The sequence below is a fragment of the Pan paniscus genome, chromosome X (genome assembly GCF_029289425.2).
Source record: "Pan paniscus chromosome X, NHGRI_mPanPan1-v2.0_pri, whole genome shotgun sequence".
Lineage (NCBI taxonomy): Eukaryota > Metazoa > Chordata > Mammalia > Primates > Hominidae > Pan > Pan paniscus.
The window spans coordinates 58,113,228-58,257,406 of record NC_073272.2 but is presented as its reverse complement, the minus strand read 5'-3'; the positions used below and the strand labels follow the sequence as shown (position 1 = coordinate 58,257,406).

Genomic DNA, 144,179 nt, shown 5'->3' with positions numbered 1-144,179 from the left:
AACCAATGCAGGGAAGCCCTTAAACGACCTGATGGAGCTGAAAACCACGGCACAAGAGCTATGTGACGTATGCACAAACCTCAGTAGCTGATGCGATCAACTGGAAGAAAGAGCATCAGTGATGGAAGATGAAATGAATGAAATGAAGCAAGAAGAGAAGTTTAGAGAAAAAAGAATAAACAGAAATGAACAAAGCCTCCAAGAAATATGGGACTATGTGAAAAGACCAAATCTATGTCTGATTGGTGTACCTGAAAGTGACAGGGAGAATGGAACCGAATTGGAAAAGTCTCAGCAGGATATTATCCAGGAGAACTTCCCAAATCTAGCAAGGCAGGCCAACATTCAAATTCAGGAATACAGAGAACACCACAAAGATACTCCTGGAGAAGAGCAACTCCAAGACACATAATTGTCAGATTCACCAAAGTTGAAATGAAGGAAAAAATGTTAAGGGCAGCCAGACAGAAAGGTCAGGTTACCAACAAAGGGAAGCCCATCAGACTAACAGCTGATCTCTTGGCAGAAACTCTACAAGCCAGAAGAGAGTTGGAGACAACATTGAACATTCTTAAAGAAAACAATTTTCAACCCGGAATTTCATATCCAGCCAAACTAAGCTTCATAAGTGAAGGAGAAATAAAATATTTTACTGACAACCAAATGCTGAGAGATTTTGTCATGACCAGGACTGCCCTAAAAGAGATCCTGAAGGAAGCACTAAACATGGAAAGGAACAACCAGCACCAGCCACTGCAAAAACATGACAAATTGTAAAGACCATCAAGGCTAGAAAGAAACTGCATCAACTAACGAGCTAAATAACCAGCAAATATCATAATGACAGGATCAAAATCACACATAAGAATATTAACCTTAAATGTAAATGGGCTAAATGCTCCAATTAAAAGACACAGACTGGCAAACTGGATAAAGAGTCAAGAACCATCAGTGTGCTGTATTCAGGAAACCCATCTCACGTGCAGAGACACACATAGGCTCAAAATAAAGGGATGGAGGAAGATCTACCAAGCAAATGGAAAACTAAAAAAGGCAGGGGTTGCAATCCTAGTCTCAGATAAAACAGACTTTAAACCAACAAAGATCAAAAGAGACAAAGAAGGCCATTACATAATGGTAAAAGGATCAATTCAACAAGAATAGCTAAGTATCTTAAATATATATGCACCCAGTACAGGAGCACCCAGAATCATAAAGCAAGCCCTTAGTAACGTACAGAGACTTACCATCTGACCCAGCCATCCCATTACTGGGTATATACCCAAAGGATTATAAATCATGTTGCTATAAAGACACATGCACACATATGTTTATTGTGGCACTACTCACAATAGCAAAGACTTGGAACCAACCCAAATGTCCAACAACGATAGACTGGATTAAAAAAAATGTGACACATATACACCATGGAATACTATGCAGCCATAAAAAATGAAGAGTTCATGTCCTTTGTAGGGACATGGATGAAACTGGAAACCATCATTCTCAGCAAACTATCCCAAGGACATAAAACCAAATATCACATGTTCTCACTCAAAGGTGGGAATTGAACAATGAGAACACATGGACACAGGAAGGGAAGCATCACACTCTGGGGTCTGTTGTGAGGTAGGGGAAGGGGGGAGGGATAGCATTAGGAGATACACCTAATGCTAAATGACGAGTTAATGGGTGCAGCAGGCCAACATGGCACATGTATACATATGTAACAAACCTGCACATTTTGCACATATACCCTAAAACTTAAAGTAAAATAAATTTAAAAAAAAAAAATAATGGGAGACTTTAACACCCCACTGTCAACATTAGACAGATCAACGAGACAGAAAGTTAACAAGGATATCTAGCAATTGAACTCAGCACTGCACCAAGTGGACCTAATAGACATCTACAGAACTCCCACCCGAAATCAACAGAATATACATTCTTTTCAGTACCACACCACACCTATTCCAAAATTGCCCATATAGTTGGAAGTAAAGCACTCCTCAGCAAGTGTAAAAGAACAGAAATTATAACAAACGGTCTCTCAGAACACAGTGCAATCAAACTAGAACTCAGAATTAAGAAACTCACTCAAATCCACACAACTACATGGAAACTGAACAATGTGCTCCTGAATGACTACTGGGTACATAACGAAATGAAGGCAGAAATAAAGCTGTTCTTTGAAACCAAGGAGAACAAAGACACAACATACCAGAATCTCTGGGACACATTAAAAGCAGTGTGTAGAGGGAAATTTTAGCACTAAATGCCCACAAGAGAAAGCAGGAAAGATCTAAAATTAACACCCTAACATCGCAATTAAAAGAACCAGAGAACCAAGAACAAAACACATTCAAAAGGTAGCAGAAGGCAAGAAATAACTAAGATCAGAGCAGAACTGAAGGAAATAGAGACACAAAAAACCCTTCAGAAAATCAATGAATACAGGAGCTGGTTTTATGAAAAGACCAACAAAATTGATAGACTACTAGCAAGACTAATAAAGAAGAAAAGAGAAGAATCAAATAGACGCAATTAAAAATGACAAAGGGGATATCACCACCGATCCCACAGAAACACAAACTACCATCAGAGAATACTATAAACACCTCTATGCAAATAAACTAGAAAATCCAGAAGAAATGGATAAATTCCTCGACACATATACCTCCCAAGACTAAACCAGGAAGAAGTTGAATCTCTGAATAGACTAATAACAGGCTCTGAAATTGAGGCAATAATTAATAGCTTACCAACCAAAAAAAGTCCAGGACCAGATGGATTCACAGCCGAATTCTACCAGAGGTACAAGGAGGAGCTGGTACCATTCCTTCTGAAACTGTTCAAATCAATAGAAAAAGAGGGAATCCTCCCTAACTCATTTTACGAGGCCAGCATCATCCTGATACCAAAGCCTGGCAGAGACAGAACAAAAAAAAGAGAACTTGAGACCAATACCCTTGATGAGCATTGATGCAAAAATACTCAATAAAATACTGCAAACCGAATCTAGCAGCACATCAAAAAGCTTATCCACCATGATCAAGTGGGCTTCATCCCTGGGATGCAAGGCTGGTTCAACATACGAAAATCAGTAAACGTAAACCAGCATATAAACAGAACCAAAGAAAAAAAACACGATTATCTCAATAGATGCAGAAAAGGTCTTCGACAATATTCAAAAACCCTTCATGCTAAAAACTCTCAATAAATTAGGTACTGATGGGACTTATCTCAAAATAATAAGAGCTATCTATGACAAAATGACAGCCAATATCATACTGAATGGACAAAAACTGGAAGCATTCCCTTTGAAAACTGGCACAAGACAGGGATGCCCTCTCTCACCACTCCTATTCAACATAATGTTGGAAGTTCTGGCCAGGGCATTCGGGCAGGAGAAGGAAATAAATGGCAATCAATTAGGAAAAGAGGAAGTCAACCTGTTCCTGTTTGCAGATGACGTGATTGTACACCTAGAAAAGCCCATCGTCTCAGCCCAAAATCTCCTTAAGCTGATAAGCAACTTCAGCAAAGTCTCAGGATACAAAATCAATGTGCAAAAATCACAAGCATTCTTATATACCAATAACAGACAAACAGAGAGCCAAATCATGAGTGAACTCCCATTCACAATTGCTTCAAAGAGAATAAAACACCTAGGAATCCAACTTACAAGGGATGTGAAGGATCTCTTCAAGGAGAACTACAAACCACATTTCAATGAAATAAAAGAGGATACAAACAAATGGAAGAACATTCCATGCTCATGGGTAGGAAGAATCAAATCGTGAAAATGGCCATACTGCCCAAGGGAATTTATAGATTCAATGCCATCCCCATCAAGCTACCAAGGACTTTCTTCACAGAATTGGAAAAAACTACTTTGAAGTTCATATGGAGCCAAAAAAGAGCCTGCATTGCCAAGTCAATCCTAAGCCAAAAGAACAAAGCCGGAGACATCACACTACCTGACTTCAAACTATACTACAAATCTACAGTAATCAAAACAGCATGGTACTGGTATGAAAACAGAGATATAGACCAATGGAACAGAACAGAGCCCTCAGAAATAATGCTGCATATCTACAACTATCTGATCTTTGACAAACCTGACAAAAACAAGCAATGGGGAAATGATTCCCTATTTAATAAATGGTACTGGGAAAACTGGCTAGCCATATGTAGAAAGCTGAAACTGGATCCCTTCCTTACACCTTATACAAAAATTAATTCAAGATGGATTAAAGACTTATATGTTAGACCTAAAACCATAAAAACCCTAGAAGAAAACCTAGGCAATATCGTTCAGGACATAGGCATGGGCAAAGACTTCATATCTAAAACACCAAAAGCAATGGCAACAAAAGCCAAAATTGACAAATGGGATCTAATTAAACTAAAGAGCTTCTGCACAGCAAAAGAAACCACCATCAGAGTGAACAGGCAACCTACAAAATGGGAGAAAATTTTTGCAACCTGCTCATCTGACAAAGGGCTAATATCCAGAATCTACAAAGAACTCAAACAAATTTACAAGAAAAAAGCAACCCCATCAAAAAGTGGGCAAAGGATATGAACAGACACTTCTCAAAAGAAGACATTTATGCAGCCAAAAGATACATGAAAAAATGCTCATCATCACTGGCCATTAGAGAAATGCAAATCAAAACCACAATGAGATACCATCTCACACCAGTTAGAATGGCAATCATTAAAAAGTCAGGAAACAACAGGTGCTGGAGACAATGTGGAGAAATAGGAACACTTTTACACTGTTGGTGGGAATGTAAACTAGTTCAGCCATTGTGGAAGTCAGTGTGGCGATTCCTCAGGGATCTAGAATTAGAAATATCATTTGACCCACCCATCCCATTACTGGGTATATACCCAAAGGATTATAAATCATGCTGTTATAAAGACACATGCACATGTATGTTTATTGTGTCACTATTCACATTAGCAAAGATTTGAAACCAACCCAAATGTTCAAAAATGATAAACTGGATTAACAACATGTGGCACATATACACCATGGAATACTATGCAGCCATAAAAAATGATGAGTTCATGTCCTTTGTAGGGACATGGATGAAAGTGGAAACCATCATTCTCAGCAAATTATCGCAAGGACAAAAATCCAAGCACCGCATGTTCTCACTCATAGGTGGGAATTGAACAATGAGAACACATGGACACAGGAAGGGGAACATCACACTCCAGGTTCTATAGTGGGGTGGAGGGAGGGGGGAGGGATATAGCATTAGGAGATATACCTAATGCTAAATAACAAGTTAATGGGTGCAGCACACCAACATGGCACATGTATACCTATGTAACAAACCTGCATGTTGTGCACATGTACCCTAAAACTTAAAGTATAATAATAATAAAATAAAAATAAACTATATTCAGTTGTTTATATTAGCATGTTTAATATTCATTCCATATCCACAAACGATTACAAAATGTTTCTGAGTGGAATTATTTTTTGATTTAGAAAAATAATTTAATGCTGGTTGTGGTGGCTCACACCTGTAATCCCAACCCTTTGGGAGGCTGAGGCAGACAGATCACTTGAGCCCAGGAGTTCAAGACCCACCTGAGCAACAAGCAAAACCCCATCTTTACTAAAAACAAAAAAATTCACTGGGTGTGGGCCTGTAGTCCCAGCTTCTCAGGAAGCTGAGGTTGGAGGATCACCTGAGCCCAGGAAATGGAGGTTGCACTGAGCTAAGATTGCACCACTGGACTCCAGCCTGGGCCACATAGCAAGATCTTGTCTAAGATATATATATATATATATATATATATATATATATATATATATTTATATATATATATACATACACACACACATATACACATACATATATACATATATACACACACACACACACATATATATATATATATATGATAATTTAATTCTACAAGAACAAGTTTCCAAGCTCAGTCTTGAATGGGAAGATTGCAATAAAGAAGACAAACCATTCCACAAATTACTGGTTTGGTGCAAATGTAATTTGCAGTTATTGTCATCTAAAGTAGTGTCAAAATCGCAATTACTTTTGCACTGACCTAATAAAAAGATTACTTCTCTGAGATGTAAATATTGCTGTCATATTTACTGATTTTTTTTTTCTTCTTTCTAGGTATCTTATAGTGAGTAGGGGCTTGAACTCTAAAAAAGAATATGAGAAAAGTTTATATGAAGAGAGTGGTTTCAGGCACATGGCAACTCACTGAGTGCTAAAGATGGTCATGGCCAGTGGTCAGAGATGATCACTGTACTGGTTAGTTGTAAGCATCAACTTAACTAAGTTAAGAGATACCAACGTAGTGGGTAAAGCATTATTCCTTTTTATGTCTGTGAGTGTGTTTCCAGAAGAGATTGGAAGTTAAATAAATGGACTGAGTAAGGAAAATCTATCCTCACCAAATGTGGGTGGGCATCATCTTATTGGTTGGCGGCCCAAATATAGCAAAAAGGCAGATGAAAGGCAAACTTATCTCTCTTTTTTGAGCAGGGAAACCCAACTTCTTGTATGCTTGGAGGTCAGAACTCTACATTTTTCAGCCTTCAGACTCTGGTACTTGAAACTGTGTCCCCCCAGTGTCTCAGGCTTTCAGAATTGGACTGAGCTATAGCATAAACTTCCCTGGTTCTCCAACTTGCAAATGATATTTTGTGGGACATGACCCAATTCCCATAATAACTTTTTTCTTATATATATCTACTTTTCATTCTATTTCTCTGAAGAACCATGAATAATACAGATTTTGGTACCAGAAGTGGTTCTAGAGCAACACAATTTTAAGGATAAGTTTCCTGAATTGGCTTTAGAGTTTCTGGAATTTACTAATTTGGTTAGATTTTAAAATGCTAAGGACTCCCTATTCAAGATCGTATAGAGAGCAGTAATAATCCATGGTGTGATCCGTCTATAGACATATGCAAAATATTACTATTTTATAGTTCTAATCAACCACATATAAGAGTCAAGGAATTTAGTGACTCTGTATATAATACTTTTGAACATTTGTGGAAAACTAAGAAATATAATGACATTGGTTGGTTTCTCCTAATGTCAATGGACAAAGTGATTAAAAAATTAAAGGATGAGCTCAGGGATTTGAATTCCTACCTTAGGAACTGCATAAATGACCTAAGAGTTTTAAGCTATGCTCTGAGAGAGAAGCTTATCTCCTGTAGCCACAGGACTGAACATAATGAAAATCAAACACATGTTCTTATCATGGAATTTCCTGAATTACAAAGAGAGTTTAAATGCCAGCCTCTCAGGGTATCTAATGTGAAAGTGAGTCACAGACTGGGAAAAAATGGGATCATGTAAATTGAGATGGTGATGCATAGAAAAACTCAATGACGCAAGAGACATTGAGCTTTTAAATTTTAATGAAGTGTTTTGTTGTTGTTGTTTTGTTTTGTTTTGTTGTTTTGCCAGTGGAAGTAGCCTTTCAATCTCCCAGTAGTAGCACTGTCCCCACTCATAGTGGTATTGGCCTTTCCACTTCTGTCTAATGGAATGATAATAGTCTCCATAGAGGCAGTTTCCAAGCATGACAATGCTGATTCTCCTTGGGACCAACCGTCACCACCCAACTTTGCTTCTAGATCCATAAATAGAATCAAGTTCCAGCAGATCCCTAAATGTATGGAATAAAGTGTGACCCATGAAGGAATACTTCACACTTCAAAAATAAACCTAAGTTTTCTAATCGATACAAGTAGATATTCAGGGCACTTTTCTGGGAATGCATATTAAGGTATGAAATGGAGGTGGAAGAAATATAAAGTTGCGTCAGGCTGAATTTGTTCATTTGTGACCACCAAGTAGAAATTCTGTATTGAATGTTGCAGCTTGGGGAGTTAGAAAGGGCTCTAACAGTTGGTGTAGTTTCCTGGCTGAAAAGTGGATCAAAAAGATGGGCAATTGCTGGCTGGCAAGATGGCCAAATAGAAAAATCTCTGGTCGGCAGCTCCCAGTGAGATCAACACAGAAGGCAGGTGATTTCTACATTTCCGACTGAAATACCTGATTCATTTCATTGGGACTGGTTAGACAGTGGGTGCAGCCCATGGAGGGTGAGGCATCACCTCACCTGGGAAGTGCAAGGGGTTGGGGAATTCTCTCCTCTACCCAAGGGAAGCTGTGAAAGACTGTGCCTGAGGAATGGTGCACTCCAGCCCAGATACTGGGGTTTTCCCACAGTCTTTACAACTCGCAGACCAGGAGATTCACTACAGTGCCCATGCCACCAGGGCCCTGGGTTTCAAGCACAAAACTGGGATGCCATTTGGGCAGAGACTGAGCTAGCAGCAGGAGTTTTTTTGTTTGTTTGTTTGTTTTTTGTTTTTTGTTTTTTTCCCCCCATACCCCAGTGGTGCCTGGAACTCCAGTGAGACAGAATTATTCACTCCCCTGGAAAGGGGGCTGAAACCAGGTAACCAAGTGGTCTGGCTTGGCAGGTCCCACCTGCCAAGCAGTAAATACCCACAAGCAAAAGCAGGAAAGATCTAAAAGATCCCACCTCCACGGAGCCCAGCAACTAAGATCCAATGGCTTGAAATTCTCACTGCCAGCACAGCAGTCTAATGTCAACCTGGGACACTCGAGCTTGGTGGGGGGAGGGGCATCCACCATGGCTGAGGCTTGGGTAGGCAGTTTTACCCTCACAGTGTAAACAAAGCTGCCAGGAAGTTTGAACAGGGTGGAGCCCACCACAGCTCAGCAAGGCCACTGTGGCCAGACTGTCTCTCTAGATTCCTACTCTCTGGGCAAGACATCTCTGAAAAAAAAGGCAGCAGCCCTAGTCAGAAGCTTACAGATAAAACCCCTATCTCCCTGGGACAGAGCACCAGAGGGCAGGGGTGGCTGTGGGCACAGCTTCAGCAGACTAAAACATCCCTTCCTGATGGCTCTCAAGAGAGCAGCAGATCTCCCAGCACAGCATTTGAACTCTGATAAGGGTCAGACTGTCTCCCCAAGTGGGTCCCTGACCTCTGTGTATTCTGACTGAGAGACACCTCCCAGTAGGAACTGACAGACACCTCATACAGGAGAGCTCTGGCTGGCATCTGGCAGGTGCCCCTCTAGGATGAAGCTTCCAGAGGAAATAACAGGAAACAATCATTTCTGTTCTGCAGCTTCCGCTGGTGATACCCAGACAAACAGGGTCTGGAGTGGACCTACAGCAAACTCCAGCAGACCTGCAGCAGAGGGGCCTGACTGTTAGAAATACAACTAACCAACAGAAAGGAATAGCACATCCACACAGAGTCCCCATCTGAAGGTCACCAACATCAAAGACCAAAGGTAAATAAATACAAGAAGATGGGGAGAAACCAGTGCAAAAAGGCTGAAAATTTCAAAAACAAGAATGCCTCTTCTCCTCCAAAGGATCACAACTTTTCACCAGCAAGAGAACAAAACTGGACGGAGAATGAGTTTGACGAATTGACAGAAGTAGGCTCCAGAAGGTGGGTAATAACAAACTCCTCCAGGCTAAAGGAGCATGTTCTAACCCAATGCAAGGAAGCTAAGAAACTTGATAAAAGGTTACAGGAACTACTAACTAGATTAACCAGTTTAGAGAAGAATATAAATGACCTGATGAAGCTGAAAAAACAGCACGGGAACTTCATGAAGCATATAAAAGTGCCAATAGCCAAATAGATAAAGCAGAAGAAAAGATATCGGAGATTGAAGATCAACTCAATGAAATAAAGCAAGAAGACAAGATTAGAGAAAAAAGAATAACAAGAAATGAACAAAGCCTCCAAGAAATATGAGGCTATGTGAAAAGACCAAATCTACATTGGATTGGTGTACCTGAAAGTGATGGGGAGAATGGAACCAAGTTTGAAGACACTCTTCAGGATATCATCCAAGAGAACCTCCTCAACCTAGCAAGGCGGGCCCACATTCATCCCTTTACCACAATGGTAAAGGGATCAATGCAACAAGAAGGGCTAATTATCCTAAACATATATGCAGAAATACAGAAGCACTCAGATTCATAAAGCAAGTTCTTACTAACTTACAAAGAGACAGACTCCCACACAATAATAGTGGGAGACTTTTACACCCCACTGTCAATATTAGACAGATAAATGAGACAGAACATTAACAAGGATATTCAAAACTTGAACTCAGCTCTGGACCAAGTGGACCTAATAGACATCTACAGAACTATCCACCCCAAATCAACAGAATATACATTCTTCTAAGCACCACATCGCACTTATTCTAAAGTTGACTACATAATTGGAAGTAAAACACTCCTCAGCAAATGCCAAAGAATGGAAATCATAACAGTCTTTCAGACCACAGTGCAATCAAATTACAACTAATTACAACTCAGGATTAAGAAACTCACTCAAAACTGGACAACAACATGGAAACTGAAAAACCGGATCCTGCATGACTACTGGGTAAATAACAAAATTAATGCAGAAATAAAAATGTTCTTAAACCAGTGAGAACAAAGAGACAAGGTACTAAAATCTCTGGGACATATTTAAAGTAGTGTAAAGAGGGGAATTGATAGCACTAAATGCCCACAAGCAAAAGCAGGAAAGATCTAAAATCGACACCCTAACATCAAAATTAAAAGAACTACTGAAGCCAGAGTAAACAAATTCAAAAGCCAGTAGAAGACAAGAAAAAACTAAGATCAGAGCAGAACTGAGGGAGATGGACACATGAAAAACCATTCAATAAATCAATGAATCCAGGATCTGGTTTTCTGAAAAGGTGAAAAACCATTCAATAAATCAATGAATCCAGGACCTGGTTTTCTGAAAAGGTAGAGAAGAATCAAAAAGATGCAATAAAATTGATGGAAGGGATATCACCAGTGATCTCACAGAAATACAAACTACCATCAGAGAATACTATAAACCTCCTACACAAATAAACTAGAAAATCTAGAAGAAATTGATAAATTCCCGGAAATACACATCCTCCCAAGTCTAAACCAGCAAGACATCAAATCACTGAATAGACCAATAAGAAGTTTTGAAATTGAGGAAGTAATTAATAGCCTAGCAACCAAAAAAAGTCCAAGAACAGACAGATTCACAGCAGAATTCTAGATGAGGTATAAAGAGGAGCTGGTACCATTTCTTCTAAAACCATTCCAAACAATAGAAAAAGAAGGAATCCTCCCTAACTCATTTTATAAGGCCAGCAACATACTGATATCAAAACCTGGAAGAGATACAACAAAAAAAGAAAATTTCAGGCTAATATCCCTGATGAACATCAATGTGAAAATCCACAGTGAAATACTGACAAACCAAATCCAGCAGCACATCAAAAATCTTATCCACCAGTATCAAGTTGGCTTCATCCCTGGGATGCAAAGCTGGTTCAACATATGCAAATTGATAAATGTAATCCATCACATAAACAGAACCAATGAAAAAAACCACTTGATTATCTTAATAGATGCAGAAAAGGTCTTCAACAAAATTCAACAGCCTTCATGCTAAAAATTCTCAATAAACTAGGTATTGATGGAACGTCCCTCAAAATAGTAAGAGTTATTTATGACAAACTCACAGCCAATATCATACTGAATGGGAAAAAAACTGGAAGCATTTCCTTTAAAAACTGGCACAAGACAAGAATGCCCTGTCTCACCACTCCTATTCAACATAGTATTGGAAGTTCTGGCCAGGGCAATCAGGCAAAAGAAAGAAATAAGGCGTTTTCAAATAGGAAGAGAGGAAGTCAAATTGTCTCTGTTGCAGATGACATGATTGTACATTTAGAAAACCCCATCGTCTCAGCCCAAAATCTCCTTAAGCTGTTAAGCAACTTCAGCAAAGTCTCAGGATCCAATCAATGTGCAAAAATCACAAGCATTCCTATACACCAATAATAGATAAACAGAGAGCTAAACCATGAGTGAACTCCCATTCACAATTGCTACTAAGAGAATAAAATACCTAGAAATCCAACTTACAAGGAATGTGATGGACCTCTTCAAGGAGAACTACAAACCACTTCTCAAGGAAATAAAAGGGGACACAACCAAATGAAAGAACATTCCATGCTCATGGATAGAAAGAATCAACATAGTAAAAATGGCCTTACTGCCCAAAGTAATTTATAGATTCAATGCTATCCCCATTGAGCTACCACTGACTTTCTTCACAGATTTGGAAAAAATACACTAAACTTCATATGGAATGAAAAAACAGCTCCCATAGCCAAGACAATTCTAAGCAAAAAGAACAAAGCTGGAGGCATCACACTACCTGACTTCACACTGCACTACAAGGCTACAATAACCAAAACAGCATGGTACTGGTACCAAAACAGATATATAGACCAAGGGAACAGAAGAGAGGGCTCAGAAATACCACCATACATCTACAACCATCTGATCTTTGACAAACCTGAGAAAAACAAGCAATGGGGAAAGAATTTCCTATTTAATAAACAGTGTTGGGAAAACCGGCTAGCCATATGCAGAAAACTGAAACTGGACCCCTTCCTTACACTTTATGCAAAAATTAACTCAAGATGGATTAAAGACTTAAATGTAAGACCTAAAACCATAAAAATCCTAGAAGAAAACCTAGGCAATACCTTCAGGACATAAGCATGGGCAAAGACTTATGTCTAAAACACCAAAAGGTATGGCAACAAAAGCCAAAATTGACAAATGGGATCTAATTAAATGAAAAAGCTTCTACACAGCAAAAGAAACTATCATCAGAGTGAACAGGCAACCTATAGAATGGGAGAACGTTTTTGCAATCCATCCATCTGACAAAAGGGCTAATATCCAGAATATACAAAGAACTTAAACAAATTTACAAGAAAAATCAAACTACTCCATCAAATAGTGGGCGAAGGATATGAACAGACACTTCTCAAAAGAAGACATTATGCAACAAACAAACATATGAAAAAAGCTCATCATCACTGGTCATTAGAGAAATGCAAATGAAAACCACAACGAGATACCATCTTACACCAGTTGGAATGGTGATCATTAAAAGGTCAGAAAATAACAGATGCTGGAGAAGATGTGGAGAAATAGGAATGCTTTTACACTGTTGGTGGGAGCGTCAATTAGTTCAGCCATTGTGGAAGACAGTGTGGCAATTCCTGAAGGATCTAGATCCAGAAATACATTTGACCCAGAAATCTAAATACTGGGTATATTCCCAAAGGATTATAAATCATTCTACTATAAAGACACATGCACACGTATGCTGATTGTGGCACTATTCACAATAGCAAAGACTTGGAACCAACCCAAATGCCCATCAATGATAGACTGGATAAAGAAAATGTGTCACATATGCACCATGGAATACTATGCAGCCATAAAAATGAATGAGTTCATGTCCTTTGCAGGGTCATGGATGAAACTGGAAACCATAATTCTCAGCAAACTAAAACAAGAGCAGAAAACCAAACACCACATTTTCTCACTTATAAATGGGAGTTGAACAATGAAAACACATGGACACAGGGAGGGGAACATCACACACTGGGGCCTGTCAGGGTGTGGGGGGCTAGGGGAGGGATAGAATTAGGAGAAATACCTAATGTAGGTGATGGGTTGATGGGTGCAGCAAACCACCATGGCATGTGTATACCTGTGCATGTGAAACTGCACATTCTGCGCATGTACCCCAGAACTTAAAGTATAATTTTAAAAAATAATTATTTAATAATTACTTAATTGATCACTTAATTTAAGCCTTATTAACAGTCTGTTACCACTATTCTTTCATTTTACTGCATAATCACCTTTTTGGTCACTTAGTTTAATCTTTATTAAGTCTGTGACCACTATTGTCCCATTTTACTGCATAACAGTCTACTAAAAGTAGTATTTTTTAAAATTAATCATCAGATAACTATTTCCTGATTGCATTATCTATACTAAAGTCTTTCTCTGGGAATTTCCTCAAGTATGATCTTCATACCTTTGATACCTTTTCTCCTTTAATAACACTCATCTAAATTTTAGACTCATATATCTAATAAAACAGCTCATAGTTTTTCCTTCCCTACATTGCTCGCTCCTATTTCTTGAGCTGTCATTGCTCTTAAAGCCTATACCACACAGATACAGTCTCTGCTGTTTTTTAACTCATTTATGCAACTTCTGGAATTATGGGCTGAATAAATTCATGTTTAAAAAAAAGACAGCCAATTATGAGTGACTTGGAAATACCCAAACACCCTTGGTTTAATGGAGAAGAAGAAATTCACAGGATTAGGAAGATTAAAATACTAGAGTAGATTTGTCTTTTAAGGCTTAGTCATCAACACTGGAAGAGTCTAGAAAGTGTAACTTTCACCAGTGCTTTGGGAAATAGATTTGTGAGGGGATCCCCAGCATCCTTGAAGAGCTCCATGATTGCTTTTCTCTGTAGGACAGATCTTACGGTGAAACCTGCAATCACTCAATTGGAAAACTTAAATGCAATAGGTATAATTGGATCTTGAGATAGCAGGGGTGAAGTTGCGGCACACAATCATTAAAAGAAAGGTTAGTATAATTACTGTAATGGACAGCAGTGTAAAAGCCCCAATCAGAATAATCTGACTCACACAGAACTATGGTGTTGGCTAGTTAATTGTGTTTCCATAAGTGAAATAGATGAGAAAGCTACTAAGTCTTTACTTGATCTGTATAAGCAGAAAATGTCCAGGTCAAATAAACGAAAGTCTAATTTGAATCATAAAAGCAAAAAAAAAAAAACACCACAACACTCAATTAATTTTCAGGCTTCATCCAGTTTACAAACACAGAAACCCTTGAATGAAGGGGAGGCTCTCTAGTCAGGGTAAGGGCTATGGGGGTCAGGTGATCAATGAAGTCTTTGCTGAGGTCTATCTTGCAGCGAGTCCAGTAGGTCCCTGATCCCATTCTGTGGTTATTTCTCTAGTTCCAGAATGCATCATTAGAATAGAAATAATTAGCAGCTAGAAGAATCTCAACACTGGTTTTCTAACCAGAAAAGTGAAAGCTATTATAGTGAGAAAGGCCAAATAGAAGCAATTAGAGTCGTGTATCCCAAGGAAAATAGTAAATCAAAAGCAATACTGCATCTCTGGAAGGATTGTAGACATTAATGCCACCATCAAATACTTGAAAGATTCAAAGATGTTGATTCCTACCACATTCCCCATTCGACTCTTCTATTTTACCGTGCAGAAGAGAGATGGGTCTTGGAAAACTACAGTGGAATATCATAAAATTAAACAAGTGGTGATTCCAATGGAAACTCTTCCACTAGATGTGGATTCACTGCTTGAGCAAATTAACACATCTCCTGGTACCTGCTAGGCAGTTAATAATCTGGCAAACACCTTTTCTCCAAATTTGTCCATAATGTCCACCAGAACCAGTTTTCTGTCAGCTGCAAAGACCAGTAATAATCTTTATTGTACTATTTCAAGAGTGTCTTAACTCTATAGCACTACATCATAATTTAGTTTAAAGGGATCTTGATTGTTTTTCTCTTCCACAAGATATTTCACAGACCTATTACATTGAAGACATTTTCTGATTGGACTTAATGAGCAAAAAGTAACAAATACTTTGCACTTATTGCTAAGACATTTGCATTTCAGAAGGTAGAAAATAAATCCAACTAAAATTCAGGAGACTTCAACCTCTTTAAAATTTCTAGGGGTTATGTGGTTTGGGGCATGCCAAGATATCCTTCCTAAGGCAAATAATAAGTGGTTGCATCTGATTCCTCCTGCAACCAACAAAGTGGCAAATTGCCTAGTGACCTATGTAATTGGTCCAAACTACCAAGGAGAAGGTAGACTACCGTACCCCAGTGGAGGTAAGAAAGAGTATTTATGGAATACAGAAGATCTTCTAGGGAGTCTCTTAATATTACCACACCCTATGATTAAGGGTCAATGGAAAACTACAATGACCCAATCCAGGCAGAACAACAAATGGCCCAAACCCTTCAGGAATGAAGGTTTGGATCACACCAGCAGGTAAGGAATTACATTTGGCTGAGGTGCTTGCTGCAAGCAAAGAGAATACAGAATGGGTTGTAGAAATAGGTTGTTCAAAATACCAGCTATGACCACATGACCAATTAAGGAAAAAAAGACCATAATTGTCATGAGTATTTCTTTTCTATGTGTTAAAATTAAGATTATATATATGTATATTATGTATAATATACATATATTAAGCAAATATCTTTGTTTCATTTCCTCTCTTATTCCTTTATAATGTAACAAAAGATGTATTGACTTTATATCAGTATGTGAGCTTGTTTTCTTTAAATTAATATTCTACTTTAAGTTCTAGGGTACATGTGCACAACGTGCAGGTTTGTTACATATGTATACATGTGCCGTGTTGGTTTGCTGCACCCATTAACTCGTCATTTACATTAGATATTTCTCCTAATGCTATCCCTCCCTCATGCCCCCACCCCATGACAGGCCCTGGTGTGTGATGTTCCCTGCCCTGTGTCCAAGTGTTCTCATTGTTCAATTCCCACCTATGAGTGAGAACATGCGGTGTTTGGTTTTCTGTCCCTGTGATAGTTTGCTCAGAATGATGGTTTCCAGCTTCATCCATGTCCCTACAAAGGACAATGAACTCATCCTTTTTTATGGCTGCATAGTATTCCATGGTGTATATGTGCCACATTTTCCTAAACACTCATCTAATAATTTTGCATTCTCTTTAAGCTGCTTAATAGGGAAAGCGGGGTGTTTTCTGCTCAACAGACATAGCTGACCTGTATGATAATGGAATTTCTCATTATAAGTCAATAAACTTTTGTTCTCTTTCTGTGTCTTTCAGTCTTGTGATGTAATCAGTGTGATTCACATTATAGTATTTAAGTTAGAGGATATCAGAAGAAAAGTAAACAACACTCAGCAGTGAGTTTATCTCTCTTTATGGGGAAGGGATTAATATGTTTATATTTTCATATGTTTTTGTGTTAATAATTGGCATATATTTCTTTCAGATTGAAGAACTCCCTTTAGCATTTCTTGTAAGATAGATCTGGTGGCAATGAACTCCTTAAGCTTTGTTAATATGAGAATGTCTTTATCTCTTCTTTATTTCCAAAGGACAGCTTTGCTGGTTAAAATATTCTTGGTTAAGTTTTGTTTTTAGTACTTAGCATATATCATTTCACTCTCTCCTGGCCTGTAAAGCCTCTGCTGAAAGATCCACTTCTAGCCTTATTGAAACTCCCTTCTATGTTATTCGTTTCTTCCTCTTGCTGCTTCCAACATCCTGTCTTTGTCCATAATTTGTAACAGATTGAATATAATATGAATTAGTCCTCTTTAGACTGAATCTCATTGGAGACTTTTCACCTTCTTGTTCTTGGATATTTATTTCTTTTCACAGATTTGAAAAGCTTTCACTATTATTTCTTTAAATAAAATTTCTACTCCTTTGTCCTTCTCTGCTCCTTTAAATCATATCACATGAAGACTTCTTCTTTTGATGTTGCCCTGTAAAATCTGTAAACTTTCTTAATTTCTTTTTATTTTTTTCTGACTGTATATTTTCAAATAACCTGTCATCTAAATTCCTAGATCCTTTCTTCTGCTTCATAAATTCTGCTGTTCATGTGCTTTATTGCATTTTTCACTTAATTCATTGTATTTTTCAGCCACAGAATTTGTGGGCTTTTAAAAATAATTTCAATCTCTCTGTTAAATTTCTCATTCTGATCATTTATCTTCTGATTTTATTGAATTATCTGTAGTTTTTTGAAATTTGCTGAGCTTCCTTAAAATTAATTATTTTGAACTCTTTGTCATGCAGTTCATATATCTCTATTTTTTTTGTTTGTTTGTTTCAGCTAATGAGAAATTGTATTATTGTGGTGATGTTATGTCTCCCTGGCTTTTCCTATTTCTTACTGCCATATGTTTATTTCTACACATCTGAAGTAAGGGCTTATTCCAGTCCTTGCAGACTGGCTTTATCAGGTAAAACCCTTCAGCAGTCAGCCTATCCAGGGATTCTGAGCATGCCATCTGGCAAGGTTTGAGGGTGAGCCTGCTTGCAGAGTCCTCAGGCATGTAGGTCTGGTATCTGGGTCAGCAGGCAGCTGAGTATAGTGTCTGTGTCTGTGGTATTGGGTCTGACACCTGGACCCAGTGGACTAGACTTCAACAATGGTGAGGTTTGCAGGGATGAATCTGAAGCCTGGGTCCATGAGGGCAGGCCTAGAGCCTGTATCTATGATGGCCAACCTCAAGCCTAAGTCCACAGGGGCTGACCTGGAGCTGGGATGAGACTTGACCCTGAGTCTGCAGGAGCTTGCCAGGCACTTTGGCATCTGTTTCCACTAGGATGAGTCTGAAGTCTGAGTCCACAGAAACTGGACTGACACTGGGCCAGCCAGTAACCTAAGGATGAAGGAGTGGCTCTGGATCTTGGATCCACAGAAGCTGACCTGGATTCTGAGTCTACAGGGGTGTTCTTGGAACTTCAGTCCAAGGGGTATGGTCTGACACCAGAGTATACAGGAATAAGCCTGAACACTGGGTCTGCTGAAACAGGCCTGGACTCTGAGTTCTCTGAAGTGTAAGCCCACAGGGACCAGCCTGGAGCCTGAGGCTGGCCTACTGTTAAGTCTAGTGTGGAGCCTGGGTCTGCAGGGGCTAGTCTGGAGCCTGGAGCCCACTGGGCTGGCCTGAAGCCTGGGAATATGGGAACAAGCTTGGAGTCATGTTCACTGATGTCAGCCTTGAGGCTGAGTATACAGTTGCTGGCCTAGATTCTAAGACAGCAAAGTCTGGCCTAGGTCCTGGGGCCTTGGATACTGGCCTTGTATATGGGTACACATGGACAACTCTGGAGTCTAAGTCTATGAGGGCCTGCCCAGCACTGAGGTCTATTTGGGAGGGCCTAGACCCTGGGTTAGCTGAAAGGTGGGACCATGAGACCAGCCTGGCACTGGGAAGGCATTGACCATATCTTCATGGGTCCCCACCTGGTGTTTGATGCCAGTGTGTTAATCTGGCACTGGGACAGGCCTGAAGTCCGGTGCTGGTACCAGTTTGAAGCCTGGGGCCACTGGAGCCAACCTGGTGCTGGGGCAGTTTTGGAATTCAAGTCTGTTGTGCAGGCCTAGAGCCTGGGTCTGCAGGATCCTACCTAGTGCCAAGGTAGGCCTGGAAGTTCAGTCTGCATGTACCAGCCTGGAACCTGGGGCTAAGGGGGCCTCTCTGGTGCAAGGTTTTACTGGAATGGGCCCAGTTTGGGGGTTTGAGGAAGTCCAGTACTAAGCTTTTTCTTCTTCCCCTCATAGATGTGTATCTTTCTCCATGCTGTGCTACTTAGAGTTGGGGGAGGGGTGATGTGCATAATGTAAAACTGTCCTTTTTCCACTCTATTTTTTTCCCCTTTGGAAATGGAGTCTTGCTCTGTCGCTCAGGCTGGAGTGCGTGGCGCAATCTTGTCTCACTGCAAACTCCACCTCCCAGATTCAAGCGAATCTCCTGCCTCAGCCTCCCAAGTAGCTGGGATTACAAGTGCCTGCTGCCACATCCGGCTAATTTTTGTATTTTTAGTAGAAACAAGGTTTCATCATGTTGGCCAGGCTGGTCTCAAACTCCTGACCTCAAATGATCTGCCCTTTCTCCACTCTTAAATGCATCTTTCTTTATTTGCTATACCCAGGTGCTGTAATCTCTCACTTGGTTTCTTTAGGCCTTGTAAAGGTAATTTTGTGCATGAATAGTTGTTCAAATGGATACTTCTGCAAGGTTATGAGTGCTGAAGAATTCCATTTTGCCATCTTGCTGCATAGGAATTTAATAAGTTGGGAGAGGCTGGCCAGGCATGGTGGCTCACGCCTGTAATCCCGGCACTTTGGGAGGCCAAGGGGCGGGCGGATCACCCGAGGTCAGGAGTTCGAGACCAGCCTTAACATGGAGAAACCCTGTCTCTACCAAAAATACAAAATTAGCTGGGTGTGGTGGTGCATGCCTGTAATCCCAGCTACTCGGGAGGCTGAGGCAGGAGAATTCCTTGAACCTGGGAGGTGGAGGTTACAGTGAGCCAAGATTGCACTATTGCACTCCAGCCTGGGCAACAAGAGCAAAACTCCGTCTCAAAAAATAAAATAAAAGTTGGGAGAGGCTGCCTTGGGAGGTGCTAGCCAGACATCTATTGTTTTAAACAACTTGAGATATGCACATATAATACAATCCGTGATTTAAAGTGTACAATTCAATGGTTTTGGATATTTATAGATAAGCATAGATATGTGTAAATATCACTACAGTCAATTCTTATGCATTTTCATTAACCCTGAATAAAATCACACAGTCCTTAGACATCAATTCTCAATCATAACTTAAGGGAAACTCCATCCTTAAGCAAATATTTTTTCTGAACCTATAGACTTGCCTCATGTGGACATTTTATTTATATGAAATTATATAATATATGGTACTGTGTGACTGGCTTTTTTCACATAGCATAATGCTTTTGCTTTTCCCAGACCACCAGGCAAGAATTATTTTCCTTTTTTTTTTTTGGCATAATGCTTTCAAGGTTTATTCTGGCAGTATGTATACTTATTTCCTGTATATGACTAAATTAATATTCCATTGTGTGAATATACATTTTGTTTTCCATTCACCAGTTGATGGGCATTTGAGTTGTTTCCACATTTTCCTAGTACAAATATTTCTGCTGTAAACCGTCCTGTACAATTTTTGTTTGAACACCTGTTTTTTAGTTATTTTGGCTATGTATCAGGAGTAAATTGCTGGGTAGCATGTTATTTCTTTTTTTTTTTTTTTTCTTTTTTTTGAGATGGAGTCTTGCTCTGTCATGCCCAGGCTGGAGTGCAGTGGTGGGATCTCGGCTCACTGCAACCTCTGCCTCCCAGGTTCAAGGGATTCTCCTGCGTCAGCCTCCTGAGTAGCTGGGCTAATTTTTTATATTTTTTAGTAGAGATGGGGTTTCACCATGTTGGTCAGGCTAGTCTCGAATTCCTGACCTCAGGTGATCCATCCACCTCAGCCTCCCAAAGTGCTGGGATTACAGGTGTGAGCCACCACGCCCAGCCATTATTTCTATGTTTAACTTAGAGAAGAACCACAAAATTGTTTGCCCAGTGGCTGCACCATTTATCATTACCAGCAACAATGCCGCATGTTCCTGTTTTCCCACATTCTCTCTAACATTTATTATTTTGCTATTTAAAATAATAATAATAATAAGTATCCTACTGGGTATAAATTGCTGTCTCTTTGTGATTTTGATTTGCATTTCCCTGATGACTAATAGTGTTGAGCATCTTCTCATGTGTAATTTGTGATTTGTATGTCTTCTTTACAGAAGAATCTATTCAGATCCTTTCGTTATAAAATTGGTTTATTGTTTGTTTTATTATTTAGCGGTAATTACTGTTTATTTTATTTTATTATTTTGTTTTATTTTTTGAGATGACGTCTTGCCCTGTTGCTTAGGCTGGAGTGTGCATTGGTGCAATTTTGGCTCACTGCAACCTCTGCCTCCCAGGTTCAAGCTATCCTCCCACCTCAGCCTCCTGAGTAGCTAAGATTACAGGCATACACCACCACACCCTGCTAATTTTTTTGTGTGTGTGTATTTTTAGTAAAGATGGGGTTTCATCATGTTGGCCAGGCTGGTGTCAAACTCCTGACCTCAAGTGATCCCACTGCCTCAGCCTCCCAAAGTGCTGGGATTACAGGATGAGCCACCATGTCTGGTCTTATATATTTTAGATACAAGTCATTTATGAGACATATTATTTGCAAAAATATTCTTGCACTGTGGCTGTCTTTCAAATTTCTTGACTGTGTTCACTGAAGCAAATTTTTTTTCAATTTTAATTATGTCCAGTTTATCTATTTTTTCCTTTATTAACTTGTGCTTTGGTGTAAGAATTAAAAATCTAATACTTAATTCAAGGTCACAAAAATTTATTCTATATTTCCTCCCAAGAGTTTTATAGTGTAACCCTTATATTTGAGTCTTTGGCCTATTTTGAGTTAATTTTTGTATTTTGCATGAGGTAGGGGTGGAAGTTTCTATTTTTTTTTTTTTTTTTTGCATGTAGATACCAAGTTGTCCCAGTACCATTTGTTGAAAATAGTTATTTCCCCTTTTGTCTTGCCTCCTTGTCAGAAGTTAATTGGCTGCAAATTAACTTTTGTGAGGGCTTATGTCTGGACTTTGGATTTTATTTCATTGATCAATATTTATATCCTATGCCAGTACCACATAGACTTGTTTATTGTAGCTTTGTAATAAGTTTTAAAATTTGGAAATGTGACTCTTCAAACTTTGTATACTTCAAGATTGTTTTGGCTATTCTGGGTCCATTACATTTTCATATGAACTTTAGAATCAGGTTATAAATTTCTTCAAAGTAGGCAACCTTAATTTTGATAAGGGTTGCATTGAATATTTTGATTATTTTGAAGAGTGTTGTCATCTTTATAATACTGTGCCTTCTGATGCATAAAATGCCTTTCACCAGATGTCCTTTTAAAGAAGTCTGTGTTTACTGTTTGTGATGTTCAGGCTGGCTCAAAAGTTTTAAAACTCTAATGTGTGAATAGTAATATTATACAATCTTTAAAATAACTGTCTATAATTTATTAAGTGTGCATAACATAACTCTAGAATATACATAAATGTCACCATACCTCCATTTGTGATTTTTCAGATTCTTTAATTCTGACGCTAGGGACTAATTTCAGAGGATTGGGTAAAATACTCAGGTTTCACAATCTCTCTAAATATTCATTTTACAATGTCAGCTTTAATTACTTATTTGAACAAATTGTATTATTATTTTATATTTTAATTTATAAGCCAAGTTTATCTGACATTTTCAGATATAATATATGCTTTCAAGTCTGTTTATCTTTTATTACAATTCAAAGGTAGAAGCTTTATTTTTTTATATCCCTGGAAATTATTATAGTCTATAAATTTTTTTCTATAACCTTGTAATTCCTGAAACATTTATGAACTATATGAAATATTGAAAGCTGCTATCTAATGTTTTCCCATTTTACTTGTATTTTTTCACCATAATATTTATTGATGTTTTTAATTAGGATATTCTATTTGTTCAATACTAAGCATTTTAGAAGGAAAGTAGAAAATTACAAAAAACAAGCACATCAACCATTTCAGTCAGAAAAAAATAGTTAAGATGTAAAATACTAGGATGAGGATTAGCATAAAAAGATGTAGATTCCATGCAAAAACTGACAGCAAATTAAAGAAAGTGTACTGGAAACAATTCTTTTTTGGATTTAACCTTCCTCTACTTTCCTTATATTTTTCACTAAAATAAATGAATAAATAGACATAAATAAATGAATAAATGTAGGAAGAAGATCATATTTCAACACTAATTTTAGTAATGCTTTACATAGGAGTTCTTATAAAATATTTACTTAAAATTCACAATTTACTAGATGTAGTCATATAGATCTAACACAGCACTTAGAGACAAACTTTATTGGGGCCTTAATGGATTTATAGAAATATAAAGTTATACAACAAGAACAGGATGTCACCAAAAGAGTGCACTGGTTGGCTGCTGCAGGACCATCTCACAGGCATTGTATGCTTTGGTAAGTTCACCATGATCCAGGGCATGGCCTTAAATCTCAGAGGTCTTACAACCCAATCTTGCCCATGTCTTAGAATTCATCGAAATTCAGGAAGTGAAATCACGCTGATTACATCATAAGACTGAAAGATACAGAAAGAGAACAAAAGTTTATTGACTTATAATGAGAAATTCCATTATCATACAGGTCAGATATGTCTGTTGAGCAGAAAACACCCCACTTTCCCTATTAAGCAAGTTAAAGAGAATGCAAAATTATTAGATGAGTGCTTAATAAATATTAAATCAAAGGCATACAATGCCAATAACCTGCATCTTTTTGGTATCTAATGTATTTGAATGCAAAATAATTTATCTGTTAGGTGGACCAGATGTTTCTATTATCTTAGGCATATTTCTCCCCCAAAAAGTACAGGGATGTCTACCGCTATTACTCTTGTTTTATTAGGCTTACAAAACTAATCAATCAGCCTCATTGTTCCCTCATAGCCCCTTGACAAACTCCTATATTCCTTGGAAATTTTATATTTATTTATTTATTTACACAATACATGAATAAATACATGAATACAATCTAACTGTATATAATTCAAACAACATAGACATAATTCTTCTTACTGCTAAACTTTTACCATTCCTCAGTCTTTCTCCTATTTCCAGAAGAAAACATAGTTATCAATTCTGTCTAGACCTTTTTATTTCTATTTAAATGTACACATACATAGTATTTATAATAATATAATAATTTAGATTTGGAGTTTATAATATAAATTAGATCATCCTAGCATACACTTCTGCAATTTGTTTTTATTCACTTATAAATGTCTTAATAATTTTTAATATAAAAATAGATCAGTCTCAATATTTCAATGGCTTCAAAATATTGCATCGTGTTACAGTATAATTTTAAAATCATTCTGTTGAAAGATATTTAATATGCTTGCAACATTTTTACTACAAACAAGCCAATTTATTGATATGTAGAATTATTTCCATATATTCTACAAATAAAACACAAGTCAAAACTTACAAACATTAAAATTACGATATAGATAAAATACTTTAGAAACGTACAATTTTATAGACAGTAGATATTTAACCAAATCCTTTCTAAAACTGAGAATTCTGGAGACTTTTTTGATTGTGGCAAATATGATGACCTAATATTAAAGTCAACTATATTTATTATTATTATTGGCCATATATTTTTGTCTCCTATGAATTGCCTGTTCTTTGACTATATTTCTATCAGGCTTTGTTTCTGTATTAACATAAAGAAATGTATTATATATTCTATGAATTAATGGCATCCATTATCTATCTTTTAAATGGAACCACATTGTATATAAATAGTCTTTAAGTTTACTTATGCTGTTTTTCTTTGTATAAAGTTTGCATGTTTTATAAAAGAAAATTATATTTAGAAATATAATACGAAGGCATTAAAATGAGGAAAACAACATAAAATGTATAAAAGAGAAGATTAACAATTTCTTCCAGAAAAACAATTCTAAATCTGTGGAGTTTAAAAGATGTTAAAAGTATGGAATAAATGCCTAATAATTTTTTCCATAACCAATCAAAGACACATATACTTACCAACATGTAACTCTTTCTGTTTGTTGTTACAAAAAATGAGTTTGTATTATACACATTACTCCAGACATGTTTTATTTATTTAATAATATCTCATAGTAACCACATAAACTTAAATATTTTAAAAATATCTGCACAAAATTCCAGCAAATGTGTCCACCAAAACATAGTAATTCTCAAAATGAACATAACTGAGACAGTTTCCAATTGTTTTCACAAATATGCAAACATATTCTCAGATGGTATAATAAAAAAGTTAAACAATTTGTGGATTACCATTTCAAATGTTGCAGTAAACAATTCTCCAAACACCAATGTATGAGAGACAAGCTAATCACCTCAACAAGAAATACCTGTTATCATACTTTAAATTTCTATAAATGATAAAGAAAACATAATATATGTTTGATTTATTGTACCTTAATAGAATTTTAAAAGTGGACAATTTTTTAAGAATTTAGTAATCCAAAATTTCTTAGTCATGATGATCTCCTCATTTTGATGTAGAAAAATAAATTTTAATTTAAATGAATCTCTATAAAGGGTCATTGCATATGAATCATTTTAATCATCTTTGCAACATAGGTTTAAATCTCTTTACCAGATACTATGCTATATTTCGGTTTAAAATTAAGTGTTTTTAGCATTTTTATTAAAATATTTTCATTATCAAAGAGTAAATAATTTATTGATGACTTTCAAATTTTCCTGATTTCTCAGAAAGATCTATTTAAGCCAAGTCATATAGTCTATAAAATCATGAATTTATATTAAAATGAGTTGATTTATCACTACTTTAAGAATAAATTTCTCAGTGTAGTAAAAATTGTGTATAAGATATGACAGAAATGTAAAAAGCATTATAGAATGAAGTAAAGGTTAAATATATATTCCAAAAATATATTCTCTATTAGCTATTAATGACATAAAATATGGCATTTCTTACTATCACATTTGATCAAATTAAAAAAAAAAAGAAATACCCCAAAATATGATCAAGAGTCTAAGGTGAACAGCGAAAGAGAAGATGTGGTTCACCAGGTATGGTGGCTCAGGTCTGTAATCCCAGCACTTTGGGAGGCCGAGGTGAGCAGATCACGAGGTCAAGAGATGGAGGCCATCCTGGCCAACATGGTGAAACACCATCTCTACTAAAAGTACCAAAAAATCAGCTGGGCATGGTGGCATGCACCTGTAGTCCTAGCTGCTCAGGAGCCTCAGGCAGAAGAATCGGTTGAACCAGGGAGGTGGAGGTTGCAATGAGTCAAGGTCACACCACTGCACACCAGCCTAGGCAACAGAGCAAGACTCCCTCTCAGAAAAAAAAAAATGTGGTTCATAACTTGGGTCACTTAAACAATAAGCAAAAGAAAATTAAAACATATGATGCAAAAGAGAAATGATCTTCTTAAAATAACAACTTAATAATCCCTAATTGATATATAATCAACTTTAATAAAACTGTCTCTTAAGTGCCCTGAGAAGCCACGAAAAAAAAAAAAGTTACAGAGTAAAATAAATGGAGAAAAAATATTTCATATAACATTCAATAAAGCCATTCAATAACCACTCAAAAACAACTCAATAAAAAAAGACTCAAAAACCATAAAATTAAAAGAAGATAAGATATCACTATGAATCCACCACTGGGAAGAAGAAAAATTCACCACCTAAAATGACTACCTTCGGTCCAGAAAAAATGATAGAAAGAAAATGCAAAAATCAATTACAATCTGAAAGTACTAAATAAAAAAGTAAAAGAACAAATTGAAAAACACAAAAGAAAAAAACTGAAACTGATACCAATTATGTTAAAAATAATGTAAAGCAGTGAAAATAAAAAATGAAAAACAAAAAAAAAGACAAAAGAATCAGACTGAGAAGAAGCAATGACAATGAACGGGAGTGGCAAAGAGACACCAGTGACATCCCCGTGAAAAAACACACAACCAAGAAGCTTTGTGATGATGGGATCCTTTCCGAGTGTAAGTTTTTAAGCAGTTTGACCAAGAAAGCTCCAGTTTCACACCAACTGCTGGGGCCTATCTGATAACAGACTTCCTGCATTCATTCTCAAAGGAACGCCCAAGTTACCCAATCAATGGCATGACGACCCAGGCCTGGAGACAAAAAAGCATGCCCATCGCAAGTGGTGATTCAGAGCCTGTATGGGAGAGTTTGTGGGCAGTGTTATGCCTGTGGGGGTGCATGTGTGTACATGTCTGTGTGGGGGAACACTTGGGCCCACACCCTGTGCCCGTGTCAAGTTTCTTGTGTGTTTCTCTGCTTGTGTGTTTGTGATTATGTTTTGGGGTGTGGAGTCCCTTCTGAGTGCGTGTGTGGGTGTCTCTGTGTCTGTGGTCTGTGGGCATCTGCCTGTGTGAGTGAGAGTGGGAAAATGGGCACGTGGCAGAGACAGCCTGCCTGTACACACTGAAATGTGGATCGCTGTTGTGTTCACATGGCTGGGCTGGAAAGAAAGGCAACAGGACACAACTTGCCAAGGCTCCCACTGGCTCAGGATTGGACATTTACAGAGTCCACAAAAAGAATGGGGACAAACAGCGAGCCAAGAGGTACTGGAAAATCCATGAATTCACGATGACATTTCACTTAAAAGTAACTCCTGGGTGGTGTTTTATATATATACTTTAAGTTCTAGGGTACATGTGCACAATGTGCAGGTTTGTTACATATGTATACATGTGCCATGTTGGTGTTCTGCACCCATTAACTCGTCATTCACATTAGGTATATCTCTAATGCTATCCCTCCCCCTCCCCTCACGGCAAGACAGGCCCCGGTGTGTGATGTTCCCCACCCTGTGTCCAAGTGTTCTCATTGTTCACCAGAGAAACTGAACTGGTGACTTTCATCTCTGCTTCTTTAAAAATGAAAGTGAAGCCTCCTTCCAGGCCTGGTGCTGCAAGGGGACACACCCATCACCAATGAGCAGAAGAAGAAGCAGTCTCGATAGAACATTTGTCCCGCAGAGAGCTGAAAGTGAAAGGAAAAAGGAAGAAGAAGAAGAAAGAAAGAGGAGAAAAAGAACAACAACAAGTGGCAGCTTCGTGTCACCAAAGCTGTCCTGAAAGATCTAGTTCAGGGGTGTATCACTGCGTGGTGACATACACAACAAGTGACAAAGAGACATGAGTGACGTCCGGGTGAAAGGACACACCACTGAAAAGCTTCTCATTGATGGGGTCCTTTCTGAGTGGGATCAAGGGCTCTGATCCACAAGTAGCCCTGCAGGAGCAAAAGAGAACAAAGGTGCAGGCAAAATCTTGCCCTCTGAATATCATCAGCACACTTCAAGGGGCCATCAAGTCCCTAGTACGTAAGGCCAAGGGAGGGAAGGACTCTGGAAATGGGAGGAGAGATGAAAAATGGGGAGAAACCGGACACCAAGAAAAAGAGGTAATCAGCCACCTATGGCAATAGGGAGGGCAGAAAGAGGAGGGGGATTCTGATTATGCGCTTCAGGGGTCAGCCAGGATCCATCTAATTTTCTTAGGAAAAGTAAGCATGTTCTCCCTAATGATGTGCCTGTGCCCACCCGACCCTCCCCAAACCACAAGTGGACTAAAAGTAAAGACAGTGAAGATAAAAAAAAGTGGGAGGCTGGCAAGATGGTGGAATAGGAACAGCTCCAGTCTGCAGCTCCCAGCGAGATCGATGCAGAAGATGGGTGATTTCTGCATTTCAAACTGAGGTACCAGGTTCATCTCACTGGGACTGGTTGGATAGTGGGTGCAGCCCAAGGAGGGTGAGCCAAAGCAGGGTAGGGGTGTCACCTCACCAAGAAAGTGCAAGGTGTCAGGGAACTCCCTCTCCTAGCCAAGGGAAGCCATTAGGGACTATACCATGCACTCCAGCACAGACACTGCACTTTTCCCATGGTCTTCACAACCCGCAGAGCAGGAGATTCACTCCAGTGCCCATGCCACCAGGGCCCTGGGTTTCTAGCACAAAACTGGGTGGCCGTTTGGGCAGACACCAAGCTAGCCACAAAAGTTGTTTTTTTTTTCATGCCTCAGTGGCACCCAGAAGTCCAGCCAGACAAAACCATTCACTCCCTTGGAAAGGAGGCTGAAGCCAGGGGGCCAACCGGTCTGGCTCGGCGGGTCCCAACCCCATGGAGCCCAGCAAGCTAAGATCTACTGGCTTGAAATTCTTGCTGTTAGCACACCACTCTGAGCTTGACCTGGGACCCTGGAGCTTGGTGGGGGGAGGGGCATATGCCATTGCTGAGGCTTAAGTAGGCAGTTTTACCCTTACAGTGTAAACAAAGCTGCTGGAAAGTTCGAACTGGGTGGAGCCCACCGCAGCTCAGCAAGGCCACTGTGGCCAACCTGCCTCTCCAGATCCCCTCCTCTCTGCACAGGGCATCTCTGAAAAAAAAAGGCAGCAGTTCCAGTCAGGGACTTATAGATAAAACCCCCACCTCCTTGTGACAGAGCACCTGGGGGAAGGGATAGTTGGGGGTGCAGCTTCAGCAGATTTAAACGTCCCTGCCTGGTACCTCTGAATAGAGCAGCAGATCTCCCACCACAGCATTTGAGCTCTGATAAGGGACAGACTGCCTCCTCAAGTGAATCCCTGACACTCATGTATCCTGACTGGGAGACACCTCCCAGTAGGAACTGACAGATACCTCATACAGAAGAGCTCTGGCTGGCATCTGGCAGGTGTCTCTCTGGGACAAAGGTTCCAGAGGAAAGAACAGGCAGCAATCTTTGCTGGTCTGCAGCCTCCGCTAGTGATACCCAGGCAAACAGGGTCTGGAGTGGACCTCCAGCAAAACTCCAGCAGACCTGCAGCAGAGGAGCCAGACTGTTAGAAGAAAAACTAACAAACAGAAAGGAATAGTATCAACATCAACAGAAAGGACATCCAATCAGAGACCTCAGCTGATGGTCACCAACTTCAAAGACCAAAGGTAGATAAATCCATGAAGATGGGGAGAAAGCAGCACAAAAAGGTTGAAAATTCCAAAAACCAAACACTTTTTCTCCTCCAAAGGATCATAACTCCTCACCAGCAAAGGAACAAAACTGGACAGAGAATGAGTTGGAAAAATTAACAGAAGTAGCCTTGAAAAGGTGAGTAATAACAAACTCCTCCAAGCTAAAGGAACATGTTCTAACCCAATGCAAGGAAGCTAAGAACCTTGAAAAAAGGTTAGATGAATTGCTAACTAGAATAACCAGTTTAGAGAGGAAGATAAATGACCTGATGGAGCTGAAAAACACAGCACAAGAACTTCGTGAAGCATACACAGGTATCAATAGCTGAATGGATCAAGCAGAAGAAAGGATATCAGAGATTGAAGATCAACTCAATAAAATAAAGCAAGAAGACAAGATTAGAGAAAAAAGAGTAACAAGAAATGAGCAAAACCTCCAAGAAATATGGGACTATGTGGAAAGACCAAAACTACATTTGATTGGTGTACGTGAAAGTGACAGGGAGAATGGAACCAAGTTGGAAAAGACTCTTCATGATATTATCCAGGAGAACTTCCCCAATCTAGAAAGGCAGGCCAACATTGAAATTCAGGAAATACAGAAAACACCACAAACATACTCCTTGAGAAGAGCAACCCCAAGACACATAATTGTCAGATTCACCAAGGTTGAAATGAAAGAAAAAATATTAAGGGCAGACAGAGAGAAAGGTTGGGTTACAAGGGAAGCCAATCAGACTAACAGCAGGTCTCTCGGGAGAAACCCTACAAGCCAGAAAAGAGTGGGGGCCAATATTCAACATTCTTAAAGAAAAGAATCTTCAACCCAGAATTTCATATTCAGCCAAACTAAGTTCCATAAGCAAAGGAGAAATAAAATCCTTTACAGACAAGCAAATGCTGAGAGGTTTTGTCACCACCAGGCCTGCCTTACAAGAGCTCCTGAAGGAAGCACTAAACATGGAAGGATCAACCAGTACCAGCCACTGCAAAAACATACTAAATTGTAAAGACTGTCAACATGATGAAGAAACTGCATCAACTAACAGGCAAAAAAACCAGCTAGCATCATAACGACAGGATTAAATGCACACATAACAATATTAACCTTAAATGTAAATGGGCTAAATGCCCCAATTAAAAGCACAGACTGGCAAATTGGATAAAGAGTCAGGACCCATTGGTGTGCTGTATTCAGGAGACCCATCCCACATGCAAAGACACACACAGGCTCAACAAAAGAGAATGGAGGAATACTTACCAAGCAAATGGAAAGCAAAAAAAAGCAGGGGTTGCAATCCTAGTCTCTGATAAAACAGAGTTTACATGAACAAAGATCAAAAGAGACAAAGAAGGACATTACATAATGGTAAATAAATCAATGCAACAAGAAGAGCTAACTATCCTCAATATATATGCACTCAATACAGGAGCACACAGATTCATAAAGCAAGTTCTTAGAGACCTACAAAGAGACTTACATTCCCACACAAAAACAGTGGGAGACTTTAACACCCCACTGTCAATATTAGATAGATCAACGAGAAAGAAAATTAACAAGGATATCCAGGACTTGAACTCAGCTCTGGACCAAGTGAACCTAATAGACATCTACAGAACTCTCCACCCCAAATCAACAAAATATACATTCTTCTCAGCAGCACATTGCACTTATTCTAAAACTGACCAAATAATTGGAAGTAAAACACTCCTCAGCAAATGCAAAAGAATGGAAATTATTAGTCTCTAAGACCACAGTGCAATCAAATCACAACTCAGGATTAAGAATCTCACTCAAAACCACACAACTACATGAAAACTGAACAGCTTGCATCTGAATGACTACTGCGTAAATAACGAAATAAAGGCAGAAATAAATATGTTCCTTGAATGAATGAGAACAAAGACACAACGTACCAGAATCTCAGGGATGCGTTTAAAGCAGTGTGGAGAGGGAAACTTATAGCACTAAATGCCCACAAGAGAAAGCAGGAGAGATCTAAAATCAACAACCTAATATCACATTTAAAATAAATAGAGAAGCAGAAGCAAACAAATTCAAAATCTAGCAGAAGGCAAGAAATAACTAGGATCAGATCAGAACTGAAGAATACAGAGACAAGAAAAACCCATCAAAAAAATCAATGAATCCAGGAGCTCGTTTTTGAAAAGATCAACAAAATAGATAGACCTCTAGCCAGCCTAATAAAGAAGAAAAGAGAGAAGAATCAAATAGATGTGATGAAAAATGATAAAGGGGATATCACCACTGATCCCACAGAAATACAAACTACCATCAGAGAATACTATAAATACCTCTATGCAAATAAACTAGAAAATCTTGAAGAAATGGATAAGTTCCTGGACATGTACCTTCTCCCAAGACAAAACCAGGAAGAAGTTGAATCCCTGAATAGACCAATAACAGGCTCTGAAATTGAGGGAGCAATTAATAGCCTACTGACCAAAAAAGAGTCCAGGACCAGATGGATTCACAGACGAATTCTACCAGAGGTACAAAGAGGAGCTGGTACCATTCCTTCTGAAACTATTCCAAACAATAGAAAAGGAGGGAATCCTCCCTAACTCCCCAACTTTTATGAGGCCAGCATCATCCTGATACCAAAGCCTGACAGAGACACAACAAAGAAAGAGGATTTTAGGCAGCATTTGAAAAAGCTTATCCACCACGATCAAGTCGGCTTCATCCCTGGGATGCAAGGCTGGTTCAACATATGCAAATCAATAAACTTAATCCATCACATAAACAGAACTAATGACAAAAAACCACACACTTATCTCAATAGATGCAGAAAAGGCCTCCAACAAATACAACAGCCTTCATGCTAAAAACTTTCAATAAACTAGGTATTGATGGAATGTATCTCAAAACAATAAGCTATTCATGACAAACCCACAGCCAATATCATACTGAATGGGAAAAAACTGGAAGTACTCCCTTTGAAAACTGGCACAAGACAAGAATGCCCTCTCTCACCACTCCTATTCAACACAGTATTGGAAGTTCTGGCCAGGGCAATCAGGCAAGAGAAAGAAATAAAGGGTATTCAATTAGAAATCATGAGTGAACTCCCATTCACAATTACTACAAAGAGAATAAAATCCCTAGGAATCCAACTTATAAGGGATGTGAAGGACCTCTTTAAGGATAACTACAAACTACTGCTCAATGAAATAAAAGAGGACACAAACAAATGGAAGGACATTCCATGCTCATGGATGGGAAGAATCAATATCATGAAAATGGCCATACTGCCCAGGGTAATTTATAGATTCAATGCTATCCCCATCAAGCTACCCCTGACTCTCTTCACAGAATTAGAAAAAAACTACTTTAAAGTTCAAATGGAACCAAAAAAGAGCCCAAATAGCCAAGACAATCCTAAGCAAAGAGAACAAAGCTGGAAGGATCTTGCTGCCTAACTTCAAACTACACTACAAGGCTACAGTAACCAAAACAGCATGGTACTGGTACCAAAACAGATATATAAACCAATGGAACAGAATGGAGGCCTCAGAAATAACACCACACATCTACAGCCACCTAATCTTTGATGAACCTGGCAATAACAAGCCATGGGGAAGGATTTTCTATTTAATAAATGGTGCTGGGAAAACTGGCTAGCCATATGCAGAAAGCTGAAACTGGAACCCTTCCTTACACTTTATACAAAAATTAACTCAAGATGGATTAAAGACTTAAACCTAAAACATAAAACCATAAAAAACCTAAAAGAAAACCTAGGCAATACCATTCAGAATACAGGCGTGGGCAAAGACTTCATGACTAAAACACCAAAAGCAATGGCAACAAAAGCCAAAATAGACAAATGGGATATAATTAAACTAAAGAGCTTCTGCACAGCAAAAGAAACTATCATCAGAGTGAAAAGGCAACCTACAGAATGGGAGAAACTCTTTGCAATCTACCCATCTGACAAAGGGCTAATATCCAGAATCTACAAAGAACTTAAACCAATTTACAAGAAAAAAACAAACAACCCCATCAAAAAGTGGGCAAAAGATATGAGCAGAGACTTCTCAAGAGAAGACATTTATGCAGCCAATGAACATATAAAAAAGCTCATCATCACTGGGCATTAGAGAAATGCAAATCAAAACCAGAATGAGATACCATTTCATGCCCGTTACAATGGTGATCATTAAAAAGTCAGAAAATAACAGATGCTGAAGAGGATGTGGAGAAATAAGAATGCTTTTACACTGTTGGTGGGAGTGTCAATTAGTTCAACCACTCTGGAAGACAGTGTGGCAATTCCTCAAGCATCTAGAACTAAAAATACCATTTGACTCATCAATCTTATTACTGGGTACATACCCAAAGGATTATAAATCATTCTACTCTAAAGAGACATGCACATATATGTTTACTGCGGGACTGTTCACAATAGCAAAGACTTGGAACCAACCCAAATGCCCATCAATGATAAGCTGGATAAAGAAAATGTGGCCCATATACATCATGGAATACTATGCAGCCATAAAATGGATGAGTTCATGTCCTTTGCAGAGACATGGATGAAGCTGGATACCATCATTCTCAGCAAACTAACAGAAGAACAGAAAACCAAACATCACATGTTCTCACTCATAAGTGGGAGTTGAACAATGAGAACACATGGACACAGGGAGGGGAACATCACACACCGGGGCCTGTCATGGGGTGGGGAGCTAGGGGAGGGATAGCATTAAGAGAAATATCTAATGTAGGTGACGAGTTGATGGGTTCAGCAAACCACCATGGCACGTCTATATCTATGTAACAAACCTGCGTGTTCTGCACATGTACCCCAGAACTTTAAGTATAATAAAAAAAAAGTGAAGGGAGAAAAACTCCAAAAGTACACAAAGAATTAGAGTGAGCAATGAGAATGAGAGTGAATTGGAATGCAGAGTGTACCAAGTAGACAGGTAGTAGCCCAGGTGGCCTCCTGTGGCCTCACAGAGGAGGAAGAGCCATCAGCCAAGAGAGTCAGCCCCTTAGTCCCAGGTCTGCACCACATTGGCACAGAGGCCTGGCAAGCCTGGAGGCTGCCCTGGTCCCCACTGCCCGCACCACCACCCCATCCTGCATCCTTTGCCAGCAAATATTGGAAAGCCACACAGATAGGGACAAGAAAGATGAACAAAAGAGAACCTGGAAGCTGAAGAACCCTGCCCAGTTAGAGTTGTCTAGACAATGGGATCCAGGTTTTACGGGAGGTGCCTGGGCCTACACTTTTGAGTGACTATGGGTGAGGATACATGTATGTGCCTGAGGATGTATGGAAGCACAGATAAAGACAGGAAAAAGGTGAGATGTGATGGGAGTTAAATGTTAAAAATGAGGACCTCTGACATTCAGACTCCCAATGCCACCCCGAAGAACTCTGTCCAGATCTTCCTGCATTCCTTTCTTCTTGCATTTTCCTTATGCAGGCACTGGAGGTGCCCCCATGGTGATTACTACACATGAGAAAAGGATCCACATTAGTTGACAAGTGACAGAAAGGGAGTGATTCCTGTTCCATGGTACTGTTGCCCTTCTTCCTGGAATGCCCTGAGAGTGCAAGCCCATGCATGACACTGACGTTCGTGAGAGTAGGTCATACCCCTCTGAGTGTGGGAATCATAACCCGTGAGGTGAATTTTCTCTCCTCTGAAGCTCTGCACGTTCCCAGTGCGGCCTACACATCCAGGAAGACTTGTAACAAGCGAAGAAAGAAAACATTTGCAATATTCTGAGATGGTTGTGTTCCATGCTGCTCTCCAGTCACTGAGAGGCATGGGTAAGACATGCAACCTTTAGAGCAATGAGGCCACAGCTTTGCATCTCAACAAGTGTTCTGTATGAAGGACCCATGCATGGCTTTCCCATTTCTGCCTGGAGACCCAAAAGGGGTGGCACAATTTGTCCTCCACTGTCTCATCCATTTTCCAGACTGAATAATCTGACAAGCAATAGAATTCAGCTTGAGGAGCCCAGAGAGCTCGGTATCAAACCAAGGAACAGCCACCTCACCATCTGCAAAGACACGCCAGCCTCAACCTTCACTTCCATGCCCAGCACAGGAACACAGAGGAGGCCCAGGCGAAAGTGAGCATGGCTGGGGCCTGGCTACCCATGTATTTGGCAGAATGACTAAGATGCCCGGGGAATTAACTGGTGAGCCATCACATTCAGTGAGCACACATGCTCCATCAGCTATGCCAAGTGGCTTTCTCTAGGAGAGCCGCCTGTGGAAGCCACCCAGAATACCCCTCCTACTCTTGGGCATGGATGAGTGCCTGGGCTCCAGTAAGAAAAGTAGCTGAAGGCCTGGGACAGGTGTCCAATCTGTCGAGTCTCATCCTGACAGATACCTGGCCCGACCTTCTTCTGCTAGAAGGGTCAACAATCTATGGATGCCTGTTGGACCTGGGTGCTTTTGATCCAAGCTTTTGTCCCTTCCCCAAGAAACAGTGTGTTCCCTATTTACAAGCGTAGTGCGCACAAGCAGGCAGCCTGGTCTCCTTAGGAGGCTTGTGCAAATTCAGAGAAGTAATCAGCAGTGGCCTACAAGCAGGCCCATGCACTCACACACCCCTCCCCCATATCCCTTCACATTGCCCCCAGTGCGACCTATCCCCACCATGCCACAGCCCCAAGGGTGGGATTTCTTGAGGATAGGCTCCTCTGGCTCACTGGGACCCCTGCCCAGAGAGGAATCCAGAGGGAAGGAGGGAGGCAGAGAGCCCTTCGCATGTTGCAGGTTTCCCCAAAGAGACCATGTAGGTGGGGAGTCCTGCTCTAGATGAGGTGAGTGCTCCTTGGCCGGTTTCTTTCTTTCTTTCTTTTCTTTTTGTTTTGTTTTGTTTCGTTTTGTTGGAAGCAAAAGGAGAAAGAGAAAAGCAAGGGAAATCAGTGACTGCCATTTCTGGAGCCACACTGCCATCCAGCGGCAGTTGTTTCTGAACACGACCGGCTGCAGGGATACTTGCCTTCTGACAGGCACAGACTTCAGCGAGAATATGTCGGGCTGGGTGGACTCTGACTAAGCCACAGTTTCCCCCATCGCGGTTTTAAACCTTTGAAGGAAGTGTGCCTGCCATTTGGACCCCACGGAGAAGCAGCTAATCTAGAGGCCCAGGGACAGAGCAGCCAGGCAGCCCCAAGACCAGTCAGTCCAGAGGGCGGAGGTGCCCTGGCAGCCATCTTGAGGTGGGCTTAAGGGAAGCCACTGACTACTGACGGCCGAGACTGGGGTCGTTTACACTGGTCTCTTTCGTGGGGAGTTCTGGGGTGCCCTTGCCTGGAATCACGCTGGGGCCAGAGGTCCCCTATCCTCCCAGTGAACCAAGGAGCTGTGGGGTGCTGTGGGCGGGACGACTCCTGCCCGGCAATTCCTGGAGATGGCCAGGGGAACCCATGGAGGGCCGCCCCTTCCTGCCCTTTTTTCGGAGAGGGCTGTGGAGCCCGGGTGCCATCCTGGTAATGAGCAAAGGCAAAGGGCCAGCCAGGAGTTCCTCTCTCGTCCAGCTTCAGCCTGGGGGCCCCACACCGCCACCATCTCTTTCGTGCTCCTGGGATTTCTCCAGCACTCATGCCCAGCTGCCTCCAGTTTCCAGAAACAGATTCCGCTCGATGGCACTATGGCTCTACAAAGGCCAACTACAAGCTTAACCCTGCCCCTCCAATCCGACGGCCTCCACCCTTTCCAATGTGAAAAAAAGAAAAGGGAAAGAGAAACAAAAAGAAGACAGGGAGGATAAAAAGGAGCCAGCCACCTGGTCTCAGGTTGACCACCAAACTTAAGGGACCCTACGACCTAGGACCAGTAGGCGGGAGACACTGCGGAAATCCTCTGTATGCCGCCAGCCTTTGCTTTTCCTTTGGCCCTCTCCAGGTTTCATGGCTCATGCTCATGCAGAAAAATAGAAGACAAATGATACACAATCATGGCCACTGGGAAACCACAGGAAGACTGGGATCATGGGGCTGCCGCCCCAGGACAAGGTGCTGGTCACCCAGCTGAATTACCCAAGGTTTTGCTGCAGGACTGGTGGTTCTCCCAAAGCCTGGAGCTCCAGATAGAGTTTACCACCTTGGGCTGGCACATGGAGGTCACCAAAATGAGCGAACAGCTCAACAGGCAGTCACAGGGCGTGTGGCAGGAGTCTCCCTCAGAGGGGATACTCAGCAACTGACTGAAGTCTGACTCTGTGCAGGCTGTCCTGGCTTTCACATGGGGTGGGGGGGAGGGGTGACATGAGGGTGGCTTAGGGGAACTGGGGAAGGCCACCACGCAACACCGATTCCCATGGCATCACAGAGGGCCAAGGGTCCCAAGGGGACTGTCTGCCTCTACCCAAGGTGTGGTCCCTTTTTAAGCAGGTTAACCCAGGAGGCTCCAGTTTCACACTGGCTGCTGGGGCTTATCTGATAACAGACTTCCCGCATTCATTCTCAGGAGAAGGCCTTAGGTGCCCAATTAACAGCATAATGACCCAGGCCTGGAGCCAGGAATCTTCACCCATAGCCCATTGCCTGTGGCCGACTGAGAGCCTTTATGGGAGAGTTCATGGGCAGTCTGGTGGCTATGGCGACACATGTGTGTGTGCGTCTGTGTGGGTGAATGCTTGGGCCCGCACCCCTGGGCCTGTGTGAGGATTTGTGTGTGTGTGTGTGCGTGTGTGTGTCTATGAGTTTGTGAGTGTGCATGTGTTAGTGTATGTCTTTGTGTCTGTGTGTGTGTATCTCCCTGTGCATGTGTGTTTGTGATTATATTTGTGGTTGTCGGGGTTTCCCTGTGAGTCCATGTGGTTGTGTCTGCGTCTGTGGTCTCTGAGTGCCTGCCTGTGTGAGTGACAGTGGGCAAATGGGCACGTGGGAGAGACAGCCTGCCTATACACACTGAAATCTGGATCGTTGTGTTCACATGGCTGGATTGAAAGAAAAGACAAAGGGGGACTCAGGATTACACATTTAGAGCATCCACAAAGAGAATGGGAAAGAATGGTGAGCCATGAGGAACAGGTTAAGGGGTGGGTTCATGGTGACATTTCATGAAAAGTAACACATTGGCGCCTTTGTGGAACACCAGAGGGACTGAACTGGTGACCTTCATATCTGCTCCTTTAGAACAAATGAGGCCTTTCTCACTTTTGTTCTGCAAAGGGGCATCCTGCATCACCAGGAGCAGAGGAAGAAGCAGTCTCAGTGTAATGCTTGACCCGCCAAGAGCCAAAAGTGAAAGGAAAAAGAGAAGAAAGAGGAGAAAAATGAGAAGGAGAAGGAGGAGAAGAAAAAGAAGAAGAAAAAAGAGGAGGAGGAGGAAGAGGAAGAAGAACCAGAAAGACAACAAGAACAAGAAGTGGCAGCTTCACGCCACAGCAGCTGTCCTGAAGGACCTAGTTCAGGGGTGCCTCACTGCATGGTGGCATACACAACAAGTGGCAAAGAGAAACCTGTGATGTCCCGGTGAAAGGACACAACACCAAGAAGCTTCTTGTTGATGGGTTCTTTTCCGAGTGGTATCAAGGGCTTTGATCTACAAGTAGGCCTAGAGAAGCTACAGAGGACAGAGGTGCAGGCTGAGCCATGCCCTCCAGATGTCATCAGCGCACTGCAAGGGGCCACAGGCTTCTAATCTACAAGGCCTGGGCAGGGAAGTACCCCGGAAATGGGTGGGAGGAGAGATGTAAAACGAGGAGGAAATGGATACCAGAGAAAGGAGGTAATGAGCCACCTATGGCAACACTGACAGAAGGCAGATAGGGGAGGGGGATGCTGCTTACACCCCCAGGGTTCAGCCAGGGTCCTTCTGATTTCCTTAGGAAAAGTAGGCTTACTCTCCCTAAGGACATTCCTGTGCCCACCCGACCCTGCTTTTGCAGGCTGATCCTGAACTCCCTAAACCAGAAATTGATGAAAAGTAAAGAGTGAAGAAGAAAAAAGTGAAGGAAGAAAAACTCCAAAAGTACACAAAGAATCAGGGTGAGCAATGAGGTTGAGAGTGAACTGAAATGCAGGATATCCCAGGTGGAAAGGTGGGTGCCCAAATGGCCTCTTGTGCCTTTGTACAAGAAGAGTCACCTACCAGAAAAAAGCATCAGACCCTTAGGCCAGGGTTTGTACTGGGTCCACACAGAGGCCAGTGGAGCCAAGACACTGCGCTGCTCCACACTGCCCCCACCCCCACACCATCCCACACACTCCACCAGCAAATACTGGGAAGCCAGACAGAAAGGGAGAACAAAAATGAATAAGAGAAAACCGGGAAGCTGAAGAACCCTTCCCATTGAGAGTTACCTAGATGTGGGGATCTGAGTGTGAGCACAGGTGCCTGGGCAGACACCTTTTAGTGAGTATTGGTGGGGATGCATGTATGTGCCTGAGAACATATAGAAGCACAGATGAAGACAGGAAAAAAGTTAGATGAGATGGGAGTTAAATATTACAAATGAGGATTTCTGACTCTCAAAGTCACCTTGCCACCCCTAAGGACACAGTCCAGATCTTCCTGCATCCTTTTCTTCCTATGTTTTCCCTAGGCAGGCACCAGTCTCCTTCTGAGGAGACCTGTGCAGATTCATAGAAGAATCTGCAGCGGCCCACACACAGGCCTAAACACCCACACACCCCTCCCCCTTTACCCCCTCACACTGCCCCCGGTGCTACAAATCCACAGCAAAAGCATAGCATTTCTTGAGGATAGGCTCCTCTGGATTACTGGGACCCCCTGCCCAGAGAAGAATCCAGAGGGTAGGAGAGGCAGACATCACTCCTACTGTTGCAAGTTTCCCCAAAGTAACCACATAGGTGGGGAGCCCTGTTGAAGATGAGGTGGGTGCTGCTTGGGCAGTTTCTTTGTTTCTTTGTTTTTTTGTGTGTGTTTGTTTTGTTTGGTTGGCAGCAAAAGGAAGGAGAGAAAGGCAAAGTGGAGGAAGGAAAAGGGGTGATTGCCATTTGTGGAGTCACAGTGCCATCCGGCGGAAGGTGTTTCTTGACAACAGACTACAAGGACACTTGCCTTCTTCCAGTCACAGATATCAGTGAGGATGTGCCAGGCTGGGTAGACTAGGCCCAAGCCAGGGTTTCCCCCACTGGGGTTCAGAGCCCTTAAGGAAGTGTACCTGCCATTGGAACTCCATGAAGAAGCAGCTAAGCTAGAGGCCCGGGGACAGAACAGTCTGGCAGCCCCAAGACCAGTCAGCCCAGTGGGCGGAGCTTCCCCATCTTGAAATGGGTTTAAGAGAAACCACTGTTCACTGACGGCCGAGACTGGGGCCATTTGCTCTGGTCTCTTTTGTGGAGAGTTCAGGGGTGCCCTTGGCTGGGGCCACGCAGGGACAGGGGCACCCTATCCTCCCTGGGAACAAAGAAGTTTTGGGATGCTGGGGTGGGGCAACTCATGCCAAGCAGTCTCTGGGGGCTGCCAGGGGAACCCATGGTGGGCCGCCCCTGCCTGTCCATTCTTACAAAGAGAGCTGTGGAGCCAGGGCGCTATCCTGGGAATGAGCATAGACCATGGGCCAGACAGGAGTTCCTCTCCCAGCTTCAGCCTGGGGGCTCCACACCACCATCTGTCTGGCACTCCTGAGCGTTCCTCAGCACATGAGCTCAGGTGCCTCCCATTTCCAGAAACAATTTCCACTTGATGGCACTATGGCTCCACAAACGCCAAGTACAGTTGTAACCCTGCTCCTCCACCCTGAGGGCCTCCACCTTTTCCAATGTGAAAAAAGCAAATAGGAAGGAGAACAAGAAAAAGACAGGAGGGAGAGAAAGGAACGAGCCAACTGGTCCCAGGTTGACCACCAAAACTCACAGGTCCCAATGACCAAGGACCAGTAGGCTGGAGACCCTGCAGGAATACTGTTTAGGCAACCAGTCTTTGCCCTTCTTTGGCCTTCTCCAGGTTTCACGTCTCCTGCTCCTGCAGAAAGTAAAAGACAAATGACAGATAATCATGGGCACTGGGACACAAAAGGCTTGGGATTAAAGGGCTGCCGTTCCAAGACAAGGTGCTGGTCACTCAGCTGGCTTACACAAGGTTTTACTGCAGGACTAGGAGTCCTCCCAAAGGCTCTAGGTAGTTTACCGCCTTGGGCTGGCAGATGGAGGTCACCAGAACGGGCAGACTGCTCAACAGGGAGCCACAGGACCTGAGGCAGGTGTATCCCTTAGAAAGCACACTCAGCAACTCGCGCAAGTCTGACTCTGCACAGGCTGTCCTGGCTTTCACACAGGGAGGGGTGGGAGGATGTGGCTTAGGGGGACTCAAAGAGGCCACCACGTTGCCACAGATTCCCATGACATCACAAAGGGCTAAGGCTCCCAACAGGACTCTCTCTGCCTCTATCTGAAAGGGGAGTCTGTTTTTAAGCGGGTTGACCCAGGATGCTCCAGTTTCACATCTGCTGCTGCGGCCTTTCTGATAAAAGATTGCCCGCATTCATTTTTGGGAGAAAGCCAAGTTGCCCAATCAATGGCATGAGGACCCAGGCCTGAAGCCAGGAATGCTTGCCCATAGCCCATTGCTTGTCAGAGATTAAGAGCCTGTATGAGACAGTGTGGGCAGTCTCATGCCTGTGGCTTTGTGTGTTTGTTTACCTCTAAGTGTGAGAATGCTTGAGCCCCAACCCTGTGCCCATGTGAGGTTACCTGTTTATTGGTCTGGTTGTATATGTGTGACTTTATGTGTCAGTGTGCCTGCGTGTGTGTGTCTGCATGTGTGTTTCTGTCTGCATCTGCATGTATCTCCATGTGTGTATGGGTTTTGTAATTTCATTTCTGGTTGTGGGGTTTCTTGTGAGTGTGTGCATGTGTTCTGTGTCTGGGGTCTGTGAGTTCCTGCTTGTGTGAGTGAGAGTGGGCAAATTGGCACGTGGCAGAGACAGCCTGACTGTACACACTGAAATCCGTATCGTTTTGTTCACCTGGCCTGACTGGAAGGAAAGGCAATAGGGGAACAATGTAACAAATTGCTGAGGCTCCTACTGACTCAGGATTACACATTTAGAGAGTCCACAAGGAGAACAGGAAAGAATGGTGGGCTATAAGGTACTAGGTACAGGGTGTGTTTACCATGACATTTCACTTAAAAGTAACACGAGGACAGCTTTTTGGTGGAAAAGAAGGACTGAACGGGTGACCTTCATCGCTGTTCTTTTAAGAAGAAAAGTGAAGCATTTCTTGAGGCCTAGAGCTGCAGAAGGACATCCCCCATCACCAAGGAGAAGAAGAAGCAATCTGCTAGAACATTTGCATGCAGAAATCCAAAAGTGAAAAAAAAAGGAAAGAAAGAAGAACAAGTAGAAGAAGAAGGAGAAGAAAAGTAGAAAAAAAGATGTAGAAGGAGAAATAGAAAAGAAGGAGAGAAAGAAAAAGAAGGCAAAAAGAGAAGTCAAAGAAGAAAAGAAGAAGGAAAAGGAGGAGGAAAAGGAAAGAAGGAGAGAAGAAGAGGACGAGGAAGATGAAGAAGGAGAAGGAGGGGAAGGGGAAGAAGAGGAAGAAGAAGAAAGAAGAAGAGGGAAAGAAAAAGAAGAAGAAGAAGGAGAGGGAGTTGGAGGAGGAGGAGGAGGAGGAAAGGAGGAAAAGAACAATAAAGAAGAGGAGCAGGAGTAGGAAAAGGAAGAAGAAACAGAAGGAGAAAAAGAATAGGAAGTGGGAGGTCCATGACACTGTAGCTCTCCTGAAGGATCTAGTTCAGGGGGACCTGAATGTGTGATGACATACACAACGAGTGGCAGGGAGCCACCGGTCATGTCCCACTTAAAGGACACACAACCGAGAAGCTTCTTGTCAATGAGATCTTTCCTGAGTGGGATCAAAAGCTTTGATCCACAAATAGTCCTGCAGGAGCTACAGAAGACACAGGTGTAGGCTGAACAGTGCCCTGAGGATGTCATCAGCAGACTGCAAGGAACCACTGAGCCCCAAGCCTACAAGGCCAAGGCAGGGAAGGACCCCCAAAAAGAGAGGAAGATGAAAAACGGGGAGGAAATATATATCAGGGAAAAGAGATAATCAGCCACAAATGGCAATATGGAGAGAGGGCAGAAAGGAAAGGGAAATGCCAATCACTCCTTGCAGGGATCAGCTGGGGTCCTTCTAATTTCCTTAGGAAAAATAAGTTTGTTTTCCCTAAGGGTGTTCCCTAGCCCAGTTGACCCTGACTTCCAGGCTGATCCTGACCTCCCCAAACAAAAGTGAATGAAAAGTAAAATGAGTAAAGAAGAAAAAAGTGAAGGGAGAAAACCTCCAAAACTACACAAAGAATCAGAGTGAGCAATGAAGTTGAGAGTGAACTAGAATGCAGAGTGCTCCAGGTGGACAGCTGGCAGCCCAAGTGGCCTCCTGTGGGCTCACAGAGAGGGAGCCATCAGCCAGGAGAAAGAGTCAGTCCCATAATCCCAGATCTCCACCGCATCCGCACAGAGGCCTGTTAGGCCAGGGGGCTGCCCTGCTCCCCGCTGCCCCCACCCCAACCCCATCCTGAACATTATGCCAACAAATACTGGGAAGTCAGACAGAAAAGGACAAGAAAGATGAAGAGGGAACCGGAAACCTGAAAAACTGCCCACTGAGAGCGGCCTAGACGACCAGACACAGGTGTGAATGAAGGTGTCTGGGCAGACACTTGTGAGTATGAGTGGGGGTACATGGATGTGCCTGAGGACCTATGCAAGCACAGATGAAGACAGGAAAAAGTTGAGACATAATGGGTGTTAAAAGTTAAAAACGAGAACCTCTGAAACTCAGAGTCACAATGCCACCCCTAAAGACACAGTCCAGATCTTCCTGCATTCTTTTATTCTCGCGTTTTCCCTAGGCAGGGCCAGAGGTGCGCCCGTGGTGGATGCTACCTACATATGAAAAAAGGACCTGCATTTGTTGACAATTAAAAGAAATAGGGTGAAGCCTGTTCCATGGTCATGTGGGTCTTCTCCACGGAATGCCCAGAGAGTGCAGGCCCATACACGAGATTGACGTTCCTCTTGTGAGAGTGGTTCACACACCCCTGATTGTGGGAATCATTACCCATGGGGTAAATTTTCTGTCCTGTGAAACTCTGCCTGTTCCCAGTGCAGCCTACACATCAAGAAATACTTGTAACAAGCAAAGACAGAGAACAGTTGCAATATTCAGAGAGCACTGTGTTCCAAGCTGCTGCCCAGGCACTGAGCAGCATGGGTAGCATATGTAACCTTTAGAGCAACACGGTCATGGCTTCGCATCCCAACATGGGCTTTGTATGATGGACCACGTCAGGCTTTCTTATGTCTGCCTGGAGACCCTAAAGGGCCGGCATAATTTGTCCTCGACCATCTCATTCATTTTCCGGGATGAATATCCAGCAAGCACCAGAGTTTACCTTGAGGACCCCAGAGAGCTCTGTATCAAACCAAGGCACAATTGCCCAACCACAAATTAAAACACTCCACATAAAATCTCTCCTTCCACACGCAGCACAGCAACACAGACAGGCCCAGGTGAAAGCGAGCTACCCATGCACTTTGGCAGAATGACCAAGATGCCAGAACAACTAACTGGTGAACCACCACGTTCCAGTAAGCATGCATGCTCTCTATCAGACATGCCAAGTGGCTCTCTCTCCAGAAGAGCCAACTGTGAAATTCACCCAGAAATACCCCTCCCACTTCTGGGCACGAATGAGTGCCTGGGCTCCAGTGAGAGAGGTCGCTGAAGGTCTCAGACAAGAGTCCGTCCCATCCAGTCCCATCACAAGAAATATCTGGCCTGAATCCCTGCAGCTGGATGGGTCAACAATGTGTGGATACCTGTTTGAACTGGCTGCTTTCCATCCAAGCTTTTAACCTTTCAGCAAGAAAAAGACTGCTGCCTAGAGACAAGTGTGGTGTGCACCAGCATTCGGCCTGGTCTCTTCTTAGGAGACCTGTGCAGATTCATAGAGGAATCGGCAGGGGCCCACACGCAGGCCCACTCACCCACACACCCCTCCCCCTGTACCCCCTCACACTGCCCCCAGTGCAACCTACCCCCACCATGCCACCGCCTAAGGGTGGGATGTATTGAGGATAGGATCCTCTAATTCACTGGGACCCCTGCCCAGAGAAGAATCTAGAGGGAAGGGGGAAGGCAGAGAACCCTCCTACTGTTGCAGGTTTTCGCAAAGTGACCTCATAGGTGGGGAGACCTGCTGTAGGTGAGGTGGGTACTCCTTGGACAGTTTCTTTCTTTGTTTCTTTGCTTTTGTTTTTTTGTGTTGGTTTTGTTCAGTTGGCAGGAAATGGAGAAAGACGAAGGCACAGTGGGGGAAGAAGAAGACATGACTGCCATTTGTGGAGCCGCAGTGCCATCCAGCAGAAGGTGTTTCTGAACATAACAACAGGCTGCGGAAACACTTGCCTTCTGCTAGGCACCGAGATCAGCAAAAATATGCGGGGCTGGGTGGACTCTGCCTGAGCCAGGGTTTCCCCGACCAGGGTTTAGAGCCCTAGAACAAAGCGTACCTGCCGTTGGGACCCCTTGGAGAAGCAGCTACTCTAGAGGCCCAGAGACAGAGTAGCCATGCAGCCTGCAGACCAGTCAACCCACAGGGTGGAGCTGCCCCAGCAGCCATTTTGAGATGTGCATAAGGGAAGCCACTGGCAACTGATGGATGAGAATGGGGCTGTTTACCCTGGTCTCTTTTGTGGGCAGCTCCGAGGTGCCCTTGGGGGGCCACAGGGGGAACAGGGAGCCCCTACCCTCCCGGGAGGAAAAGGAGCTTCAGGATGCTGAGTGTGGGGTGACTCACGCCTGGCAGTTCCTGGAGACTGCCAGGGGAAGCCATTTTCTGTCCTATGAAGCTCTGCTTGCTCACAGCCGGCCTGACTGCCCTTTCCTAAAGACAGCTGTGGAGCCAGGGTGCCATCCTAAGAATGAGCCCAGGCGAAGGGCCAGCAAGGGGTTCCTCTCTCATCCAGCTTCAGTCTGGGGGCCACACACCACCTTCTCTTTTGTGCCCCTCGGATTTCCCCAGCAGTTGTGCCCAGCTGCCTCCCGTTTCCAGAAATAGTTTCCGCTTGATGGCAGTATGGCTCCACAAATGCCAACTACTACCTCAACTGCCCCTCCAAGCTGAAGCCCTCCATGCTTTCCCATGTGAAAAAAGTAAAGAGGAAGGAGAAAAAAAAGACAAGGAGAAGACAAAGGAACCAGCCACCTGGTCCCAGGTTGACCACCAAATTTAGGGGACCCTAGGACCAAGGACCTGTAGGCTGGAGACCCTGCAGAATGCTGTAGAGGCAGCCAGCCTTTGCCCTTCCTTTGGTCCTCTCCAGGTATTATGGCTCCCACCAGTGCAGAAAGTAAAAGACAAAGGACACATAATCATGGCCTCTGGGAAACCACAGGAGGACTGGGATCACAGGGCTGCCACCCCAGGACAAGGCGCTGGCCACTCAGCTGGATTACAAAACCAGAACTGAGGGTCCTCCAAAGCCTGGAGCTGCAGGTAGAGTTTACCACCTTGGGATGGCACATGGAGGTCACAGAATCCCGGAGTCTCCCTCACGGGGGACACTCAGCAACTCACTCAAGTCTGACTCTGCTCAGGCTGTCTTGGCTTTCACACAGGCGGGGTGGGAGGATGGTGGCTCAGGGAGGCTGGGGAAGGCCACCACGTGCCACAGATTCTCATGGCATCCCATAGGGACAAGGCTCCTGAGGGGACTTTCTCTGCCCCTACCCTGGTTGCAGGGTCCATTTTTAAGCAGCTTGACCCAGGATGCTCCAGTTTCACACCTGCAGCTTGGGCCTATCTGATAACAGACTTCCCACATTCATTCTCAGGAGAAGGCCCTAGTTGCCCAATAAATGGCATGACGACCCAGGCCTGGAGCCAGGAATGCTCGCCTGTCTCACATTCTGCTTTGCACATTGAGAACCAGTGTGGAAGAGATTGTGGGCAGTTTTGGGCCTGTGGTGGGGTGTGTGTGTCTGTGTCCAATAATGCTTGAGCTCACACCCCTTTGCTAGTGTGAGTTAATTTGTGTGTGTTTGTGTGTGTCTGCTTGGGCGTATTTGACATGAGTGTTTGTGTCTGCATGTGCATGTGTCTCTTTGTGTGCATGTGTTTGTGATTTTATTTCTGGTTGCAGGGTCCCTTGTGAGTAAGTGCATTGTGTCTGTGGTCTGTGGGTGCCTGCCTGTGTGAGTGAGAGTAGGCAAATGAACACGTGGCAGAGACACCCTGCCTGCACACCCTGATATCCAGATCAATGTGTTCACATGGCTTGACTGGAAAAAAAAGAGACAGAGGACAAGTTGCCAAAGCTCCTAATGGCTCAGGATTACACACTTCCAACATCCTTAAGGAGAATGGGAAATAATGGCAACCCATGAGGTACGAGGTAAGGGTGCGTTCACCACGACATTTTACTTAAATATAACATGTGGGCAGCTTTTTGGTGGACCAGAGCGACTAAACTGATGACCTTCATCTGTGCTCCTGTAAGAAAGAAAGTGAAGCTTTCTCCAGGCCTAGTGCTGCAGACAGACATCCAGCATAACCAAGGAGCAAAAGAAGAAGCAGTCTCCTAGAACACTTGCCCACCCAAATCCAAAAGTGAAGTGAAAAAGAGAAGCATAAGAAGAGGCAAAAGCAAAGAAAAAAAAATTAAAAAGAAAAAAAAAGAGACAGAGGAGGAGGAGGACGAAGAAGGAGAAGGAGAAGGAAAGGAAGAGGAAGAGGAAGAAGAAGAAGAACAACAACAACAACAATAAGAAGAAGAAGGAGGAGGAGGAGGAAAAATAGGAGTAGAAGAAGATGGAGGAGAAGATGAAGTTGGAAGAGGAGGAGCAAGAGGATAAAAAAAGGAGAATTAAAGAAAAAAAGTAGGAGGAGGAAGAGGAAGAAGAATCAGAAGGAGAACAAGAACAGAAAGGTCCATGCCACTGTAGTAGTCCTGAAGTATCCAGTTCAGGAAGACGTCAATGCATGGTGACATACATAATGAGGAACAAGGAGCAACTGGTCACGTTCCGCTTAAAGGACAAATAATCAAGAAGCTTCTTTTCGTTGGGATCTTTCCTGAGTGGAATCAAAACTTTGATCCACAAATAGGCCTACAGAAGCTACAGAGGACACAGGTGCAGGTTGAACATTGCCCTGAGAATGTCATCAGCCGACTGCAAGGAGCTACCCTGCCCCAAGTCTACAAGGCCAAGGCAGGGAAGGACCCCCCCAAAAAAGAGGAAGATAATAAATGGGGATGAATTGGACACCAGGGAAAAGAGGTAGTCACCCACCAATGGCAATACGGAGACAGAGCAGAAATGGGAGGGAAATGCCAATTTCTCCCCGCAGGGGTCAGCTACAGTTATCCTAATTTCCTTAGGAAAAGTAAGCCTGTTTTCCCTAAGGGTGACCCCTCCCCCAGTCGACCATGACTTCCAGGCTGCTCCTGACCTTGCCAAACAAAAGTGGACAAAACGTAAAGACAGTGAAGAAGAAAAAAGTGAAGGGAGGAAAACTCCAAATGTACACGAAGAAACAGAGTGAGCAATGAGGTTGAGAGCAAACTGGAATGCAGAGTGCCCCAGGTGGACAGCTGGCAGCCTTGTGAGTGGCCTTCTGTGGCTTCACAGAAGAAGAGCCACCAGCCAAGAGAAAGCGTCAGCCCCTTAAGACCGGGTTTGCACCATGTCTGCACAGAGGCCTGTTGGGCCAGGAGGCTGCCATGCTCCCCACTGCGCCCACCCCAACCCCATCCGCACGATCTGCCAGCAAATATTGGGAAGTGAGGCAGAAAGCGACAAGAAAGGTGAACAAGAGGGAACCTGAAAGCTGAGAAACTGCCCCTTAAGAGTTGCCTAGACAACCAGATCTGGGAGTGAATGGTGTCTGGGCAGGTGCTTGTTAGTATGCGTGGTGTGATGTGTATGTATCTGAGGACCTTTGGAAGCACAGATGAAGACAGGAAAATGTTGAGATGTAATGGGAGTTAAAAGTTAAAAACGAGGACCTCTGAAACTCAGAGTTGCAATGTCACTCCTAAAGACGCAGTCAGATCTTCCTGCATTCTTTTCTTCTCCCATTGTACCTAGGCAGGGCTGGAGGTGCCCCGTGGTGCATGCTACCTACTTATGAGAAAAGAATCTGCATTTGTTGACAAGTGACCAAAAGGGGGTGACTCCTGTTCCATAGTCATGTGGGTCTTCTTCCCAGAATGCCCTGAGAGTAGAGGCCCACACACGAGATTGACACTGCTCTTGTGATGTGAGAGTGGTTCACACACCCCTGAGTGTGGGAATCAATATCCATGGGGTGAATTTTCTGTCCTATGAAGCTCTGCTTATTCACAGTGTGGTCTACACATCCAGGAAGATTTGTAACAAGCAAAGAAAGAAAACATTTGCAATATTCGAAGAGCTGTGTGTTCCATACTGCTGCCCAGGCACCAAGCAGCATGGGTAGCATATGTAACCTTTAGAGCAACGCGGTCATGGCTTCGCATCCCAAAATGGGCTCTGTATGATGGCCCAAGTGAGGCTTTCTTATGTCTTCCTGGAGACCCTAAAGGGGCAGCATAATTTGTCCTCGACTGTCTCATTCATTTTTCTGGATGAATATCCGGCAAGCACCAGAGTTTAGCTTGAGGACCTCAGAGAGCTCTGTATCAAACAAAGGCACAGACACTCCACCACACCCCCCACCAACACACTCCAGGCTCAACCTTCATTTCGACACGCAGAACAGGAACAAAGATAGGGCCCAGGAGAAGGCAAGCACTGTCTGGGCCCTGGCTACCCATGCACATGGGAAGAATGACCAAGACGCCAAGGCAAATAACTGGTGAACCACCACGTTCCAGTGAGCATGCACGCTCAGTAAGACATGACGACAAGTGGCTCTCTCTCCAGGAGAGCCACCTGTTAAAAAACCTGGAAAATCCCTCCAACCCCTGGACCCCTATGAGTGCCCGGGCTCCAGAGAGAGAGGTAGGGGAAGGCCTCGAACAGGAGTCAGTCCCATGCAGTCCCATCTCAACAAACATCCGACCCAACTCCCTGCTGCTCCATGGCTCAACAATGTGTGGATGCCTGTTGGACCTGGCTGCTTTCCATCCAAGATTTTGTCCCTTCCCCAAGAGGAAGAGTGCTACCTAGGGACAAGTGTGGTGCATGCCATCATGAGGCCTGGTCTCTTGCTTTGGGGACCTGGGCCAATTCCTAGAGGAATCTGCAGTGGCCTGCATGCAGGCCCACACACTCACACATCCCTCTCCTGTACCCCATATACTGCCCCCAGTACAACCTACCCCCACCATGACACAGCCCTAAGGGTGGGATTTCATGAGGACAGACTCCTCTGGTTCACTGGGTACCCTGCCCAGAGAAGAATCCAGAGGGAAGGAGGGAGGCAGGTTCCCCCAAAGTGATCACGTAGGTGGGGATCCCTGCTGTAGGTGAGGTGGGTGATCCTTGGCCAGTTTCTTCGTTGTTTCTTTGCTTTTTGTTTTTGGCATTTGTTTTATTCTGTTGGCAGCAAATGGAGAAAGACAAGGCAAGGTGGGGGAAGGAAAAGACGTGACTGCCATTTGCGGAGCCACAGTGCCACCCAGAGGAAGGTGTTTCTGAACATGACAACAGGCTGCAGGGACACTCGCCTTCTGCCAGGCACAGAGATCAGTGAAAATGTGCAGGGCTGGGTGGACTCTGCTTAAGCCAGGGTTTCCCCAACTGGGGTTTAGAGCCCTAGAACAAAGAGTGTCTGCCACTGGGACCCCTTGGAGAAGCAGTTACTCTAGAGGCCCTGACACAGGGCAGCCAGGCAGCCCCAAGACCAGTCAGTCCACACGGTGGAGCTGCCCCCCAGCCATTTTGAGATACGCATAAGGGAAGCCACTGGCCACTGACAGCCAGAGAATGAAGTGGTTTACTCTGGTTTCTTCTGTGGGCAGTTACAGCTTGCCCTCCTTGGCTGGGGCCACAGTAAGGCCAGAAGTCCCCTATCTTCCTGGTAAAAAAAAAAAAAAAAAAAAAAGGAGCTACGGGGTGCTGAGTGTGGGGCGACTCATGCCCGGCAGTTCCTGGAGACTGCCAGGGGAAGCCATGGTGGGCTGCCCCAACTGCCCTTTCTTACATGCAGCTGTGGAGCCAGGGCACCATCATGGGAATGAGCCCAGGCCAAGGGCCAGTGAGGAGCTCCTCTCTCATCCTGCTTCAGTCTGGGGACCCCATGCCACCATCTGTTTTGTGCCCCTGGGCTTTCCCCAGCACTTGTGCCCAGCTCCCTCCCATTTCCAGAAACAGTTTCCACTTGATGGCAGTGTGGCTCCACAAATGCCAACTACAACCATAACCCTGCTTCTCTAAGCTGATGGTCTCTGCCTTCTCCCATGTGAATAAAGAGGAAGGAGAAAAAAATAAAAAAGACAAGGAGAAGAGAAAGGAACAAGCCACCTGGTCCCAGGCTGACAACCAAACTCAGGGGACTCTAGCACCAAGGACCAGTAGCCTGGAGACCCTGCGGGAATGCTATGGAGGCAGCCAGCCTTTGCCCTTCCTTTGGTCCTCTCTAGGTTTCATGGCTCCCGCAGGTGCAGAAAGTAAAAGACAAAGAACACATTATCATGGCCTCTGGGAAACCACAGGAGGACTGGGATCATAGGGCTGCAGCTCCAGGACGAGGCGCTGGCCACTCGGCTGTCTTATACAAGGATTTGCCCCCAGACTAGGAGACTTCCCAAGGCCTGGAACTGCAGGTAGAGTTTGCCAACTTGGGATCATAAATGGAGGTCACCAGAATGGGCCACTGGGGCCACCCGCTCAACAGGCAGCTACAGGGCCTGAGGCCAGAGTCTCCTCACAGGGGACACTCAACACCTCACTCAAGTCTGACTCTGCTCAGGCGGTCTTGGCTTTCACACAGGCAAGGGTGAGAGGAGGGTGGCACAGGTTGGCTGGGGAAGGCCACCGCACACCAGATTCTCATGGCATCACACAGGGACAAGGATCCCAAGGGGACTTTATCTACCCCTACCCCAAAGTGGGGTCCCTTTTTAAGCAGCTTGACCCAGGATGCTCCAGTTTCACACCTGCTGCTTGGGCCTATCTGATAACAGACTTCCTGCATTTATTTTCAGAAGAAGGCCTTAGTTGCCCAATAAATGGCATGATGACCCACGCCTGCAGCCAGGAATGCTTGCTTGTCCCCAGTTCCCCTTTGCACATTTAGAGCCCATGTGGAAGAGATTGTGGGTAGCTTCAGGCCTGTGGTGGTGTGTGTCTGTGTACGACAATGCTTAAGCCCGCGCCCCTTTGCTAGTGTGAGCTTACTTCTGTGTGTTTGTGAGTGTGTGTGCGTGTGTCTGCTTGGGCTTGTTTAACGTGTGTGTTTGTGTCTGTGTGTGCATGTGTCTGTGTGCGTGTGTGTTTGTGATTTCATTTCTGGTTCATGTTCCCTTGTGAGTGCGTGCATTGTGTCTGTGTCTGTGGTCTGTGGGTGCCTACCTTTGTTAGTGAGAGTCAGCAAATGGACATGCAGAGACACCCTGCCTGCACACACTGAAATCCGGATCAATGTGTTCACATGGCTGGACTGGAAAAAAGGAGAGAGATGACAACTTGACAAATCTCATAATGACTCAGAATTACACACTTAGAGAATCCAGAAGGAGAACGGGAAATAATAGTGAGCCATGAGGTACTGGGTAAAGGGGGCATTCATTCACCACGACATTTCATTTAAAAGTAACATGTTGGCAGCTTTTTGGTGGACCAGAAGGACTAAACTGGTGACCTCAATCTGTGCTCCTTTAAGAACGAAAGTGAAGCTTTCTCCAGGCCTGATGTTGCAGAGGGACATCACACATCACAAAAGAGCAAAAGAAGCAGCAGTCTCCTAGAACACTTGCCCGCCCAGATCCGACAGTGAAGGGGGAAAAAAAAGCTGAAGCAGAAGCAAAAGCAAAAAAAGAAGAGGCAAAGGAGGAGGAGGCAGAGGCACAAGAAGAAGAAGAAGAAGAAAAAGAAGAAGCAGAAAGAAGGAGAAAGAAGAAGGAGAAAGAAGAAGGAGGAGGGAGGAGATGATGGAGAAGGAGGAGGAGAAGGAGAAGAAGAGGATGTTGGAAGAGAAGGAGCAAGAGGATAAAAAAGAGGAGAAGAAGAATTAAAGATGAGGATTAGAAGGAGGAAGATGAAGAAGAACCAGAAGCAGAAAAAGAACAGAAAGTGGGAGGTTCACGCCACTGTAGCTGTCCTGAAGGATCTAGTTCAGGAAGACCTCAATGCATGGTGATGTACACAACAAAGGACAAAGAGCCATAGTCACAGCCCTTTAAAGGACAAACAACCAGGAAGCTTCTTGTCAATGGGATCTCTCCTGAGTGGGATCAAAACTTTGATCCACAAATGGGCCTGCAGAAGCTACAGAGGACACAGGTGCAGGCTGAACCTTGCCCTGAGGATGTCATCAGCCGACTACAAGGGGCCACCCAGCACCAAGTCTACAAGGCCAAAGCAGGGAAGGACCCCCCCACCCACCTCCAAAAAAAAGATAATAAACAGGGATGAATCAGACACCAGAGAAAAGAGGGAATCAGCCACCCATGGCAATATGGAGAGAGGGCAGAAAGGGGAAGGAAATGCCAATTTTTCCTCACGGGGTCAGCTAGAGTCCTTCTAATTTCCTTAGGAAAAGTAAGCCTGTTTTCCCTGAGGGTGTCCCCGCGCCCAGTCAACCCTGTCTTCCAGGCTGCTCCTGACCTCCCCAAACAGAAGTGGACAAAATGTAAAGACAGTGAAGGAGAAAAAAGTGAAAGGAGGGAATCTCCAAAAGTACACAAAGAATCAGAGAAATCAATGAGGTTGAGAGGGAACTGGAATGCAGAGTGCACCAAATGAATAGCTGGCAGCTCTGTGAGTGGCCTCTTGTGTCCTCACAGAAAAAGAGCCACCAGCAAGAAGAAAGTGTCAGCCCCTTAAGCCCAAGTCTGCACCGCGACTACACAGAGGCCTGTTGGTTCAGGAGGCTGCCCTGCTCTCTACTGCCCCAACCCCAACCCCATCCCGCACACACCATCAGCAAATATTGGGAAGCCAGACAGAAAGCAACAAGAAAGGTAAACAAGAAGGAAAGGGAAAGCTGAAAAACTGCCCCCTGAGAGTTGCCTAGACGACTGTACCCAGAGGTGAATGAAGGTGTCTGGCCAGACACTTGTGAGTGTGCGTGGGGATACGAGTATTTGTCTGAGGAACTATGGAAGCATAGATGAAGATGGGAAAAAGTTGAAGCGTGATGGGAGTTAAAAGTTAAAAACGAGGTCCTCTGACACTCAGAGTCGCAATGCCACCCCAAAGACACAGTCCAAATCTTCCTGCATTCTTTTCTTCTCCCTTTGTCCCTAGGAAGGGGCAGAAGCACCCCCTGGTGCATGCTACCTACATGTGAAAAAAGAATCCGCATTTGTTGACAAGTGACAGAAAGGGGGTGACTCCTGTTCCATGGTCATGTGAGTCTTCTTCCTGGAATGCCCTGGGAGTGCAGGCCCACACCCGAGACTGATGTTCCTCTTGTGAGAGTGGTTCACACTCTCATGAGTGTGAGAATCATTACCCGTGGCACGAATTTTCTGTCCTATGAAGCTCTGCTCATTCCCAGTGCGGCCTACACATCCAGGAAGATTTGTAACAAGCAAAGACAGAAAACATTTGCAATATTTGAAGAGCTGTGTGTTCCATGCTGCTGCCCAGGCACTGAGCGGCATGGGTAGCATATGTAACGTTTAGAGCAACGCGGTCATGGCTTCGCATCCCAAGAAGCGGGCTGTATGATGGCCCGCATCAGGATTTCTTACGTCTGCCTGGAGACCCTAAAGAGCCGGCAAAATTTGTCCTCGACCGACTCATTCATTTTTAGGGCTGAATATCCCCCAAGCACCAGAGTTCAGCTTGAGGACCCCAGAGAGCTCTGTATCAAACCAAGGCACAGTCGCCCTACCACCCTCCCACCCAACACATTCCAGGATCCACCTCTACTTCCACACGCAGAACAGGAACAAAGACAGGCCCAGGAGAAGGCGAGCACTGTCTGGAACCTGGCTACCCATGCACTTATGCAGAATGACCAAGATGCCGGGGCAAATAACTGGTGAACCACCACGTTCCAGTGAGCACGCATGCTCAGTCAGACATAACAGGTGGCTTTCTCTCCAGGACAGCCACCTGTAAAACAACCTGGAATACCCCTCCCACCCCTGGGCACAGATGAGTGCCTGGGCTCCAGAGAGAGAGGTAGCTGAAGGCCTCCAACACGAGTCCTTCCAGTCCAGTCGCATCCCAACAAACATCCAGCCAAACTCCTTGCTGCTCCATGGGTCAACAATGTGCGGAAGCCTGTTGGACCGGACTGCATTCCATACAAGATTTGGTCCCTTCCCCAAGAGGAAGAGTGCTACCTAGGGACAAGTGTCCTGCACCTCAGCATACAGCCTGGTCTCTTGCCTAGGGGGAGCTGAGCACATTCCTAGAGAAATCTGCAGCAGCCTGCATGCAGGGCCACACATCCACACACCTCTCCCCCTGTACCCACTCACACTGCCAGTGCGACCTACCCCCACCATGCCACAGCCATAAGGGTGGGATGTATTGAGGATAGGCTCCTCTGGTTCACTGGGACCTCTGCCCAGAGAAGAATCCAGAGAGAAGGAGGGAGGCAGAGAACCCTCCTACTGTTGCACCTTCCCCCAAAGTGACCACGTAGGTGGGGAGCCCTGCTGTAGATGAGGTGGGTGCTCTTTGGCCCGTTTCTTTCTTTGTTTCTTCGCTTTGTGTGTGTGTGTTTGTTTTATTCTGTTCGCAACAAATGGAGAAAGACAAAGGCAAGGGAAGGGAAGGAAAAGACGTGACTGTCATCTGTGGAGCCACAGTGCCATCCAGCGGAAGGTGTTTCTGAACATGACAACAGGCTGCAGGGACACTTGCCTTCTGCCAGGCACAGAGATCCGCGAAAATGTGCAGGACTGGGTGGACTCTGCCTAAGCCAGGGTTTCCCCGACTGGGTTTTAGAGCCCTAGAACAAATCGTACCTGCCATTGGAACCGCTTGGAGAAGCAGCTACTCTAGAGGCCCCGAGACAGATCAGCCAGGCAGCCTGAAGACCCGTCAGCCCACAGAGTGGAGCTGCACCAGCAGCCATTTTGAGATACGCATAAGGGAAGCCACTGGCCACTGACAGCCAGAAAATGGGGTCGTTTAATCTGGTCTCTTTTGTGGGCAGTTCTGGGATGCCCTTGGCTGGGGCCACAGTGGGGCAAGAAAGCCCCTATCCACCCAGGAAACAAAGGAGCTTCGGCGTGTTGAGTGTTGGGCGACTCATGCCCGGCAGTTTCTGGAGACTGCCAGGGTAAGCCATAGCTGGCCGCCCCGACTGCCCTTTCTTACATACAGCTGTGGAGACAGGCCGCCATCCTAGGAATGAGGGCAGGCCAAGAGCCAGCAAGGAGTTCCTCTCTTGTCCCGCCTCAGTTTGAGGGCCACACGCCACCATTTACAGCCCCATTTAGAGCCCGAGTGGAAGACATTGTGGGCAGTTTCGTGCCTGAGGTGTTGTGTGTGTCTGTGTACGATAACGCTTAAACCTGCACATTTGTACTAGTGTGAGCTTCTGTGTGTGTGTGTGTGTCTGTGTGTATCTGTGTGTGTCCGCTTGGGCGTGTTTAAAGTGTGTGTTTGTGTCTGTGTGTGCATGAGTCTCCATGTGCGTGTGTGTTTGTGATTTAATTTCTGGTCGGGGGGTCCCTTGTGAGTGTATGTATTGTGTCTGTGTCTGTGGTCTGTGGGTGCCTGCCTCTGTGAGTGAGAGTGGGCAAATGGGCATGTGGTGGAGACACCCTGCAAAAACTGAAATCCGGATCAATGTGTTCACATGGCTGGACTGGAAAAAAAGGAGACACGGGACAACTTGCCAAACTTCCTAATGGCTCAGGATTACACACCTAGTGCATCCACAAACAGAACAGGAAATAACAGCAAGCCATGAGGAACTGCGTAAAGGATTTGTTCACCATGACATTTCACTTAAAAGCAACATGTGGGAAGGTTTTTGGTATACCAGAGAGACTAAACTGGTGACCTTCATCAGTCCTAAATTAAGAACAAAAGTGAAGCTTTCTCTAGGCCTAGTACTGCAGAGAGACATGCTGAATCACCAAGGAGCAAAAGAAGAAGCAGTCTCCTAGAACACTTGTCTGTCCTGATCTGAAAGTGAAGGGAAAAAGAGAAGCAGAGGCAAAAGCAAAAGACAAAAAAGAAGAAGAGGCAAAAGAAGAGGAGAAGGAAAGAAGAAGGAGGAGGAGGAGAAGATGGAGGAGGAGGAGTAAGAAAACAAAAAAGAGGAGAAGAGGAATTAAAGAAGTAGAGTAGGAGGAGGAAGAGGAAGAATAACCAGAAAGAGAACAAGAACAGAAAGTGGGAGGTCCATGCCACTGTAGCTGTCCTGAAGGATCTAGTTAAGGAAGACCTCAATGTATGGTGACATACACAATGAGTGACAAGGAGCCCCAGGTCACCTCCCGTTTAAAGGACATACAAACAAGAAGCTTCTTGTCGATGGGATCTTTCCTGAGTGGGATCAAAACTTTGATCCACAAATTGGCCTGCAGAACTACAGAGTACACAAGTGTAGGCTGAACCTTACCCGGAGGATGTCATCAGCTGACTGCAAGGGGCCACCGAGCCCAAAGTCTACAAAACCAAGGCAGTGAAGAACCACCCAAAAGAAAAAGATGAAAAACGGGGAGGAATCGGACACCAGGGAAAAGAGGTAATCAGCAACCCATGGCAATATGGAGACACGGCAGAAAGAATAAGGAAATGCCAACTTCTCCTCGCAGGGTTCAGCTGGAGTCCTTCTAATTTCCTTAGAAACAGTAAGCCTGTTTTCTTTAACCACGTCCCCGTGCATAACTGACCCTGCCTTCTTGGCTGATTGTGACCTCCATAAACAGAAGGGGACGAAAAGTAAAGACAGTGAAGAAGAAAAAAGTGAAGGGAGGAAAACTCCAAAAGTACACAAAGAATCAGAGTGAGCAATGAGTTAGAGAGTAAACTGGAAAGCAGAGTTCATCATATGGAAAGCTGACAGCCCTATGAGTAGCCTCCTGTGTCCTCACAGAGGATGAGGCGCCAGCCAGAAGAAAGCATAAGCCCCTAAATCCCGAGTCTGTACGGCGTCTGCACAAAGATCTGTTGGGCCAGGAGACTGCCCTGTTCCCTGCTGCCCACACCTCAACCCCATCTCGCACACTCCATCAGCAAATATTGGGAAGGCAGAGAGAAAGCAATAAGAAAAATGAACAGGAGGGAACGTGAAAGCTTAACAACTATCTCCTGAGGGTTGCTTAGATGATGGGAAACAGTTGTGAATGAAGGTGTCTAGGCAGAAGCTTGTCATTACTGGAGAAGATACTTGTATGTGCCTGAGGACCTATGCAACCACAGATGAAGACAGGATATAGTTCACACCTGATGGAAGTTCAAAGGTAAAAACAAGAACCTCTGACACTAAAACTAACAACACCAAAGTTCCTGCGTTCCTTACTTCACCCGATGTCCCTAGGCACAGAAGGCGGCGCCCCGAGGTGGATGGTATATACTTATGAGAAAAGGACACACATTTGTTGACAAGGAAACAGTTGAGATGTGATGGGAGTTAAAAGTTAAAACCGAGGACCTCTGACACTCACAGTCCCAGTGCCAACCCTAAAGACGCAGTCCAGATCTTCCTGCATTCTTTTCTTCTCGCGTTCTCCCTAGGCACCGCCAGAGGCGCACCCTGGTGCATGCTACCTACATATGAGGAAAAAAAAAATCCGCATTTGTTGACAAGTGACAGAAAGGGGGTGACTCCTGTTCCATGGTCATGTGGTTCTTCTGCCCGGAATGCCGTGAGAGTGCAGGCCCGCTCACGAGATTGACATTCCTCCTTGTGAGAGTGGTTCACACACCCCCAGTGTGGGAATCATTACCCGTGGGGTGAATTTTCTGCCCTAAGAAGGGCTGCTCGTCCCCAGGGTGGCCTACACATCCAGGAAGATTTGTAACAAGCCAAGACAGAAAACATTTGCAATATTCGGGGAGCGTTGTGTTCCATGCTGCTGTCCAGGCACCCAGCGGCATGAGTAGCCTATGCAACCTTTAGAGCAAGGCGGTCGCGGCTTCGCATCCCAACATGGGCACTGTATGATGTCCCGCATCAGGCTTTCTTATGTCTGCCTGGAGACCCTAATTATGGGTGGCATAATTTGTCCTTGACGGTCTCATGCATTTTCTGGGCTGAATATCCGGCAAGCACCAGAGTTTAGCTCGAGAGCCCAGTGAGCCCTCTACCAAACCAAAACACAGACCCCCGCCCGAGCCCCTTCTCCCCCAAAATACTCAAGGCTCAACCTCCACCTCCACACGCAGCACAGGAAATCAGACGGGGTCCAGGCGAAGTGGGGCAGTCTGGGCCCTGGCTACCCATGCACTTGGGTACAAGGACCAAGATGCCTGGCAACTAAGTGGTGAACCACCACGTTCCACTGAGCACGCGTGCTCCGTCAGACATGCCAAGAGGCTCTCTCTCCAGGAGAGCCACCTGTGAAACCCACCCGGAATGCTCCTCCCACCACTGTGCACAGACGAGTGCCTGGGCTCCAGAGAGGGAGGTAGCTGAAGGCCTCAGACAGGAGTCCGTCCCGTCCCGTCCCATCATCCCAAGAAACATCCGGCCCGACTCCCTGCAGCTCGATGGCTCAACAAGGTGCGGATGCCTGCTGGACCTGGCTGCTTTCCATCCAACTTTGATCCCTTCCCCAAGAGGAAGAGTGCTACCTAGGGACAAGTGTGGTGCGCACAGGCATGCAGCCTGGTCTCTTGCTCAGGCGGCCTGCGCAGATTCCTAGAGGAATCTGCAGCGGCCCGCATGCAGACCCACACACCCACATATCCCTCCCCCTGTACCCCCTCACACTGCCCCCAGTGCGACCTACCCCCACCGAGCCACAGCCCTAAGGGTGGAATTTCTTGACGTTCTCTGGTTCACTGGGAACCCTGCCCGGAGAAGAATCCAGAGGGAAGGAGGGAGGCAGAGAACCCTCCTACCGTTGCAGGCTTCCCCAAAGTGACCACCTAGGTGGAGAGCCCTGCTGTAGGTGAGGTGGGTGCCCCTTGGCCGGTGTCTTTCGTTGTTTCTTTGCTTTTTTTGTTTTCGGCGTTCGTTTTATTCTGTCGGCAGCAGATGGAGAAAGATAAAGGCAAGGTGGGGGAAGGAAAAGACGTGACCGCCATTGGCGGAGCCACAGTGCCATCCAGCGGAAGGTGATTCTGAACATGACAACAGGCTGCAGGGACAGGGACACTTGCCTTCTGCCAGGCACCGAGAAGAGTGAGGATGGGCGGGGCGGGGTGGACTCTGCCTAAGCCAGGGTTTCCCCGACCCGGGCGTAGAGCCCCAGAACAAAGCGGACCTGCCATTGGGACCCCTCGGAGAAGCAGCTACTCTAGAGGCCCCGAGACAGATCAGCCAGGCATCCCGAAGACCAGTCAGCCCACAGGGTGCAGCTGCCCCGGCAGCCATTTTGAGATACGCATAAGGGAAGCCACTGGCCACTGACGGCCAGAGAATGGGGCCGTTTACTCTGGTCACTTTTGTGGGCAGTTCCGCGATGCCCTTGGCTGGGGCCACAGTGGGGCCAGAAAGCCTCTATCTTGCCGGGAAATAAAAAAGTTTCGGAGTGCTGAGTGTGGGGCGACCCATGCCTGGCAGTTCCTGGAGACTGCCAGGGGAAGCCATGGCGGGCCGCCCCGCCTGCCCGTTCTTACATACAGCTGCGGAGCCAGGGCGCCATCCTGGGAATGAGCCCAGGCCAAGGGCCAGCGAGGAGTTCCTCTCTCGTCTCGCTTCAGTCTGGGGTCCCACACCACCCTCCCTTTTGGGCTCCTGGCCTTTCCCCAGTACTTGTGCCCTGCAGCCTCCGGTTTCCAGAAACAGTTTCCGCTTGATGGCAGTATGGCACCACAAATGCCAAGTACAACCACAACCCTGCCCCTCCAATCCGAGGGCCTCCGCCCTTTCTCGTGTGAAAAAAGCAAAGAGGAAGGAGAAAACATAATAATAAAAGAAAGACACGGAGAAGAGAAAGGAACCAGCCACCTGGTCCCAGGTTGACCGCCAAACTCAGGGGACCCTAGGACCAACGACCAGCCGGCTGGAGAACCTGCGGGAATGCGGTGGAGGCAGCCAACCTCTGCCTTTCCTTTGGCCCTCTCCAGGGATTTTGGCTCCCGCTGGTGCAGAAAGTAAAAGACAAAGGACACATAATCACGGCCTCTGGGAAACCACAGGAGGACTGGGATCATAGGGCTGCCACCCCAGGACAAGGCGCTGGCCACCCAGCTGGCTTACACAAGGATTTGCCCCAGGACTGGGGGTCCTCCCAAGGCCTGGAGCTGCAGGTAGTGTTTACCACCTTGGCATGGCACACGGAGGTCACCAGAACGGGGCCGAAGGCTCAACAGGCAGCCACAGGGCTGAGGCAGGAGTCTCCCTCACAGGAGACACTCAGCAACACACTCAAGTCTGACTCTGCTCAGGCTGTCTCGGCTTTCACACAGGAGAAGGTGGGAGGGGGGCGGCTCAGGGAGGCCTGGGAAGGCCACCCCGCGCCACAGATACTCATAGCATCACACAGAGCCAAGACTCCAGGGGGACTTTCTCTGCCCCTCCTCCAAAGTGGGGTCCCTTTTTAAGCAGCATAACCCAGGATGATCCAGTTTCATACCTGCTGCTTGGGCCTATCTGATGACACACTTCCCGCATTCATTCTCAGGAGAAGACCCTAGTTGCCCAATAAATGGCATGATGACCCAGGACTGGAGCCAGGAATGCTCGCCTGTCTCCCGTTCTGCTTTGCACATTTAGAGCCAGCGTGGAAGAGGCTGTGGGCACTTTGGAGCCAGTGGCGGTGTGTAGGAGTCTGTGTCCGATAATGCTTGAGCTCACACCCCTTTGCTAGTGTGAGCTGACGTGTGTGCGCACGTGCGTGTGTTTGTGTATGTATGTGTGTGTCTACTTGGGCGTGTTTAACGTGTGTGTTTGTGTCTGCGTGTGCATGTGTCTGTGTGTGCGCGTGTATTTCAGTTTGGGTTGCCGGATCCCATATGATTGCGTGCATGTGTACCTGAGTCTGCGGTCTGTGGGTGCCTGCCTGTGTGAGTGACAGTGGGCAAATGAACACGTGGCAGAGACACCCTGCCTGCACACATCTGGATCGATGTGTTCACATGGCTTGACTGGAGAAAAAGGAGACAGGGGACAACTTGCCAAAGCTCCTAATGGCTCAGAAAGGCACACTTAGAGCATCCACAAGGACAATGGGGAATAACGGTGAGACATGAGGTACTGGGTGAACGGTGGGTTCACCACGACATTTCACTTAAAAGTAACACGTGGGCAGCTTTTTGGTGGACCAGAGGGAATAAACTGGTGACCTTCACCAGTGCTCCTTTGAGAACAAAAGTGACGCTTCCTCCAGGCCTAGTGCTGCAGAGGGACATGTCGAATCACCAAAAAGCAAAAGAAGAAGCAGTCTCCTAGAACACTTGCCCGAACAGATCTGAGTGTGAAGGGAAAAAGGGAAGCAAAAGCAGAAGCAAAAGCAGAAAAAGAAGAAGAGGAAAAGGAGGAGGAGGAGGAGGCGGAGGCGGAGGAGGAGGAGGAGGAGGCGGAGGAGGAGGAGGAGGAGGAGGCAGAAAAAGATTAAGAAGAAGAAGAAAAATGAGAAGAAAAAGAAGAAGAAGGAAAAGGAGAAAGAGAACGAGAAGAAGGAGGAGGTGGAGGAGGAGGAGAAGGACAAAAAGGAGGAGCATGAGGAGGAGGAGAGGAAGTTGGAGGAGGAGGAGCAAGAGGTAAAATAGAGGAGAAAGGGAAGAATAAAAGTAGAGAAGAAGAAGAAGAAGGAGGAAGAGGAAGAAGAATCAGAAGAACAAGAAAGAGGGAGGTCCATGCCACTGTAGCTGTCCTGGAGGATCTAGTTCAGGAAGACCTCAATGCATGGTGACATGCACAACGAGGGACAAGGAGCCACCAGTCACGTCCCGCTTAAAGGACGAACAACCAGGAAGCTTCTTGTCGATGGGATCTTTCCTGAGTGGGACCGAAACTTTGATCCACAAATCGGCCTACAGAAGCTACAGAGGACACAGGTGCAGGCTGAACCTTGCCCTGAGGATGTCATCAGCCGACTGCAAGGGTCGCCGAACCCCAAGTCTACAAGGCCAAGGCAGGGAAGAACCCCCCCAAAAAGAGGAAGGTAATAAACGGGGAGGAATCAGACACCAGGGAAAAGAGGTAATCGGCCACCCACGGCAATATGGAGACAGGGCAGAAAGGGGAGGGAAATGCCAATTTCTCCTCACAGGGGTCAGCTAGAGTCCTCCTAATTTCCTTGGGAAAAGTAAGCCTGTTTTCCCTAACGGTATCCCCGCGCCCAGTCGACCCTGCCTTCCAGGCTGCTTCTCACCTCCCCAAACAGAAGTGGACGAAAAGTAAAGAAAGTGAAGAAGAAAAAAGTGAGGGGAGGAAAACTCCGAAAGTACACAAAGAATCAGAGTGAGCAATGAGGTTGAGAGCGAAGTGGAATGCAGAGTGCCCCAGCTGGACAGCTGGCAGCCCTGTGAGTGGCCTGACAGAAAAAGAGCCACCAGCTAGGAGAAAGCATCAGCCCCTTAGGCCCGGGTCTGCACCGCGTCCGCCCAGAGGCCTGTAGGGCCAGTAGGCGGCTCTGCACCCTCTGCCCACACCTCAACCCCATCCCGCACACTCCGGTCAGCAAATACTGGGAAGCCAGGCAGAAAGCGACAAGGAAGGTGAACAAGAGGGAACCCGAAAGCTGAAAACCTGCCCCCCTGAGAGTTGCCTAGATGACCGGCCCCGGCTGTGAATGAAGGTGTCTGGGCAGACGCTTGTGAGTATGGGTGGGGATACGTGCACGTGCCTGCCTCAGGACCTGTGGAAGCACAGATGAAGACAGGAAACAGTTGAGATGTGATGGGAGTTAAAAGTTAAAACCGAGGACCTCTGACACTCACAGTCCCAGTGCCAACCCTAAAGACGCAGTCCAGATCTTCCTGCATTCTTTTCTTCTCGCGTTCTCCCTAGGCACCGCCAGAGGCGCACCCTGGTGCATGCTACCTACATATGAGGAAAAAAAAAATCCGCATTTGTTGACAAGTGACAGAAAGGGGGTGACTCCTGTTCCATGGTCATGTGGTTCTTCTGCCCGGAATGCCGTGAGAGTGCAGGCCCGCTCACGAGATTGACATTCCTCCTTGTGAGAGTGGTTCACACACCCCCAGTGTGGGAATCATTACCCGTGGGGTGAATTTTCTGCCCTAAGAAGGGCTGCTCGTCCCCAGGGTGGCCTACACATCCAGGAAGATTTGTAACAAGCCAAGACAGAAAACATTTGCAATATTCGGGGAGCGTTGTGTTCCATGCTGCTGTCCAGGCACCCAGCGGCATGAGTAGCCTATGCAACCTTTAGAGCAAGGCGGTCGCGGCTTCGCATCCCAACATGGGCACTGTATGATGTCCCGCATCAGGCTTTCTTATGTCTGCCTGGAGACCCTAATTATGGGCGGCATAATTTGTCCTTGACGGTCTCATGCATTTTCTGGGCTGAATATCCGGCAAGCACCAGAGTTTAGCTCGAGAGCCCAGTGAGCCCTCTACCAAACCAAAACACAGACCCCCGCCCGAGCCCCTTCTCCCCCAAAATACTCAAGGCTCAACCTCCACCTCCACACGCAGCACAGGAAATCAGACGGGGTCCAGGCGAAGTGGGGCAGTCTGGGCCCTGGCTACCCATGCACTTGGGTACAAGGACCAAGATGCCTGGCAACTAAGTGGTGAACCACCACGTTCCACTGAGCACGCGTGCTCCGTCAGACATGCCAAGAGGCTCTCTCTCCAGGAGAGCCACCTGTGAAACCCACCCGGAATGCTCCTCCCACCACTGTGCACAGACGAGTGCCTGGGCTCCAGAGAGGGAGGTAGCTGAAGGCCTCAGACAGGAGTCCGTCCCGTCCCGTCCCATCATCCCAAGAAACATCCGGCCCGACTCCCTGCAGCTCGATGGCTCAACAAGGTGCGGATGCCTGCTGGACCTGGCTGCTTTCCATCCAACTTTGATCCCTTCCCCAAGAGGAAGAGTGCTACCTAGGGACAAGTGTGGTGCGCACAGGCATGCAGCCTGGTCTCTTGCTCAGGCGGCCTGCGCAGATTCCTAGAGGAATCTGCAGCGGCCCGCATGCAGACCCACACACCCACATATCCCTCCCCCTGTACCCCCTCACACTGCCCCCAGTGCGACCTACCCCCACCGAGCCACAGCCCTAAGGGTGGAATTTCTTGACGTTCTCTGGTTCACTGGGAACCCTGCCCGGAGAAGAATCCAGAGGGAAGGAGGGAGGCAGAGAACCCTCCTACCGTTGCAGGCTTCCCCAAAGTGACCACCTAGGTGGAGAGCCCTGCTGTAGGTGAGGTGGGTGCCCCTTGGCCGGTGTCTTTCGTTGTTTCTTTGCTTTTTTTGTTTTCGGCGTTCGTTTTATTCTGTCGGCAGCAGATGGAGAAAGATAAAGGCAAGGTGGGGGAAGGAAAAGACGTGACCGCCATTGGCGGAGCCACAGTGCCATCCAGCGGAAGGTGATTCTGAACATGACAACAGGCTGCAGGGACAGGGACACTTGCCTTCTGCCAGGCACCGAGAAGAGTGAGGATGGGCGGGGCGGGGTGGACTCTGCCTAAGCCAGGGTTTCCCCGACCCGGGCGTAGAGCCCCAGAACAAAGCGGACCTGCCATTGGGACCCCTCGGAGAAGCAGCTACTCTAGAGGCCCCGAGACAGATCAGCCAGGCATCCCGAAGACCAGTCAGCCCACAGGGTGCAGCTGCCCCGGCAGCCATTTTGAGATACGCATAAGGGAAGCCACTGGCCACTGACGGCCAGAGAATGGGGCCGTTTACTCTGGTCACTTTTGTGGGCAGTTCCGCGATGCCCTTGGCTGGGGCCACAGTGGGGCCAGAAAGCCTCTATCTTGCCGGGAAATAAAAAAGTTTCGGAGTGCTGAGTGTGGGGCGACCCATGCCTGGCAGTTCCTGGAGACTGCCAGGGGAAGCCATGGCGGGCCGCCCCGCCTGCCCGTTCTTACATACAGCTGCGGAGCCAGGGCGCCATCCTGGGAATGAGCCCAGGCCAAGGGCCAGCGAGGAGTTCCTCTCTCGTCTCGCTTCAGTCTGGGGTCCCACACCACCCTCCCTTTTGGGCTCCTGGCCTTTCCCCAGTACTTGTGCCCTACAGCCTCCGGTTTCCAGAAACAGTTTCCGCTTGATGGCAGTATGGCACCACAAATGCCAAGTACAACCACAACCCTGCCCCTCCAATCCGAGGGCCTCCGCCCTTTCTCGTGTGAAAAAAGCAAAGAGGAAGGAGAAAACATAACTATAAAAGAAAGTTAAGGAGAAGAGATAGGCGAGAAGTGGAGCACAGTAGCTGCTGGCCCAGGTGCTAAGCCCCTCACTGCCCTGGGCAGGCAGGTCCAACTGGCTGCTCGGAGTTCGGGGCCCGCCGAGTTCATGCCGACCCGCAACTCCCGGTGGCCTGCAAGCGCGGCGAGTAGCTCCTGTTACCGCCCGCGGCTCTCCCTCCACACCTCCCCGCAAGCTGAGGGAGCCGGCTCCGACCTTGGCCAGTGGAGACAGGGGCTCCCACAGTGTAGCGGCGGGCTGAGGGGCTCCTCAAGCGCGGCCAGAGTGGACGCCAATGCCGAGGGGGGCGCCGAGAGCGAGCGAGGGCTGCCAGGGCTGCCATCAGACTTTCACCTCTCAAGGGGACCCTAGGATCAAGGATCAGTAGGCTGGAGACCTTGTCGGAACGCTGTGGAGGCAGCAAGCCTTTGACTTTCCTTTGGACCTCTCCAGGTTTCATGGCTTTCGCTGGTGTAGAAAGTAAAAGAGAAAGGACGTATAATCATGGCCACTGGAAAACGGCAGAAGGACTGGGATCACAGGGCTGCCGCCCAAGTACAAGGCAGTGGCCACCCAGCTGGCTTACACAAGGTTTTGCTGGAGAATTGGGGGTCCTCCCAAAGCCTGGAGCTGCAGTTAGAGTTTACCACCTTGGGATGGCACATGGAGGTCCGAAGAAAGGATAGACAGCTCAACAGGCAGCCACAGGGCCTGAGGCAGGAGTCTCCCTCACCGGGGACATTCAGCAACTCACTCAAGACTGACTCTGCTCAGGCTGTCTCGGCTTTCACAGAGGTAGGGTTGGGAGGAGGGTGGCTCAGAGAGGCTGGGGAAGGCCACCAAGTACCACAGCTTCTCATGGCATCACACAGGGCCAAGGCTTGGGGGCCCTTTTTAAGCAGCTTGACCCAGGATGCTCCAGTTTCATGCCTGCTGCTTGAGCCTATCTGATAACAGACTTCCCGAATTCATTCTCAGGAGAAGGCCCTAGTTGCCCAATAAATGGCATAATGACTCAGGCCTGGAGGCAGGAATGCTCCTCTGTCTCCCTTTCCCCTTTGCATATTTCAAACCCCTGTGGAAGAGAATGTGGGCAGTCGCATGCCTGTGGCGATGTGTGTTTGTGTCCCATAATGCTTGGGCCCGTACCCCTTTGATTTTGTGAGCTTACTTTATGTGTGTGTATGTGTGTGTTTGTGTGGGTATGTGTAAGCGTGTTTTTGTCTGGGTGTGCATGTATCTCTGTGTGTGTGTTTGTGATTTTATTTCTTCTTGTGGGGGTCTCTTGTAAGTGCCTGCATGTGTGTCTGTGTGTGCCTCCCTGTGTGAGTGAGAGTGGGCAAATGAACACGTGGCAGAGACACCCTGCCTGCACACACTGAAATTCAGATCGATGTGTTCACATGACTTGACTGGAAAAAAAGGAGTTAGGAAACAACTTGCCAAGGCTCCTACTGGCTCAGGATTACACTTACAGCATCCAGAAGGAGAATGGGAAATAACAATGAGCCATGAGGTATTGGGTAAAGGGTGCGTTCACCATGACATTTTACTTAAAAGTAACACGTGGGTAGCCTTTTGGTGGACCAGAGGGACTAAACTCATGACCTTCATCTGTGCTCCTTAAAGAACGAATGTGAAGCTTTCTCCAGGCCTAATTCTGCAGAGGGACATCCCACATCACCAAGGAGCAAAAGAAGAAGCAGTCTGCTAGAACACGTGCCCACCCAGATCCGCAAGTGAAAGGAAAAACAGAAGCAGAATCAGAAGCAGAAGCAAAAGCAAAAAAAGAAAAAGAGGCAAAGGAGAAGGAAGTGCAGGGGGAGGGGGAGGAGGAGTAGAAGAAAAAGAAAAAGGAGGAGTAGGAGGATAAGAAGGAGTTGGAGGAGGAGGAGCTAGAGGAGAAGGAGGAGAAGGAGAAGAATTAAAGAAGAGGGGTAGGGTAGGAGGAGGCAGAGGAAGAAGAATCAGAAGGAGAACAGGAAGTGAGAGGTCCATGCCACTGTAGCTGTCCCGAAGGATCTAGTTTAGGGGGGCCTCAATGCGCGGTGACATACAACGAGGGGCACGGAGCCACTTCTGACATCCGGCTTAAAGGACACACAACCAGGAAGCGTCTTGTTGATGGGGTATTTCCTGAGTAAGATCAAAAGCTTTGATCCACAAGTAGGCCTGCAGAAGCTACAGAGAACACAGGTGCTGGCCGAACCTTGCCCTGAGGATGTCATCAGCTGACTGCAAGGGGCTACCAAGCCCCGAGGCTACAAGGCCAAGGCAGGGAAGGACCGCCCAAAAAAGAATAAGATGAAAAACGGGGAGGAATTGGACACCAGGGAAAAGAGATAATCAGCCACCCACGGCAATATGGAGACAGGGCAGAAAAGAGAGGGAAACGCCAATTTCTCCTTGCAGGGGTCAGCTAGAGTCCTACTAATTTCCTTAGGAAAAGTAAGCCTGTTTTCCCTAACGGTGTCCCCGCGCCCAGCTGACCCTGCCTTCCAGCCTGCTCCTGACCTCCTCAAACAGAAGTGGAGAAAAAGTAAAGAGAATGAAGAAGAAAAAAGTGAAGGGAGAAAAACTCCAAAAGTGCACAAAGAATCAGTGAGCAATGAGATTGACAGTGAACTGCAATGCAAAGTGCCTCAGATGGACAGCTGGCAGCACTATGAGTGGCCTCCTGTGGCCTCACAGAGGAAGAGCCACCAGCCAGGAGAAAGCATCAGCCCCTCAAGCCCAGGTCTGCACCGCATGGGCACAGAGGCCTGTTGGGCCAGGAAGCTGCCCTGCTCCCTGTGGCCCCCACCCCTACCCCATCCTACTGTTGCCGGTTCCCCCAAAGTGACCACATAGATGGGAAGCCCTGCCGTAGGTGAGATGGGTGCTCCTAGGCCAGTTTCTTTTCTTTCTTTTTTTTTTTTTTTTTTTGGTGTTTGTTTTGGTTTTTGGCACCAAAAACAGAAAGAGGGAAAGAAAATGGGGGAAGGGAAAGACAAGACTGCTGTTTGTGGAGCCACATTGCCATCTAGCGGAAGTTGTTTCTGAACACAACAGGATGCACGGACACCTGCCTTCTGCCAGGAACAGAGATCAGCGAGGACGTGCTTAGACTATGTCTAAGCCTGGTTTTCCCCCACCGGGGTTCTGAGCCCTTGAAGGAAGTGTACCTGGCATTGGGACGCTTTGGAGAAGCAACTACTCTAGAGGCCCCGGGACAGAACAGCCAGGCAGCCCCAAGACCAGTCAGCCCAGAGGGCGGAGCTGGCCCGGCAGCCATGTTGAGATGGACATACATGAAGCCACTGGCCGAGACGGGGGCCGTTTACTCTGGTGTCTTTTGTGGGGAGTTCCGGGGTTCCCTTGGCTGGAGCCACGTGTTGGCAAGGGGGCCCCGATCCTCCCGGGGAACAAAGGAGCTTCGGGATACTGGAGACGTGGCAACCCAGGACCAGCAGTACCTGGAGATGACCAGGGGAACCCATGGTGGGTCGCCCCTACCTGCCCTTTTTTTCGGAGAGAGCTGTGGAACCAGGGAGGCATCCTGGGAATAAGCACAGGCCAAGGGCCAGCTTGGAGTTCCTCTCTTGTCCTGCTTCAGCCTGGGGGCTCCATGCCGCCATCTCTTTTGCGCTCGTGGGGTTTCCCCAGCACTTGTGCCCAGCTGCCTCCGGTTTCTAGATACAGTTTCCGCTTGATGGCAGTATGGCTCCACAAACGCCAACTACAACTGTAACCCTGCCACTTCAACTCCAGGGCCTCCGCCTTTTCCCATGTGAAAAAAGGTAAAGAGGAAAGAGAAACAAAAAAAAAGACAGAGGAGTGAAAGGAATCAGTCACCTGGTCCCAGATTGATCACCAAACTCATGGGACCCTGTGACCAAGGACCAGGACCAGTAGGCTGGAGATCCTGTGGGAATCCTGTTTAGGGAGCCAGCCTTTGCCCTTCCTTTGGCTCTCTGCAGGTTTCATGGCTCTTGCCCATGCAGAAAGTAAACAACAAAAAACATATGATCATCACTGGGACACCACAGGAGGACTAGGATCATAGGGCTACTGGCCCCAGGACAAGGTGCTGGTCACCCAGCTGGCTTATACAAGGTTCTGCTGCAGGACTGGGGGTCCTACGAAAGCCTGGAGCTCCAGGTAGAGTTTACCGCCTTGGGCTGACACATGGAGGTCATCAAAATGGGTGGACTGCTCAACTGGAAACCACAGGGCCTGAAGCAGGAGTATCTCTCAGAGAGGACACTCAGCAACTTGCTCAAGTCTGACTCTGCTCAGGCTGTCCTGGGTTTCACACAGATGGGGGTGGGAGGAGGGTGGCTCAGGGGTGCTGGGGAATGCCACCACACACCACAGATTCTCATGGCATCACACATGGCCAAGGCTCCCAAGGGAACTCTCTCTGTCTCTAACACAAAGTGAGGTTCCTTTTTAAGCAGCTTGACCCAGGATGCTCCAGTTTTACACCAGCTGCTGGATCCTATCTGGTAACAGACTTCCCACATTGATTCTCAGGAGAAGGCCAGAGTTGCCCGTCAATCAGTGGCATGATGGCCCAGGCCTGGAGTCAGGAATTCTCCCCTGTCTCCTGTTCCCTTTGCACATTTAGAACCTGTGTGGGAGAAATTGTAGGCAGTCTCGTGCCTGTGGTGGTGTGTATGTGTCTGTGTGGGAGAATGCTTGGGCCTGCACCCCTGTGCCCCTGTGAGGTTTCTTGTTTGTGTGTCTATGTGTGTGTTTGTGTGTGTCTGCATGTGTCTCTGTGTGCGGGTGTGTTTGTGATTTCATTTCTGGGGTCCCTAGTGAGTGTGTGTATGTGTATCTGTGTCTATGGTTTGTGGGTGCCTTCCTGTGTGAGAGTGGGTAAAGTGGCACATGGCAGAGACAGCCTGCCTGTATACACTGAAATCCAGATAGTTGTGTTCACATGGCTTGACTGGAAGGAGAGGAAATGGGGGAAAACTTGCTGAGGCTCCTACTGGCCAAGATTACATTATTAGATCGTCTTCAAGGAGAACAAGGTAGAAGGATGAATCGTGAGGTACTGGTAGGAAGTGCATTCAGAATGACATTTCACTTAAAAGTAACACATGGGTGGTTTTTTAGAGGACCAGAGGAACTGAACAGATGACCTTCATCTCTGCTCCTTTCAGAACAAAAGTGAAGCTTTCTCCTTGCCTAGCACTGCAGAGGGACATCCCCCATTACCAAGGAGCAGAAGAAGCAGTCTCCATAGAACATTTGTCTCGCCAAGATCTGAAAGTGAAAGGAAGAGAGGAGGAGGAGGAGGAGGGAAGAAAAGAAGAAGAAAAAGGAGGAGGAGGTGGAAAGAAAGAAAGAAAAGAAAAGAAAAGAGAAAGAAAGAGGAAGAGGAGGAAGAGGAAGAAGAACCAGATGGAGAAAAAGAACAAGAAATGGCAGCTTCATGCCACCTCAGCTGTCCTGAAGGATAGAGTTCATGGGTGCCTCAATGCGTGGTGACATACATAACGAGTGACAAAGAGACAACAGTGACATCCCAGTGAAAGGACACACCACCAAGAAGCTTCTTGTTGATGGGATCCCTTGTGAGTCGGATCAAAAGCTTTGATCCACAAATAGGTCTGCAGGGGCTACAGAGGACAAAGATGCAGGCTAAACCATACCCTCTGGATGTCATCTGCAAACCGCAAGGGGCCACGAGCCCCTAGTCTACAAGGCCAATGAAGGGTAGGACCCCAGAAATGGGAGGAGAGAGGAAAAACGGAGAGGAAAAGGACACCAGGGAAAGGAGGTAATCAGCCACCTATGGCACTAGGGAGAGAGGGCAGAAAGGAGAGGGGCACCCCGATTACATCTGGCAGGAGTCAACTGAGGTCTTTCTAATTTCCTGAGGAAAAGAAGGCATGTTCTCCCTAAAGATGTTCACTTGCCAACCGGACCCTGCCTTCCAGGCGAATCCTGACCTCCCCAAACCAGAAGTGGACGAGAAGTAAAGACAGTGAAGAAGAAAAAAGTGAAGGAAGAAAAACTCCAAAAGTATACTAAGAATCAACGTGAGCAATGAGGATGACAGCGAACAAGAATGCAGAATGTCCCAGATGGACAGGTGGCAACCCGAGTGACCTTCTGTGGCTTCACAGAGGAAGAGCCACCAACCAGCCAGGAGAAAGTGTCAGCCCCTTATGCCCAGGTCTGCACCGCATGTGCACAGAGGCCTGTTGGGCCAGGAGGCTGCCCTGCTCCCTGCTGTCCCCACCCCCACCACATCCCGCACCCTCCGCCAGCAAATATTGGGCAGCCAGACAACAAGGGATGAGGAAGATGAACAAGATGGAACCGGGAAGCTGAAGAACCCTGCCCTCTGAGAGTTGCCTGCACAACAGGACCTGGGTATGAGTGGAGGTGCCTGGGCAGACGCTTGTGAGTGAGTATGAGTAGGGACACATATATGTGCCTGAGGACATTTGGAAGCACAGATGAAGACAGGAAAAAGTTGAGATGTGATGGGAGTTAAACGTTAAAAACGGAGACCTCTGACAATCAGAGTCACAATGCCACCCCTAAGGATGCAGTCCAGATCTTCCTGCATTCTTATCTTCCTGCTTTTTCTCTAGGCACGCGCCAGTCTCCTTCTTAGGAGGCCTATGCAGATTCATAGAGAAATCTGCAGTGGCTGGAATGCAGACCTACACACCCACACACCCGCCCCCCTGTAGCCCCTCACACCTTCCCCAGTGCAACCTCCCCACATCATGCCACAGCCCCAAGGGTGGGATTTCTTGAGGATAGGCTGGTTCATTGGGACCCCCTGCACAAAGAAGAATCCAGAGGGAAGGAGGAAGGCAAGTTTCCCCAAAGTGACCATGTAGGTGAGGAGCAATGCTGAAGATGAGGTGGGTGCTCTTTGGCCGGTTTGTTTCTTTGTTTTTTTAATTTTGTTTTGTTTGTTTGTTTGTTTTTTGAGACAGAGTTTCACTCTTATTGCCCAGGCTGGAGTGCAATGGTGCAATCTCGGCTCACCACAACCTCCGCCTCCCGGGTTCAAGCGATTCTCCTGCCTCAGCCTCCCCAGTAGTTGGGATTACAGGCATGCGCCACCACGCCCAGCTAATTTTGTATTTTTAATAGAGACAGGGTTTCTCCATGTTGGTCAAGCTGGTCTCGAGCTCCCGACCTCAAGTGATCTGCCTGCCTCGGCTTCCCAAAGTGCTGGGATTACAGGCGTCAGCCACCGCACCCAGCCCCAGTTTCTGTTTTCTGGTCTTTGTTTTGTTTGGTTGCCAGCAAAAGGAGGGAGAGGAAGGCAAGGTGGGGGAAAGAAAAGGGGTGACTGCCATTTGTGGAGCCACAGTGACATCCAGTGGAAGGTGTTTCTGAACTACAGGCTGCAAGGAAACTTGCCTTCTTCCAGGCACAGACAACAAACAGTGAGGATGTGCCAGGCTGGGTAGACTCAGCCCAAGGCAGGGTTTCCCCCCACCGGGGTTCAAAGCCCTTGAAGGAAGTGTACCTGCCATTGGGACCCCATGGAGAAGCAGCAACTCTAGAGGCCCTGGGACAGAACAACCCGGCAGCCTCAAGACCAGTCTACTCAGTGGGCAGAGACACCCTGTCTTGTGATGGGCATAAGGGAAGCCACTGGGCACTGATGGTCGAGACTGGGGCTGTTTACTCTGGTCTCCTTTGTGGGGAGTTCCAAGGTGCCATTGGCTGGGTCCAAGCTGGGGCCAAGGGGTTCTTATTCTCCCTGGGAACAAAGGAACTTCGGGGTGCTGGGGGCGGGGCGAGTCATGCTTGGAAGTCCCTGGAGACTGCCAGGGGAGCCCATGGTGGGCTGCCCTTTCTTTCGGAGAGAGCTGTGGAGCCAAGGTGCCATCCTGGGAATAAGCACAGGCCAAGGGCCAGTCAGGAGTTCCTCTCTCCTCCTGCTTCAGCCTGTGGACGGCTTGTCGCCATCTGTTTAGCACTCCTGGGCTTTCCCCAGCACGGGTGCTCAGCTGTATCCCAGTGCCAGAAACTTTCTGCTTGATGGCAGTATGGCTCCACAAACACTAACTATAACTGTAACCCTGCTCCTCCACCCCGAGGTCCTCCGCCTTTTCCCATGTGAAAAAAAAAATAGGAAGGAGAAAGAGAAAAAGTGGGGAGAAAAAGAAAACAGCCACTAGGTCCCAGGTTGACCACCAAACTCAGGGGTCCCAATGACCAAGGCCTGGTAGGCTGGAGACCCTGTGGGAATCCTGTTTCGGCATCCAGCCTTTGCCCTTCCTTTGGCCCTCTCCAGGTTTTGTGGCTGCTTCTAGTGCAGAAAGTAATGACAAAGGACACATAATCATGGCCACTGGGACACCACAGGTGGACTGGGATCATAGGGCTGCCATTCCAGGAGAAAGTGGGAGCCACCCAGCTGGCTTACACAAGGATTTACCCAAGGACTGGGGGCCTATGTAAACCTGGAGCTCCTGGTTGAGATTACCACATTGTCCTGGCACGTGCAGGTCACCAGAATGGGCTGATGGCTCAATAGGCAGCCACAGGGCCTGAGGCAGGAGTATCCCTCAGTGGAGACACAGAAAACCTTTTCAATATTCTGAGAGCATTGTGTTCCATGCTGCTCTCCAGGTACCAAGCGGTATGGGTAGGACATGCAACCTTTAGAGCAACGGGGTCATGGCTTTGCACCCAACATGGGCTCTGTATGAAGGCCCTGCACCAGGCTTTTGCATGTCTGCCTGGAGACCCTAAAGGGGCAAAATAATTTGTCCTCCACCGTCTCATTCATTATCTGGGCTGAGTATCTGGCAAGCTAAACCAGAGTTTAGCTTGAGGAGCCCAGAGAGCTCTGTATCAAATCAAGGCACAGCTGCCCCACCACCCTCAAAGACACTCTAGCCTCAACCTCCACTTCCACACCCACCACAGGAACACAGAGGGGCCCAGGAGAAACTGAGCACCGCCGGGGGCCTGGCTACCCATGCACTTCAGCAGAATGACCAAGATGCTGGGGGTACTAACTAGTGAGCCATCACGTTCCAGGGAGCCTGCATGCTCCATCATCAAATATGCCAAGTGGGTCTCTCTAGGAGAGCCACCTGTGGAACCCATCCGGAATATCCCACCCATTCCTGGGCACATATGAGTGCCTGGGTTCCAGTCAGAGAGGTAGCCAAATGCCTCAGACAATAGTCTGTCTCGTCCTGTCCTGCCCCATCCCGACAGATGCCTTTCTCGACCCTGTTCTGCTGGATGGGTCAACAATGTGCAGATGCCTGTTGGACCTGGCTGCCTTTCTTTTTTTCTTTCTTTTTTTTTTTTTCGAGACAGAGTCTCACTCTGTCACACAGGCTGGAGTGCAGTGGCACAATCTCGGCTCCCTGCAACCTCTGTCTCCTGAGTTCAAGCAATTCTCTTGCCTTAGCCTCCCAAAGTAGCTGAGATTACATGCTAATTTTTGTAATTTTAGTAGAGATAGGGTTTCACCATATTTGCCAGGCTGGTCTCAGATTCCTGGCCTCAAGCGATCTGCCCACCTTGGCCTCCCAAAGTGCTGAGATTACAGGTGTGGGCCACCATGCCTAGCGGACCTGGCTGCTTTTAATCCAAACTTTGATCTCTTTCCCAGGAGGGAGTGTGCTGCCTAGGGACAAGTGTGGTGCACACAAGCAAGTGGCTTGTTTTCCTGTTTATGAGACCTGAGCAGGTTCATAGAGGATTCTGTAGCCACCCTCCTCCAATACCCACACACACCTCCCCTGTTTCCCAGAAATACAAGCTCCCCTCACCATACTACAGCCCCAGTGGTTGTATTTTTTGAAGACAAGCATTCCTTCCTTCCTTCCTTCCTACAAGCTCCCCCCACCATGCTACAGCCCCAATGGTTGGATTTTTTGAAGACAAACCTTCCCTTCCCCGCTCCCTTTCTCCTCCCCTCCCCTCCCCTTCCCTTCTCTTTCCCTTCGCTTCTCTTCTTTTTCCCTTTCCGAGAGAATAATCTAGAGGGAATGATGGAAGCAGAGAATCCTCCTACTTTTGCAGGTTTCCCCAATGTGGTCAAGTGGGGGAAGCCCTGCTGAAGTGAGAAGGGTGTTCCTTAGTTGGTTCCTCATTTTGTTTTTTAGGTTTTCTTTTGTTTTTTGGATGTCAAGTGCTCACTGCAAAGGGCCACTGAATTGATGGTGCACGAAGCGAAGGAAGGGATGCCCAGAATTAGTTTGTTTAGTGGTTACAATTTTTGTTGTTTATGAAACCACAATGAATAGTTATATATAGTTGCTGTGAAATCAATGCTGCCTTCTTATTTAATCAACATGCATTTTAAAATTATTCCAATTAACCCTGAGTTCATTTGTCATCCTATTCCTCTGCAGAGTACAAGATGCACTTCTACAAACCTTCAGAAAAATCTAATATAAGGAAATATATTAATGTATTATGAAATAGAACATGTCTCTTGTGGACACTGAATTCTCATAATTAGAATTTTCAATTAACACCTTCCTAAAGTTCTTTAGCAATATATTCTAATTCTGATCATATTTGAGAATTACACTTATCAAAAGCCAGTCATTATTATTTATCATTGTTATTACAGTTTAATCAGTACTGTTGTGTTAAATAATTTACATTATGTAAATACTAAAATGTGTCTAGGGTCATTTTCTTTTCTTTTCTTTTCTTTTTTTCAGGGAGAGTCTCACTTTGTCACCCATGGTGGAGTGGAGTGGCGCAATCTCGGCTCACTACAACCTCCGCCTCCTGGTTCAAGTGATTCTCATGCCTCAGCCTCCAGATTCACTGGGATTATAGGCATGCACCACCAAGTCCGCTAATTTTTTGTAGAGACAGGGTTTCACCATGTTGGACAGCCTAGTCTCGAACTCCTGACCTCAAGTGATCCGCCCAGCTTGCCCTCCCAAAACATTGAGATTACAGGAGTGAGCAACTGTGCCTGGCCATTTTAGTTTTCCTATATTTATTTACTAAATCTTGCACATTTTTTTTCCTATTCGTCTGTTGCCTTCCTTAATGCACTTCGCTAATATGTTATTCTTTTTATTCATTGACAGAGGCAATGTTTTTAAGTACATTATACACTAACTCTTTTTTTATAACCTGATCTTGGTCTTGTTTATGTTTTCTTTCAGTGTAAGTATTTTCTTTATTTAGGTTGTCAATTGTGTTACTTTTTTTTTTTCTTTTTTAGCTGTTGTCTCATGTATCAGGCTTACTTTAATAGGGTGTATCCTTTTCCAAATGGATCTTTTAATTGTTTTTTATTTAGCTGTGGATAAATTAATATATTATAAATTTAACCATTTTATTTTTTATTTATTTATTTATTTATTTTATTATTATTATACTTCAAGTTTTAGGGTACATGTGCACAATGCGCAGGTTAGTTACATATGTATACATGTGCCATGCTGGTGTGCTGCACCCATTAACTCGTCATTTAGCATTAGGTATATTTCGTAATGCTATCCCTCCCCCCTGCCCCCACCTCACAACAGTCCCCAGAGTGTGATGTTCCCCTTCCTGTGTCCATGTGTTCTCATTGTTCAATTCCCATCTATGAGTGAGAACATACAGTGTTTGGTTTTTTGTCCTTATGATAGTTTACTGAGAATGATGATTTCCAATTTCATCCATGTCCCTACAAAGGACATGAACTCATCATTTTTTATGGCTGCATAGTATTCCATGGTGTATATGTGCCACATTTTCTTAATCCAGTCTATCATTGTTGGACATTTGGGTTGGTTCCAAGTCTTTGTTATTGTGAATAGTGCTGCAATAAACATACATGTGCATGTGTCTTTATAACAGCATGATTTATAGTCCTTTGGGTATATACCCAGTAATGGGATGGCTGGGTCAAATGGTATTTCTAGTTCTAGATCCCTGAGGAATCACCACACTGACTTCCACAATGGTTCAACTAGTTTACAGTCCCACCAACAGTGTAAAAGTGTTCCTATTTCTCCACATCCTCTCCAGCACCTGTTATTTCCTGACTTTTTAATGATTGCCATTCTAACTGGTGTGAGACGGTATCTCATTGTGGTTTTGATTTGCATTTCTCTGATGGCCAGTGATGATGAGCATTTTTTCATGTGTCTTTTGGCTGCATAAATGTCTTCTTTTGAGAAGTGTCTGTTCATATCCTTTGCCCACTTTTTGATGGGGTTGTTTGTTTTTTCCTTGTAAATTTGTTGGAGTTCATTGTAGATTCTGGATATTAGCCCGTTGTCACATGAGTAGATTGCAAAAATTTTCTCCCATTTTGTAGGTTGCCTGTTCACTCTGATGGTAGTTTCTTTTGCTGTGCAGAATCTCTTTAGTTTAGTTAGATCCCATTTGTCAATTTTGGCTTTTGTTGCCATTGCTTTTGGTGTTTTAGACATGAAGTCCTTGCCCATGCCTATGTCGTGAATGGTATTGCCTAGGTTTTCTTCTAGGGTTTTTATGGTTTTAGGTCTAACATTTAAGTCTTTAATCCATCTTGAATTAACTTTTGTATAAGGTGTAAGGAAGGGATCCAGTTTCAGTTTTCTACATATGGCTAGCCAGTTTTCCCAGCACCATTTATTAAATAGGGAATTGTTTCCCCATTTCTTGTTTTTGTTAGGTTTGTCAAAGATCAGATGGTTGTAGATATGTGGCTCCATTCTCATTTCTGATTTACTTATTATTTCAGGTATTTGGTAACGTTTTGTCAATTTTGTTGATATTTTCAAAAAAATCAACTTTTGGTTTGTTTTTCCCTTTCTTGTTTTTCTATTCTCTGTTTTGTTTATCTCCACTCTAATCTTTATTATTTCCTTCCTTCTTCTAGTTTTGGGTTTGTTTTGCTATTATTTTTCTTGTTCCTCTAGGTGTAGAGTCAGGTTTCAAGATCTTTCTGCTTTTCTAATGTTGACATTTACAGCTACAAATTTCCCTCTGAGCACTGATCTTACTGTGTCCCTTAAGTTCTGGCATGTTTTCATTTTCATTTATTTCACAATTTTGTCTAATTTCCCTTAAGATTTCTTCTTTGAACCATTTATTAAAAATGTTATATGATTTTCCAGTTTTCCTCTGTTATAGATTTTTAGATTCCTTCCATTGTCATTGTAGAAGATATTGTATGACTTTCATCTTTTTAAATTTATTGAAGCTTGTTTTGTGGCCTAATATATGGCCTATCCTGGAGAATGTTCCATGGCACTTGAGAAAAATGTGTATATTCCTGTTGTTAGATGAAGTGTTCTATACATGCCTGTTAGGTCTATGGGACAGTGCTGTTAGGTCTATACAGTCTGTTATATATCTACTGGTTTACAGTGCTGTTCAAGTTCACTATCGCTTTATTGATCTTGTGTTTACATGTCTTATCCATTATTGAAAGTAAGGTATTTAAGTCTCCAACTATTATTGTGGAACTGTTTATTTCTCCCTTCAATTCTCCTCCTCTCCTAAGGCATACTCTTCCACCTCTGCTCTGGATCCCATATAATCTCACTTCCTTCAAACTATTCATTATACTCACTTTTTCCTCTCTCTTCAGCTATTCCTCTTTATTTGATCTTTCCTACTGACATTTAAACAAGTTTAAGTCTTTTCCATCTTAAAAGATGGTTCCTTTAACCTTGTTCCCCTCCTATTATAACTTTCTTCCCCTTTTGCTACTCATCACAGCTCAAATTCCTGGAAGCAATGTCTTCCCTATCTTCACCCACTTCCTCACACTCCTCCATGCACTCTTCAATCCACTACAATCTTTTTTCTGTCCCTTCTATACCAATAAATCTTCTCTTACCAAAGTCACTAATACAGGACCTCCTTTGATAGACTCAATGTTTTTTTTTTCCTTCCCTTCTGTCCCCATCACCAATGGATGCTTTTAAATCCTTCTCTTATAAAAATATTTGACACTGTTAACCACACCCTCTTTCTTGAGATAGTTTCTTCCCTTAGGTTTCAGGAATCCTCATTTTCTGCTTACCTTTTTTACTTTTTTTTGTCAATTCAGTTTCCTTTCCAGGACCCACTTCCTCTCCCAGTCATTTCAATGTTTGTGTTCTTCAAAATTTTCTTCTTGACCACTTTTTCTTCTCACAATATACACTTTCCCATGGCTTCAACTCTCATCTATATGATGACAACTCTCACCTATATGCTGATTACCATTCAAGTCTGCATTCTTTGCCTATACTTCTGACATTCTAGTGGACATCTTCACTTGAATGTCTCACAGGTACCTCAAATTCACATGACTGAAAACTAAATACCTTGCCAACTTTCTTCACCTGAATGCCTCCTATTTATAATGTAAGTTTAATTCAAGCCCTATATCTTCCAAGAAGCCTTCTGTGTCTGGGATCACTATCCATCCTTTGTGCTTCCTAGCTTTAGCTTCTTCCTTACAGAAAGATCTTGTCTCCAGCATTAGACTGAGTAGTCTTCAAGAACAGGTGCATGGTTTAGTAATCTGGGTGTCCCCTTTGTCTCATATAGTGCCTAACACGGCAAGTGTTCAGTAAGTGTTGACTGAATAGAACTGAGTTAATTTCAAATTAACACCCTTTCTTTCTTGGAAACGTTTAAGATCTCTTCTTCCACAGTCTCTTCAAATTTCTGGATATTTCATTTTGTCTTCAAGTAGATAACACATTAGATAAACATTATATTTCACTGTGAGGACACCCATCCAAATAATCATAGGCTTTCTGATTTTTATGATTCAAGAGTTGTTGGCTGGGTACGGTGGCTCATGCCTGTAATCCTAGCACTTTGGGAGGCTGAGGCAGGTGGATCACTTGAGGTCAGGAGTTCGAAACCAGCTTGGCCATCATGGTGAAATCCCTGTCTCTACTAAAAATACAAGAGATTATCTGGGCATAGTGGTGTGCACCTGTAATCCCAGCTACTCAGAGGCTGAGGCAGGAGAATCACTTAAACCTGGGAGGTGGAGGTTGCAGTGAGCTGAGATCTTGCCACTGCACTCCAGAGTGGGCAACAGAGTGAGACTCCATCTCAAAAAAATAAATAAATAAAATAAAATAAAAAGAGTTGTTGAAGTCTTGCCTTCCTCTTGGAGCATCCCCTCAAGAGCTGTTTCAATATCTCTTTCCTCACAGATATCATTAGGGTGCAGCAGAGTTCTAAGGTACTGATAAGGCTTCAAATAAAAACCTATCTGACAAAAGAGTACAGTCTTGTGAAGTGCAAATCAAAACCACAATAAAAAAAATCTCACACCAATCAGGATGGCTACTATAAAAAGTCAAAAAACAATAGCTACTGGTGAGGCTGTGGAGCAATGGGAACACGTATACATTGCTGGTGTGAATGTAAATTAGTTCAGCCACTGTGGAAAGCAGTTTAGATTTCTCAAAGAAATTTTTAAAACAGAGCTACCAATTGATCCAGCAATCCCATTACTGTATACATAACTGATAATAAATAGATCATTATACCAAAAAGACACAAGCACTCGTATGTTCACTACTGTACTATTCACAATAGCAAAGACATTAAATCAACCTAGGTGCCCATTAGTGGTAGACTGGATGAAGAAAATGTGTTTCATGTACACCATGGAATACTATGCAGCCACAGAAAACAATGAAATTATGTCCTCTGCAGCAATATGGATGGAGCTGGAGTCCATAATCCTAAATGAATTAATGCAGAAACAGAAAACCTAATACCACATGTTCTCACTTATAAGTGGGATCTAAACATTGAACACATATGGACATAAACTTGGGAGCAATAAACACTGCAGATTACTAGAGGCAGGAGGGAATGGATGTCAGTGCAATACATCCATGTAATAAACCTGCGTATGTAGCCCCTACAAGTAAAATAATAGTTAAAATTTTAAAAAGAGTACATATTCTGTGATTCCACTTAAATAAAGTTCAAGAATATGCGAAACTAATCAATGGTGACAGATGTTAGAATAGTGGTTACTTTTTGTGAATGTTAACTTGAAAAGGACAAAAATGTGCTTTCTAGGGTATTGGAAGTGTTTTATATTTTGATCTAGGTGTTGTTTACACTAGTATATAAGTATATGTACAAATTCATTGAGCTATATACTTAAGATTTATGTACTTTACTATGACTTATACCACAATAAAAAGCAAAAACCTAGAAACAAATGAAGTAACTTCTGTTGTGCATTGTAATTCTTTTTAAAATTCCTAATCAACCAGATGGAAAGGTACTACACTGAGAATTCAATGTACATTCACCAAGTTATTGTTTGACATGTGCAATAATAGACAAATACCAGGCACAGAAATAGTAAAGAGGAAGCAATTATTTTTAGAGGCTGAAGACAGAGGATGAGGAAAAAAAATATTGAGGCTATGACAAATGAGCAGGAATTTGAAGAATGAAGTTCACTAGGTAAACAAGGGTGTAAAGATGTTAGAGGGAGTCAAATGTACAAAGAAATCTGCATGAAATAATAGTATGTTCAAGAAAACCCTAGTGGCACATAAAATCCAAAAAAAAAAAAAAGTTGTGTGAGTTTGGGATGAGGTGTAGGAATTGGTGGCAACAGATAAGGCTTGATTAAGAGGTATGCCATACAGAATCTTTTAGGTCATGCTAAGACTTTAGACATTATCATAGAAAGCAAGAAATCATTAAAGGATTTTCATAGGAAGCAAAAAATCATTAAAGGATTTTAAGTAGGGGAGCAATGTGATCAGATATTTATTTTAGAGGCTATTCTAAAGGCTGTGCCAAGAGTCAGTACACAGTACTGGAGGCAGGAGATCAGTTAGAAAACTATTATTGTCATTCAGGAGAAAAATGTTGAGGGTCCAAACCGGGGAATGGGACTAGAGTTTTGGAAATGAAAGATAGAAGAAAAAATCATGGAATATTTTGAGGAAATAACCATTATGACTTGGTGACAGATTAAAAAGTGGAGGTAAGAGAGAAGAAACATGACATATACTCTAGTTTTTGCCTTAGAAGTACTAGTACAAACAATAAAGAATAAAGAGGTTTGTGGTGCTGCTGGTGGGGTGATGAAGAGTTCAGTTTTGGTAACATTCAGTCTAAGGTGATAAGGCAATCACACAGAAAGAGCAGGCAGGTGACTACATGAGTTTGAGCCTGGCATAAAGCTTGTGCTAGAAATACAGATTTGGAAGTCGTCTGCCTATATATTTTTTATTTAACCCAGGACAGTGGGTGAGATTGCCAAGAAGAAGTGAGGATTGAAATAGGAAGATTCAGGAACCACTCAATTTAAGGATCTAGGCTGAGGAGGTACTCAGAAAAAAATAGTTAGAAACAATGGCCAAATATGTAAAAGGAGAACTAGAAGAGAAGAATGTTGTAGAATGGAAGAAAGCAGAGAATTTTAAACGTTGCAGAAGGATCAAGATAAAACCCAAAATCCAGTCATTGGATTTGGGAATTAGAACTATGGTAACCTCTTCCACAAAGCATAATGCATTAGCCATTCTCACAAATCTCTTCATTGTTGTTTAAAACATCGGCATTTTCACTCATTCTTATCTGATTTCTCCTGTGCCAATGGTTTCCAATTCTATCTGGCTCCCTTTCTTAAATATTTTAATGCTTACTTTATTATATTAAGATAAAAATTTCAAAACATCTATAATATGAAATAGAAATAACAAGAAAGTAATTTATAATAAAATATAATGTATTTTAAGACGTAAATGTGCAGCCAGGCATGGAGGTTCATGCCTGTAATCCTAGCACTTTGGGAGGCTGAATCGGACAATCAGTTAAGCTCAGGAGTTTGAGACCAGCCTGGGTAACATGGCAAAACCCCGTTTCTACAACAAACGCAAAAATTAGCTGGGCATGACGGCATGTGCCTGTGGTCCCAGCTACTTGGGGGGTTGAGGCAGGAGGATCGCTTGAACCCGGGAGGTCGAGGCTGCAGTGAGATGGGACTGTGACACTCTACTCGAGCCTGGGTGTCAGAGTGAGACCCTGTCTCAAAAAAAAAAAAAAACAAGGATGCAAATGTGGGGACATGACAACACTAGAAGACAATGAAGTATGCAAAAAATATACAGAGAATGCCTGTAAAGGTGGCAGCTATAATTACTGACTGATGCATGTGTGTTGTTATCTGGATTTCAAATATCCAAGAGCAGCGTTTTTGTAGGTATCACGATTTTCCAAAATGATAAACATTCTTGATAAGATTCTGAACAAAACAAAGGTTTTTACCTTGGATTACATGGTAGTTACATTCCTGGAAAAGTTAGTGTGTATTAAAAACTTGCTTATATATATATATAGAATGGAGTTCAATTCAAGGTCTAGATTAACAAAAATAAGTGTTCAATCTGATGATATATTTAAAAGTTGTATGGGATATAGAAAATTTCATTGTGCAGGCTGTCTTGCATATTGCAGGTTATTTAGCAATACTGACCCTGCCCACAATATGTCAGGAAGCACTTCAATAATGATTATCTTAAATGCCTTTCACAAACTTTCCAATCACCCTCTCAGGATTATACTACCTCCATTGAGTACCAATACCCTAGTCTTATCCAAAGAATAAAACAAGTCCTTCTCTTGTCACTGCACCCTCTCTAACAACCAGGCCTATTTCTTTTCTTTCTCAGTAACTTTGAATTCTCTTATGTCCTATATCTTCAGTCTCTACCCCTTTTCTTGTCACTTTAAGTTAATAAAACTGCAAGTTCCTACCATTATTTTTTAATACTCCCTTGTCTTAATCTTCTTACAGTTATCATTTAATTATAAAATATTGTCCAATTTTTATCCTCCATTCTCATCCCATCTCGTATGCCAGCTACCCTCAACTTGGCACTTCCTAGTAACTCTTCAACCCACTGTAATCTGGCCTCTGCTCTCACAACACGGAAACCGTTAATGCTAAATTCACCAATAAACTTAATTTACAAATTAATAAATATTTTTCAGTACTGAACCCTCTAATGTATATTATGTTGCTGTTCACTACATTTTTCTTAATCGGCATCAGACTTTTTCAGGTTTTCCCCTCATCCTATTACTCCTTTATCTGTTCGTCTTTCTCTAGATAATCCTTAAATGTTAGTGGTCCCCAGAATTTCCTTCTCAATCCATAACTTTTCTCTATATATACCTTCTTCTAGATTATTTAATTTACTCTCCTCATTTTATCTATCACCTTTATGCTGATGGTTATCTAAATATATTTATATGGACAACACTTGTCTTGCAGTCTCAGATCTTTACCTGCTTGCCAGGAACCTCCATCTAGGTATCTTACTGAAAATGTTGAAAACCTGCTCTTTTTCTTGTATTCTATAACTCAGTTAGTGATTTCATGTAATACTCAAGCCACATACTTGAGAACTACCCTCTATTATTCTGTTTCCCTTGACATCCCATCTGTGATTGTCTTTTGATGTGTCAATTTGGCTAGGCTAGAGTCCTCAGTTATTCAATTTAACTAGGTTTTGCTGTGAAGCTATTTTGTAGATGTGATTACTGTCTACAATCAGTTAACTTTAAGTAAAGGAGATTATCCTAAATAATTTGGGTAGACCTGATTCAATCAGCTGATGGACCTTAAGACCAGAGCTAAGGTCTCCCTGAATAAATTTAACCTGAGGACATCAGCTTCAGCCCATGTCCAGGAGTTCCAGTCTGTCCTTCCTGAAAGCCCACTCCACAGATTTCAGGCTTGCCTACACAGCCCCCACAAGCCAATTCTTTATAATACATTTCTTAATATATATCTCCTACTGGTTTTATTTCTCTGGTTGAACCCTGATTGATACACCATCTAATCAATAATACTTCATAAAACTTTCTCAAATCCACTGATCTGTGCTCCATCCCAACTACCATTGGCTGAGTTCAAGCCTTCATCACTTTTTGTCGGGATTTTCATACAAGCATCTTAAATGATCTTCTTACCCCAATTTTGCTCTACTATACTATCCTCCACATGGCCACTAGTATGACCTATATAAAATATAAATGTGGACACAGCACTCTCTTTCAAGATTGTCAGTCACTTCCCATTTCCTACAGATCTATCTTGAGCCTTTGTAGTGCACAAAGTCTTCATGTTTATGCTTCAGCTTGCTGATCTAGCTCCATCTCTCCACTCCAGAAAAACTACCTACCATACATCTCACCTCCTCCAAAAACCAGCCTACCTCGAGTTCTGTAACTTTGGTCATTATTTTCTCACTGCTTGAAGTTCTTTACCCATCTACAATCATCCATCCTTACTTAGTACCTCATTTCATTTCAAAGACTGAGCTTAGATATTGATCAATACAGGAGGCCATTCCTGGCTCTTCTAGTCTTGCTCATGTGCCTTCTTGTATTCTCTTATAGAACTCTGTGCCAATCTCTATCTACAGAACTTACCAAACCAGTTTATGAACTCCTTGGTGAGTTAGATGTTATATTTTTGTAACCCTGGCACATAAAACAATGCCTGGAATTTAATACATGCTCAATTTAATAGGCATTCTTTAATATTTGTGTTGGTTGAATAAAAGAATGGATGAATCACACACTCGGTGTCAGGTTATGGCTTGCTGCTATAATAAAATCTGTGGTAGGCAAAATGATGGCCACCCAAAGATGTCCACACCACAATTCCAAGAATCCATGACTATGTTATTTTATAAGGCAAAAGGAACTTTACTGATGTGATTAAGTTAAGGATCTTGAGACGGGGGAGAATATTCTGAATTATTTGGGTGGGCATACTCTAATTGCATATATCTTTAAAAGCAGAGAACCTTTCCTCAGCTGAGTCAGTGAAAGATGTAATGACAAAAGAAAATGGAGAAATTCTAAGTATGAGAGGGACTCAGTTTGCCATGGTTGGCTTTGAAGATGGAGAAAAGAGATGACAATCTAAGGAATTTGGGTGGCCTCTAGAAGCTAGGAACAGCTCTTAGCTCATAGCCAGCAAGAAAGGGATCTCAGATCTACAGAACTACAGTGGCAAGGAACTGAGATCTACAGATCTCAGATCTACAGTGGCAAGGAACGGAATTCTGCCAATAACCAAATGAGCAGGACATATCCCCCCAGAGCCTCTAGAAAGGAATGCAGCCAGTCAACAGCTTGACTTCTCATCAGGTCTGATGAGACCCATAGCAGGCTTCTGGCCTCCAGAACTATAATAAATATGTTCTTTTAAATTTCTAAATTTGTGATCATTTTGTTATGGTAGAAATATAAAACTAATACAGAATCCATGCAATAAAATCTGGCTTATCTTCCCAGAGACAGAAGACCCAGATGCTATGATAACATGTCAGGAGGTAAGAATAACAGGAGAGGAACTCGATCATATCATATTTGCCTCTTAAAAATGATCAATATAGAGTAGTATGAGAAAGTCTTTATACAATGAGAGGGAGAAAAGTGACCAAGTCATAGGAAAAAGTACTTAAGGAGACTGCACATGAAGCTGCTGAAAAAAAAAACTTTATTCCCTATTGAGTTGATTGTGAAAGTTTGTGAATACACAGACAGACAACCAACCGGACTAAGTAAATGCTCTGAGGTAGGAAAATGTGATGGCAGAACAGATATACAAACTCCTCTTCATGCTGAGCATTTCTGTAAACAGGTAACCTAGACATGGAATATGGTGCAAATTATAAACCATAATTTGACCTGTGTCCAGAAAAGTAACTTTCTTAAGGGGGAAGTAAAAAATACCCACCTAGCTATCTGTAAAATCCCCAAAGGTATCTATGCTCTTGGGATAAACTGGAATTTTGTGCCTAAGAAGGACAGAACATCGCCCATGTAGTCTTCTTGCTAAAAACGCTTAAACTAATCATGGGAAAACAATCAGACACATTTCATACTGTGAGACATACAGAGGAAAACTACCTGGACTCATCAAAAATGGCAACGTCACAAAAAAAGGACAAGAAAAAAAAAGGGAGGGTGCTATTCTAGATTTAAAAAGACTAAAAAGGAGCATGACAACTAAATACAATGCATGACCCTTGACTGGATCCTGGACCAAAACAAATAAAAAGCTATAAAGGATATTGTTAGGAAAATTGTGAGAACTTGATATGGATAGTATATTAGATAATAGTATTGTATCAATGTTAAATTTCTCTGGGTGTAATAGTAATTTAATTGTTCTTAAGAGATATATGATTTAGTGTTTAGGGTTGAAGTGTCATGATATCTGCAAGTTACTTCCCAATGGCTCAGCAAAAAAATGTGTGTACGTATATATACATATATGTATATAGTATTTAGAAAAAGAGATAAGCCATATGTAGCCAAATTGATGCACTGATGAATCTAAAGTGGTCCCCCCTCATCCACAGTTTCAGTTACCCATGATTAACTGCAGTCTGAAAACAGTAAATTGAAAATTCCATAAACGATTCATAAGTTTTAAATTTCACACCACTGTGAGTAGTGTGATGAAATCTCATGTTTGCTCCAGATGTGAATCATCCCTTTGTCCAGCACATCAACGCTGTATTCCTTACCCGCCCATCAGTCACTTGCTAGCCATCTTGGTTATCCAATAAACTGTTGCAGTATCACAGTGCTTATGTTCACGTAATCCTTATTTTACTTAATAGTAACCCCAAAGTGCAAGAATGATAATGCTGGCAGTTCACATATGCTAAAGAGAAGCTGTAAAATGCTTCCTTTAAGTGAAAAGGAGGAAGTTTTCAACTTAATAAGGGAAGAAAAAAATCATATGTTGAAGTTGCTAAGACCTATGGTAAGAATGAGTCTTCTATCCATAAACTATGAATATTGTAATAATTGTTCTATTTTATTACTGTTGTTGTTAATCTTGTATTGTGCCTAACTTATAAATTTAACTTTATCATACATATGTATGTATAGGAAAAAAACATAGTTTATATAGGATTAATTACTCTTCATGTTACCAGGCATCCACTGGGGATTTTGGAATGTATCTCCCTTGGAAAAGAATGGCACTACAATACATGAAAGATATCTTTTGACTTTTCTGTAGAGTTTAAATTCTATAAAATAAAAAATTAGTAAAGAAAGATAATGTTTGGATATATAAAGCTTATCCTTAATACTAATTATAAATTCTATTGGTAAATTCAGAAACAAACAAATCAATGCATTGATTTTTTGGCAGAACATTTTGTAAAAGATAAAAGAAAGAAAAAAAGTGAATAAGTAAAACAATGGAAAAAGAAATACCACCAAAAAAGGAAAGGTGGAGTAGCTATGTTAACAGCAAGGAAACATTGGGCAGGTCTTCCAAACAGAAAATCAACAAAGAAACATCACACTTAATCTGTACTGTAGACCAAATGGACCTAACAGATATTTACAGAACATTTCATCCAACGGCTGCAGAATATACATTCTTTTCCTCAGCACATGGATCATTCTCTAAAGCCACCATGTTAGGTCACATGACCATATGTTAGGTCACAATACAAGTCTTAAAACATTCAAAAAAATTGAAATAATATGAAGCATCTTTGACCACAATGGAATAAAAATAGAAATCAATAACAAGAAGAATTTTGGAAACTATACAAATACCTGGAAATTAAACAGTATGTTCCTGAATAAGCAGTGGGTCAATGAAGAAACCAAGAAGAAAATTGAAAAATTTCTTGAAACAAATGATAATGGAAACACAACATACAAAAACCTACGGGATAAAGCAAAAGCAGTACTAAGAGGGAAGTTTATAGCTTTAAAGTTTAGTTATATATAAGTTTAGTTATTTAGTGCCTAAATAAAAAAAAAGTAAAACTTAAAATAAAGAAACCAATAATGAATCTTAAAGAACTAGAAAAGCAAGAGAAAACTAAACTCAAAATTAGAGGAAGAAAAGAAATAATAAACACCAGAGCAGAAATAAATGAAATTGGAATGAAGAAAACAATACAAAATAAATAAGTAAATGAAATAAAAAGTTGGTGTTTTGAAATGTGAAACAAATTCGACAAACCTTTACCCAGACTAAGAAAAAAAGAGGGAAGATCCAAATAAATAAAACCAGAGATGAAAAAGGAGACATTACAACTGATACTGCAGAAATTCAAAGGATCATTAATGGCAACTATGAACAACTATATGCCAATAAAGTGGAAAATCTAGACTAAATAGAGAAACTCCTCTACACATATGACATATCAAGACTGAACCATGAAGATAATCCAAAACCTGAAAAGACCAATAAAAAGCCATAATAAAAAGTCTCCCAGTAAAGAAAAGCCTGGGACCCGATGGCATCACTGCTGAATTCTACCAAATATTTAAAGAAGAACTAATATCAATCCTACCTGAACTATTCTGAAAAATACAGGAGGAAGGGATACTTCCAAACTAATTCCATGAGGCCTGATACCAAAATCAGACAGAAACAAATTAAAAAAAAAAAAGGCCAATATCTCTGATAAATACTGATGCAAACATCTTCAACACACTACTAGCAAATCAAATTCAACAATACATTAAAAAGATTATTCATCATGACCAAGTGGGATTTATCCCTGGGATGGAAGGATGGTTCAACAGTGGTGATACATAGTATCAACACAATGGAGGACAAAAACCATATGGTCATTTCACTTGATGCCGAAAAAGCATTGGATAAAGTTCAACATGCCGTCATGATAAAAACCTTCAAAAATGGGTATAGAAGGAACATACCTCAACATAATAAAACCCATATATAACAGACCCACAGCTAGTATCATACCAAATAGGGAAAAACTGAAAGCTTTTCCTCTAAGATCTGAAACATGACAAGGACGCCCATTGTCACCACTGTTATTCAACATAATACTGCAAGTCCTAGTTAGAGCAATCAGACAAGAGAAAGAAATTAAGGGCATCCAAATTGGAAAGGAAGAAGTCAAATTACCATTGTTTGCAGAGGATTTGATCTTGTGTTTGGAAAAGCATAAAGATTCCACAAAAACTATAAGAACTGATAAATTCAGTAAAGTTGCAGGATACAAAATCAACATACGAAAATCAGTAGCATTTCCACATGCCAACATTGGGCAATCTGAAAAAGAAATTTAAAAGTAATTCCACTTACAATAGCCAAACATAAAATTAAATACCTAGCAATTAACTCAACCAAAGAAGTGGGAGATCTCTTTAATAAAAACTGTAGAACACTGATGAAAGAAATTGAAGAGGACACCAAAAAATGGAAAGATAGTCCATGTTCATGAATTGAAAGAATCAATATTGTTAAAACGTCCATGCCACAAAAAGCAATCTACAGGTTCAATGCAATACTTAAAAAATACAAAAAACATTCTTCACAGAAATAGAAAAAACAATCCTAAAATTTATATGGAGCCACAAAAGACCCAGAATAACCAAAGCTATCCTAAGCAAAAAGAACAAAACTGGAGGAATCATATTACCTGACTTCAAATTATACTACAGAACTACAGTAATCAAAACAGCATGGTATTGTCACAAAAACAGACACATAGACCAATGGAAGATAACTGAGAACCCAGAAACAAATCCACACACCTAAAAAACTCATTTTCCACAAAGGTGCCAAGAACATACACTATGGAAAAGACAGTCTCTTCAATAATTGGTGCTGGGAAAACTGGATATCCATATGCAGAAGAATGAAACTAGATAGCTATCTTTTGCCATACACAAAAATCAAATCAAAATGTATTAAAGACTTAAGTCAAAGACCTCAAACTATGAAACTACAACAAGAAAATATGGGAAAAATCTCCAGGACATTGATCTGGGCAAAAATTTCTTAATTAATACCCCACAAGCAAAGGCAATCAAAGCAAATATGAACAAATGGGATCACATCAAGTAAAAAGCTTCTGCACAGCAAAGCAAACAGTCTACAAAGTATAGGTGCAATGGGAGAAAATATTTGCAAACTACACTTTTGACAAGAAATTAATAACCAAAATATATAAGGAGCTCAAACAACTCAATAGGAAAAAATCTAATAATTTGATCAAAATTGTGACAAAGATTTGAATAGACCTTTCTCAAAAGAAGATATACAAATGGCAAACAGGCATGTGAAAAAGTACTCATTGTAGTTGATCATCAGGGAAATGCAAATCAAAACTACAATGGGATATTATCTCACTTCAATTAAAATGGCTTATATCCAAGTGACAGGCAATAACAAATGCTGGCAAGAATGCGGAGAAGAGGGAATGCTTGTACACTGTTGATGGGAATGTAAATTAGTACAACCACAATGGAGAACGATTTGAAGATTCCTCAAAAAACTAAAAATTGAGCTACCATATGACCCAGCAATCCCACTGCTGGGTATATACCCCAAACAAAGGAAATCAGTATTATCAAAGAGATATCTGCACTCCCATGTTTGTTGCAGCACTGCTTACAACAGCTAAGATTTAGAAGCAACCTAAGGGTTCATCAACAGATACATGAACGAAGAAAATGTGGTATATATACATAGTGGAGTACTAATCAGTCATAAAAAAGAATGAGATCTAGTTATTTACAACAGCATGGATGGAACTGGATATCATTATGTTAAGTGAAATGGGCCAGGCACAGAAAGACAAACATCACATGTTCTCACTTATTTGTGGAATCTGAAAATCAAAACAATTGAACTCATGGAGATAGAGAGTAGAAAGATGGTTACCAGAGGCTGGGAAGGGTAATGGGTGGTGGGGGAGAGTGGGGATGGTTAATGGGTATACAAAAAGAATGAATAAGACCTATTATTTGATAGGACAGCAGGGTGACTATAGTCAATAATAATATAACTGTATAATTAAATTGTCTGTAACACAAAGGATAAATGCTTGAAATGATGGATACCCCATTGTACATGATGTGATTATTACACTTTGCATGTATCAAAACATCTCATATACCCCATAAATGTATACAACTACTAGGTACCCAGAAAGATTTTACAAAATTAAAAAGACCCAGCAAACAAAAAAATTTTACATTCAAAAAGATAAAAAGAGTTCCTAAAATTGTAAAATATGTATCTATTCTAGACTTGTATGTACATACTAACAATGCCTCAAGTATACAAAGCAAAAATTGTTAAAAGTGTAAGAATTTGACAAATACACAAATACAGTGGGAGATTTTAACTCTCTTGGTAACTGATAGGTCCAGCAAACAAAAAACTTAGGAATAGAGAAGATTTAAACAACACAGTTAAATTTAATGAACAGAACACTACACGCAAAAATTAGATACACAATCTTTCCAGGCACACATAAAACACTAGTTGATCATGTTCTCTAGGACATAAAGCAAGTTTCAACAAACACTAAATAATCATTATCACATAAGCAATATTGTCTTTTAAATGGAAAACAATGACAAAATGTTAAGCTAAAAAACAGCTATATACAATGACTTAGTTTCTAAATACTGTCTCCATAAAAGATAACAGAGGTCTATAGAGAAATGATTAATGGGGTAGGAAGTACAAGACAAGCTTGAAAGTAAGGAAGTAAAAAAATTTTAAAGTAAGTAAAAAGTGTGTTTAAGAATGATGAGACATGTCAAAAGACAGGGGAGCCAACTTGAATGGGCAGCCAGTCACTAAATCTGAGACAATTTGGGTATTAAAATAAATAATAACAATAGGGTATTTTTAAAATAAAGTAAAAATCTATGTGTCCAAGGTAATTAATAAACAAATAAATGGAGAAAAAGCTCTACCTTGATGTAGAATATAAACTAATAAATGTACTAAAAATGATGGAGTTTGAAAATTACCATTTTGCATTCATCATAGCAATATCTGATTCAGTCAAGAATTATCAATGGATTTGAAAACCAGTGGATGATAATTTAATGAGGAATAGGATATTTACATAGTCTCAAAGTATCCCCAGCAAAATCATTAATTATAAAGAGGAAAATGATAACTGTAAAGTGGATTAATCTAGCAACTATTCACCACATTAACCAAGTAATCAAAGTTAACTTTACTACTAAAGGGTCAAACCAGCATCATGTACCACCATTATGATGCCCTGAGAACAATACATTACTTCTGTGGTGCTTTTGCTAATATGCGTACTCTGAATAATGGGGAAATGGCACACAAATTTAAATTAAAGGACAATCTATGAAATAAGTGTCCTGTATTTACCCAAGTGTCAATTGTCGATGTGTGATATTGTGATATATATATATTGGTTTTTGTCCATGGTTCCTGGCTTATAACTCCCAAATCTCTTGTTATTTCCTAAGTGACTAAAGCAATAAGCATATCTCTTGTTAAAGTATTTGGTCTTTTGTCTTTGGTTCCTGAAGCAGCTTTGAAACAGCTTCAGAGAAATAAAAGTGAGAGACAGTTTCTCTCATTCTCTCTCTCTCTCTCTCTCTATATATATATATACACAAACACACATATATATGTATAATGTTGGGGCACTTTAGGCTTCACAAAACAGAATCTCTCTCTGACTTTCTCCTGCCCTCCTTTTACCTGCTTTTTTTTCTCCCAAAGGCAAGCCATAGAAACTAAAAATATACTCTAATCTTCACCCAGCTTTCTGGCTTGGAGCTGGTCGTAAAGAAATTCTCTGACCTACCTAGTTTGACTGTGGGTCATAAGACTCCCATTTCAGAAAGAGTCCTGCCCCATACCCAGGAGGAAGGAATGCTGCACAGAGAAACCAAGAAGAATCTGAACAGACAAGCCTTGCTGGGTTTCTCCACCAAGTCTATTGGTATTAGATCATACCCTTTAGTCCAGTCACATTTCTACATGGTTGTTCATGCTTCATTAGTGCCTATCAGATAAAGTCTTCATAAAAAGCACAAGAGGACAAAGTACAGCTGAATTTGTGGAGGATTTCAGAAAGGTGACAAATAACTCATCCACATGCCAGGAGGGTGGCACACCCTAACTCCACAGGAATGGAAGCTCCTGTGCTCAGTAGCCTTCCAGACCTCACTCTATGTATCTCTTCATCTGGCTGTTTATTTGTAGCCTTTAAAATATCCTTTATGAATAAATGGGTAAATGTAAGTAAGTGTTTCCCTGAGTTCTGTGTGTTGTTCTAGCAAATTATTTGAGCCTAAAGAGAGAGGTTGCGGGAACCCTAACTTGAAGCTGGTCAGTTAAAAGTTCCAGAGGCCCAGATTTGAAACTGATGTCTAAAGTTGAGGCAGTCTCGTGGGACTAAGCCCTCAATCTGTGGGATCTGATACTTTCTGTAGGGAGATAGCTTCAGAATTGAATTGGATTGGAGAACACCCAGCTGGTGTCCACTGCAGAATTGTTTGCTTGCCTGTTGGTGAGAAAAAATCCCAATACATTTGATCACAAGCTTTCTGTGTTGGTTGCTGTGGTACAAGAGCCAAAGAAAAACTTTTTTTCCACACAATCAGTGTCAGAAGTTGGGTTATGAGAATATAATGAGAGAAACTAAGTTTGTTTTTCTATAAACATAAAAGACAAAGAAAGGTCAAGGAATTGTTCCATATTAAAAACTGAAGAGACATGACAAGTAAATGTAATGCATCATCTTGGATTAGCACTTTGACCAAGGAAAGAAAATAACCACAAAAGACATTATTGGGACAACTGATAACATTGGAATATGGCGTAGATTATAATATTGAAACAATGTCAAATTTCTTGATTGTGACACATTTACTGAGGATGTATAAGAGGAAATCATCATTCTGAGGAAATACACACTGACATATTAAGAGGTAAAGGAGAATGATATTTGCAAACTACTGTCAAATAGGAGAAGGAGGAGAGGAAGAGAAAAACAGAATGATAAGGCAAACGTGATAAAATGTTAATTGGTGAATCTGGGTAAAGGACATTCTGGGAGTTCTTTGTAATATTCCTGGTTTTTCAAGTGTGAAATTAAATAAAAATAAAAATTTTAAAAACACAAACATAAAATTCAATAATAACTACATCAATAAATATCAATAACCGCACTTTTTCTATGTATTTAATGAAAGAAAATGTTTTATATTGCCAAATTCTGTTGGGATGAGCAGCCAGTGTATAATTTTTGTATCTTGTTATAAGAAGGATTAAAAAAAAATTAAAGCAGGTCAAAATGGCTGGCAAGCAGGCCATTTCAGCATCAGGCAAGTGGCTGGATGGTATTTGAAAATGGTATTACAATACTGCAGGATTCAATAAACTGGGGTTAATGAGAGATGATACAATATATGAGGATGAAGACATAAAAGAAGCCATAAGAAGGCGTCCTGAGAACCTTTATAATGACAGGATGTGTCACATTAAGAGTGCATTGGACCTGACCATGAAGCATCAGATCTTGCCTAAAGAGCAGTGGACCAAATATGAAGAGGAAAATTTCTACCTTGAACTGTATCTGCAAGAGGTTATTCGGGAAAGAAAAGAAAGAGAAGAATGGGCAATGAAGTAATCATGTAGTTGAAGTCTGTGGATGCAGCTGTTATGAAGATGGTTAAACTTGAAACAAACAATTTTAAGAATTATTTGGTCTGCAGATGTTTTACTTTAAATAAATGTCTATTGTAATGGCTGGAGTTATTCCAAACCTTATACTGAATAACTACTGAATCCATTTACTGTTAAATTTTTTTCCAAACTTTCAAGATGTTTTTAGTAGTGTTTAACTACTTCCTGGAGCTCAGAGGCCACTTTATCAGTCTTCCTCACTGGTTGGATAGCCCATCAGTTTATGTAAGGATGTAACTTCCATGAGTTATAGCCTTATGGAAGCTACTAAATAAAAAAGGGGGTATGCACCCCCTAGTTTGCCAGGATTGAAAAACAGCCTCTTCACTGCTATCCAAATAGATTTGATTTTGCATCCTGTCATTTAAAAAGAAATTCTGTATGCACTCCAACATAGGTATACTTAAGTAATACATATACTCCTGTGCTAACATGTAGACTAGAAAACGAAAAGTAGACATTAGAAAAATAGAAGTACAAAGACAAATCATACTTTTCCCCATATCCCAGTGACTTTTCCACTTTGGAAATGATTGTTATAAAGTTTAAGGGTTGGATACTAATCAGTTAAAAGTTTTAAGATTATAAGGTAATTTTTAAAAATATAAATTAGAATCATTGGCCGGGCGCGGTGGCTCACGCCTGTGGTCCCAGCGCTTTGGGAGGCCGAGGCGGGCAGATCTCCTGAGGTCAGGAATTCGAGACCAGCCTGACCAACATGGTGAAACCCCGTCTCTACTAGGGATGCGGAAAATTGGCCGGGCATGGTGGCGGGCACCAGTGGTCCCAGCTGTTTGGGAGGCTGCGGCAGGAGAATTGCTTGACCCCGGGGGGCGGAGGCTGCAGTGGGCCTAGATAGCGCCACTGCACTTCAGCCTGAGCGACAGTGGCTCTGTCTCAAAAAAAAGAAAAAAATAGAAGTATTCAATGTTGTCATCATTTCCACCCCTAAATTCTGAAATGCTTTCTTTGGTGGAGGTGAGAGTGTGGAGCCACAGCTAGTAGAGAAGGAACAGTAGGATATGCAGCCTCCCTGGTTTTCCAGGATGAGTCATTGCTGTGTGCGGCAGGAATGCCTTACCTCAACTAACAAAACAGTGTGAAAAACAAATTTGTGTTACATTTAAAATTTGTAAAGCAATGAGAAATGTGTGTATCATAAAGAGCATCTTTAAATTTTTGCTAAAATATCAAGTCTCAAATTCCCTAGGAACCACCCCCCATTTTTTTTTTTTTTTGCTAGTCAGATTATTTTTCTAAACCTATCTTGAAATCATGTCAATTTTCTTTTGTCTGGTTCAAGACAACTAAATCACTTGATAATGGTTTTGCTCAGGTCACATTGTGACAAGGTTTTAGTGTAGCCCTACTTCGCAGAAGGAGGCAGAGAAGACGGACTGTCTAGAACCCCCTTTAAAAGCATTTGTCTATTCAGAAAATTTTCCTGAGTAGATCTCTCCAAAGTCTCTTTTAATTGTGATTTCAAGATCACTTTTGCAGGACTCTGGTCTATTTGTTCAGACATCTACTGTGCACAATTACAAGGAGACTAGAACTGAGGCATCTCAAAGAGCACTGTCAAGGTGTGTAGGGAGCCGGGTGGGTGGAGGGAGGCTGGGCTCTGACCCTAGAAACCATGCTTATGAATGCTGTTAATGTTTAAAGCAAGACTAAGGGCACTGCTGAAGGACAGGGGAACAAATAGAATGGACCAAGATTGAGGTATAACAAGAACTCCCAGGCTATCCACCTGCTCAAGGTAAAAAGTGTGATATTACATAGGGCAACCTCTGATTTTGTGAGAGTTCTTCCTAAAGTCACAGTGTATGCCTATTCTATGTTTCCAGATTACTTCATTTTTCCAAACGAGACCAAGTGTGCAAAAGTTCTTTGAACACTATATCAATGTTTTGTGTTCATTATAAATTATGGTTATCGTCCTGCTTGTTATGAAGACTAAGAAAGTAGATCTAGTATTTGGCTCACATAGGTGAAAAGGTGAGAATTTGTTAATCCATCAGTGAAGTCCTTTCATTTGAAAGAGAGGGCCTTTCTATTATCAAAAGCTGTCCTGTGTGAAAAATCACCATGAAAGTGCCTGAAACACACAGGCTTGTTGTCCTGTAGACAGAATGGTAGAGTGATTCAGAGCTAATTCTGGGTTAGACTGCACAGGTCTGAATCTATTTGCTCACTGTGTAGTGCTTTAGGAATACAATTTAACCTCTCCGTGCTTCAGTTTCTTTGGCCCTAAGATAGAGCTAATGATAGAAACCAACTTTACACAGTTGTGAAAATTAACTGACTACATGTCAAACACTAACTGTCTCTGGCACATAGTATGCATAATGTAAATTATGTGATGAGAAGCGAGAAAAAATAACTTGGGAAAACACTGAATATCATCAAAGTTGAATAGCTAACTAGTAGCTAAAGTCCAAGGTCCTCTCTCTTCCTTCTATGTGGCACTCTTGTTTTTGGTCCATCTACTCCCCTTGGGTGTTACCTCCTTGAGTGAAGTACCTGCTGGAGATGAGAAGAGTGGAACTGGATCTGCATGACAGCTTTGATTAGGATGGAGCTAAGACTTGGTTATCTCCCTGTTTTGTGTTTTGGATGGGTGATATTTTAAAACTGCCAACATTAAAATCTTGCTAATTTGCTTTGTACAGTTTAAAATGTTTGATATCTTTTATTGTTTAAAGTTTGAGATTGGTTTTGAATATATGGTTTTCCTACATCTTGAAGAAGGATATGTTTGTTTGCTCTGAAGTGGTCTATGTTCTGTTTTTCTATTTTACTATACTTTGCAAAAAACAGATGGCTGGCTTATGTTCACTGTTGTAGTGCACTACCTAGTATCATTCAGCCTTCCTGTTGTCAAGGTGTAGGAAGCAGCGTAAGGGATGTTGGGCCTTCAGACCCCCAATTGCCAACTCTGGTCCTAGTTCCAGATTGCATGGACATACTTAATAACATTCCTGCACTGAGTTATCACGGTCTGAATATTTATGTGATGCTCTACGAGTGGTACCAAAATGTTAGTGATGGAATTTTCACTAATGGCACCTTTTCCTGTTTTTAAATTCTAGAATCTTAATAAATCCAAAGTGTACATTTTGGTAATGATTTCATTTAGCTATTTACTCTAAGGACTGCCTTTTAAAGCATTAACTCTGCAATAACTTTAACTTATGAAAAGATTGAGCAGTAAGAATAAAAACTAGGCCAAAGCACAAAGTAATAATCCTTCACAAATAAGATGGAGTTATAAAAATATGGGCATCCTGTGTGTAGCTTTGAAAATAACCGAAGTACTTGGAACTAAAAAGTTAGGTGAACATAAAAATTGTCATAACCAAATCCTTGACAGCTTGACGGATGAAAAGCAGATGGGTTTACACTGTATGGGAGGAGGCATGGATTTTAGGAAGGACAGCATCAGAGAGGGATGGTTAGAAAGTGAACAAGACACATTGCTCTTTGGAAAACAAGGAAAGTCCCTTAATTAGAACAAGGCATGAAATTCTGCCACTAGGTGGCGATGCCCTATAACTTTACAACTTAGGGTACATCACACCAGCACTATGGAAGGTTTCTCCATTCTGCACCCCACCAACTCCCTCCCCTCCTTCATTTTTCAGGATGACAACACCTTAGAGGTTTATGGCCATCAGGAGAATTTACTACTAAGCTATATACTGATCTAATGAAATCTAATATATGTTGTGCAATGAATTATGGGTTATTTAGTTTCAGGATTTTATTAATTCAATCAGTTATGACCATATTTCCTTTTATATGATTGTTCACTCTTTATACATACCAGATGACTGTATAAAGAACATCTAATAAAGTCTATAGATGTAAAAAAAAATTAAAAAAGAAAAATAAGATAAAGTTAAACTAGAATGGGAATAATGATTTCATAATATAATTTTTAAAAAAAGGAATCCCATATGATTAGAAATTGAAAAAAAACAAACCATGGGTCAAAAAAATCATAAGAGAAATTTAAAAATAATAAATATTGAATGATAAAAATACTATATATAAAAGTCTGTGAAATATTTCTAAAGTGGTAGAAGAAAATTTATAGTTCTAAATTCTTATTTTACAGAAGAACATTGAAAATTAAGATGCTAAAGATTCAACTCAATAAATTAGAAAAAGAACAACAAAAGGAAAGTAGAAGAAAGTTCAATATAAAAATAAAAGTCAAAATGATTAAAATAGGAACCAAATATCCAATGACGAGGCTCGATGAAAGCAAAAGCAAGAAATACATTAGAAAATTGATTATTGTAATTTATCACATGGTCACACTGTGATATTAATGGTGAAGAAAGGATATGAAAGTGGCAGTACATATAGACGGGAAAAAACTTCATAATATTTGTAATAAAACCTCTCAGCAAACTAGGAACATTAAGAAAGTTCCTTAACTTGAGAAAGACAATCTACTAAAAAAGGTGAAACTTTTGTAGAATTTAGGAACAAAATAAGGAAATCCTCTACCAATGCTGTTGTTCCTCTTTGTACTGAAGATCCTAGCTAGCACAGTAATACAAGGTAAAGAAATATTGTAAAGAAACTGTCATTATTCAAAATATAATTAATTAACAGATAATCCAAGAAAATCTATACATTATTAGAATAAACAGAATTTAAGAAGGCTCCAGCATATAAAATAAATATACAAAAATATCAATCATGTTCCCATTTACTAGAAACAATTAGAAAATGTAGTTAAAAAGATGATATATTTCACAGTAATAATAGAAACTATAAGTACAAGTGAATCTAACAAAACATTTCTTCAGATTACACTATTATTATGAATATGTTTTCATATAATGTAGAATATAGTTTCAATTTTATCATTTGCTGCTATCTTTTTGAGTTTTGTTTGGCTACTTTTTAATGTGTCAAAACCAACTCTTTTTTTTCTCTTCCTCCTCTTAATAATTTTTGGTAAAGAGATTACCTTAAAAAGCACAACTTCCAGGTTCAGGATACCAGAAAAAGCAGGGTAGCATTGTAAATAATCTTCATTGTTTTCACCAGGTGAACTATTATATGAATGCACCAGGGAAATGGAGTCATACTGCAATCGCTCAAAGACTGAAAAATAGTAAAAAATATTGTGGCATCATTTTTTCTGTTTTTGTCCATCTCTTTGTCCCTTGGTCTCCTCAAATCATTATCCTTCCCATACCTCTATTTCGATGATTTATTCCTATAAAACAGTTGTATACATAGTATTAGAAGGGATGTATTATATAGAAGTTTAGAGCATAAACTCTGGAATCAGGTGTTCTGGGTTCAAAGCTCAGCTCAGCCACCTCTTGCTGTGTAACTTGTGGCAAGTCATACAACTTCCCTTGGCCTATACAAACTTCTCTAGTAGAGTTGTGATTAAATAAATTATAACATGCAAAGCCCTTTAGAAAATTGGCACATAAATCTTTAGTAAATATTGGCTATTATTACAATTATCAGTGATTTGAATCACTTGGAGGGGAAATTATGTAGCTACCGCACTTATTGTTTTGTTCTTTTGTTTTCTTTTCTTTTTCCTTTTTATTTTTAAAAATTATTTATTTATTTATTTTTTACACCGAGTCCCGCTCTGTCGCCCAGGCTGGAGTGCAGTGGCATGATCTCGGCTCACTGCAATCTCTGCCTCCTGGATTCAAGCGATTCTCCTAACTCAGCGTCCCGAGTAGCTGGGATTATAGGCATATAACACCATGACCGGCTTTTTTTTTTTTTTTTTTTTTTTTTTACTTTTAGTAGAGATGGGGTTTCGCCATATTGGCCAGGCTGGTCTCGAACTCCTGACCTTAGGTGATCTGCCCACCTCAGCGTCACAAAGTGCTGGGATTACAGGCGTGAGCCACTGCGCCCGACTGCTCTTTTGTTTTCTATCTGAGCAATTTTCTCCCTACTCCCTGCAACCTTCCACTCCACTACCCCTTTGAATAGAGGTAAACATGTGAGAAGTAAAACTGTATGGAATGACAGGGAGATGCTTTCAAGTAAAATAGATTTCTATTTTTTTTTTCTGTGCATTACCACCAAACCCAATGTCTAAAACTTCTTTGGTCACCAATGTTGTCCCATCATTCATTGATTTATTTATTGAAATATCTGTTTCACTCCTATTATGTACTAGGCACTATGCCTTGGCCATCCATCCCCTACAGCTCTCAGAATAATTCCTACCCATTGCAAGGGCTTCATAAAGGTTTACTGCACGAATGAAGAAAAGATGCTTCTCTCCTTTGAATTAAAAGGATCTATAAAACTTGGGTCAGATTCAGTTTTATAATTTGCATTCTATAAAGTTCATCTAAATATCAGAGATTCCTTTTCTGATAGTAAGAATAGGAATCTTAAAATACAAATAGTAGCACTTGATGGATATTGGAATGAAGTATATGCTCAGCATAACATTTAAGGCCCTGAAGCACTTTATCTTCACCTCCTAGTCCTTCTTGTAGATTCAAAATTATAGCCAAGCTGTTTCCAGAAGAATTCTGCCTTTTCTCTGGAAACCCTCGGCCTGAAAAGCATTCCCTGCGCCTCCACATGGCAGATGTCACTCAACCTTTAAGGCCCACCCAAAGTTCCTCCTTCCTTTTTTTTGAGACGTAGTTTTTTGCTATTGTCGCCCAGGCTGGAGAGCAATGGCGCGATCTCGGCTCACTGCAACCTCTGCCTTCCAGGTTCAAATGATTGTCCTGCCTTAGCCTCCCGAGTTGCTGAGATTACAGGCGTCCACCATCACGCCTGGCTAATTTTTGTAACTTTAGTAGAGACGGGGTTTCACCGTGTTGGCCAGGCTGGTCTCGAATTCCTGACCTGATCTGCTCACCTCGGCATCCCAAAGTGCTAGGATAATAGGCGTGAGCCACCGCGTCCGCCCCCCTACTCCTCCTTTTTGATGGCTCATGATTACTACCAGGCTGTGACTTGGTCCATCCTCCACCCTTCCTGAATACCTTGAACAAGCAAACATTATGGCACTTGGATTTGACTATCACATTGTAGCTTTAAAAAAAAAAATTCAACTCTCCTGCCTTACACAGAGAAAGACATACACTTCTGAAGGCTGGCCTTCAACAGATGCTTTTTATTGGCCTTGAACCAGCCTTTTTTTTTAATAAAAAAATTTTCCAATGCACGCAAAAGTAGAGAGAATAATATAATAAATCCCTACATATACATCACCCAGCTTTAAATTATCAACTCATGAGCATTTTTATTACACTTTCCCTCCACCTTGGCACCAATGACTTACTTTCAAGCAAATCAAAAGATTCAAGTCTATTTCTTAGAAAATATAACTACAATTATTTCATCTAAAATATTACAAATAATTATTTAATGTCGTTAAATATCCATCATTTCATTCAAGCATATTTTGTGAAAGAGCTGCTTAATCCCTGCATGTTATTTTTTCTATTTTGAAATCATGGAAAGAACAGGGAAAAGGGGAAGGAAATTTGTGAGAATGCATAAATAAGTTTCAAAGAGCCTAGATGTCCTAGATGAGAAAGAATCTGACCTGGTTTAGGGTGGGAGAAATTTATTTCTCTACTTCTCCGGAGGAGGAGGGTGCGACTTCAGGCCGGCTGATGCAGGAGGAGGTGCGGAGGGTAGAGTGGTACTACCTCCGTTGGGAGTTCCTTCCGGATAATCCCAACGCGGAGCGAGGAGGCAGCGCTTTTTTGGAGGCTTGGCTTCCCGTGCGTTTCCAGGTGGGAGAGTGGATCTCCCGGAGGCACAAGGTTGGTCTCCCATAAGGATTACAGAAACGGGTCGTCAGTTTTCTCCGGTGGGCCCTGGCAAAGCCAAGAGACCTGAGATGGCGGCGAGTCCCCTCCAGGCACAGAGCTGGCTTCCTCCTGTTTCGCTCTTACCGTATTTCCTGTATCCTGAGACGTACATCCCTTCTCCGCCTCCACCCCTCCTCCCTACCCCATTCTATTTTAATGTTTCTATTAGGATGGGTGTTAAAAACCGATGTCGTTATTTAATATAGTGTTTTTCCATCGCGCCCCACCCCCACTAAATGTAAATAAATTTATTGAGAATTTAATATAATTTATGCAATTTTAAGATGAGAAGAAATTCAAGTTTACCTTTAAGTGGTAAACTCTGAATGGCTTATATGTGTGGGAGGGACGCGGGGGTGGGCGGTAACCAAATAAATTATTGAAGAGCTTTACAAGCCAGCTGCAGATGCACATCACAGAGCTGTGAAACTAGCTACAAACATTTAAAAAGCAATATGCAAACATGTAAGTTGACTAGAGTGCAGAATAGCACACTAGCACTAACCATGGAAATTGAATGTGGAAAATGAATTCACCGTATGTCATAGAATCTAAGATCATTTTTTCTTTATTTTTAAGCAAATTTGTAATTTTTGAAGGCTTATTATGTTTTTCCCCAAATTTGAATATCTAGGAAATCTCTGCGACCTAACAATTGATGGTACACTATACTTTAGTTGGCAGCTTTTTTTTTCTTTCTTGTAGGTATGGAAAATAATGACCCATCTTACCAGTGATGATATGTTATATTCTATGATTTATGGTAACCAGAAGAAAGTACCACGTGTCTCAGAAGAAAAGGCTTCTGGAACTTCTTAGACCTTCATTATTAAAATAGCCTACACATCCATCTCCCTTTAGCTATGGACAAACTAGATCACACTTCTTCAGCTTTGTTCTCAGTGCTTTTTGTTTGTTTTTTTGTTGTTTTAAATGGAGAGAGCTTAGTCCTTAATGCCAAAGTAGAAGTTCCTGTTAAACTCTGCTGTTTACAAGCTCTGAGCTCTTTGAGTAATTATTTAAATTCTTGGAACTTTGGTTTCCAGGCCATAATTTTTTCCTTGCAAAGGTGTTTCCATAACCAGGGATAATACATGTAAAGCATTTACTACTATAACTATCTCTTATCTCCACCCTTCTACCTTCCTCCAAGTAACCAGCATAGCCCTTTACACAAATTAGGTACTCAGTAAATATTTGGGAAATAAATGACCCCGTGGTTTTGTGCCAAATGCTACTAATAAAGACAGAAAAGTCAGATGTAGCTGTAGCTTAATGAAAAGATGTGAGGGAGGCATTGAGAGAGGCAGTATTTTAGAGCTAGAAGAGTAGTTGGAACTAGACATACTGATGTGGGAGACAGCAACATAGAGGTGATAGTTAAAGACAAGGGAATGGATTATATCCCCAAGAGAAAATCTAAAGAAAAGATAATTGAGCTAAAAACAGAATATTGAGTAATTAGAGACAGATAGAAGAAAAGAAGTCTGCTGCAAAGGCTGAGAAAGAGTGGTCAAAGTCAGAGAAGAAGATTCTAACCCAGAGTTTCTCAATCTTGGTGCTATTGACATTTGAGGCCAAATCAATCTTTGTAGAGTTTACCGTTTAGCAATGTCCTAAGCTAAGCCTCTACCAACTATATGCCAGTACTACTCCCTACTCCTCGAGTTGTAATAACCAAAAAGATTTCCAAACATTGCCAGATGTCCCCTCGGGTACACAGTTGTCCCCAGTTGAGAACCATTGGTCTATCCTTAATCCACCAAATTTGCTCCTTTCCTAGTTTTTTTTTCTTTCATCTCAGTGAAATGTTATGCCTTCCACTCAGATATACAAGTCAGACTTTGGAGTCTTTATTTTTAGAAACTGAAGAATATTTTATTATTTATTCAAGTAAATGAAGTAACAATTTCACAGTCTTTTTACATAGGTCTCTAAATCTTCAAGACTAAAGACATTAAGAGTTGCAGTTAAGTCGTTCTATAGCTATAGTTTTAGCAAATTAAGAGAAATATGTGCCTCGTTAGTAAAGTAACAGGAATTAAAAATTTTATCAACTCCAGCTAGGTTTAATTTACGGTAAACATTTGACTTGAGGTGAAAACAGTCCCAACTTAGAGTTGCTTCTATCAACATTGACTATTTATACCACAATTAGATTTATTTATTTATTTGTTTATATGCTTTGTGGTAAAGCATACATAACATAAACTTTACCATCTTAACATTTTTTAAGTGTTCAGTTCAATAAGGTAAAGTATATTCTCATTGTTGTACAACCAATCTCGAGAACTTTTCCATACCTATCAAACAACTCTCCATTTTACCCTCCTTCCAGCTGCTGGAAACCACCATTATACTTGCAACTGGAATTTTGTTTGTTTTCATTATATTAAAAAGGAGATCTAAAGCCTTTATTATTCCAGGTTTCAAAACAGGTTTTTTTTCCATCATCTTTTTTTTCAACATCAGTGAACCAGCTGAATGTGAATCATGAAGCCAGAAGAGGGCACTGTTAGGTTGGAGGAACATAGAGGCCAATTTGAGAAGTGCTACAGATCCAACTCTCATAATTTACAATGATCAAAAGATGACAATAGAAAATAAAACTAAACCCACCTCTGAGTGATAGTCAATGGTTTTCATTTAGTTTTTTAAATTGAGAAGTTGGGTGATTAATTTGATTTCTTTTGAAAATTAGCTTTTCTTTTTAAAATTTTTTTAATTTTTAATTTTTTTATTTCTATAGGTTTTTTGGGGAACAGGTGGTATTTAGCTACATGAGTAAGTGCTTTAGTGGTGATTCGTGAGATTTTGGTGCACCCATCACTCGAGCAGTATACACTGAACCCAGTTTGTAGTCTTTTATCCCTCATGCCCCTCCCACCCGTTCCCTGAGTCCTCAAAGTCTATTTTATCATTCTGATGCCTTTGCGTCCTCATATCTTAGATCCCACTTATGAGTGAAAACATACGATGCTTTGTTTTCCATTCCTGAGTTATTTCACTTAGAATAATACTGTCCAGTTCCGTCCAGGTTGCTGCGAATGCCATTAATTCATTTGTTTTTAAGGCTGAGTAGTATTCAATCATATATATATATATATACACACACACACACACACACACATATATATATAACAATACATATATTGTTATATATATAACATATTGTTATACATATATTGTTATACATATATAACAATTTTGTTATACATATATAAGAAAATTGTTATATATATGTGTATATATTTATACATATATGTATATATTTATACATATATGTATATATTTATACATATATGTATATATTTATACATATATGTATATATTTATACATATATGTATATATTTATACATATATGTATATATTTATACATATATGTATATATTTATACATATATGTATATATTTATACATATATTATACATATATGTATATATTTATACATATATTATACATATATGTATATATTTATACATATATTATACATATATGTATATATTTATACATATATTATACATATATGTATATATTTATACATATATTATACATATATGTATATATTTATACATATATTATACATATATGTATATATTTATACATATATTATACATATATGTATATATTTATACATATATTATACATATATGTATATATTTATACATATATTATACATATATGTATATATTTATACATATATTATACATATATGTATATATTTATACATATATTATATATGTATATATTTATACATATATTATATATGTATATATTTATACATATATTATATATGTATATATTTATACATATATTATATATGTATATATTTATACATATATTATACATATATGTGTCTATATACACATATGTGTATATGTATATACACATATATATGTACATATACATATATGTGTATATGTGTATATACATATATGTGTATATATATGTTATATATGTGTATATATGTGCATATATGTTATATATGTATATATACATATATTGTTATATGTATATATAACAATATAACAATATTGTTACACACACATATATATATATATATGTATAACAATTTTGTTATCCTCTCGTGTGATGGGCATTTGGGCTGGTTCCATAGTTTTGCAATTGTGAATTGTGCTGCTATACACTTGCATATGCAAGTATCTTTTTCGTATAATGACTTTTCCTCTGGGTAGATATGCAGTAGTGGGAGGATTGCTGGATCGAATTGTAGTTCTTCTATTAGTTCTTTCAGGAATCTTCACATTGTTGTTCATAGTGTTTATACTAGTTTACATTCCCTCCAGCATTGTAGAAGTGTTCCTTTCCATGGCATCCACACCAACATCTATTATTTTTTTGATTTTTTGATTATGGCCATTCCTGCGGGAATAAGGTGGTATTGCATTGTGGTTTTGACTTGCATTTCCCTGATCATTAGTGATGTTGAGCAGTTTTTTATATGTTTGTTGGCCATTTGTATATCTTCTTTCGAGAATTGTCTATTCGTGTCCTCAGCCCACTTTTTGATGGGATTTTTTGTTATTTCTTCTTACTGATTTGTTTGAGTTCATTGTAGATTCTGGGTATTAGTCCATTGTCAGATGCATAGATTGTGAAGACTGCCTCCCACTCTGTGGGTTGTCTGTCTACTCTGTTCGCTCTTCCTTTTGCTGTGCAGAGGCTCTTTAGTTTAATAGTCCCACCTATTATCTTGGCTTTTGTTTTAATAGTCCCACCTATTATCTTTGTATTTAGTCCAACCTATTTATCTTTGCTTTTGTCACATTTGCTTTTGGATTCTTGGTCATGAATTCTTTGCCTAAGCCAAAGTATAGACGGATTTTATCAATGTTATCTTCTATATATATATACATTTTTTTTTTTGAGACGGAGTTTTGCTCTTGTTGCCCAGGCTGGCGTGCAATAGCGCGATCTCGGCTCACTGCAACCTCTGCCACCCGGTTTCAAGCGATTTTCCTGCCTGAGACTCCCGAGTAGCTGGGATTACAGGCATGCGCCACCACCCTCGGCTAATTTTTTGTATTTTTAGTAGAGACAGGATTTCTCCATGTTGGTCAGGCTGGTCTCAAACTCCCGACCTCAGGTAATCCACCCACCTTGGCCTCCATGGTGCTGTCATTACAGGCGTAAGCCACCGCACCCAGCCATCTTCTAGAATTTTTATAGTTTCAGGTCTTAGATTTAAGTCCTTGATCCATCTTAAGTGGATTTTTGTATAACCTGAGAGATGAGGATACAGTTCCACTTTCCTACATGTGGCTTGCCAATTATCCCAGCACCATTTGTTGATTAGGGTGCCCTTTTCCCACTTCATGTTTTTGTTTGCTTTGTCGAAGATCAGTTGGGGGTAAGTATTTGGGTTTATTTCTGGATTCTCTATTCTGTTCCATTGGTCTCTGTGCCTATTCTTATACTAGTACCATGCTGTTTTGGTGACTGTGGCATTATAGTATAGTTTGAAGTCAGGTAATGTGATGTCTCGGGATTTGTATTTTTTGCTTAGTCTTGTTTTGGCTATGTGGGCTCTTTTTTAGTTACATATGAACTTTAGAATTGGTTTTTCTTCCTGTGAAGAATGTTGGTGTTATTTGGATGGGAATTGCGTTGAATTTGTACTTGCTTTGGCAGTATGGTCATTTTCACAATATTGATTTTACCCATCCATGATCCTGGGATGTGTTTCCATTTATTAGTATCATCTATGATTTCTTTCAGCAGTATTTTGTAGTTTTCCTTGTAAAGGTCTTTCACCTCCTTGGTTAGGTATACTTCTAAGTATTTTGTTTGTTTATTTATTTATTTTGCAGCCATTGTAAAGAGGGTTGAGTTCTTGATTTGGTCCTCAGCTTGGTATCTGTTGGTGTATAGCAGAGCTACTGATTTGTGTACTTAATCTTGTATCCTGAAACTTTACTGAATTCATTTATCAGTTCTAGGAGCTTTCTGGAGGAGTCTTTAGTGTTTTCTTGGTATACAGTCATATCATCAGCAAACAGTGACAGTTCAACTCTCTCTTTATTACTCTGGATCCCCTTTATTTCTTTATCTTGTCTGATTGCTCTGGCTAGGACTTTCAGTACTATGTTGAATAGAAGTGGTCAGAGTGGGCTTCCTTGTCTTGTTCCAGTTCTCTCATGGAATGCTTTCAACTTTTCCCTGTTCAGTATTATGTTGGCTGTGGATTTGTCATAGATGGCTTTTATTACATTGAGGTATGCCTCTTGTATGCCGATTTTGCTGAGGGTTTTAATCACAAAGATGTGCTGGATTTTGTCAGATGCTTTTTCTGAATCTATTGAGATGATTATATGATTTTTGTTTTTAATTCTGTTTATATAGTGTATCACATTTATTTATTTGCCTATGTTAAAGCATCCCCCTGCATCTTTGGAATGAAACACACTTGATCCTGGTGGATTATCTTTTTGACATGTTGCTGGATTTGGTTAGCTACTATTTTCTTTCTTTCTTTCTTTCTTTTTCTTTCTTTCTCTTTCTTTCTTTCTTTCTCTTTCTTTCTTTCTTTTTTCTGAGATAGAGTTTCGCTTATGTCATCCAGGTTGGAGTGCAATGGCACAATCTTGGCTCACTGCAACCTCCTCCTCCTGGGTTCAAGTGATTCTATTGCCTCAGCCTCCTGAGTAGCAGCTGGGATTACGGCCACCTGCCACCACGCCTGGCTAATTTTTATATTTTTAGTAGAGACGGGGTTTCTCCATGTTGGCCATTCTGGTCTTGATCTCCTGACCTCGTGATTAGCCTGCCTCGGCCTCCCAAAGTGCTGAAATTACAGGCATGAGCCACCACACGCGGCCAGTTAACTAATATTTTCTTAAGAAATTTTGCATCTATGCTCATCAGAGATATTGGTCTGTAGTTTTCTTTTTTGTTGTTGTTATGTCCTTTCCGGGTTTTGGTATTAGGGTGATACTGGCTTCATGGAGTGATTTAGGGAGGAGTTTCTCTTTATCTTGTGGAACAGTGTCAATAGGATTGGTACCAATTCTTTTTTGAATGTCTGATAGAATTCAGCTGTGAATCTGTCTGTTCCTGGACTTTTTTTGTTGGTAATTTTTAAAATTACCATTTCAATCTTGCTGCTTATTATTGGTCTCTTCAGGGTTTCTGATTCTTCTTGATTTAAGCTTGGAGGGTTGTATATTTCCGGAAATTTGTCCATCTCCTGTAGGTATTCTACTTTGTGCACATAAATGTTTGCATAGTAGTCTTGAATGATCTTTCGTATTTCTGTGTTGTCAGTTGTAATATCTCTCATTTTTGTTTTTAATTGAGCTTATTTAGATCTTCTCTCTTTTCTTGGTTAATCTTGCTAATGGTCAATCAATTTTATTTATCTTTTAAAAATACCAGCTTTTTGTTTCATTTATCTTTTGAATTTTTTTGTTTCAATTTCTTTTAGTTCTGCTCTGATCTTCATTATTTCTTTTCTCCTACTAGGTTTGGGTTTGGTTTGTTCTTGTTTTTTTATTCTCTTGAGGTGTGACCTTAGATTGTCTATTTGTGCTTTTTCAGACTTTTTTGATATAGGCATTTAAGGCTATAAACTTTTAGCACCATCTTTGCTGTATCCCAGATGTTTCAATAGATTGTGTCACTATTATCATTTAGTTCAAAGAATATTTTAATTTCCATCTTGATTTCATAGTTGACCCAATGATCATTCAGGAGCAGGTTATTTAATTTCCATGTATTTGCATGGTTTTGAGGGTTCCTTCTGGAGTTGATTTTCAATTTTATTTCAATGTGGTCTGAGCGAATACTTGACTTAATTTCAATTTTCTTAAATGTATTGAAATTTGTTTTGTGGCCTATCATGTGGTCTATCTTGGAGAAAGTTCCATGTGCTGATGTATAGAATGTATATTCTGTGGTTGTTGGGTAGAATGTTCTGTAAATATATTTTAAGTTTATTTATTCTAGGATATACTGTAAATTTATTGTTTCTTTGTTGACTTTCTGTCTTGAGGACCTGTCTAGTGCCATCAGTGAAATATTGAAGTTCCTCACTGTTATAGTGTTGCTCTCTACCTCATTTCTTAGGTCTAGTAGTAATTGTTTCATAAATTTGGGAGCTCCAGTGTTAGATTCACACATATGTAGATTGTGATATTTTCCTGTTGGACAAGACCATTATAAAATGTCCCTCTTTGTCTTTTTAAACTACTGTTGCTTTAAAGTTTGTTCACTTTTGGTGTCCATTTCCATGGAATATCTCTTTCCATCCCTTTACCTTAAGTTTATTTGTTTCCTTATGTGTTAGGTGAGTCTCTTGAAGGCAGCAGATAGTTGGTTGGTGAATTCTTACCCATTCTGCAATTCCGTATCTTTTAAGTGGATCACTTAGGCCATTTACATTCAACGTTAACATTAAGATGTGAAGTACTATTTTCTTCATTGTGCTAGTTGTTGCCTGAATATCTTGGTTATTTATTTATTTATTCATTTATTGTATTTTTGTTTTTTAGGTTCTGTTGAATTTATGTTTCAAAGAGGTTCTGTTTTGATATGTTGCCAAGATTTGTTTCAAGATTTAGAGGAGCTCCTTTTACTAGTTCTTGTAGTGTTGGCTTGGTAGTGGTGAATTCTGTCAGCATTTGTCTGTCTGAAAAAGACTGTATCTATCTTCCATCTATGAAGCTTAGTTTCACTGAATACAAAATTTTTGGCTGATAATTGTTTTGTTTAAGAAAGCTGAATAGAGGGCCCCAATCCCTTCTAGCTTGTAGGGTTTATGCTGAGAAACCTGCAGTGAATCTTACAGGTTTTCCTTTGTAGATTACCTGGTTCTTTTGCCTTACAGCTCTTGAGATTCTTTTCTTCATCTTTACTTTAGATAAACTCATGACTATGTGCTTAGACAATGATCTTTTTTTCGTGAATTTTCCAGGTGTTCTTTGAGCTTCTTGTATTTAGATGTCTAGATCTCTAGCAAGGCCAGGGAACTTTTCCTTGATTAATCACTCAAATATGCTTTTCAAACTTTGAATTTCTCTTCTTTCTCAGGAACACCAATTATTCTTAGGTTTGGTCATTTAACATAATCCCAAACTTCTTGGAGGCTTTGTTCATTTTTAAAAATTTAAAAAATTTTTTTTGTCTTTGTTGGATTGGGTTAATTTGAAAACCTTGTGTACGAGCTCTGAGGTTCTTTCTTCTGATTGTTTGATTCTATTACTAAGACTTTCCAGTACATTTTGCATTTCTCTAAGTTTTTCCTCTCTTCCTGAAGTTGTGATTGTTTTATGTTTATGCTATCCATTTCACTGAAGATTTTCTTAAGTTGGACTTCACCTTTCTCTGGTGTCTGCTCGTTTAGCTTAATGATCGACCTTCTGAATTCTTTTTCTGACAATTCAGGGATTTCTTCTTGGTTCCATTTCTTCTTGCATCCATTGCTGGTGAGCTAGTGTGATTCTTGGGGAGTTGCTAAAGAACTTGTTTTATCTTACCAGAATTATTCTTCTGGTTCCTTGTCATTTGGGTAGGCTATGTCTGAAGGAAGATCTGAGATTTGAGGCTGGTTTTCAGATTCTTTTGTGCTCTGGGGTGCTCCCTTGATGTAATACTCTCCCCTTTTTCCTAGGGATATATCTTTTTGAGAGCTGAACTGTACTAATTTTTATTTCTTTTCTGGATCTAGCCACCCAGCAGGGCTACCATGCTCTGGGCTGGTACTGGGGGGTGTCTGCAGAGTCCTGTGATATGAACCATCTTCAGTTCTCTTAGCTGTGGATACCTGCACCTTCTCCAGTGGAGGTGGCAAGAGAGTAAACTGGACTCTGTGAGGCTCCTTAGTTGTAGTTGTTTAATGCACTAGTTTTGTACTGGTTGGCCTCCTGCCAGGAGGTGGTGCTTTCAAGAGAGGATCAGCTGTGGTAGTATAAGGGAGGATCAGGTGGTGGGCAGGGCCTTAGAACTCCCACGAGATTATGACCTTTGTCTTCAGCTACCAGCATTGGTAGGGAAGGACCATCAGGTGGAGCCACGGTTAGGCCTGTCTGAGCTCAGATTCTCCTTGGGCAGAGCTTGATTTGACTGCTGTGGGGAGTAAGGTTGTGGTTCCCAGGTCAATGGAGCTATGTTCCCAGAATTATGGCTGCCTCTGTTGTGTCATGCAGGTTGTCCAGGAAGTGGAGGAAAGCTGGCAGTTACAGGCGTCACCTAGGATCCACACAACCCAAAAGGCTGGTGTCACTCCCACCGTTCCCCCCACCCTCCACAGCACTGAGTTTGTTTCTAGGCAGTGGGCAAGGAAGGCTGAAAACTTGTTTCATTCAGCCGGGCTTTTGTGCTTCCTCATCTGTCAAGTCTGCACAACCGATTCATGCCCTCTTCTAAGTTCTGGCCAGGAAACTGAATTTGGTTGGAATTGTCATAAAGTCTAGCTGGAGATTTTCTTCTTTCTGTGTTTTTTTTTCCCAGTTTCTCTGGCAGTGCTCCCCAAGGACCCCTGTGAGAAAAGTTAGAAATGGCTTCTCTGGGTACCCAGAGAGCCCACAGGGCTTTTCCTGCTGCCTCCTCTAACCTTGTATTTTGCTCAGCTCTTCAGATTGTCTCAGCTCCAGGTAAGGTCAAATCCTTCTTCTGTTACCTGAACCTTCAGGTTCCCCAGTGAGGGTGTGTATTCAAGGGCAAACAATTCCCGTTTCCCACTCTCACAGTTTGGGCACTCAGAGTACTTGGGCTGTCTTCTGAGTATTGCAGAAGCAATCTGCTTCTTTCAAAGGGTCTGTTAATTCTCACAGCTTTCCTGGTATTCCCACAGTAGTTCTTGGAGCAAAAGTTTACAATGTGAGTCTCCACATGCTGCTCTGTCCATCTAACTGGGAGCTGCAATTTAGTCCGCCCTTCTGTCTGCCATTTTTATAAATCTTTTGTTGAGCTTTTTAAAATATGTTTGCTGGCCACATGCATGTCTTCTTTTGAATGGTGTTTGTTCCTGTCCTTTGCCCACTTTTTAATGGGATTGTTTTGTTCCTTGTAAATTTGTTTAAGTTCTTTAGAGATACTTGATAGAAGACATTTGCCAGAAGCACAGATTGCAAAAATGTTCACTCATTCTGTAGGTCATCTGTTTGCTGATAGCTTCTTTTGCTGTGCAGAATCTCTCTAGTTTAATTACATCCCATTTGTCAATTTTTGTTTTATTGCAATTGCTTTTGTCATGTTCGTTATGAAATCTTTGCCCATTTCTATTTCCAGAATGGCATTGCTTAGGTTGTTGCATTAGTCTGTCCTCATGCTGCTGATAAAGACATACCCCAGACTGAGTAATTTATAAATAAAAAGAGGCTTAATAGACTCACAGTTTAACGTGGCTCAGGAGGCCTCACAATCATGGTGGAAGGTGAAAAGCAAGTCTTACATGGTGGCAGGCAAGAGATAAATGAAAACAAGTGAAAGGGGTTTCCCCTTATAAAACCATCAGATCTTGTGAGGCTTATTCACTACCACCAGAACAGTATAGGGGAAACTGCCCCCATGACTCAATTATCTCCCACTGGGTTCTTCCCACAACATGTGAGAATTATGGGAGCTACAATTTAAGATGAGATTTGGGCTGGGACACAGCCAAACTATATCAGTTGTTTTCCAGGTTTTTTATAGTTTTGGGTTTTACATTTAAGTTGTTAATCCATCTTGAGTTAATTTTTGTATATGGTACAAGGAAGGGCTCCAGTTTTCATCTTCTGCATATGGCTAGCCAGTTATCCCAGCACCATTTATTGAATAGGGAATCATTTCCCAATTGCTTGTTTTTGTCAGGTTTGTCAAAGATCAGATAGTTGTAGGTGTACAGTCTTATTTCTAGGTTTTTTATTCTGTTCCATTGGTGTATGTGTCTGTTTTTGTACTAGTACCATGCTTCTTTGGTTACTGTGGCCCTGTAGAATAGTTTGAAGTCAGGTAATGAGATGCCTACAGCTTTTTTCCCCTAGTTTTGTGAAGAAAGTCAATGGTAGTTTAATAGGAATAGCATTGAATCTATAAATTGCTTTGGACAGTATGGCCATTTTAATGATATTAATTATTCCTATTCATGAGCATGGAATGTTTCTCCATCTGTTTGTGTCATCCTTTATTTCTTTCAGCAGTCTTTTGTAGTTCCTCTTGTAGAGATCTTTCACTTCCCTGGATTGCTGTGTTTTTAGATATTATATTCTTTTTGTGGCAATTGTGAATGGGACTGCATTCCTGATTTGGTTCTCAGACTGATTGTTGTTGAGGTATAGAAATGGTAGTAACTTGTGTACATGCATTTTGTATCCTGAGACTTTGCTAAAGTTCTTTATCAGCTGAAGAAACTTTTGGGTCAAGGCTATGAGATTTTCTACATATAGAATTATGTCATTTGGAAACAGGCATAATTTGACTTTCTCTATTTCTATTTGGATGCCCTTTATTTTATAATCTTGCCTGATTGCCCCGGCCAGGGTTTTCAAACTTGTGTTCAATAGGATTGAGAGAGGATATTCTTGTCTTGTGCCACTTTTCAAGGAGAATGCTTCCAGCTTTTGCTCATTTGGTATAATTTTGGCTGTGGGTTTGTAATATAAGGTTCTTATTTTTGAGGTACGTTTCTTTAATACCTAGCTTATTGAGGGTTTCTTTTTAACAAGAAGGGGTGTTGAATTTCATTAAAAGGCTTTTCTGCATCTATTGAGATAATCATGTGGTTTTTGAATTTAGTTCTGTTTATGTGATGAAATATATTTATTGATTTGCGTATGTTGATATGTTGACCTAACCTTGCATCCCAGGGATAAAGTTTACTATATCATGGTGGATAATCTTTTTGATGTGCTGCTGGATTTGGTTTGTGAATACTTTATTGAGGATTTTTGCATTGAGGTTCATCAAGGATATTGGCCTAAAGCGTTTGTTTGTTTGTTTGTTTGTTTGTTTTGGTGTCTGTGTGTGTCTGCCATGTTTTGGTATCAGAATAATGGTGGCCTCATAGAATGAGTTAGGGAGGAGTCCCTCCTCAATTTTTCAAAACCGTTTCAGCAGAAATGATACCAGCTCTTCTTTGTGCATCTGGTAAAATTCAGCTGTGAATTCATGTGTTTCTGAGCTGTTTTTGGTTGGTAAACTATTTATCACGAATTTAATTTTAGAGCTTGTTATTGTTCTGTTCAGGGATTCTATTTCTTCTTGGTTCAGTCTTGGGAGGGTGTATGTGTTCAGGAACTTATTTTTTTTCTATGTTTCAGTTTATGTGCATAGAGGTGTTCATAGTATTCTCTGATGGTTGTTTTTATTGCGGTGCAGTCAATGTTTATATTTTCTTATTTGTTTCTAATTTTGCTTATTTGGATTTTCTTTCTTTTCTTCTTTAATAGTCTAGCTAGTGGTCTACTTATTATTTTTTTCCAAACAAACCTTCCTGGATTGATCGATTTTTTGATTAATTTATCGTGTCTCAATCTTCTTCAGCTCTGAGTTTGTTTATTTCTTGTCTTCTGCTAGCCTTGAGGTTGGTTTCCTCTTGGTTCACTGGTTCTTTTAGTTGTGATGTTAGCTTAGTAATTTGAGATCTTTCTAACTTTCTGATGAGGACATTTTGTGCTATAAATTTCACTCTTAACACTGCTTTATCTTTGTCCCAGAGATTCTGGTATGCTATTTTCTTTGTCTCATTGTTTCAAAGAACTTAATTTCTACCTTAATTTCATTATTTACTCAAAAGTCATTGAGGAACAGGTTATTCAATTTCTATATAACTGTATGGTTTTGAGTGTATTTTTTTTTGAGTGTCTTTCTTAATGTTGATTCCTAATTTGATTGTGTCGGAGAGATTAGTTGTTATAATTTCAGTTCATTTGCATTTACTGAGGAGTTTTTTATGTCTGATTATGTAATTGATTTTGGAGTATGTGCCATGTGGCAATGAGAAGAATGTGTATTCTGTTCTTTTTGGGTGGAGAGTTCTGTAGATGTCTATCAGGTCCATTTGATTCAGTGCTGAGTTCAGGTCCTAAATACCTTGGTTAATTTTCTGCTTTGATAATCTGCCTAATACTGTCTGTAAAGTGTTGAAGTCTCTTACTATTACTGTGTAGGAGTTTAAGTCTCTTCAAAAGTCTCTAAAAGCTTGCTTTATGAATCTGGGTGATCCTGTATTTGGTGCATATGTATCTAGGATAGTTAGGTCGCCTTTAATTGAACTATTTTCCATTATGTAATGCCCTTCTTTGCCTTTTTTGATCTTTGTGGGTTTAATGTCTGTTTTAGAATGGCAACCCCTGCTTTGCTGTTTTCCATTTGTTTGGTAGATTTTTCTCCATTCCTTCATTTTGAGCCTGTGGGTGCTATTGCATGTGAGATAGGTCTCTTAAAGACAACATACCAATGGGACTTGGTTCTTTATCCAGCTTGCCACTCTGTGCCTTTTAATTGATGTATTTAGCCCATTTACATTCAAGGTTAGTATTGATGTGTGTGGATTTTTTCCTGTCATCATGATGTTTGCTGGTTATTATGCACACTTGTTTATGTGGTTGCTTTATAATGTCACTTGTCTATGTACTTGAGTGTGTTTTTGTAGTTGCTGGTAATGGGCTTTCTTTTCCATATTTAGTGCTTCCTTCAGGAGCTCTTGTATGGTATTACCCAAAGCATTTCATAGTGCAGTGACAGCAGGATCCATCCTTGTTCACACATGTCATCAGCACAGCCTTGGAAGCACAGCATAATGCACACTCATTGGCTGTAGCAGGGTGCTAGTGGGTGCCAGGGTGTTTGCCTCTGTGCAGGATAAAGCTGCCTCAGAGGACATTTGCAGAACTGGGTATTTATAGTCACTGAAAAAATAATGTTAAAATAAGCCTGTTATTAAATACAACACTGTTTAATATCCTACAGGGCAATAAACTATAACCTTTGGGGTAATGTTTATAATCAGACTAAAGTCTGCAAGTTAACATGTAACCTCACAGAGTCTAGGCTCTAACTGACATCAAATAGCAGAGTCAAAGTTATGTACAGTCACTGAGAGAATTAAATAATTTGGTGGGCCTATTTAACAATGCTTTATTTAAAGAACGTATCTTCTCTTTATTTTTAAGTTTTGTATTTTTTTTTTTTTTTTTACTAACACATGTATCACCACAAGGCAGGCTTTTTGCTTGATATCGTTTTGTTTGCTCTATCAATTCTAGAGCTGCAATCTCTGAATGATATTAAAATGCAGCATCTCAGAGGCTAACATTGATGATGGTTTCATGGATCAGAATTTAGCCCTCATCTTTCTATATCAAAAAAACTTCATTTTTAGGACACCTGATTGAATTCTAGGACTAACTCCAAGCAAATGAAGTGAGCAACCTATAAATAAGACTACAAAGTTAGTGATTCCATTGAGAAATACATTTGCTGAACAGATTTCCAATATCTGAATAGTGCATTCATTCATTTATAATCAGTAGGACATCAGTATGTGTGGACTAACAGCAAGGGAATTAGTTGATTGTATTAATGGATGGTGTGATTAGGCAAAAATAAGAGGAAAACGCAAATAAACCAGGTTTTGCAGCTTAAAGAAACCAACATTATTATCTCATAGTTTCTGTGGCTTAGAAATTCAGGTGCAGCTCAGCTGGGTTTCTTTGTCTCTAGGTTTCTTATGAGGTAGCAGTCAAACTGTCAGCTATGGCTGCTGTCATATCTGAAGGCTAGATTGGTGGCAGATCCTCCTCCAAACTCACTCATATGATTATTTCAAGGCTTGATCTCTTGCCACATGGACCCTTCTACAAGGTTGCTGGAAGCTCTAGCTTTTCCCAAGGTTGGTGATTAGAGAGAGAATGTCAGAGTTCTAATGATTAAAGCTACAGTCTTTTTACAACTTAATTTTTAGAAGTGATATCCCATTACTTACAGCATATTCTATTAATCAGAAGTTAATCACTAGGTCAAACCTACACCCAGAGAGAGGAGTTTGCACATGGTCATGAATAGCTGAAAGTGGAGTTCATTGAAGGCCAGATCACAAACATCTGTTTGTGTCTACCGCAAACAGAAACACACATTTTTTGAAAAGGAAAAAACAACAGACTATCCAATACTGGAAAGTATGCAACCAATAAGTTGTCAAATAAATGCAAAATTTTTAATTTGCAAATCATAATTGTATATATTTATGGAATACCTGTGATGTTTTGATACATGTGTACAATGTGGAATGATTAAATGAAGCTAATTAACATATTAGTCATTTTATTTACCTATCATTTTTATGGGGAGACATTTAAAATGTACTCTTTTAGTTATTTTAAAATGTATTTATTATCATTGACTATAGTCACCCAACTGTGCAATTGATCTAAAAACTTATTCCTCTCTTCTATCTGAAACTTTTTACCCTTTGACCAACAACTCCCCCAATTCTTTTCTCCACCCCACCCACCGTCATTCTACTCTCTACTTTTATGAGTTCAATGAACATTTCTTACAATTAAAAATTAAAAATAAATGTGAATTTAAAAAATGTAGACACTATTTTCACCAACTAATTTAGGAAAAATACACACAATGCTACTGACAATGCAGAAAGGTGGTACTATAATATATTGTAAATTTTAGTTTATATATGTACAACACTTTTAGAAAGCATATTAAAAGTAGGTGTAAAGTATTTATTTCTTTACCAAGTAATTCCAAATTTCAGAATCTGTCTTTAGGAAAGAAATTTAAGATTTCCAAAAATTTTAACACAAAAATATTTACCACAGTATTACTTTTAATGGTAAAAAATTGGAAAAAAAAAATGTTAAATAAGGGAGGGACCAAGATGGCTACTTAGAAGCAGCTGCAGTTCATGGCACTTACAGAAAGGAAAAAAAAGGGGCAAGTGAATTCAGCACCTTCAACTGAAATATCCAGGTTCTCACATTGGGACTGACAAGGCAAACAACTCTACCCACGGAGAAGAAAAGCAGGGTGGGGTGATGGCCCACCCAGAAGTGGCACAAAGCAAAAGCAATCCCCACCCTCAGCCAAAAGATGCGGTAAGTAATTGTGCGACTCAACCTGGGAAACCACACTTCTCCCACAAATCTTTGCACCCCACAGATAAGGTGATACACTTATAAGCCCATGCCACCAGGGCCTTGGGGTGCAATAAGTGTGTGTGTAGTCTCAGCAGAGCTGCGTTGAGTCTCAGCAGAGCAGTCACTCAGGCACACACAGAAACCCAGTTATTTTACTTACTCTGGCCCCAGAATCCCTGGCAAGGTGGGAAATCTGTTTGTACATATTCCTAGGAAGGGGGCCAAATCCAGGGAGCCAAATGACATTATTCTGTTAACCCCACTTCCATGGCACCTCACAACTTAAGATCCACTGGCTTGGAATTCCAGCCAGCCAATAGCAACAGACAGGACTCTGCTTGAGATGGGTCCAAGTTCCCAGGGGGAGAAGTGGCTGCCATTTCTGTGGTTTGGTAGACTCAGCCATTACAACCTGATGGCTTTGGAGAATACAGATGGTCTAGAAAAGGAAGGTTCCCCCACAATCCAGCAAAGTTGTCTTGCCAGATCATGGCCAGACTGCTTCTTTAAGTGAGACCCCAATTCATTATTTCTTTCTGGGCAGGACTTCCCTGCAGAGGCTTCAGCTACTCCAGCCAGGGTTCTATAGATAGAGCTCTGATCTCTCCCTGAAATGGAGCTCCCAGGAAGAGGGTCAGCCACCATCTCTGCAGTTCAGTCAACACAGCCATTCCAGTTTGCTAGTTTTGGAGAATCCAAACGGTCAGGACAAGGAAGAATTCCCCCTAATGAAGCACACTTGCTCTACCAAAAAGCAGCCCAATTGCTTATTTATTTTTTTACTTATTTTTATTTCCATAGGTTTTGGGAGAACAGGTGGTATTCGGTTACATGGGTGAGTTCTTTAGTGGTAATTTCTGAGATTTTGTGTACCCATCACCTGAGAAGTATACACTGAACTCAATTTGTAGTCTTTTATCTCTCACCCTGCTCCCACTCTTTCACCTGAGTCCCCAAAGTCCATTGTATAGTTCTTATGACTTTGTGTCCTCATAGCTTAGCTCCCACTTATGAGTGAGAACATATAATGTTTGTTTTTTTATTTCTGAGTTACTTCACTTAGAATAATAGCCTCCAGTTCCATCCAGGTTGCTGTGAATGCCATGCATGTTTATGGTTGAGTAGTATTTCATCATATGTATAAATATACCACAATTTTGTTATGCACTCATTGATTGATGGGCATTTGGACTGGTTCCACATTTTTGCAATTGCAAATTGTGCTGCCATAAATATGCATGTGCAAGTATCTTTTTCATATAATGACTTCTTTTCCTCTGGGTAGATACATAGTAGTGGGATTGCTGGATCAAATGGGAGTTTTATTATTAGTTCTTTAAGGACTCTCCACACTGTTTTCCATAGTGGTTATGCTAGTTTACATTCCCACCAAAAGACTGCTTCTTTAAGTGGGTCCCTGATCCTGTTACTCCTTACTGGGTGAGACCTCCAAACAGGGGCCTCCAGCCATTTTCCTGGTTGTTGGGCCAGCAACAGGTCAGTATACCCCAGGGATGGAGCTTTCAGAGGAAGGAGCTGGCTGCCATCTTTGCTGTTTTACAGCCTTTACTGTTGATTCCTCCAGGTATGGGAATAAACCAAGGCAACTACAGTCTGGAGGGAAACCCAGCAAACCACAGCAGCCCTATGGTAGAGTGGCCTGACTATTAAAAGAAAAGCAAACCAACAGAAAGGGAGAATGACAACATCAACAAAATAGAGCCCATACAAACCCTATTTGAAGGTCAGCAACCTCAAAGATTGAAGGTAGATAAGCCCATAAGGATGAGAAAGAATCAATGTAAAAATGCTACAAACTAAAAAACCAGAGTGTCTCTTCTGCAAATGATTGTGACACTTCTCCAGCAAGGGCACAGAACTGGGCTGAGGCCGAGATGGCAGAGTTGACAGAAGAATGCTCCAGACGGTGGATAATAATGACCTTCACTGAGCTGAAAGAGCATGTTGTAACTCAGTGCAAAGAGGCTAAGAGTCATGATAAAACAATACAGGAGCTTGTAGCCAGAAGAGTCAGTTTAGAAAGGAATATAACTGACCTGATGGAGCTGAAAAACACAGCATGAGAACTTCACAATGCTACCACAAGTATCAATAGCAGAATAGAACAAGTGGAGACAAGAATCTTAGATCTTGAAGACTATCTTTCTGAAATCAGAAAGGCAAACAACAATAGAAATAAAAAGAAATGAACAAAACCTCTGAGAAATATGGGTATGTGTAAAGAGATTGAAACTATGACTGAATAGGGTACCGAAAAGAGACAAGGAGAATGCTGCAACCAAGTTGAAAAACATACTTCAGAATTTCATCCAGGAGAACTTTCCCAACACAGTAAGACAGGCCAATATTCAACTTCAGGAATTGCAGAGAACCCCAGTAATATGCTCCATGAGTAGATCAACATCAAGACACATAATCATCAGATTATCCAAGGTCAAAATAAAATAAAAATGTTAGGGGCACCAGAGAGAAAGGCCAGCTCATCTACAGAGGAAAACCCATCAGACTAACAGTGGGACTTTCAGTGGAAACCCTACAAGCCAGAAGAGATTGGGGGCCAATATTCAACATACTTAAAGAAAAGAATTTTTAATCCAGAATTTTATATGTAAGAATGTAATGAGCTAAATTTATTGAGCTAAATACCCCAATTAAAATATAAATGAAATAAATACCCCCAATTAGAAGACACAGAATGGCAAGCTTGATAGAGCCAAGACCGATTGGTATGCTGTCTTTAAGAGAACCATCTCACGTGCAAAGGTTCAAAATAAAGGGATGGAGAAAATTTTTCCACGTAAATGGAAAACAAAAAATCAGGGAATTCAATCCTAGTTTCTCACAAAACATATTTTAAACCAACAAAAATAAAAAAAGGCAAAGAGTAACATTACATAATGGTAAAAAGTTGAATTTAACAAGAAGAGCTAACTATCCTAAATACATATGCACCCAATACAGGAGCAGCCAGATTCATAAAGCAAGTTTTTAAAGATCTATAAAGAGACTTAGATTCCCACACAATAATAGTGGAAGACATTAACACCTCCACTGACAATATTAGACAGACCATCGAGACAGAAAATTAACAAAGATATTCAGGACCTGAACTCAGCTCTGGGTCAAGTGGGCCTGATAGATATCTACAGAACTCTCCACCTAAAAACAACAGAATATAGATTCTTTTAATCACCACATGCCACTCACTCTGAAATTAATTACATAATCAGAAGTCAAATACACCTCAGCAGATGCAAAAGAACTGAAATCATAACATTCTCTCAGACTATAGCACAAACATAACTCAAAATTAAAAAATTCAGTCAAAACCAAACAACTACATGGATATTGAACAACCTGCTCCTGAATGACTCTTGAGTCAATAATAAAATTAAGGCAGAAATTAAGAAGTTCTTTAAAACCAATGAGAACAAAGAGACAAAATACCAGAATCTCTGGGACATAGCTGAAGTAGTATTAGGAGGGAAATTTATAGCACTAAATGCTCACATCAATAAGCTAGGAAGCTCTCAAGTTAACAACCTAACATCTCAACTAAAAGAACTAGAGAATCAAGGGCAAATAAACCTCAAAGCTAGCAGAAGAGAACAATTAACAAAGAATAGAGCTGAATTGAAGGAGCTAGAGATACAAAAAACTCTTCAAAAAATTAGTGAATCTAGAAGCTGTTTTTTGAAGAAAGTAATAAAATAGACTGCTAGGCAGACTAATAAAGAAGAAAAGAGAGAAGAAGTACATAGACATAATTAAAGAGGAGAAGGGGGATATGACCACTGACCTCACAGAAATACAAACAACCATCAGAGAATACTATAAACACCTCTATGCACATAAACTAGAAAATCTAGAAAATATGGATGAATTCCTAAGCACATCCACCCTCCCAAGACTGAACCAGGAAGAAATTGAATGCCTGAATAGGCCAATAATGAGTCCTGAAATTGAGACATTAATAAACAATACCTACTAACCAAAAGAAGCCCAGGACCGTATGGATTCACAGCTCAATTCTATGAGAGGAACAAAGAAGAGCTGGTACCATTTCTACTGAGACTATCAAATTAAAAAAAAAAAGAAAAAGAAAAGAAAAAAAAAGGAAAAAAAAGAAAGTACTTCTCCCTAACTCATTCTATGAGGCCAGCATCATTCTGATATTAAAATCTGGCAGATATATAACAAATAAAGAAAACTTCAGGACAATATTCTTCATGAACCTCAATGCAAAAATCCTCAATAAAGTACTCACAAACAGAATCCAGCAGCACATAAAAAAGATATCCACCATGATCAAATTACCCTCATACTTGAGACGCAAAGTTGGTTCAACATACACAAATCAATAAATGTGATTCATCACATAAACAGAACTAAATACAAAACCACATGATTATCTCAATAGATGCAGGAAAGTCTTTCAACAAAATTCAACATTCTTTCATGTTAAGAACTCTCAATAAACTAGGTATTGAAAAACACACCTCAAAATAATAAGAGCCTTATAGACAAACCCACAGTTAATATCATATGGAATGAGCAAAAGTGGAAGCCTTGAAAACTGGCACAAGACAAGAATGCCCTCTCTCACCACTCCTATTCAACGTAATATTGAAATTCCTGACCAGAGCAATTAGGCAAGAGAAAGAAATAAAGGGCTTCCAAATAGGAAGAGAGGAAATAAAATTATGCCTGTTGGCAGATGACATAATTTTATATCTAGAAACCTCATAGTCTTGGCCCAAAAGCTCCTCTAGCTGATAAAGAACTTCAGCAAAGTCCCAGGATATGTACAATATCAATGTCCAAAAAATGCTAGTATTACTATACACCACCAAGGGGAATCAGAGAGCCAAGTCATGAATGAACTCCCATTTACAATTGCTGTGAAATAATAAAATAGGCCAAGTGTGGTGGCTCATGCCTGTAATCTCAGCACTTTGGGAGGCTGTGGCGGGTGGATCACAAGGTCAGTAGTTTGAGACCAGCCTGGCCAACATGATGAAACCTCGTCTCTACTAAAAAATACAAAAATTAGCCAGGCATGGTGGCATGCACTTGTAATCCCATCTATTTGGGAGGCTGAGGGAGGAGAACCACTTGAACCCGGGAGGCAAAGGTTGCAGTGAACCGTGATCGCACCACTGCACTCCAACCTGGGCGTCAGTGAGACCCCATCTTGAGGGGGGAAAAAGAATAAGAAGAGAATAAAATACCTAGAAATACAGCTAACAAGGAAGTGAAGAACCTCTTTAAGGAGAACTACAAACAACTACTCAAAGAAATCAGAGAGGACACAAATGGATAAACATTCCATTCTCATGATTAGGAAGAATCAATATTGCAAAAATGGTCATACTGGCCAAAGTAATTTATAGATTTAATGCTATTCCCATTAAACTACCATTGGCATTCTTCACAGAATTAGAAAAAAAAAACTTTTAAAATTCAAATGGTACTATAAAAGAGCCTGAATAGACCAGACAATCCTAAGCAAAAAGAACAAAGCTGGGGGCATCATTCTACCTGACTTCAAACTATACTGCAAGGCTACAGTAACCAAAAGAGCATGGGATTGTTACAAGAACAGACCCATAAATCAATGGAACAGAGTAGATAACTCAGAAATAAGACCACACACCTACAAATATCTGATCTTCAACAAACCTGACAAAAACAAGCAATAGGGAAAGGATTCCCTATTTAATAAATGGTGCTGGGAGAACTGGCTATCTACATGCAGAAAACTGAAACTGGACCCCTTCCTTACACCATATACAACAATTAACTGGAGATGGATTAAAGACTTAAATGTAAAACCCAAAACTGTAAAGACTCTAGAAGAAAATCTAGGAAATGCCATTTAGGACATAGGTACGGGTGAAAATTTCATGATGAAAATGCCAAAAGCAATTGCAACAAAAGCAAATGTTGACAAATGGAATCTTAATTAAACCAAAGAGCTTCTGCACAGCAAAATAAACTATCATCAGCAGTGAACAGTCAACCTTCAAAATGAAAGAACACTTTTGCAATCTATCCATTTGACCAAGGTCTAATACCTAGTCTACAAGGAACTTAAACAATTTATGAGATAAAGAAATAACCATATTAAAAAGTGGGCAAAGGACATGAACAGTCACTTCTCAAATGAAGACATACATGTGGCCAACAAATATCTGAAGAAAAGATCAACACCACTGATCCATAGAGAAATGCAAATCAAACCACAATGAGATACTATGTCACACCAGTCAGAATGACCATTATTAAAAGTCAGAAAACAACAGATGCTGGCAAGGTTGCAGAGAAAAAGGAACACTTTTACACTGTTGGTGTGAGTGTAAATTAGTTCAACCATTGTGGTAAACAGTGTGGCAATTCTTGAAATTTTAGAACCAGAAATACCATTTGACCCAGCAATCCCATTACTGGGTGTATGCCCAAAGGAATAGAAATCATTCTATTATAAAGATACATGCATATGTATATTTATTGCAGCACTATTCACAATAGCAAAGACATGGAGTCAACTCAAATGTCCATCAACGATAGACTGGATAAAGAAAATGTTTTGCATATACAGCATGGAATATAATGCAGCCATAAAAAGGATGAAGATCATGTTCTTTACAGGGAAATAGATAGGCCTTGAAGCTGTTATCCTCAGCAAACTAACACAGGAACAGAAAACCAAACACTGCATGTTCTCACTTATAAGTAGAAGCTGGATGATGAGAACACATGGACACATGGCGGGGGAACAAGACACACTGGGGCCTGCTTGGGGGATTTGAGGGAATGGAGAGCATCAGAAAGAATAGCTAATGGATATTGAGCTTAATAACTAGGTGATGAAATGATGCAGCAAACCACCATGGCACACGTTTACATATGTAACAAACCTGCACATCCTGCACATGTACCCTTGAACTTAAAATACAAGTTGAAGAATAAAAATAAATTAATCTTGGAGTGGCTGGCAAGATGGCTGAATAGGAACAGCTCCAGTCTGCAGTTCCCAGCAGAAGGTGGGTGATTTCTGCATTTCCAACTGAGGTACCTAGCTCATCTCATCAGGATTGGTTAGACACTGGGTGGAGCCCACAGAGGGTGAGCCAAAGCAGGGTGGGGCATTGCCTCACCTGGGAAGTGCAAGGGGTCGGGGATCTCCCTCCCCCAGCCCAGGGAAGCCATAAGAGACCTTGCTGTGAGGAATGGTGCACTCTGACCCAGAAACTATGCTTTTCCCATGGTCTTCACAACCTGCAGACCAGGAGATTCCCTTGAGTGCCTATGCCACCAGGGCCCTGGGTTTCAAGCACAATACTGGGCAGCCATTTAGGCAGACACTGAGCTAGGTGCAGGAGTTTTCTGTTTTTTGTTTTTTTGTTTTTTTTTTTCATACCCCAGTGGCGCCTGGAATGCCAGCGAGACAGAACCATACACTCCCCTGGAAAGGAAGCTGAAGCCAGGGAGCCAAGTGGTCTAGCGCAGTGGATCCCATCCCCACAGAGCCCAGCAAGCTAAGATCCATTGGCTTGAAATTCTCGCTGCCAGCACAGCAGTCTGAAGTCGACCTGGGACCTCCAGCCTGGAGGAGGGGAGGGGCGTCCAACATTACTGAGGCCTGAGTAGGCGGTTTTCTCCTCACAGTGTAAACAAAGCTGCTGGGAAGTTGGAACTGGGCAGAGTCCACCACAGCTTGGCAAAGCTGCTGTAGCCAGACTGCCTCTCTAGATTCCTCCTCTCTGGGCAGGGCATATCTGAAAGAAAGGCAGAAGCCCCAGTCAGGAGCTTATAGATAAAACTCCCATCTCCCTGGGAGAGAGCACCTTAACAGACTTAAACTTTCCTGCCTTATTCTGGATATTATCCCTTTGTCAGACGGATAGATTGCAAAAATGTTCTCCCATTCTGTAGGTTGCCTGTTCATTCTGATCATAGTTTCTTTTGCTGTGCAGAAGCTCTTTAGTTTAATTAGATCCCTTTGTCAATTTTGGCTTTTGTTGCCATTGCTTTTGGTGTTTTAGTCATGAAGTCTTTGTCCATGTATATGTCCTGAATGGTATTGCCTAGGTTTTCTTCTAGGGTTTTTATAGTTTTAGGTCTTATGTTTGAGTCTTTAATCCATCTTGAGTTAATTTTTGTATAAGGTGTAAGGAAGGAGTCTAGTTTCAGTTTTCTTCATATGGTTAGCCAGTTTCCCAAACACGATTTATTACGTAGGGAATCCTTTCCCCATTTCTTGTTTTTGTCAGATTTGTCAAAGATCAGATGGTTGTAGATGTGTGGCATTATTTCTGAGGCCTCTGTTCTGTTCCATTGATCTATATATCTGTAATGGTACCAGTACCATGCTGTTTTGGTTACTGCAGCCTTACATTATAGCTTGATGTAAGGTAGTGTGATGCCTCCAGCTTTGTTCTTTTTGCTTAGGATTGTCTTGGCCATATGGGCTCTTTTTTGGTTCCATATGAAATTTAAAGTAGTTTTTTCTAATTCTGTGAAGAAAGTCAATGGTAGCTTGATGGGGATAGCATTGAATCTATAAATTACTTTGGGCAGTATGGCCATTTTCACAATATTGATTCTTCTTATTCATGAATATAGAAGTTTTTTCCATTTGTTTGTGTCCTCTCCTATTTCCTTAGCAGTGGTTTGTAGCTCTTGAAGAGGTCCTTCACATCCCTTATAAGTTGGATTCCTAGGTATTGTATTCTCTTAGTAGCAATTGTGAATGAGAGTTCACTCATGATTTGGCTCTCTGTCTGTTATTTGTGTATGGGAATGTTTGTGATTTTTGCACATTGATTTTGTATCCTGAGAATTTGCTGAAGTTGCTTCTCAGCTTAAGGAGATTTTGGGCTGAGACGATGGGGTTTTCTAAATATACAATCATGTCATCTGCAAATAGAGACAATTTGACTTTTTTTCTTCCTATTTGAATATGCTTTATTTCTTTCTCTTGCCTAATTGCCCTGGCCAGAACTTCCAATACTATGTTGAATAGGAGTGGTGAGACTGGGCATCCTTGTCGTGTGCCGGTTTTCAAAGGGAATGCTTCCAGCTTTTCCCCACTCAGTATGACATTGGCAGTGGGTTTGTCATAAATAGCTCTTATTATTTTGAGATACGTTCCATCAATACCTAGTTTATTGAGAGTTTTTAGCATGAAGTTTGTTAAATGTTATCGAAGGCCTATTCTGCATCTATTGAGACAATCATGGTTTCTGTCATTGGTTCTGTTTATGTGATGAATTACGATAAATCAATAAAGATTTGTGTATGTTGAAGCAGCCTTGCATACCAGGGATGAAGCCAACTTGATTATGGAGGATAAGTTTTTTGATGTGCTGCTGGATTTGGTTTGCCAGTATTTTATTGAGGATTTTCGCCTTGATGTTCATCGGGGATATTGACCTGTGAGTTTCTTTTTTTGGTGCATCTCTACCTTGGCAAGTTGTTCTAAATTTCCTTTTTATCAGCTGTAAAACAAGGATAATAAATATACTGACCTCATAAGTTTACTGTGAGGATGAAATGAGATAATAAAAATTGGCCTAAAATAAGCACTCAAAATGTTATTTTTATTATTACTCTATAAAAATAAAGCACATAGAAGAAATCTTGGGACACATCACACAAATGCCAATTTCTCTCTCAGCAGAAGAGGCATTCTTTCTCCAGTGCAAATCTTATCTATCAGAAGAGAATTTGTCTCAGATCTCAATCCTATCTTTTCTTTCCTCTCCGTCTTGCATTTTAATTTCTCTCTCTGCTCTTCCCTGCCAATTTATAAACAAATTCAAAATTTTCTCATTAATAAAAACAAACAAACACTTATTCTCTGGAATGGGGGTAATCATTTAGCTACTATTTTATCTTTCTTCTCCAAAGCCAAGTTGTTAAGCACTCCATAGTTACCCTCACAACCTCCTTTTTATAGCTTTCCCTTCTGTACTCACAACTTCAATTTTGATATTCTCCATGTTTGATCCTTGTTTCTATTTTCTCATACATTATTTACGAGATATCTTGTCAACTTCCATGGATACAAGTACCATATATATAGACCTATTCTGAAGTCCAGGCCTTTGTTGACAAATATCGGCAGAAATTTTCCCCTGGATGTTCCAGAGACATCTCAAATTCAACAAATCCAAAATTGTTACAATGGTCTATGAGTCTTTACATGACCTAACACCTCTCCCACATTCTTCTCTGACTTTCTCAATATCTATCCACTCTACTCCAGCTATGATGAATAAGTTTGTCCCTTGATCCCATAAACTACAATCCAATGTCAGAGTCTTCTATTTGTTTCCTTAGCTTTAAAAATTCTTCCCCCAAATATCTACTATTTTTCCAATATATCTTTATTCAAATCTTATCAGTTTTATGAACCTTAACCTGATTACCCTATTTAATACTGCAAACTTCTCCCAATGTTTTTCCCTCCCACCACTTTACCATTTTATTGCTTTTTAAATGTAGAACTTACCCTCTAACATTGAAATTAATTTATTCACTAATGTATCATTGATGCCTGGAACAATGCCTGTCTCATGGAAGATGTTCAATAAGTATTTGTTGAGAGAATAAATATGTAAATTCGTTCTAACCCCTTAGAAAAACTTCACTGGAATCTCATCTTATGTTTTCTATTTCAGTTGGTGACACCAATATCCCATGTTTAGAAACTGAAAAATCACTCTTTTCTCATCCATATTTCTCAACAACCCCTCCAAACATTAAATCTGTCACAAAGTTGTACTGATTCTTTTATGGTTATTTCTTTACCTCTCTCTCCATTATCACTGTCTTTGTTAAGGCTTTTTTTATACAGATATATTTGATAGTCTCCTGCATTTTATTACCTGCAATCAATATTGTGCTACCAAATTCAACCTCTACCACTACAACACAAATCTTGTAATTTTTTAACAAGTGATGCTACCCTCATGCCCTGATTAAAATTCTTCCAACAATTTACAATGGATTTTATTCAGAATAAAATCCAAACTTTTTAGCATGGTATACAAAGCTATTTATGAAATAATTCCTGTTTATCTCTGTAGCTTAAATTTTCTGTTCTTTTCTAAGCATATTCTCTATTTATAGTTTGGAAGTTTGACCCTCCAAATCTCATGTTGAAATTTGATCCCCAATGTTGAGGGTAGGGTCTAACGGGAGGTGTTTGGGTCATAAGGTAAAATCCCTCATGAATGGCTTGGTGCTGTCCTCATGGTAATAAGCAAGTTCTTGCTCTGCTGGACCCCATGAGAGCTGGTTGTTAAAAAGATCCAGGCCTCTTTATTTCCTCTCTCTTTTCTTCCTCTTTCACCACGTGATCTCTGCACGTGCCAGCTCCCCTTCACCTTCCGTCATGAGTGGAAGCAGACTGAGGCCCTCACCAGATGCAGATGCTGGCACCACGCTTCTTATACAGCCTGTAGAACAGTGAGCCAAATAATTCCCTTTTAAAATAAATTACCCAGTCTCAGATATCCCTTTATAGCAACCCAAATGGATTAAGACACTAATGTAGCTACACTGAACTCTTTGCAGTTATCCAAATGTGTCTCATATTCTACACATGCATGTTTTTGTACATGCTGTTTAGTTTAACAAATATTTATTGAGAACTATGCTACAATCTGGGAACAGAAAATTGAAATATGGATAGCCACTGTCTTTAAATAAAGAAGCTTTATTACCTTTTGGCTTTTTGGCTAAGATCAAGTGTAAATAAAGAAGCTTTAACCTTGGTATGTAAGACAAATATGTATACAATAAATTTTACCATAATATGGCAGAAGCAGTAATAGAGATATGTCCAGCAAGCTTTCAGAATGTAGAAGAAGGACATTTAGTTCAACCAGAGGTAACCAGGGAAGGCTTACTGGAGAAGGTAATATGAGAGATTAATTTTAAACAATAGGTAGAAGTTAGCTATGTAAAAACAAGAGAACAGGCATTCTAGGTGTAAGACATTCTAGTATGAAACAGCATGTTGAGTACAGGTAATTACAACAAATGAAGTATTTCTAGAATATCAAATATAAGTCAGGGTAGAAATAAAAGCAGTCACCATGACATGCAGAACCTTCTGTATCATATTATTTATCTCATTTGTTATAGAGAGGAATTAAAATATCTTAAGCAGGAGAGTATTTATTTATGTATTTAGTTTTAAGTTTTGAGACAGGGTCTCTTTCCATCACCCAGGCTGGAGTGCAGTGGCATGATCTCGGCTCACTGCAACCTCTTCCTCCTAGGTTCAAGCGATTCTCCTGCTTCAGCCCCCCGAGTAGCTGGGATTACAAGCATCAACCATCACGTCTGGCTAATTTTTGTAACTTTAGTAGAGACAGCGTTTCACCATGTCGATTAGGCTCGTCTTGAATTCCTGACCTCAAGTGATCCGCTCACCTTAGCCTCCCAAAGTGCTGGGATTTCAGGCGTGAACCACTGTGCCTGGTACACATAGTAATAATTTATGCATATGGTATAGGTCACTTTGGCCACAGAATGAAGGATGAATAATGGAAAATCTGGAGACAAGATTAGGAATAGACAAGAAAGCATCTATGGAAACAAAGGAAGAGGAGAACAGGGACTAAGGAATATAAGGGGCATATAGAGGGTGAAGAACCTGCAAAGGAGAGAAAGAAAAATTACTAGAGATGGAGGAAGTATATAAGAGAGTATTTCAACAAGGGATCAAGAGAAGAGAGTATTTCAACAAAAATAGTTCAAGTAGGGAATGACTAAAATGTGTCACTTAGATTTACATGTAGATCATTTAAGATTTTGTAAAAGTTGTTTCAGTGGAGTGGTGGTGATAAAAGTCATATTTCAGTTGGTTCAGATGTAAATAATACTTACACAAATTCAAACAGCATATATAAAAAACTAGCTTAAATAATTTGGCTGTGAAGATGAGGAAAGAGAGCGATAACTTGTGAGGATAGGTTTGATATATTTTTTTAAGATCTGAGAGACTTGAGCCTGATGATAGATTCTAGATGAGAAACATATGAACAGAAAGAGAGAGACTGATACAGAGAGAATGAAAATGGGAAGGTTCTTTTCAATGAAAAAATGTCATGGGAGTTATCCACCAGAATGTAAACTCCATGAGGGCAGGAATTATGTCTATCTTGTTCCCTGCTGTAGTCTTCAGAACAGCACCTATAATAATAATAGCAAATATTGAATAAGTACTTACTATGTAAGCTTACTATGTAAATGTATAAGAAATATATGTACATATGTATGTGTATGTGTGTTTGTGTGGAGGAGTGTGTGTGTGTGTCTGTGTGTACTCATTTGATTGTCACAACAATCCAATGAGCTGAATAATTTTTAAAAAGATTATGTTTCCTCAGAAATTGGAAGAGATCTCATAATTGTTTTCTAACCTCTATTGGTGTTGATAAACAGTTTGATTTTAGTTTTTTTTTCCAATTATTTGTGTGGAAAGTGTTTTTTTTCAGGGTTTTGAATTTTTACCCTCAGTTTATGTTTTTATTTCAAGAGTTTTTGGGGGTGCAGGTGGTTTTTGGTTACATGGATAAATTCTTTAGTGGTGATTTCTGAGATTTCAGTACACCCATCACCTGGGCAGTGTACACTCTACCCAATATGTAGTCTTTTATTCCTCACTCCCTCCAAACTTTCTCGGTTGAGTCTCCAAAGTCCATTATTTTATTCTCATGAATTTGCATCCTCATGGCTTAACTCCCATTTATAAGTGAGAACATATGGTATTTGTTTTCTCATTTCTGCGTTACTTTACTTAGAATAACGGCCTCCAGCTCCATCCACGGTTTTGCAAAAGGCATTATTTTATTCCTTTTTATGACTGGGTAGTATTCCATGGTGTATATATACCATGAGAATATATGGTACTTGGTTTTTCATTTCTGAGTTACTTTACTTAGAATAATGGCCTCCAGCTCTATCCACTGTTTTGCAAAAGGCATTATTTCTTTCCTTTTTATGGCTAAGTAGTATTCCATGGTGTATATATGCCACATTTTCTTTATCCACTCATTGGCTGATGGGCACTTTGGTTGGTTTCATATCTTTGGCTGATGGGCACTTAGGTTGGTTTCATATCTTTGCTATTGTGAATAGTGCTGCTATAAACATGTGTGTACATGTGCCTTTTTCTCATAATGACTTCTTTTCCTGTGAGCAGATACTCAGTAGTGGGATTACTGGATCAAATGGTAGTTCTACTTCCAGTTCCTTAATGAATTTCCATACTGTTTTCCGTAGTGGTCGTACTAATTTACTTTCCCACCAGCAGTGTAAAAGTGTTCCTTTTTCATCACATCAAAGCCAACATATATTGTTTTTTGACTTTTTAAATAATGACAATTCTTTTTCTCCTTTTCTTTTTTTTTTTGAGATGGGGATCTTCCTCTGTCGCTCAGGCTGGAGTGCAGTGGTGCAATCTCGGCTCACTTCAGCCTCTGCCTCCTGGGTTCAAACAATTCTCCCACTTCAGCCTCCCGAGTAGCTGGGATTACTGAGGCATGCCACCATGTCTGGCAAATTTTTACATTTTCAGTAGAGACGAATTTCATCATGTTGGCCAGGCTGGTCTCAAACTCCTGATTTCAGATGATCCACCCACCTCGCCCTCCCAAAGTGCTGGGATTACAGATGTGAGCCACTGTGTCTGGCCTAATTATGAACATTCTTGCAGGAGTGAGATGGTATCTCATTGTGTTTTTAATTTGCATTTCCCTGATGATTAACAATGTTGAGTTTTTTTAAAAAAATGTGTTTGTTGGCTTTTTGTGTATCTTCTTTTGAGAAATATCTATTGATATCCTTAGCTCAGTGTTTGATGGGATTATTTGTTTATTTCTTGCTGATTTGCTTGAGTTCTTTATAGATTCTGGATACTAGTCTTTTCTCAGATGCATAGATTTTAAATATTTTCTCCCACTCTGTGGGTTGTCTGTTTATGCTGCTGACTGTTCCTTTTGCTATGCATAAGCTCTATAGGTTAGTTAGGTCCCATTTATTTATTTTCATTTTTGTTGCATTTGCTTTTGGGTCTTAGTCATGAATTCTTGGCCTAAGCCAATGTCCAGAAATGTTACCAATGTTATCTTCTAGAATTTTTATGATTTCAGGTCTTACATTTAGTCTTTGATCAATCTTGAGTTGATTTTTGTATAAAGTGAGAGATGGGGATCCAGTTTTATCTTCTACATGTGGCTTGCCCGTTTTCCCAGCACCAGCATAGGGGGTCCTTTCCCCAATTTATATTTTTGTATGCTTTGTTGAAGATCAGTTGACTGTAAATATTTAGCTTTATTTCTGGGTTCTATATTATCTTCCAATGGCCTTTGTGCCTATCTTTATACTGGTACCATGCTATTTTGGTAACTATAGCCTTGTAATATAATCTGAAGTTGGGTAAAGTGATGCCTCTGGATTTGTTCTTTATGCATAGTCCAATGAGCTGAATATTAATAACCCCAATTTACAGTTGAGGAAACTGAGATAGGTAGTTAATGTAACTTGCCCAAGACACCACAACTAGTAAGTGGCAGAGTCAGAATTCAAACCCAGAAAGTCTGACTCCAGATTCTACCCTATTAACCACTATACTATTCTGCAATTCTAAATCAGTGTTGGTTTATTGAATGAATTAAATGGTCTCAGAAAATATTGACTTCTCTAGCAAGGAGATTAGCATATTAAAAAAGCATAGAAATACCTTTCCTTTCTTAAGTGTTTTAGAATGAGAGAGACTTGAGATTTTTTGTAAGCTAAAAATAAAGATAATAAAAGGAATACAGAACAAGTTGCCTGAGGAGATAGGATGAGATTCGATAAAAAAACAAAATTGTAGTGATTCTTATTGAAGAAAGAGACTATTCCACTACGAAAGGAAGGAAAGAATAATAGGCACAGAAGCCTGTTGAATTGGGCCCATTTTACAGGTTACAAACCAAAGTCAAAGAAGTTTTCTGATAAGAGGTGGAATCTCAGAAACCCTGACCTGGCAGCTTTCAACACCACACATATGCACAGACGCTTTAGTCCTATCTCTCTCTCTCTCTCTCTCTCTCTCTCTCTCTGTCTCTCTGTTTCTGTATGTATTCATCATGTCATCTATCACTGCCCAAACAGTGGGTGAGTGAATGTTAGGAAACTGAAGTTTCAACATTGGTTTTCCAGTGAAGCAAAACAGTTTAATCTGCTGAGAATTAAGACTATGAGACACGTGTTAGAAGATTAAGAAGAGAAGGGTTAGAATAGCTTTTGATGAGAGGTACTTAAATAGAAATACCTAAGAGTTTCTGGAAGCCTTGAGGGCCCAGCTCTGTAATTCTCTCCAGCAGCACTCTTTATTCCAGTCGAAAGAGTGGAAAGGATGAATGGTTAAATCAACTCAGGATGAGGTTCCTGCAGGGAAATTATAATAAAACAACCAATGTGCAAAAACAGAGATAATATTGAGAAAATTGTTGATTACATAATGGACAGTAGGTTCAAATTAGTTTGGGAAAAAGTGATGTCAGAAATGGGCTGAGAGATTGAAAAATACAGAAGAGCTGCTAGCCTGGAGGTATTAAGAGGGTAAAGAAAAAGGGTAAAAAAAAATAAGTTGTATAACATATGGGTTAAATATAGGAATTAAAGATCTCAGAAGAAAGAGTCCCAGGTGATAACCAAATCTTAACTCTATTTTTCATTAGAACCACCTGCAGCGTTTTATTAACATACTAATACTATGACATAATCCTCAAGATTTCTCATTAGGGTCCCAAATATTGATAATTTTGTTTTCCAAAAACAATTTTAATCTTCATTGAAGTATTACTGAAAAATAAATATTGTACATATTAAAGATGGATGACATGATGTTTGATATATGTTTACATTGTAAAGTATTACCACAGTCAAGGCATTTAGCATATCTGTTATCTCACATAGTTACCACTTTTTGTTTTTCTGGTGAGAAAACTTGTGGTCTACTATCATAGAATATTTCAAATCTGCAATACACTATTATTAACTAATGTCACCATTTTGTACCTTAAGACTAAAGAAATTATTCATTTTATAATTAAATGTTTATAACCTTTGATCAGTATTTCCCCTTTTAACCTGCTTCTTAGCCCCTGGTAACCACTATTCTACTCTATGTTACCATGAGGTTTTTTTTTTTTAATTAAGATTCCATTTGGGGGTCAAGATGGCTGAGTAGGAACAGCTCTGGTCTGCAGCTCCAGGTGAGACCAACACAGAAGGTGGGTGATTTCTGCATTTCCAACTCAGGTACCCAGTTCATCTCAATGGGACTGGTTAGGCAGTGGGTGCAACCCACAGAGAGCAAACAGAAGCAGGGTGAGTGGGGCGTTGCTTCACCTGGAAAGTGCAAGGAGCCAGAGAACATCCCTTCCTGAGCCAAGGGAAGCTGTGAGGGACTGTGCTACCCAGCCCAGGTTCTATGCTTTTCCCATGGTTCTTGCAATCCACAAACCAAGAGATTCCCTCGTGTGCCTACACCACCAGGGCCCTGGATTTCAAGCACAAAACTGGGCAGCTTTTTGGGCAGACACTGAGCTAGCTGCAGGAGTTTTTATGTCCCTCAGTGGTGCCTGGAACCCCAGTGAGACAGAATCATTAACCCCCCTGGAAAGGGGTCTGAAGCCAGGGAGCCAAGTGGTCTCATTCAGCAGGTCCCACTCCCACAGAGCCCAGCAAGCTAAGAACCACAGGCTTTAAATTTTCACTGCCAGCACAGCAGTCTGAAGTTGACCTGAAATGATTGAGCTTGGTGGGGGGAGGGGCATCCCCCATTACTGAGGCGTTAGTAGGCAGTTTTCCCCTGACCGTGCTAAGGAGGCTGGAAGGTTTGGACTGGGCAGAATTCACCACAGCGTGGCAAAGCATCTGTGGCCAGACTGCTTCTCTAGATTCCTCATCACTGGGCAGGCCATCTCTGAAAGAAAGACAGCAGCCTCAGTCAGGGGCTTACAGATAAAACTCTCAACTCCCTGGGACAGAGCACCTGGGGAAAGGGGCGGCTGTGGGTGCAGCTTCAGTGGATTAAATCTTTCCTACCTGCCAGCTCTGAAGAGAGCAGCTGATCCTGTCAAGGGAGATTCACCCAACAAAGCATACCATTTCTGCTAAAGGACAGACTGCTCCTCAAGTGGGTCCCTGAACCCCATGTCTCCTGACTGGGAGAGACCTCCCAGCAGGTGCTGACAGACACCTCATACAGAAGAGCTCTGGCTGGCATCAGACCGGTGCCCCTCTGGGATGAAGCTTCCAGAGGAACAGGCAGACAGCAATCTTTGCTGTTCTTCAGCCTCCACTGGTAATATCCAGGTGAACAGTGGCTGAAGTGGACCTCCAGCAAACTTCAGCAGACCTGCAGAAGAGGGCCCTGACTGTTAGAGAAAAAATTAACAAACAGAAAGCAACAACACCAACATCAACAAAAAGACCTCCACACAAAAATCTGATCCAAAGTTCGTCAGCCTCAAAGACCAATGGTAGATAAATCCATGAAGATGAGGAAAACAAGCACAAAAACACAGAAAATTCCAAAAATCAGAATGCCTCTTCTCCAAATGATCACAATTCCTCTCCAGGAATGGCAGAAAACTGGATGAAGAATGAGATTGATGAATTGACAGAAGAAGGCTTCAGAAGGTTGGTAATAACAAACTCCTTTGAGCTAAAAAAGCATGTTCTAATCCAATGCAAAAAAAATTTAAGAACCTTGATGAAAGGTTACAGGAACTGCTAACTAGAATAACCAGTTTAGAGATGAGCATAAATGACCTGATGGAGCTGAAAAACACAGCACGAGAACTTCGTGAAGCCCACACAAGTATCAATAGTCGAATGATCAAGTGGAAGAAACAATATCAGAGATTGATAAAAGAAGGTGGAAGACAAGATCAACTTAATAAAAGAAGGTTGAAGACAAGCCTCCAAGAAATATGGGACTATGTTAAATGACCAAACCTATGACCGATTGGTGTACCTGAAAGTCATGGGGAGAATGGAACAGGAGAACTTCCCCAACCAAGCAAGACAGGCCAACATTCAAATTCAGGAAATACAGAGAACACCACTAAGATACTCCTCAAGAAGAGCAACCCCAAGACATATAATCGACAGATTCTCCAAGGTTGAAAAAAAGGAAAAAATGTTAAGGGCAGCCAGAGAGAAAGGTCAGGTTACCTACAAAGGGAAGCCCATCAGACTAACAGCGATCTCTCTGCAGAAACTAGAAGAGAGTGGGAGCCAATATTCAACATTCTTAAAGAAAAAAATTTATAATCCAGAATTTCATATCCAGCCAAACTAAGCTTCAGAAGCATAGGATAAATAAAATCCTTTCCAGACAAGCAAATGCTGAGGGATTTTGTCACCACCAGGCCTGGCTTACAAGAGCTTCTGAAGGAAGCACTAAATATGGAAAGAAAAAATCAGTACCAGCCACTGCAATAACACACCGAAATATAAGTAGCAATGACACTATGAAGAAACTGCTTCAACTAATGTGCAAACTAACTAGCTAGCATGATGACAGGATGAAATTCACACATAACAATATTAACCTTAAATGTAAGTGGACTAAATATCCCAATTAAAAGACAAAGACTGGCAAATTGGATAAAGAGTCAAGACCCATCGTTGTGCTGTATCTAGAAGACCCATCTCAAGTGCAAAGAGCTCAAAATAAAGAAATGTAGAAATATTTACCAAGTAAATGAAAAACAACAAAAAAGGAGGAGTTGCAATCCTTGTCTCTGATAAAACAAACTTTAAAGGAACGGAGATTAAAAAAAAGACAAAGAAGGTCATTACATAATGGTAAAGTGATCAATGCAACAAGAAAGCTAACAATTCTAAATATATATTCACCCAACAGAGGAGCACCCAGATTCATAAAACAAGTTCTTAGAGACCTACACAGAGACTTAGACTCCCACACAATAGTAGTGGGAGACTTTAACACCCCATTGTCAATATAAGACAGATCAATAAAACAGAAACTTAACAAGGATATTCAAGACTTGAATTCAGCTCTGGACCAAGTGGACCTAATAGACATCTACAGAACTCTCCACCCCAAATCAACAGAATATACATTCTTCTCAGCACCTCATCGGACTTATTCTAAAATTGGCCACATAATTGGAAGTAAAACTCTCTTCAGGAAATGCAAAAGAACAGAAATCATAACAAGATAGAAACACAAAAAATACTTCAAAAAATCAATGAATCCAGGAGCTGGTTTTTTGAAAATATTAACAACATAGATCACTAGCTAGACTAATAAAGAAGAAAAGAGAGAAGAATCAAATAGATACAATAAAAAATAATAAAGGGTATATCACCACTGATCCCATGGAAATGCAAACTAACATCAGAGCATACTATAAATACCTCTACACAAATAAACTAGAAAATCTAGAAGAAATGGATAAATTCCTGAACACATACACCCTCCCAAGACTAAACCAGGAAGAAGTCAAATCCCTGAATAGACCAGTGACAAGTTCTGAAATTGAGGCAGTAATTAATAACCCACCATCCAAAAAAAGTCCAGGACCAGACGGATTCACAGCTGAATTCTACCAGAGGCACAAAGAGGAGCTGGTACCATTCCTTCCGAACCTATTCCAAACAACAGAAAAAGAGAGACTACTCCCTAACTCATTTTATGAGCCCAGCATCATCCTAATACCAAAACCTGGCAGAGACACAACAAAAAAAGAAAATTTCAGGCCAATATCCCTGATGAACATCAATGTGAAAATAAAATACTGGCAAACTGAATTCAGCAGCACATCAAAAAGCCTATCCACCAAGATCAAGTTGGCTTCATCCCTGGAATGCAAGGCTGGTTCTATGTACATAAATCAACAAACATAATCTATCATATAAATAGAAACAATGACAAAAACCACTTGATGATCTTAAT

At 41.8% G+C, this 144,179-nt stretch overlaps 2 protein-coding genes across 2 annotated transcripts; one reads left to right on the top strand and one right to left on the bottom strand.

Moving 5' to 3' along the window:
* Window positions 1-23,526: 23,526 nt before the first annotated feature.
* Window positions 23,527-106,148, bottom strand: NBDY (negative regulator of P-body association). The gene is made up of 3 exons (XM_024927353.4): window positions 105,788-106,148; window positions 103,202-103,338; window positions 23,527-23,778 (listed from the first exon to the last, which is right to left on the bottom strand). Exon 1 carries the CDS (start codon window positions 106,021-106,023, stop codon window positions 105,817-105,819), a length of 207 nt encoding a protein of 68 aa, XP_024783121.1. The 5' UTR covers window positions 106,024-106,148; the 3' UTR covers window positions 23,527-23,778; window positions 103,202-103,338; window positions 105,788-105,816.
* On the top strand, window positions 97,808-98,282 carry LOC100983016 (cytochrome b-c1 complex subunit 7-like). Its single transcript, XM_063601939.1, has one exon. It carries the CDS (start codon window positions 97,919-97,921, stop codon window positions 98,156-98,158), a length of 240 nt encoding a protein of 79 aa, XP_063458009.1. The 5' UTR covers window positions 97,808-97,918; the 3' UTR covers window positions 98,159-98,282.
* Window positions 106,149-144,179: the final 38,031 nt, after the last annotated feature.

What these genes read in the sequence shown, in the direction of transcription:
- LOC100983016 (XM_063601939.1), top strand. Translation starts at nt 97,919, where the DNA reads ATGAGAGATGATACAATATATGAGGATGAAGACATAAAAGAAGCCATA.
- NBDY (XM_024927353.4), bottom strand. Translation starts at nt 106,023, where the DNA reads ATGGGAGACCAACCTTGTGCCTCCGGGAGATCCACTCTCCCACCTGGA.